Here is a 144179-nt window from a genome sequence, read left to right on the forward strand (position 1 = left end):
GTATTTGGAATTAATTATTTTCTAGATTTAATTCATTTCTAGAATAAATGATCTATAAAAAGTTGCAATTCTATAATTTAACATATATTCTATGGTTTGTAAAACTTGACTCATCTTTGAGTAGGGATGGAGGAATCTGTCAATTTTGGTTACTCTCGGTTTCTCATTTATCCAATCTTAAAATCCAATTTTAAGATTAAGATTCCTCATGAAAATATGTCAGTGTTTAATTAGTATTGCTCCTAATACAAACATTTTGAATGAAAGTTTGCCTTTCATACACACACACACACACACAATTTGTCCTAATATAGTGCATACAGGTACTTGGGGAAGATGGCGGCACCCGACTGCAAGTAACTGTTTTTCCTCCCATGTTTTCCTTTCATTTCTCGTTTATCTGCTCTATTAACAAAAGCAATGCTCCCCAACGTAGACCAGATACTTAATGAATGTTCGTGAAGCTTTTTAACTCCTTGTTAAAAATTGGGAAGGGGTCTAAAAGGATTTAAAAAGCTAAAGTCCTGACAAGTCCAAGATGCCGAGGGGCCCATTTTAGCTTCATCTATACAACAAACAAAGTTTAAAGCACTATCCTTAGTCATTCGAAAGAGAAGAATTAAACTAGCATATTAACTTGAGTAGGAAGAACTGCTGGGAAAGCACTGGGAGGCAAGTGCTGAGAAGCTCTAAAACAAGCTAATGACAAGGCAACCTGAACTTCTTTACCTTCACAGCCTTTATAGCCTTAAATTGCCGGCAATAAAACAGCTCTTCAGTCAAATTGCCTTATAAATCTTCCGAGCTCTACACAAAATCGTACCAACCTGGAGCAGAGAAATTGAAATGGTTTTTACCAGAAAAAGATATAGAGAGCTGGGTTTGGCTCTTAACTCAGAAGCAGCCCCCTTAAGATCCCGGCAAGCCAAAATAACCCAGTTCTTTTCACCAAATAGCGAGCTACTGCCTAAGTTGGACATCTCTCCTGTGCCACCTCTATTGGATCCTGACAAGTTACTCGATTGGTCTCTAGACTATAAAACCTTTAAACATTGTTCTAGAGATTTCAAAGCTGTTCCCGTCACTTTAAATCTAGCAGCGGAAATCGAGGCAGCAAGGCAGAATGAAGATCCCCAGGTGACTCAGTTGCCTGAAGGTCTAACCCCAATTACACTTGAAAATGCACGCAAGGCACTTGACGAGGACCCTCCAGAACCTCTGGAACACCCAGATAATACAAATTCTTCCTTTTTGGTAGGAGGGGTCCTTTTCATCATGCAGGAATTGGACTTGATCAAATAATACATCCTGCAGTGTAATAACCTTTTGTCAACGCTTGTCAGCATTGCGACTATCCTCAAGCAAAGAAATTGTCACTCAACAGACACAAGTGATACAGTAAACCAAAAAAAAAGGGAAAGCCAAAATTAAAGCACAAACCAAAAAAAGGGATCAAGAAACAACCTTCAAAAAAAGGGAAAAACATGAAAAACCAGAAATTCACCAAATACAAGAAAATGGACTACAAACCTCTATTTAAAATTCTGGACCATTTGGATAAGAGCAGAAGAGAAGATTCCATCCAGCCGCCGGCCCCTCCAAAAATCTCTGAGCCGCTCTCTTTGGCTCCACCAACAGGGATTACCCCCGTCCCTCTCAAAATTACTTCAACCAAAACGAATCTGTTAGTCGCCCCCGGGCCACAATGCCCACCGATCGCACAAAATTCTTCTTTACCTACCAGGGGCCAGGGTTCATCCTATATGTTGAATACCCTGTCGGCCAGCCGGCCCCCAAGACCCAACTGGAACCTGATTTTGAACCCAGAAAAGGTGGTTCTAATTAACCTTCCGGGGAGCAAGGCCCCACAAAATCCCCAGGGGAGGAAAAGTCAGATAAAGAAACTGCTGGATAATTGTCCACCATGCCGAGTTCAGGGTGAATCCATAAAAAGTGTTGAAACTCTCCCTTCACTCTATGGCCCTTCTAGGACCATAGTTTCCTTTGAAAACTCTATTACGGTTCGGGCTATCTTGGCAAATCGATCCGCCTTTGAAGAGAGGGGAATTTTGGTAGCAAGACATTTTAGTAACGTAGCCATACCACAACCCTTGATTCCATCTCCTATAGGGCTAGCAAGAAAATGCTTGTCATCAGCAAAGCCCTGCAATATTAATAACCAAAATGAGGTACACTCAATCGGTCTAATGAACCAGTTGCAGCACGAGCCCTTCGGGCCGCTCTCTCCAGACTCGCTCTCGGGAAAAGACCTTTCACCGGAAGAATTGCAACTAATTAAGACCTTTGAAGAGCTACCAATGCCTGAGAGGAGACAAATAATAGCAAGAATGACCAATCTGACAGCTCTTCTAGAAAAACTCCAAGTGGATAAAGTAACCAATTGGCAGAAGAAGGATGTACTCTAGCAAGAGCCAGTTGGCCACTCTTCACAAAATGTCCCAATATTGACATCAGTGTCCCAAAACACATGTTCTTCACCACCTTGGGCAACTTCCCGATATCCGCCCAAGCCCAGCCATCTGGTTGAAATTGACATGCCAATGCATAATTCTAAGCCAATCGCAAGAGAAAATAAGACCCGGGCTGAAACTAACTGGTGGGCCCACGAGAGTTCGAACCAAGCAGGTCCCTCGTAGTTACAAATGCGTTACTTGGCCCCTGACGAACTAGGTTCCCCAGTGAAACCATCGCTCCCATCGGAACTAACGAAAGTTGGTTCAGGCCCCTTTTTCTCAAACGTCTGCACAATCATACCAGATGACCTCGTAAGTTTACCTCTATCTGACTCGATGAACTGACAGAGTTATTTACCACAGTTACGAAAGCCCACTGACACCCAAATCCATGAGGGTAGCCCCTCTTCGACAATCAAGCAGATTGGCCCTCCTCATCCGGACCTAACTTACCTTTCCTGGAACATTGCAGGTTGGAACAACAAGGCTAGAGACAGAGATTTTATAAACTTTTTACAAGCATTTGACATCCTCTGTTTACAGGAGACCTGGATCACTGACCAGGAATTACTTTCATTACAAAGTTATAAATCCTGGATGAACCTGGCTATCAAGACCGCAGCGAGAGGTAGAGCTTGTGGGGGCATTGCAACTCTAATAGCTACATCACTGAACGTCCTGGTAACTGTCCCGACTGAACATCCCCCAGATTTCTGTTTGCCATTAATAATTTCGTTTACCGATAGCCATTCCATATTATGTTTGAATGTTTATTTTCCTCCGTCCCATGCTCAGAATTGTGCCCAGAGTTGGACGCTCTTAGGGAACTATCTAGAAAAACTCACATGCGCTTACCCGTCACACTTGTTAGTAATCTGCGGCGACTGAAACGCTAGACTGGGACAACACTACCCATCCATAGATGAACTAGTAGGAGTAACTCTTGACGAATACCCTATTCTCCCTAGAGAATCAAGGGACATAACCATAAATCAAAACGGAAAATCTCTGTTCCGCTTTCTGATTAGCTTTCAGCTGATCTGCATAAATGGAACATATCTAGATTCGTCTAATGGCCTCTACACCTTTATTTCAAGCAGAGGCGTCAGCGTGGTAGATTATTTCCTAGGTTCCCCTCTTCTAATGCCCATAGTTAAAGATCTTTCGATAATAAGCAAAGCGGACAGTGATCATCTACCCTTATGCTTAATGTTACGTGACCCCAGGCTATACACACGTCCACGCGTTTTTAAACCATTCCTTGATAGTATCTCTGGCTCAAGACGTATCAAATGGTCTGCGGACATTGAAAAGGCAGTCAAGCAAACCTTAGAATCAGCTGCAGCCCTTGACCTACGCAACCGGGCCATTTTAGCGACCAGGGACATTGTAGGACTATATGAAAAAGCGATTTTACTCTTAAAACCTCAGATATCCACCACTCGTCTTAAAACCCCGAGGGGATTTACCAATGAGTGGTTTGATTGCAAGTGTAAATCAATGAAGAGAGAGTTGTCCACCCAAATCAAAGTAATAAGACGAAATCAGTCAAATGAGGCAATCCAACGTTTACTCCAAATAAAGAGGTCCTATAAGAAGCTTATAAAGGACAAGAAACACCAATTTTACGTAAACAATTGGAGGGAATTGGAACTAGCCCACAGCAAAGGTAACGACACACTTTTTTGGAAACTTGTCCAGGGGGGAAATTCTCGCTGGGAAAATGTCCCAATCCCTCCAATTTTACAAGAGTCATGGGTATCTCATTTTAGTTCCATATTTGGAGCCTCCTCGTTAACCCTCTCACTATCTACTCCAAGCCCACCAGATCTTCCTAAATGGCCTCCTGTTACAAGTGCAGAGATCGGCGATTTAATTTTGACCCTTCGCAAAAATAAAGCACCAGGGGAAGACTTGATGCCACCGGATATCTTTTTGATGGATATAGCATGGTGGGGTCCTGTTCTAGCAGCCCTTTTCTCCCATATTAACACCACGGGAGATTTTCCACAAGGATGGCGTACTAGCATAATTGTTCCCATTTTTAAGAAAGGGGACCCAGCAGACCCCCGTAATTACAGGCCTATTAGCCTACTTGACATTTCGGCTAAGCTCTACGGGCACTTCCTGCTTAACAAATTAGTGGAATGGGATGCGAAATACTCGATCATCCACCAAGAACAAGCTGGATTTAGAAAAGGCAAGTCCACCAGCCTTTATTTTACATCATTTAATAAATAAAGTTGCGAAAGGGTCGGGTACATCTCTCTACATAGCCTTTATAGATTTCGCGGCAGCATTTGACTCAGTCGACAGGGAAATTCTCTGGCACAAGCTGGACCAGTCAAATGCCGATAAGAGACTGGTGTGGCTTATTAAAACCCTCCATCAATCCAACGTCTCTAGAGTCCGGCTAGGAAGAAATGGGGCTCTATCCTGTAACATTCCAACCTCGAAAGGTGTGAAACAAGGGTGCATACTTGCTCCCTTTCTTTTTAATTTTTTTATAAACGATATAATTCCCTTATTATCTGCACCTAAGTTTTTCCCCCCCGCAGTAGGCACAAAAAAAATTCTATATTATTATATGCTGATGATCTGGTTTTATTTTCCCTGACCAAAATTGGCTTTAAAAGATTGTTGACCCACTTAGAGGAATATTGTAAAGTACAACATTTACAGATTAACCAGGCAAAATCAAAAATCATGGTCTGTGGCAGGTACAGGAAGGCCAAAAATAATTGGACACTGAGTGGGGCCAGAGTGGAACAAGTCCAGTCCTTTAAGTACCTTGGAATTTCCTTTACCAACACACTTTCCTGGAAAACACAGGCGGAAGCCATTAAACTAGATTCCGCCAGATCCCTAGGTCAAATAAAAAAGTTCTATTATACCAGAGGTGGCCAACTAATCCCCCCTATGTTAAAAATCTATAGAGCCGTAGCAATCTCTAAAATTCTCTACACGCCCTTAAACGCATGGTAGAGCCACTCCAAAATTCCTTTTTAAAACAGATTTTGGGCCTTCCACGAGGCACCCCCTCGGCACACATCAGAGCCGAGCTGGGTATACATTCATTAACCGCAAAAACTGACCTGGCAGTCTTAAGATTTGGGAGAAAAATACTCCTGATGGAGGATTCCTCCTTAGTCAAATGCTGCTGGCATGAACAATCACTTAAAGGGGGTTGGGCTCAAGCTACGAAACTGTTAATTGACTACTACAACCTGTCAACCCAAGACCTCAAATTATTCTCGCCAAGGGAACTTCGTAACTGGGTCTTTAATTTTGACGAGGTCCAAGACAGATCCACGATAATGAGAACTCCATTCTCGACTTGGTTCCCCGGTTTCAAAATAAACCACTCTGTCGCCTCTTACTTAATTACCTTTCGTTGCCCCCAAAAACACAGAGCCTTCACAATTTAAGGTTTCAGTCAATGCCCACTGCTTTTCTTGAGGGCAGATACAAGGACCTCCCAAAAAACAAATGTTTTTGTATCTGTGGGAACAAGGCGATTGAGGACCTTGCCCACTATACACTCTACTGCCCCCTCTATAATGGCCCTCGAAAGAAATTTCTAGACCCTTTTATCAAGCCCAGGTTGGGCCTCGGCCCAGAAACCATAATTATAGACCTACTGGCAGATAATTATAAAGAGGTTGCCTTGGCGATGGCTAACTTCGCCTTGGCAGCGAAGCATATTAGAGCCCAACTTGTCAAAGTTAATAGTTCAAATTTCCCAACTTTTATAGCCAAGCTATGATGATAAAAATGTGTTTTACTGAAATGTTTTATTGTGTTTTTTAAATTCAATATGTAATGGCCAACGGCTAGAAACATTAAAGATTACTACTACTACTACAAGTTTAGTGCATATTAGTGATGCATAATCACTAATAAAAATTATGCAGATTTTTCCTAGTATATGCACTTTCATACATATTATTTGGTTGGAGAACTTAATCACAAAAGTGGGAGAAAGGTGACTTTTGAAGAACATTTGTGTTTCAGTTCACATATTGTTTTGCATAGCGAGAATTGGGTAGATTTGTCTTTAAATGTGAGCTGAATCAGTCCACTCCCTCCTGATATTCAAGGCAAGCTATGAAGAGTCCCTCAGGTTCGGATTCAAATTCAGTTCACCTCCCATTTGAAACCAGCTGGCCTCTTGAATTCCACTGGTCAATGACAACATTCCACTGGTCGATAACAGCCAAACATGCTTAAAATTCTGTGATGGGGACTGGACAAATAAGCCTGTTCACCGTAATTTCTCCATCCACACCACCCTCCATGTTTGAGGGGTTCAGTGCCCGCAGCAGAAATTTAGGGTTCTCAAACATCCATGGAACAGACAGACACAAGTAGATATTCATTAGAGAACACCTTCAGCCCTGAAATGTGGGGAAATTGAGGGTATCAATATAAGATAGTGTCAGAGAAAGTTGGGCTAAGGGATTCATCCTCACTGTCACCTTCAAAACATGATTCTGATCACATGGAAGTGAACAACTGAAGAGTGTGAATCTTATATTGCCAATTACTGTTATATTATTCTGTACAGGTGTTGCCCATTTCTGTGTGCAACGACAACTGCCAACCTGGCTACAGCAGGAAAAAGAAGGAGGGAGAGAAATTTTGCTGCTATGATTGTATTCCATGTCCAGAAGGGATGATCTCTAAGGAGAAAGGTAGGAGACATAATGTACTGTTTTAAGATTGGGGGTTGGTTTGGATTCTGTATTTGGGTCTCCTACAAGCCTGTGAATTTGTATCTATAAGGGTGGAATCTGTAGCAGGAGAAACTGATGAAATTGTCAGACTTGTCTCTTTGCTAAGTGAATGGTTCTGGGCAAGTTTATTAGGCATCTATTTGCATGTCTAAAGAGTTGATCATGTATAGATGTGTTGTCATAGAAACAACTAGCTGGTGATACTTCCAGATGGAGAGGGTAGGCCTTCTCTTGTTCACCTGGCTAGAGCCCACATCATCCTAGAGATGAGGGGCTAGCCTATGTCTAGCCTTGTCTGGAGCTGGATTTGTGCTCTATGCTGAAACCAAAGCCAAGACCACCCTAGAAACCTAATGGGGAAGCAGGATCTCTTGGAGTGTTAATACTGTAAGCCCCTCCATCTTCTGTTCAGGCTGTATATATGTGTAAATAAAACCATATATCATAGACACAACAGTATCCAGTGATCTTCATTCCAAGGAAACTGAACTCTGGGTAACTGATGGAATCACCAGTCTATCACCACTCGGAGATTGGGGTACACACAACATTACTGTGATATCAATTGTTTTTTTCAACCTAGCGTATATATTACATTTATTTGCATAAGTGGCTGCATTAAAATAAATTCATATGAGAAAAGGTGATCCCTTAGCTAATCTGTCCCATTTCACCCAGAAAGTTAATTTGAGTTTGGAAATGGATTTAGATTAGAATGAAACAGTTTCAGCAAGAAAGGCACATGCTCCCAATAATTTCCTCTGGTTAAAGTGCAAACTGCTGAATTTTGAAAGAGCTTAATATAAACATTCTTCAAAGGTAGCTGTTGCTGCTGCTGTTATTAATTTAATTTATATCTGACCCTTCCTCCTGAGGGAGCTGAGAGAGCAAACATAAAATAATTTAACAAGCACTTTGAGTTAGGGTTGCCAGGTCCATGGCCTGAGACTGATCCTGTATCTTTAGGAGAAGAGAAAGTCAGCCAAGTGCAGGTGTTCTTGCAACTCTCTAATGGGAAAAACCACAAGGTGGAATTCTCCCTCCCCCCTCCACAACTTTTAAAGATACAGAAGACCTCTTGGAGGCTGGGCCTGGCAACCAAGAGGTCTTCTGTATCTTTAAAAGTTGGGCAGGGGGAAAGGAGAATTCCACCTTTGGGTTTTTCTCATTACAGGGTTGCAAGAACACCTGCACTTGGCTGACTTTCTCTTCTCCTAAAGATACAGGATCAGTCTCAGGCCAAGAACCTGGCAACCCTACTTTGAGGCCTTCAATGTAACTCCATCTTGATTTAACCAAGGCTTGTCTTACCATGGCCAGAACTACGTTCTTTAGGAACAGACACAGCAGGTGCACCAGTGAAACCTGGGCAAATGTACATCAGGCTACAGCAGCCACTTTTAGGAGTAAAAATAGTAAAATACTTAAAACAAAAACATGACTTTTGTTGGTTTCCCCCCTGCATTGTCAATAAGATTCATAACTCTGGGTATGTCCTGACTCTGAGCTGGGAAGGGAAGATCAAGTTGTGGAAAGGAGCTTCAATTCAGACATAGCAACAATAAGGCTGGTGTTCAAAATTTAAAGCTGTCACTAACAGTTTATTCCATTGATTGTGATCTGTGAGTAGCTTTCTGGATGATTTGCAGTACATCAGTGAGTATTTCTGACTCTCAATTTATATAAGGTAATATCAACAAGAAACCTTTTCTACTAAATTAGATGATTACAATTTGTAATCTCTATTAAAATTCAGGCCAGACTAGTGTTACACCAAAAAGGCTCTTTTCATCTGGGGGAAGCTCCAATTAATCACCAAGTGGGAAACCAGGATATAAAACAACACCTTTATTGATTATCATATCTTTTGCAAAAGAGAGACGAAGCATTTGGCTAATGCCAGAATACTAGTCTGAAGGCATAGCTACACAGATACACTGATATATGGCTCCAAATCCTCCTCACACATAGCCCCTCCCTTATTTCTTGTTAACACTTTCAGTGAGCTTCATTGTCTCTGCATTTCCTAACCTTGAGCGTTCCTTCATGTTCCTAGCACTATCTCCTCGGATGGTGTCCAGTTACATGAGAAAAGCACACTAGCATTTAGTATCAAACAGCAACTGAGCATCTAGCCTTCACAGCACTTTAGAAATTTTTGTTTTTCTGCTTCTATGTGGATCAGATTAACTCATTTTCTGCTGTGCCAAATTAACACTACATATTATAGTTCCCAAACTATATATCTCATTTCATATCAATCCCCCCTCAAAAGCATTTTAGGGGTTGGAACTTGATTGCTTAGGGCTTGTTTCAACTCCCTAAATGCTTTTTCCATTAACTTAGTCCATTTTCCATCCTTTTAGCCCCTCCTTTGTCAGGGACTCATACAAAACAGCCGCTTTTACTCCAAACTCAGGGATCCATTGCCCGCAAAACCCCACTAGTCCCAAAAAGCTCTCAGTTCTTCTGGAGTTCTGGGGCTTGGCATACCATATATTGCTTCCCTTCTTTCAAGGCTCAAGGCCCTTTTGCCTTTTTTCCACAGACCAGAATATCATCCATCCTTCAGGAACTGTTGGATAAGGGGTTGGAGACCTTCTCGAACCTCGCACCTGAGGGGGTATTGTTTTACTGGTTGGGGTTTGCTCCAGGTTTTAAGGTGACTTTCACAGGTTCTGCTTCTAAAGCCCTGGCTGGATTATTCTGGCATACCCATACTATTTCTGGGATGCCTTCTGCCTCTGCTTCCCATTCCAAGACTGAGGCAGGCTTATGTTGCATCACCACTGCTGCTTTTTGACATAGACGGCCTGCGATTTTTACCTTTACCAGTCCTTCTGGTATTTGAGTTACATCATACCAAAAAGGATCTGGGCAGTCCAATATCTTTGGGATTGTACATCCCCAATCCACAAGCTTATGATACACGTGTTTATATATCTGCATGTGTGCTTCTAATTGACACTAAGAAAACTAAGACTCTTTCTAACGAACAATGGGATTCACTGTGGGTGGGGGTGTATACGCCAAGGAATAAGATAACATTTATGCAACAGCATTTAACTTTGCCCTTGTTTTCCTTTGCACAAAACCTCTGGAATGCATCACCAGCCATACCATCAGGTGGGGGTGTGTGAGAGATGGGGTGGGAGTTATAGCTCTTGGCCTTGCACCTCCTAGAGTCCACTTGAACTAACATGGGGTTAGCCAAGCCATATCACTCCCCCCTCTTTGAAATGTAGACGTATACGTCCTTTCACAGTTCTGCCCCCAGGCTCCAATGCTGACTTCCAGTCTGTGTAACTGTGCCATATGAGATGGAAACACATTCAAGGGCCAATTAAACAAAAATCAGAATTTTCTGGAAAACCAAAACCACCACAATGGGGTGCATTATAAGGTTAAACCTCCTTTGGCGTCCTCACCCCAGCCAAACAGGGAAAGAGCTTATCTATAATCTGAGTGACTGCATGATGATCATGTATTATCTGACGTGTATCTTGCACTCCTGAACATTGCACTATTCCTAACCATTGTTATGACAGAATGGGAGAGTAAACAAATGGGCCCAAAACTCTACACTGATGAACCCCACATCTGAAATAGCCATATTCTGTAAATCCCTTGTTACAAAATCACTCAGAGGGATTTGAAAAGCTAAAACATCCTAGGAACAAAACAGCCATAACATAAAATGTTATGTTAAAATATTACAATGTAAATAAAACAAAAGTCATGATGTTGAAACATGCTATGGGATGGCTTGCACAAAGTTCATCCTCTGGAAACCAGCTGGTCATGTTCAATATAAACTGCAACTGAACTGTATATGATTTGCCAATCCGAGGCAAAAAGACTGGAATCATGAAGAATAGTCATTCCCCTCCCCCCAAGTGACCGTAATAGCTTGCACAACGTGGGACATCTTGCCAAAAGAAATAGTGGTGTCCATTTCAGGTTAATAGCCAAAGTAGACTTGCCAGTTTCTATAGTTGGGGAAAAATGAAGCAGGCCCCTATGCTTGCTAGCACATGCTGGAGAATGGCACGCCAATTGCTATGAAGCTCCAGTCAAAAATGCCTGCAATAAATCTCCTGTGACTCACACAAAAAGAAAACATTCCTTTGGGAGAAAATGCTTCAGCACAGGAAAGAAAATATAAAAATAAAACACATCCATGGCCACAGATGAGACTTCTGCTCAAAAGTGGACAAAAACCAAAATATTGTGTTGCAACAGACAGACAAACACACAACAGGACTACACATTCTAAAGGCCTTCAAGTTTCTCTAGCCTCTGTAGTCATATACAGAGGAATACAAGGAGAGAGAAAGAAAAACAATTTGTAGCTGCATTCTTAAATTACCAAAATATACTTATACTTTAAATCAGACAATAAAAAATTTCTTAACACTATACCAGAGTGACAAAAGAGAGATCCAGGCGATTCTCCTCTATACCTATATAAAATCAAAACAAACATTGTAACACATGCTTCCGCTCCATCCTGTAATAAAAAAAAGACAAATGAGATAAAAAGATTAGAATTCTTAATCATGTACAAATGCATAAAGAAAACCCTCTGTCCGTGCAGTTATCAGCAGAAAACCTCGGGTCAGTCAAGAACTAATTCCTATAATTAAATCATGATTTATATGCAGGGAAACAACCACAATTACACAACGAACTGAAAGATATAACAGAATTATATCGGGCTGCAAGGAGCTGCTTTGCTCTCTTGGCTGTTTGCCCACCAAGTGGGGGAAGGAAGGAGGGGTTGTAGACACACACATACCCAGAGAACGAGCTGCAGTGAGAACTGAACCCCATACTGGATCAAAGGAAAAAAAGACTCTAACATTATTCTCTTTTTCTTTTAACTAAAAACAACCCACTAATTTACTCAAGACATTTCTTACCCATCACAAATAGTCACTGACTCTTGAACCTGTTCACTGTTTTTCTATGTATCTCAAAACCTTCTATCTACATCCTGTATGCCTCAATCTTACAACTACCCTTGTTCCTCCATGGAAACTGGGGTTCCTTCCACGTATCACCCTTCATTAAAGGTGATGTCACTATGCTTTTGCCTGCTGTAGGGAAGCTCAAAACTTCCAGAACCACCTCTGTACTCCCTTTTCCTCAGCCTCAATCAAATGGAGGTGCTCTATTTCAAAGGCTTCCTCTGCCTGAGCCAACTTACTCCTTTGACTCCTGACTTTTCTTGCATTCTTCCTCTAACAAATCTGACAAATCTTGACATGCATTATAAAGTCCCCAAGCGGCTGCAGCACTTTTGCCATAGCTTAGAAATCTCCAACACCAAAAGCCAAATGCAAAGAATGAAGCAGTGCACACACAAAACAACCAAACCTAATTTCAAAATAAATTCAGGGATGAGCCACCTTCAAATGCCACATTCCTAAATCAAGTCACTTATGAGTAAAGCTGTTGTCACCAGCTTTTTCTCTCAAAAGGAAAAAAACAGAGGGGGGGTATCTCAAGGGTTAGGAACCTGTTAGAAGTCTCTGCCAGCCAGAGCACTGAACATTCCCAGTGCAAATCCTGTTTCCACCTTTTCCAAGTACCTAGCCCCACCGGCTCAAAATACTTACAAGGCTTCGTTCCCCAGGACTTTTTGAAAGGGGAGGGAGACAGGGGGACAGACACAATTATTATGCCAGGGAATTTCTATACCTTAATCTCTGGATTTACCACAGCATTTAAAGGACATTTCCCCACTCACTTTAAAACAAGAGACACCAAAACATAGTAAGAAACAAAAGGAAATCACACTCATTCCAATTACATTCAGAACTTGGCTACCTGTTTCCCTGGATTGCAGAACTGTTCACATGTTACTTTGTTCCTGCAACCCTTGCTGCTGCTTGATTCTCCACCAGTTTGTTACGACATGTGCTCTTGGGAACCTGAGTGTGTGAATTTACCACGCTCATGTCCCATGAAGCACACCTCCTTGAGAGGAGGGGATCCCCTGCTAGAGACAAAACAAACGCTTTGCCCTGAAATGTGCTCAACTGGTGCATATATTCAACCCAAGAAATGCAGGTCCAAACCAAAACAAAGCAAAGCCTGATTTTATTGAAAGAAAGAGCAAGAAAGCATTACAGAATTACTTGGGTGCGTGGCAGCATCTATCATTAACATCCTAACTCGTTCATAACTTTAAACTAAAGAAATCAAAGGACCCTATTACCATAAGAGGTGAAAGGTACGAAAGATTACCTATCCTATGCCCGGAATGGGCAGTTGAATACAGCCGAAGCTATGTGGAAGAGCTCTGATCCAAAACCAGGAAGGAATCTCTTGGTCTCAAGGTTTTGCACCGAGACCCAGAGTCTCCCCGGCTCTGTCTCTGCAGTCCTTGATGCATTCCTTGAGAGCGTAGTACACATGTGTGGGAGCTCTGATGTTTCTCAGCCCCCCTTCCTCTATCTCTCTTCAAGCCTCGGTTTTTAAAAGACTTTTCTCTCTGGCAAAACTCTCCCGTTCCTTTTCCTCTCTATCTCTCTCAATCCCTTGCTTAAACAGAGCAAATCTCTTAAGCACTCTCACTTAAAAGATTGCTAAACGCTACTTAAGGAACAAATTAAGTTCTTTGAATCCTGTGCCAAACAAAGGCATCAAACAGAAATAGTAGCATGGACAGCCGATCCACACAGCAAGGAAAAACAACAACAACATGTTTTATGAAGTGACAATAAAGGGAGGAAAGTTCCTTTATAACATTCCCACAGAAAACCTTCACACAGACACTCACAGAAGCCTTCAAACCTTCACACATATAACCAATTCACATGTGAGTACTCAGTTCATACACTTCTATTTAAACAAGATCATTCCTAATATCACTTGTATCTCCCAGGAAAATGCTACAAACTACACACATAGGAGCCTGACAACTGACTCCATTCCATCCACATCTTGCGCTCAACCACCCCTCAGGCCATTCATTATTACAAAATTTAACCAAACCCCATTTAGTCATAATACCTACACCATATGCATTTTTAAAATCTTTAAAATTTCTCAAAAAACATGCTAACGGGTTCTGCAATGTTTTCCCCTGCTCCCATCTTAATAGGTTTTTCAACTGCCTGCTATAGGTCAGTTCCCTGGGGCTTTTCAGTAGGCCCTCATCTCACAAGTCCCCCTCATGAAGTCACCCCTACTCCCGATTCCACAAACAAAACTTCATCGGGCTTTTCAGTAGGCCTCTGACTCTCACAAGCCCACACAGTCATCAACAGCTTCCCGTTACTCCCTAAGGTGTTGGCTTCTCTGGTTTCACTATTTAGAGCTCCGGTTTAAACTGCTGTGACTTCCACTCTCCGCCTTTTCTTGGCCCCAAGGCAGGTTCAAACAACCTGGAGCTCCCCTTGGCCCGCCAAGGGTGACCTGGAAGGTCAGCAGGTTAACCAAATCTCCTGGCTGGCTCGCCAGAATTGTTACACCAAAAAGGCTCTTTTCATCTGGGGGAAGCTCCAATTAATCACTAGGTGGGAAACCAGGATATAAAACAACACCTTTATTGATTATCAAATATCTTTTGCAAAAGAGAGACGAAGCATTCGGCTAACACCAGAATACTAGTCTGAAGGCATAGCTACACAGATACACTGATACATGGCTCCAAATCCTCCTCACACATAGCCCCTCCCTTATTTCTTGTTAACACTTTCAGTGAGCTTCATTGTCTCTGCATTTCCTAACCTTGAGTGTTCCTTCATGTTCCTAGCACTATCTCCTTGGATGGTGTCCAGTTACATGAGAAAAGCACACTAGCATTTAGTATCAAACAGCAACTGAACATCTAGCCTTCACAGCACTTTAGAAATTTTTGTTTTTCTGCTTCTATGTGGATCAGATTAACTCATTTTTTGCTGTGCCAAATTAACACTACATACTATAGTTCCCAAACTTTATATCTCATTTCATATCACTAGTATATGGCTCAACAGGTGAGATAGGAAATCTGCTTTGTTCCTGAGCGACCGTTGTCTTCCAACCCCAGAAACTATTCCTTTACAACTACAGTTCCCAGAGATCAGGATGCTAAGGGAGAATATGAGGTAGATCATATGGGTATGTACTTTGTCAGTTCCCAGTAGCATTCAAGTTTCTTCACAAATGGCTAGTTTCACAGTACCAGGGCTTTTTATAGGACAGTACTCACTGGTATATAGTAGGAAAATTCCTACTATAAGATTCCAACTTATGGCAACCCCATGAATAGGGTTTTAATGGTTAGCGATATTCAGAGGTGGTTTACCATTGCCTTCCTCTGAGGCTAAGAGGCAGTGACTGGCCCAAGGTTACCCAGTGAGCTTCATGGCTGTGTGGGGATTCGAATCCTGGTCTCCCAGGTTGTAGTCCAACACTCTAACCACTGTGCCACACTGGTTCTCTGGTATATAATAGAGGCACCTCTTTTATGTGATGCTATGATCATTCTACAATGGAGGTCCTGAGACCTCTATCTTTGGAGGCAAAACTCCAAGGGCTCACTGTAATTAAAAAAGATAATATGGCTTGAATAAAATTCCATTGGGTTGGGATCCAGATTAAGATATTTGCCTGTGCTTCCCATTGAGTTAAATAGGGATTCCAAGTAGTCTACCACAGAAGAATAAACATGTCTGAGATCTCTGTAACTCTGGCAGGATTCCCATGTACTTTCCTTGAGACCATAAGTGTTCCTCAAATTAAAATAACATTTCAAATGTGAAAGAATGATAACTATATCTGTCTCTTATAATTGACATTGGCCAGCTTATAGAAATATTTGAACATCTATTAATTTTTTTTCAGATATGGATGCCTGTGCCAAATGTCCACAAGACCAATACCCAAATGAGGACCAAACTCAATGCATTGCAAAGGTTCTCACCTTTCTCTCTTATGAATCAGATTTAGGCATCATCTTAGCTATCTTGACTATTTCATTCTCTTTCATAACAATGTTAATACTTGGAATTTTTGTGAAGCACAACGAGACTCCCATTGTGAAAGCCAACAACCAGACCCTCACCTACATCCTCCTCATCTCCCTCCTCCTTTGCTTCCTCTGCTCGTTCCTCTTCATTGGACAGCCTGGAAAGGTGATCTGCCTTCTTCGACAAACAGCTTTTGGCATCATCTTCTCTGTGGCCCTTTCCTCAGTGCTGGCAAAGACTATCACTGTGGTTCTGGCATTCATGGCTACCAAACCAGGATCCAGCATGAGGAAATGGGTTGGAAAAGGACTGGCAAATTCTATTGTTCTTTCCTGCTCTCTTATTCAAGCTGGCATTTGTACTCTTTGGTTGAGTACTTTCCCTCCATTCCCAGATATGGACATGCATTCAGTGAATGGGGAAATCATACTGGAATGTAATGAAGGTTCAGCTATCATGTTTTACTGTGTCTTGGGCTATATGGGCTTCCTGGCCATTGTCAGCTTCATTGTGGCTTTCCTAGCCAGGAAGTTACCTGATAGTTTCAATGAAGCCAAATTCATCACTTTCAGCATGTTGATGTTTTGCAGTGTTTGGGTATCCTTTGTTCCAACATACCTGAGCACCAAAGGAAAATACATGGTAGCCGTTGAGATCTTTTCCATTTTGTCCTCTGGTGCTGGCTTGCTGGGTTGCATCTTTTCCCCTAAGTGCTACATTATTGTACTGAAGCCAGAGCTGAACAACAGGGAAAAATTAATATGGGGGAAAAAATGAAATAACACAAGTATATATAATTAAGAGCAATGTGTGTGCATGTGTGTGTGTGTGCGCACACCAATATATATTCCAATTGCAACTGCTTAATATCAATACTCCTTTAGATCCATTGTTGTGAGTATCAAAGAAGGAGGGGGGAGAGCAGCTGAAACAAATTTCCTTTTCACATCATCTGTTAAATACACAGAAGGACTAGAAAGGAATCTTGAACAAAAGCAGGTGCCTGGTATGAATCTTGCCTCCAGCAGCAGCTTGCCATTAGCAGCAGAATTGCTGATGATTATCAGGAGGGAGAGGAGGAGGGGCAAGGTGGTAGCTCCACCAGTGTGTCTGTGCCTTCCCTTCTTACAGTAAGCAACTCAACTGCCAGGAGGCTATTGCTCTGGCTCTTGCATACTGGGCAAACTGCTCCTGTTTGCTTCCCTTCCTCTCTCTTCATGAATGTTTTTCCCGTGACACTTGATGGGTAGAACAGCATGCAAGGGGAGGGGATGTGAGGAGATCAGCTTGAGCAGACTCTGAGTTGAAACTGTCTTGTAGCGTAGGTGTGAAACTGAGGCCCTTAAGTTGTGGCAAGAAGATGGTAACTAAAAAGGCCTCGAGAGGCTAAAATCCATTTGGGAAGATTTGTTTTAAATACACAAATACATAATCAGGAGACAAGTCTGTGCATTTTAATTCATGAAAGATGTAAGCATAATATTATCAAAGAGAATTCAATCAACACCACATTATACATAAATGAATCTTTGGGAAGGGAGAGGTATAAGGAACAGTAGATGCAATAATGATTACAAAATTAACAAAATTGAATATGAACATTGTTATGGGTTTGGGGTTGAGATGCATGATTTCTAAGAGTCCCCTTTCAGCCTCTTATTTGGAACCCTGCACCTGGAGGTGGGCTGTGCAGCTGAGAGGCCTGCTCTGTTGGTCAGATGAGTCTCCTTTGTTAGTCTAATAGAGTGGATGGGTGGGCTAATGGGCACTCTATCAAAGTGCCAATAATATTGGCCAGGGAGATCCTATTGATATTGAAATGAGAGGGGGAACAGGTCTAAGAGAGGCTTGTATTTTTAGTTGAGTTTGAAGAAAAGGCCGGGAACTGGAGACATACAGAGAAGCTGGCTCTTGGCAGCATGGCTTTAGGATGCCTCCTGTAAGTCTGCTGGAAAAGAAAGATCTTTTGGACTGCTGATGATTTGAAGCCCTCCATCTTAAGCTCAGGTTGGAATGTGTGTAAATAAATAAACCATATTTCATAAAGACACCACAGACTCTGCTGACCTTTCCAATGAAATCAAACCTTGGGTAAGTGCACGGACCCCTGGAGATCTCTCACTGCTCAGAGACTGGGGTGGTGTGCAACAATATTAATGTGTGACTTAACTTTTGCACTTAACTACTTAATAATTAAAAATTATGGTATGCAATATTAATAATAAAATTAATTAACTCTACTTTGAATTGCCCCCTACAAAGTCCACTAGTCCAAACTAGTTAAAAGCTTTGCTATGTCATAGCTACTGTATTTAGCAATTTATCTTACATATTAAGAAAAGTGAAAAAATATTATAGTTACCTATTCAAGCAAGAATGCAAAGGAACAGGGGTCTGTGAGCTCAAGGGAAAACTGAGAGATGAATTCAGAATCCAAAGAACAGAATCCAGCAGAATCCAGAGAAAAGTGAAAAACTGCAAAAATAAAATGGTGAACTTTAAACCTCACAAAAGAATAGATGATATATATTTATTATCTATTCTGTGGCATATATTCAGAGGACAATGACCACAAATACCTTCCAAAATAAGGCAACAGACAATCTGGGCTCTGAAAGGCCCTGTAACACACAAATCCTGTTAGAAAAAGCTAAACAGTAAAAAGCAAAGAAAAAGAAGCTCAACTCCTTTTTTATTGCTTTCTTTTTAAAAATTCCTCTACATGTCCAAATTTTCCTGTCTTTTGATTAGATCTTTCCTTTCACCTCCTTTCTTCCAATAAAATTCAGTTCTGTATTGGTATGTGTAAGGAAATCTCCCTGCTTTATCAGGCTTTCTTGTCTACTCCAGGAATGTCAGGTAGCTCCTACAGTTTCTAGGGTCTCTCACTTGCCCACCAATGCCTAGTCAAAAGAATCTTAGGCAACAAAGCTGGGGTACTACCAGTGACTATACTGAATTACAAATTCCCTGAAGATAAATTTACATCATGCACAAAAAATCCGATTGCTCAAACTGCTCCCATGCATAGTTAAATTTTGACTGCTGCTTTATTTGTCCCACACTGTAATGAATCCAAGCCGCAGCAGATGCTGTTGATTTTGTGTTTAAATGCCTACTTAGCAAATATGTCACAATGGATTTCCAATGGTCCCACACCTTCTCTTTTTTCACTCTGATAAACTCTGAGCTACCCCCATCATTCCACTGGACAGCATACAGAGGATGCAATGGAAGCAGAGAAGAAAGATTTCTTTGTCACCTTCACTGTCACCATGTAGGTGTGGACATTTACATGGACTAGTGTTTGTTTTCACTGGAAGTCTTTCTTCACATATGCTCAAGCCATCTCTCAGTCACTTCATCACTCTAAACTCTGGAGTCTACAATAGAACTTTAAGATCTCTGCCAAGTTGGAGAGGGATCTCAGAAGCAATTGTGCCAGCTGGTAATTTCTGCACTCCACACATTCACCAGGGTTTTAACAGGATAATCAGCCATAGAAAACCTTCCAAAGCCATCTGGATACATTGGTCTCTGAAAGTAAACTATTGAAACAGGTTCCACACCTAGGAAAAATGTCTCTGTTACATTAGGGATGGGAAGATCTGTCAATTTTGGTTCTCTCAGTTTCTCATTTTTCAAACCTTAAATTCAGTTCTTCCCATTTCTGCAGCAATTTGCATTTATTTTTTAAAAAATCCTAATGGAAATTTCCAACATTTTAGTGTGAATTTCTCATAATAAACACATTTTTGTAAGCAGTTTTAACAAAGGTACACTTTTTTCTTGCAAGCCATTTCTCATTATTTAATGCATTTTTGCATGTTATTTTCACTTATTCATTTTTATGCATGCTTTCCCATCATATATGCATTTTTGAAAATGTTTAGTTAGCAAACTGCATCCCAAAATTCTAATAAATGCAAATTTTAAAGGATGGCTGTGTTTTGATTCTCATGCTGATTCAGAAAGTGCGAATTTGATAAATTCTGCTTAAAATGCTAACTATATCAAAATTCTTACCCATCCCTAGTTAAATTAAAACTCAGCAGGAGGTGATCTTATCAAGGAAAAGGAACCAAGCCCTCCATCTTCAGATCACCAACTCCAGCCAAGAAAATCACAATGATACTACTGCATTAATAAATGTATTTGATTATAATAAAATTATATTAATAACAATAATTGGGACAAACAATATTGGGAAGTGATATGTTGAAGGAGATGTACTCATCATCATGATAAAACTGCATCACAAATTCTCCAGGCTGTGACTGGGGCATTAACATTGTGCCAAATATGAATTATCTGCAGCCGAATTTAACTCTAAGTTCTGGGTAGAGGCATCATGGACTTTGGGGGCTAAGTGCTGCTGACTTTGTATTATACCCCAGAGCTGTAAGTGATGAAGTGAACTTCAATTGGAATCATGGTAATACAGTTTCAATGGGAAGCTTTATCAACAGGATCTTGCTGGTGGTGGTGTTGCTGCTTGTGCTGCTGTGTCATACTGTATGCAAGATGCATTCCACTAACTGCAGCATTTATGATGACCCTCTCCCTATTCCTCACAAATTTTACCAGCCAGGAGACATTGTCATTGGTCAGATTGTTTCTCAAGTCTTCTTCCTCTATAATATTCTCTCTTTCACAAAACAGCCTACACAGATCATGATTGATGAGCCTATGTAAGTCATTCATATTTCTCTCACACACATTTGTACAGACCAGAATTACTGAGAACACATCTTTGAAGAATGATGTGCTTTGTTTTTTGGCGATAAAAAAATGACATTTGGATTGTTAACCTGTGTGCATTGTCTTTTATAATATCCATTCTGATTTGTTTGTGGGATGGTTATCCAACAAGGAGCACTTGTCTTGCATTCATCCTGATTTGCTTGCAGAGTAATTATGCACCCTTCCTGTTACTCATTCATTCCTCCTACACTTTCTGTCTCTCTCTCATAATCCTTCTCATTATTTGAAATACATACAGCCCATAATTACTGAGAACACGATTAAGGAATTCTGTGCTTTATGTTTGGTCCTAGAAAAGAGTCATTGGGAGTGTCAATTTATATGTGTGTATGGGCATGTATGTCCATCTTCTTGGACACAGACCACTAGTATGTTTTCCTCCAGGAGCCTCAAAAAATGAATGGATCCCCTGCATTTCTGTTTTGCTGTTGGAATAAAACCATACCACTTCTTTTCTTTCAACACTTTCTTGTCTGTCATCCTTGCCCCTCCCTTGAACTTTTCAGACTTCTGGTATATTTAATTTAATATTGTTTTATTTTAGAAATACCACCATGTTTCTTCTTTTGGTTGTTAGGCATCAAATCTGCAAAGCTTACTCACTCACCTAACAAAAGGACAAACATAGGTTTATTGAAGCTGGGAGGAAGGGTGGGATATACATTCAATAAATAAATAAATAGAGCAGACTTACAAAACAAATAAGACCTTCTAATGGGAATATGTGTATGGTACATTTGGAAACATAAACCTGTCCCTAATTATTGTTTATATTTTTTTAATTTAAAAGTGCACAGATAAAATCTGTTAGCATTGTATGGGGGCTGTTTTATTTTTAAAAAGTAATTTGTGAATTTACCCTGACATATCTGGGGGGTAAGGCTCTCATTGTACTTTCTACCTGCAATATCTTCTCTTTTTTCACCACCTCATGTCAGATGTCCTTCATTTGCATTAATATGTCACAGAGTTCAGATAATATACATGACCCATTATTAGTTACAGTATCTTATCTTATTACTGACTTCATCTTATTGTATATTTCATATTTCATTGACCTTCTTGGTACTGAGATTCTCGGTGATAAAATGGGTGAGCAAAATACAAATGTGTGTGGTGATGCCTTTTTTTATTAGCTTACATATGGCCTGTCTATATTCAGTTGTTATTTTTCTTGTACCTGACAAAGATGGACTAAAAAAAATACAGACAGTACTTTGTTAAGCACTAATATGGTCCCAAAACATTCGGAACATTTAAATCCTTAGTTCATTGAAAGAACATTTATTTCAAAAACTTATTTTTGTACTTTTTGTAACTTACTCCTCAGTCTTAGAAGCTTGTAGATATTTGATGATGAAGTGTACAAAAGTGTTTTTATTGTGATTCTTGCTGCTGTTTTATTAACTCACTGTAATTCTTATTACAGTTCAGTGCCAAAGAATTATCAGCACATCCTGGCCTTAGCATTTGCTGTCAAAGAGATAAATGAAAATCCCAAAATCTTATCAAATATCTCTTTGGGGTTCCATATACTCAATAGCTACTATACTACAAGGATGACCTATAAGGCTACCTTGAACTTCCTTTCTACACAACATAGGTTTGTCCCCAACTTCAAGTGTGACAACAAGAACAATCTGGTAGCTCTTATTGGAGGCTGTGTCTCTGAAATCTCTGCCAACTTGGCAATCATTTCAGCAATTCACAAGATGCCACAGGTAAGCTGTGTGCATGAGAGTAAGGAGATTTCTCAACTGTGATGCACCATATTTATTTCAGCAAGCTGTTTGACAAAGATCCCCATGATATTTTGGTTAGTGAATGGGTTGAATGTGGATTAGGTGATTATGCAAACAGATGAATTCAGAACTTTTGGGGAAAATGTATTCAAGGAGTGCTCCCCAATGTCCCCTTAGCAAAGTTGGAGGTTTCAAGTTGGAAGATTCAGGTCTTTGCGTTGGGGCCAATCATTCTCAATATATGTATCAATGGCTGATACAAAAGGATACAGGGAATCCTTATCAATTTGCAGGTGACAAAAACCTAGGAGGGGTAGCTAACACTTCAGAAAACAAGAATAAAATTCACATTGATGCTGATGCCGTGGAAAATTGGATTGAAACTAACAAAATGGGCTTAAATGGAGAGAAAGGCTAAGAAAAAAGAAACCCACTAATATAAAGTTCCATGCAATGCGCACTTAGTGGGAGATTCAACTTAGCATCAAAAAGGTATGCTTTGTTTTATGATCAAGAGGAGTGTATACCTGAGGGTTTTTTTAAGGATAAAAATGTTAGGGGTTTTTTTTATTTAAAAAAGACAGGGATAGTGTCACTATCATAATGCCGTTATACAAATCTATGGTGAGATCACACACAAAATAATGTGTGCAGTTCTGGTCATCTCACCTCAAAAAAGGGGGTTATTGTAGATCTAAAAACCCCCAGAAAGGGGCTCATGATCCAAGGAAATTCCAGGGAGATCCTCATTGGAGATTTTCAAGCAGATACTTGTAGATCATCAGATGTATTTTCACAGGATGTTGGAATAGATGGCTTAAAGGACCCTTGCAATCCTAATTCCAAGATCTAAAATTATTTTGTAATCTATCTGAAAAATACTTTTATGTTGTATTTCAGCTCACTTATGGATCATTTTTGCCAATAAATGATGCCAAAATGTTATTACCATTTTTGTACCAGATGGTCCCAAATGAAGCCAAGCAGCACATAGGAATTGTGAGGTTACTTCAGCATTTCAGATGGACATGAATTGGGCTCTGTGCTGTGGATGATGACAAGGGGACAAGTTTTTACAGACAATGGTGCCGATTCTTTCCCAGAATGGCATTTGTTATGCCTACGTACTAAGAATACCAAAATGGAATTGCGTGGATGACATGATCGAGTTTGCATTACAGAATAAATTACATTGCAGCTGTAGTCATGAGATAAAGAACCATGACAAGGTGAAGTGTGGGTAAAACAAGGGCCACATTTATTTAAAGTATGCAAATTATGCAGATGACTATGCAAAAGATCTGCAGAGTGACTGGGCAGAACCTAGCTGTTAAGCAATCAGTGAGTATGACCCTGCCATGTGAAAGAGGGATGGTTCAAGTTCCACCTTCCTTCCACCAGCCCCAACCCCTAAGGGTGGTTAGGGAGGCCTTTCTGAGCCAACCTCTCTCAGGGCCTCACATCCCCAGGTGGTGTTACAAGTTAGCCCCAAAAGCACAATGTCGTGTGCACAGGCATGCTGACTCTTCGAAGCTGTGCTAGATCCATTCCTGGCATGGCTGCAAAGCCCTGCTGCCAATGGAGCCTGGTGGGCCTTCTCAGCAAGATGGGAATTATACAAAATAAGAATGGTTTGTGGGTGAACTCTAGTCTTGGGCAGAGGCATCCAGGATCTATTGGACTAAGTGCCCCTGAATGCTTATCATTTCTTATAGAAGAAAATAATAGTTGAAAAATAAAGAAAAAGAGCCTCCTAGCGGTTTTGTACTGAATGATGCAACTTCAAAGGCTAAAACACTGGGGAAATAATCATTATCCCTGCCATTGTCAAAATTACTGCTTTCTGTATATCCAGAGTCTGGAAGATCAACAACAGGCATCTGGAAAAAGCTATAAAACTATTGTGTTATTCAGAACTGCATCTAGGGATAGGTAAAGAATTCTCATTCTTTTGTGTGACCATTTCTCGTTTATACTGTATGTTGGGTGATGCTTCCACCGTTATATTTTACAAAAAAAGGTATACAGTGAATATCCCTGTTCTTCTCTCAGCTTATGTTCCACTTCCCAGAGTTTTTCTGTGGAAAATGAAACCTCATTGACTAGCATGAAATAACACACATGCCCTGTAATTTGCATATGATTCTTTTCAGGAAACAATTGCAGATTCACAAGGTTACATGTTGGTTTCTTTGACCACCAAGGCAAAGGTCGATCACCTTAGCTGAAGAGACTTACATGAAGATTTTTTAAAAACAACAACTTATAATCAAGTTCATCCTTAGAGGATAAAGTGAGGAGATAAAGAAAATACACTGTTGGGAAATAAATGGATAAGGAGGCATGATAAGATATAAAGACAAGATACTGGTGCATGGATTCTTTAAATAGCCATGATGCACATTTCTGTAGCAACAGTATCCACCATTCAAGGGAAGCTACAGCAAAACTGATAACAACCATATTAATGCTGCAGTTAGAAACATGGGAATACAGTTTTTAAGGGAAAAAATTGTCAGCAGGATCATGCTGTTGGTGGTGTTGCTGCTCGCGCTGCTGTGTCATACTGTATGCAAGACTCATTCCATTAACTGCAGCATATCCGATGATCCCCTCCCTATTCCTCATAACTTTTACCAGCTAGGAGACATCGTCATTGGTCAGATTGTTTCTCAAGTCTTCTTCTTCTATAATATCCTCTCTTTCAAGGAACAGCCTACACAGATCATGATTGACGAACCTGTGTAAGTAATTAATATTTCTCTCACACACACTTTGAAATATGTACAGTCTCCTTTCGCTATAACATCCTTTCTTTCATAGAGCAGCCTTCTTAGATCGTGGTATGATAGTATTTCTCTCACATACAATTTGTATAGACCAGAATCACTGAGAACATCCCATTAAAGAATTATGTGCTTTATTTACTTTTTGGTGAGAGAAAAGTAGTATTTAAATTATGAATGTGTGTGTGCATTGCCTTCTGCAATATCTTGTTGGGCGCAACCTGTTAGTGAGTTTTCTTCAGAAGCCCTGTAGCAATGAATTGATCCCATGCTCTTCTATTTTGCTCCTGGAGTAGTGGCTGCTTCAGACACCCTGTTTATTGAGCATCCTAATTTACTTGCACAAAGCCCATGTGGAGGTTAGTTTATATCTGGTCTTTATTGAACATTCATTCTGATTTGTTGCAGGGTGTTATCCAATAAGGAACATTCATCCTATATTCATACTGATTGTGGGATGTTTATACACCTTCCTATTAGTCATTCATTCATCTTATACTTTCATTGTATTTTAGTGTCTCTTCTCAAACTAATGAAAGTCTGATTCTTTTTAAAAGTGTGTTTGTTGCACTAGGGCGACAGAGCACTTTAATCCACTTTAATTGCACAAGCCTAACGTTCCAGTATGTGAATGACAATCTGGAGGTACCTTACAATTATACAGCTTCTGTCTTTCCACACTTTGTTTTCTGTCATCCTAAACCTCCATCTCTTCCCTCTCCCTTGCTCTTTCAGATTTCTGGTATTGTTAATATTTTGTTTGATGTTATTATATTTTAGAGCTATAACCATATTTCTTATTATCATTTTCCCCATTTAATTTGCAGAGCTGACTATTTCACCTTACACAGAGACAAACATAGGTTTACTGATGCATCATTTTTTGGGAGGGGGTGTCACAGACCCTTCTGAATTTGAAGAAAGCTATGGACGCCCATTTCATTGCATTGGTGTTGATTTATTTCACCTGGTTCACAGATCCCCTGAAGTCCACCCATGGACCCCCTTGGTGTCCACAGACCCCAGGTTAAGAACCCCTGCTATAGAGGGGCCCACAGACAAATGTGACCAAATCTAATGAGAGTACGATATGCACATATTTATAAACAGAAACATCTCCCTAATTCATAATTTTTACATAACTCCTATTTTTTTTAAAAGAAGTGTGCAGATGTGAAAACTAGAAATATATCTGGAGAAATATAAACAATTATACAATTATATAACAATTATACTGTTCCATTAACTTTAAGAGAGAGAGCACTAAACCTCTGGATGTTTTTGTATTCAACTCCATTATTTATTTTATTTATTTAATTAATTTAATTTATATTCCGCCCTAAGCCAAAGAGGCTCTCTGGGCGGTGTACATAAGAGATAAAACAAGCACAATATATAAATACAATAAGTATAACAAAATCAAAGATCAAAACAAACAATAACAAAGAACCAACAACGTCAAAATACAACAATAATGAAAATACTGATAAAATACACTATAAAATACAATTTAAAATACACTTTAAAATGCCTGGGAGTATAAAAAGGTTTTCACCTGGCGCCGAAAGGATAGCAGCGTCGGTGCCAGGCGTACCTCATCGGGGAGACTATTCCACAGTTCGGGGGCCACTACCGAAAAGGCCCTAGTTCTAGTCACAACCCTCCGGGCTGCTCGATGGGATGGCACCCGGAGGAGGGCCTTAGATGTTGAGCGCAGTGTACGGGTAGGTTCATATTTTTAATGCCAGTAATGATAGCTGTGGGAAATATGGTGCAACTCAAGCTGGTTTTATACACTGTTGGTGGAACTGCCCTGAAGCTAAAAGATACTGACAAGTAATAATATCCAATATAAGATATATTTTGAAACATTTGGTTCAGTAAGACCCCAAATATCTCTATTTACATATTTGGAAAATGCAGTACCCACATAGAGAAATATTGTTGTTTCATATGACAGTCGTGGCATGAATTCTACATGCAAAATACTGGAAGAAAAAAGTAATTTTCCATTTGGGAGAATTGTATGTCAAATTTTGGGAAATTTTGAGTAAGATTACTTGGTTTATTTGGGTTCAACAAGGAAAAAAGAAGGGAAATAGATTTGAACAGAATTGGACACAATTTTATAGAACTTCAAATAGTAATATTTGAAGAGTTCTCTATTGTTTTTCAGATATGGATGCCTGTGTCAATTGTCCAGAAGACCAATATCCAAACAAGGACCAAACTCAATGCATTACAAAGGTTCTAACCTACCTCTCTTACAAAGTAGATATAGGGATCATATTAGCTACCTTGACTATTTCTCTCTCTCTGATCACGGTGTTAGTTACTGGAATTTTTATGAAGCATAAAGACACTCCAATAGTTAAAGCCAATAATCGGACCCTCACCTACATCCTTCTCATCTCCCTCCTCCTTTGCTTCCTTAGCTCCTTGCTCTTTATTGGGCAGCCTGGAAAAGTGATCTGCCTTCTCCGACAAACAGCCTTTGGTATCATCTTCTCTGTGGCCCTTTCCTCTGTGTTGGCAAAGACCATCACTGTGGTAATGGCTTTTATGGCAACTAAACCAGGATCCAGGTTAAGAAAATGGGTCAGGAAAGAATGATGAATTCTATTATCCTTTCCTGCTCCTTTATTCAAGCTGGCATTTGTATTATTTGGTTAAGTGCTTCTCCTCCATTCCCAGATACAGATATGCACTCAGTGAATGCAGAAATCATACTGGAATGTAATGAAGGTTCAGCTACCATGTTTTACTGTGTCTTGGGCTATATGGGTTTCCTGGCCATTTTCAGCTTCATTGTAGCTTTCCTAGCCAGGAAATTACCTGATAGTTTCAATGCCATGTTCATCACTTTCAGCATGTTGGTGTTTTGCAGTGTGTGGTTGTCCTTTGTTCCAACCTACCTGAGCACCAAAGGAAAATACATGGTGGCTGTGGAGATCTTCTCCATATTGGCCTCTAGTGTTGGGTTATTGGGTTGCATATTTTCCCCTAAATGCTACATTATTGTACTGAGGCCTGAGCTGAATAACAGAGAACAACTAATAATGAAAACAAAATAAAAGTATATGCCCATCTCTTCATTCTGCACTCGGGTCCTGCTTGTGGGCTTCCCCCAGGCACCTGGTTGGCCATTGTGAGAACAGGATGCTGGACTAGACGGGCCACTGGCCTCATCCAGCAGGCTCTTCTTATGTTCTTATGTTCTTAGCTATATTTAATTGGAGATGGTAGAGATATCATAAGAATTAGTGCATAGTTTCTTGTTAAAAAGGGAGTGGACCACTGTACCTGTCCTTGCCCTGTAACTGTTAATACAGTAAAGATGTTGTTAATACAGTAAAGATGTTGCCAACACAGTGAAACAATTGTCTTTTCACTCCAAAGATAGTGGGATATATATTTTATCCCCCTGATATCTCAATGAAGAGTCACTGCTAGGTTCCCTATACTAGGAGCAATTTCTCTTTACAAAGAGTTGCAGAGGAAGGAGGAGGAGAGATCCAGCATGTTTATTCCATCTTTAAAAGAGTCATTGCTTCCATATACAGGGGTCTTGTTCTTCAAAACAAAATTTCCCATTTTGAGATGAGGGCAGAGAAAAAGATGGGACTGGACTCTTTTGACACTGGAATAGAACGATTCCTGCTTAGTGTGACCGGTGGGGTGTGTTTGAATCCAGAACAGATAGAGTGAGGACACAATTACACCCACAAAAGTCATAATTCTTAAGATTTATTCTGAGAGTACAAAAACATGAAATTGGCCCAGAATTAGATCATTATTGATTAATTTACTTGTTAACTATATCATGCCTTTCAAGATACAAATAATTGCAAGACAGATGACAAGTAGCATCAACAGTTATTTATAGAATTCCAATATACATATTAAAATATATTAAAAGTCATAGGGTCACTTTTCACAGGGCAGTTGGTGATTTATGGCTTCGCAAGAGAAGGGGTCAGTCCCAATAGGAAAAGATCAAGTGTCTGCTGTCCCCCTGATCTCCTTCTTTCTGCTGGAATCCCTCCCAAAGGGTAGATGGTGGGAGAAGGTCCTGTGAAGGGTGGGGATGGGAGGAGAATGCCTCAAGCAGGCCCTGAGTTGAACCTGTCTTGTGGGTTTTTCTTTTCTCTTTGAACAACAGGTCATCATACTGAATGACAAGGCTAGGATGCAGAGACAACTATGACAAGATGAAGAGTAACTACATTTCAGAATGAGGAAATGGGTTTGGAAAAGGTTGGAAAGGGTCACTATCTTCTCCTAATCTATATCAGGAGAACTTTGGACAAATTGCCTTGATACTTCTTTCCAACATATTTGCATGGGCATTCTAAAATGAGAAAATCATTGTGGTATATAATGCATTGTGTTCAGGCTCATACAATGATAGTCAAGTAGCCAGAAAATTGGGGCTTTGCACATTTGCCCCATGCTTACCTCTCAGTTTGCAGGTGATGAAGACAATATATACATATTCGATATGCTGCCCTATTGCAAACACCTAGCAAATGCATGAATACTACAATCATTTGGATGTTTTGCAGTGTTTGATTCTTCTTTGTTCCAACCTTCCTGAGCACCAAGAAAAAGAAATACATAGTAGCTATAGAGATCTTCTGTATCCTATCCTGCCATTCTGACTTACCAGGATGCAATGTTTCCCCTAAATGTTATATCATCATACTGTGGCCCTATTTGAGTAACAAGAAGCAGCTAATAGAGATGATGAATAGAAGAATATATTGGGATTGTAAAGATCCCCCCCAATGCAGGGCCTCTGGATCATGCAGACCCACCCTGTGCTGCTCCAAATGCCACCCACCCTGCTGTATATCTGGTTCCATATCAATTTGGGTGGGGCTCATGTTTCGTTAAAGTTTTTAAAACCCAAATTAAACATATAGTCAGGGGGAGGAGGAGGAGACACTGTGTCTTCTTTCCCCTTCCTTACCAAGAGCAGGAGGTTTGATCCTGCAGAGTGCTGCTCATTCGAAAGCACCTTCCCTGCAAGGAAGCCCCCCATCAATGAGCAGCACGTGAACCCCACAGGATCAAATCCTCTGTTTATCAGCTTGCAAGAGGAGGATTCCATCCTGTGTGATGATGCTTTAGGGGTCAGGGTGTTAGCTGGGTCTGAAGCAGGCCAGGAGGAAGAAGGCCGGGCAAGAATTCCTACCTTCTCTTGGGAAGACACAGATGGTCAGGTAGATCCCTTCCTCTCAGTGTTTTCTCTTTTCCCCTGCCTAATGCCAGCCTCTCTTTCCTGCTTGACCCTTCACCCCGTAACAGCCCAAGATTGCTTTGGGCAACCCAACCTGAAAAAAACAGCAATTCAGGGATGACTTGAGTGATCCCTGGATCCCACCAAATCAGCCCAATTTGATTCAGGACTTGGCCAAGGCCAGCAGTGCGCTGTATGCAAATTATTATTCTGCAGCTTAATAAATACAATCCAAAACCTGTTCTAATGTTTCATTTTTGGCTCTGTTATTATTAAGCTTCTGATCCTCTGCTCTACCTGATTCTTAGAAGTAACCTGGGCATGGGGTAGAGGGCCTCTTTCCTTGTTCATATGTTGGGGTGGTACAATCCCTGTAGGTTTCCTGTCCAAAGACAAGCATAGGCTTGCAGGACTTTTGCAGTGGATTTATTTAGTTTTTTCTGCCAGTGTGGGTCCTATAAAGGGCAAGGGCAGACCCAAGGTGAGAGAAAGTCCCCCATCTTTCCTCCTCTTATTCAGGAGGTACATTCCAAAACTCTGAATGATCATAGCAGTTTCAGATAGATATTACATAAATTGGGAGACAAAACTGACTTCTGCAGATCCCAATCAGAATCTATGGGACACGCAGTTTCACCTAAGCACCACATTTTGAGGTTAGCTATCCAAGCAGGAGCAGAAACATCTAGAGCCGGTAAACAAGATCAACCATCAGTATCCAAAAATAGCTATACAATTCTTGTATTAAGCAGAACTAGATCTAGCGATAGGCAGGATTCTGTTATTCTTTTGTATGACAATATATATTTATATTTTTCAGTATGCTTCCACCAGATGATTCAACCATGATTTCTAAACAAAGGATTATACCATGAGTGTCCCTGTTTCTCAGACGTTCTCCTCTGTGCCCTCTTCCCGCTCCCAGTTTCTTACTGTGGAAAATTGGACCTGATTGACTAGTATGAAATAACACATGTATCCAGCAATGTATCATCCATTCTTTCTGACAAACAGATTATGAATTAAAGTGACACATTTGCTTTCTTTGAACAGCAAGGCAAAATCTCCTGCTCTGCTACCCCGGCAGAGCCTGGGGCAGCTGGGCATATTTGTGGCCCAGGATTGAAGCCCCGGCCACCACATGAGGGCGGCTAGCGTGCCCGAGCTGGCACTTATGTGCTGTGCGCAGGTGCAAGGGAGGCAGGGCGATGGAGCTAATTTAAGCTTGCGCTGCTCTTAAGCCTTCCTCTTTGGTGAGTGACAGGAGGGAGGATCATCACATCGCTCCGAGGATCGCAGGCCTGCTTGGTTGTGGCCTGCCTGCCTAGAGACACTGCATAACGACAGTGACCATTCTCCTCCCCTCTCAGGCGATCAGCTGGTTGGTGGCCACCAATCAGCTGTTTTTCAGCCTGATCTTGAGGGAGAGGGGCGGTGCGATGACCCGCTTTGTGTCCGTCCCCTACCTTGATTTGTTCCTGGCCCTTTCGCCTTGATTTTCTGACATCCCACCCCCACCTTGAGCTGATCCCATTCCCCATGGAGGGAGGGGGATGGAGGGAGGATGGGCATCCTGCCCTGGATGGGCATCCACCTTCGCTGGGATTAGTTGTGGGCTGGGGTACTGTGCCACAGCTTTGCCTCACACATAGCTGTGGGCCTATGAGGCCTGAATAGGCCTTAGGCGGCAGGTGCTTTTGGTGTGGCCGCCATTTTACTTATCAGTGCCATTTTGTTGATCTTTTGGCATCGTTAGAGGTGGCTGGCTGCAAGTGGGGGAGCAGTCTGAGGATGGTTGAGGCTAGCATGGCCCTATCTGGGGCCAGGACTGGTGAACCAATTAATTAATTGATTAAAAAAATTAAATTAGTATTGAGTGCTTTCTTCTTGTTATTATTATTAGTATTAGTGTTATTGCTGTTATTCTTGTTATTATTATATTAATTGGTTGCTCATATGACTAACGGACATGCCTCCGAAGAAGGGAGTGGGGGGCCTAAAGGTAAAAGTAAGGCCCCCAGGGTGCCCCCAAATGGCCTTTGCCGCCTTTGGAGGGTGGCCAGGAGGTAGAGGATCAGGCACTGGCAGCAATATTGACCCGTCTGGAGGCGCTGGAAAATCGGAATATGGAGGCCTGGGAAGATGCAGGGCCGTTGGTCACCCAGCCAACTAAACAGGCCAAGGCAGGTAAGATGGGTGCAAATGAGGTGGCTAACTGCAGTGCTTTGGACTTAGTTTTAGCATGGCTGGATGTGTTGGAAGCAGGACTTAGCGGTGTTACTCAGGCTCCAGTGAGGGAGGAGGCGAGTGCTCAGTCCGCCTCTGACCAATGTCAGGCAGTGGAGCCAACCCCAACGGTCTCATCAGGTGAGCAGGGCTATGCAGCTCTTCAGAGAGGCTAGTCAGGGTGGGGGCAGCCTTGAGGGTATCCATACTGGCCAGGCTGGAACTTCTTCACTCCCTATAGCAGGAGATGGGAGGTCTGCTGAAGGGGGTATGCAGGGAGCAGAGGGTATGGAGGCTTGTGAGCAGGTGTAGCAATCCCAGGCTGGGGGCCGGTCCACACCAGTGAGTGGTGCTGCTGCCACTGTTCTGAACCAGCCCTCAGCTTCAGCAAGTTCCACAGATGTGGAGGACCTGTTGGGAGCAGTTGCAGAGAGTGCCATTCCCTTTGGGGAGACATTGGCACCTCTGGGCTTTCATCTGCTCCCTATGACAAAAGAAAAAAATTGGCAGGGGGAATACGTAGATCTATTTTCTCTTCTTTATAGGGAGCCTCCCAAAAAGGAGAAGGAGAAGGGAGAGGATACAGAGTATGATCAGCCCACGCTCCCTCCAGGAGCTGGCCAGGCATCTGAACTTTGCTTGCAGGGTCATCGCACCCTGGTGGGCATTCCTGCGCCAGGTATACAACGTCATGGCAGGACTGTCTATGCCTCATCATAGGGTTCGAGTTACGGCTGCCTTGCACTCCGAATCTAGCCATGTGGACATCCTTCTTGCAGGGATTTAACCGAGTGTCCTTCTGGCGAGAACTCCTCCTGGAGGCAGAACTGCAAGTCCATTCAGACACAGCTGGTTCTTTTGGCTTTGGGGTGATTTTTGGCGATTCTTGGTGTAAGGGTGACTGGCCTGAGGATTGGGTTCAGGCGGGATTAACTAGAGACTTAACCTTCCTCGAATTTTTCCCTATTGTAGTGGCAGTGCACTTACGGGCAGTTAGGCTACAGAATTCTACTGTCTGCTTTTGGTGCGATAATATGGCCACTGTTCAAGTGATTAACTCCCTTACATCCAAGAACGCCAATGTCATGTGTTTGGTTAGGGCGTTTGTCCTTCAATGTCTCCACTTTAATATTCTCTTTCGGGCAAGGCATGTCCCGGGCATTGATAATAGCATTGCTGATGCACTGTCACGGAACCGGATGGAGAGATTTCGCCAGCTGGCACCGTTTGCCAGGGCTCAGCAGGATGTCATCCAACCCTCACTTTGGGAGATTGGAGAGCGGATTCGGATAGGGCGATAGGTTTATGGCTTGCCCCCAGCACGCTGGCCAGTTATAACCAAGCAGGTAGGGAGCTTCATGACTTTAGACCCATCAGGGGCTATCTTCAGTCGTGGCCCATCCCAGCTGATCTTTTGCTGGAATTCTTCGTAGAAGGTAGACAATGGGGCCTTTCAGTCAGAATCCTATGGGGTAAGCTAGCGGGTCTTGCATTTCTTACCAAAGCCTGGGGTGTCATGAATTCCACTGAGGATTTCCGAGTGCGGTGTATGTTGCAGGGTTGGGCCAGGGAGCACCCCCCTGCCCTGATGCTAGGTGGCCTTGTTCACCACAACTGCTCCTGGGGTTATTAGAGCAATGGAAAACCTTATGTTCTTCCCCCTTTGAGGTGTGTTTGTTTCACCCCGCTGCCCTCACATTTAGGTGAAGTAGATCAAAGATGGATGTCTCCTTGTGTGCCTTGTTAATTTCTGATGTTAATTTGGTTGACGGGCGGGCCAACGTTAGGCTACGATGGACTAAGACCGACCAGTGGCATAAGGGTCAGACAGTGGTCTTGTCACCTGCATCACAGGAGGACATTTGCCCCATTAGGGCATTGGAGCATTTTATGATGATGTGGGGATCTGGGCCTGATTATATTTTTATACACAAAGGGGGTTCCCCTCTCACAAGGTTTCAATTTTGGTCCATCACAAAATCCGCCCTTTGGGGTCTAGGGATGGACACTGCTGCATTTGGTACCCATTCCTTTCAGATTGGGGTGGCTTCAACTGCTGCCTGCATCGGCCTTCCATGAGACCAGCTCCAGATTATCAGTAGATGGCGTTCTAAGGCTTACAAGTTGTACTTTTGATCATGGAGTAAGCCACGGGATCCGAATGTTTGACTTGTTTTAATTTGTGTTTTTGTGTTGGCAGGTTGCTAGATGGGAGCGGAGCATGTGCGCATCCTACTCTGTGGCCATAGCATGGTTTTCTGGGCCCGCCTTAGAGCGGCGAAGTCTAGTGTTGGTTCACAGCTCAGGCTCAGCTAGTGGGCCACAGTGCAATCGCTTGGCTGCTGAGGGATGCACTGGGATGGGCTCCTACCCCTGTTGTTCCAGCAAAGTTTGGTGCTGGCTGTTCTGCATGCCATGGTCATTCACCTGGGTGGGAGTGACCTAGGTTTGTTGAAGAGCAAGGCCCTGATGTTGTAGGCATGCCATGACTTTCATGTCGTCAAGCAGAGTTGACCTCAAGTTCTGTTGGTGTGGTCTGACATCCTACCACGTAGGGTGTGGCACTATTGTGGGACCCCAAGGGGAATTGATAGGGCGGCAACAAGGTCAACCGACAGATCGGGTTGGCTCTCCTTGGACAAGGGGATTTACTTATACATCATTGAGACATAAGTCTTGACAGGGTTGAATTTTATAGGCCTGATGGCATTCACCTGACTGATGTGGGTAACGGCATTTTTTTGGCAGACCTGCAGAGGTTTCTGTGAGGTTTGGTCCTCAGCAGTGGGGGAAAAGTTGCCTAAACAGAGATTTGGCACTCTTTTGTGGCAGGAAGGTGCGAGGAGGTGAGCTGGTAAGGACAGCTAGGGAGTGATTGGCGGATCCGGAGTCCTGCCCTTCAGAGCTGTACAGCTTGGAGGCAGGATATGGGCTGCCTTTGGGGCCAACTTACCTCATCCACCTGGAGTTGTACAGCCTGGGGGTGTTGATGTGGGAAGGCCCCCTTACTCAACCTAGAGGTGAGGTGGGGATAGGGACAAGCAGAATGGCTTGCCCTTGCCCGGGCAAGGGTGGTTGCCCAATAGCTGTAATTAGATACATTAATTATAACCTAGCGCCCACACCTATGTTTTACCTCTGTAAGTTATTTTAAGGGGTAAGTTTAAAGTTTAATAAAGTGGCCCCTAGTTCAACCCAGCCTTTGTGTCTGTGTGTTTATTTCAACCCTCAGCCCAAGCAGCCTTCATCATTAATGAACGAAACTTCAAATTCCCCAGGCTGTGATTGTAAATGGGGCATTCACATTATGCCAGTTATGAATGATCCATGGGTGAACTTAACTCTAGTTCTGGGCAGAGGCATCCTGTATCTACTGAGCTAGGTTCCACTGACTACTAATTATCTCTCAAAGAAAAAAAATCTGGAAAAGAACCACCTAACAGCTTTCTTGCACATGCTGCAACATCACACACAACAATACACTAGGGAAATGATAATAATCCCTATCATTCTCAAAATTACTGCTTTCCATCCTCTGACACAATCATAACATGTAAGAAAGATAAGCAACCAGCATTTAAAGAGTTATAAAACCTTGGTTGTATAGAACTGGATCTAGGGATAGGTAGGACTTTTCACTTTTCTTAATGACCATTCCCCCTTTATGCTGGGATATGCTTCCATGAGGTGATTCCACCAACCAAAAATTGAGCATCCCTGTTCCTCAAGCTTTCTCATCTTTGCTGACTTCCATTTCCAGATTTTTACTGTGGAAGTACTGACAAGTATTAAATGGCACATGTACCCTGCAATGTATTTTCCATTCCTTTTCATGAAGATTAAGGATTCAATTTTGGTTGCTTTGTACACCAAGGCAAAATTATATATACCTTACCTGAAAAGTTTTATATGAGATTTTAAAAGGGGGGACAAAACCTTATAATTCAATGTCATATATGGAAGATAGTAAGGAGAGAAAAAGAAAATACATTGTTTAAGGACACTGATGCACAAGGAACCATTACTAAACATATACTGTAAACAGGATACTGGTGCACAGATTACCTAACCAGACAACCTGTTAATCTGTGTAGCAACAATATCATCCACCATTCAAGGGAGGCTGTAGCAAAACTGATAACAGCAACATACAATGCTGCAGTTGGAAACAGTTGGAAGCATCCATATTTGGAGGGGAAATTTTGTCAACAAGATCATGCTAGTAGTGATATTGCTGCTGGTACTTCTGTGTAATACTGTATGCAGAACACATTCTATTAATTGCAACATATGTAACGATCCCCTCCCTATTCCTCATGAATTTTTCCAACCAGGAGATATTCTCATTGGTGAGATTGTTTCTCAAGTAGTTTTCCTTTATAATGATCTCAATTTAATGGAACAGCCGTCACAGATCTTGATTGATGAACCTGTGTAAGGCATTATTTCTTCTTCTCTCTCTCTCCTTTTGTAATGTGTACAGACCGTAATTTAGCTTTTGGTATGAGAATAGTGTCATTGTGATTATAAAAATATCTATATTGTCTTCTACATTATCTTGTTGAGTACAAACCACTAGCAACTCCCCCCCCCGAAGCCCTATACTAAAGAATGGGAATCTCATAGAATGGCCCCTGTAGATATTTTGATTCTCCATTAAAATTACATAGTGGATGTTGCCCTTATTTCATTTTTACCACCCCACTTCCATTTCCGCATTCCATTACCTCTTATTCTGGGCATATTCAGTATCTCCTCCTTGCATGCACTTCCAGTCTTCTTGTCTTTTTAATATTTAGTTTTATAATAGTATTTGTCATAATTAAGGGAAACCATATTTCTTTCTTCTTCTCCCATCTAATTTACACAGTTGACTGTCTTGCCATACCCTGGGGCACACATAGGTTTCTTGGTGCAAAATAAAGCATATGTGAGAATAGCCCAGAAATCAAATCTGTGTCTATACTATGAGTAACATACAGTTACAAACAAAATGTCCTTAATTATTTTTTATACTTCCAAATGTAAAATGTACACAGGTAAAATATTACAGTGGCTTGTATATATGTAATTTGTGTACCATTTGTCTGACATATCTGGATAAAGCTCCCCATTGTACTTTCAACTTGCAATATGTTCTCTCATTTCATCACTTTATGGCAGATGTTCTTTATGTGCATTAATTTGTCTCAGACTTCAGATAATATAAAAGATACATTATCAGTTATTTGAACTGATTTTATATTATGGCATATTTCATAGAACTTGTTAGCAAGATTCTCAGTGATAAAAATGAAAAGAATGTCACTGGATAGCTGACAAAATACTCTCACTCTAAATCACTGTTGTTCTTTGAGCTGCACATCATCACTTATATATTGCCAATCTACTTTAATCTGGTTGTTGTTTTTGTATGTCAATAGAATGGCTCTAATAGGTGCAGGTAGCAGTTTCGCACTAGAATGGTCCCAAACCTTTTTGAGCATTTAGATCTTCAGTTCATGAGAGGAATATCAGATATAAAATTGTATTTCTGTTTGTATAGTTTGTAGCTACCCTACAATCTTGGAAGTTTACAGATGAATGCTAATGAAGGCTGCAATTTTTATTGCTTTTATTTTTGCTGATTTATTAATTGTTGTAACTCTTATTACAGTTCAGTGCCTAAGAACTACCAGCACATCATGGCCTTAGTATTTGCAGTCAAAGAGATCAATGAGAATCCCAGCATCTTACCAAATATCTCTCTGGGTTTCTGCATCCTCAATAGCTACTACACTGCTAGGATGACCTACAAGGCCACCCTGAATCTGTTTTCCACGCAGCACAGGTTTGTCCCCAACTTTAAGTGTGACAAGAACAATCTGATAGCTCTCATTGGAGGATGTATCTCTGAGATCTCTGCCAATATGGCCATCATTTCAACAATCCACAAGACCCCACAGGTACGCTGTGTGCATGAGGGTATAGAGATTTCACAACTGTAGCAGAGCATCTTTATTTCAGCAAACTATGTGACAAAGTTCTTCATGATATTTTGCTTAGCAAATGGGTTACATGTGGGTTAGATGAGTATACAGTCAGATGGATCTGCAGCTCATGGTAAAACTGAACTCAAAGAATGCTCAGCAATGGCTCCTCATCACAGTTGGGGAAGGTTTCAAGTGGGATGCTTCAGGGCTCTGTCATGGGGCCAAAACTTCAAAATTTGTATCAATAATGTTGACGAAGGGGTGGACAGGATACTCAACATTTACAGACAAAATCTGGGGGATAGATAACACTTTTTGAAGGCAGGAGTAAACTTTGAAATGATGTTGGTACAGTGGAAAATTGGACTGAAACTAATGAGATTAAATTGAGACAAATGTGAAGTAGCCCATTTAGGCAAAAGCAACAGCATTCAAATACATGGGGTTCAGGATTCATGGCTTGGGAGTGAATACATATGAATATTATCTCAAAGTCACAATTCATCAGAAGCAAAACACAAGTAAACAACATGATAGGATTGCAAAAATATGAGGCTGCATTAATAGAACAATAGCTTTCATGTTCCAAAAAGTAATCATTCAGCTTTATTTTGCAATTGTCAAACCTCATGTGGAGTCTTGTGTCCAGTTGTCAATGCTGAACCTAAAGAAGGATGCAGACATATCTGAATGGGTGGAGGGCAACAAAGATTGTCAGAAAACCAATATGAGAAGGAAAATTTGAAGGAACTGTATATGTTTAGTATGCAGAAGAAGAGGCCTCTTCAAATTTCTCAATGGCTGTTACACAGAAGAAGCTGGGCCTGGCAACCAAGAGGTCTTCTGTATCTTTAAAAGTTGTGCAGGGGGAAGGGACAATTCCACCTTGTGGTTTTTCCCATTACAGGGTTGCAAGAACACCTGCACTTGGCTGACTTTCTCTTCTCCTAAAGATACAGAATCAGTCTCAGACCCTGAGCCTGGCAAATCCTAGCAGCAGCACTGGTGGTGGATGTTTCTTAGATAGCACAGCAGGGGTCCAAGTAGCAGAGTGGCAGGTCCTCAGACCCACAGTGGTGAGGGGGCATGTTTGTCAAACCAACCCTCTCACTCTGCCACCTGACAAAGTGGATCAGTTTGGCTTATGATGGAATAAATTACTAGGGGTGGTATCCTTACTGGAGTCTTCAAGAAGAGGCTGGCAGGGCAACTCTTGTAAATAACCAGACTCTGTATTTCCCCAGGATATGGAACTCTATGATTCTCTTTTAATCCATCTGGAAAAAAAACATTTATTTCAGCTCACTTATGGATCATTTTTGCCACTACAAGGTGCCAAAGTGCTATTCCCATTTTTGTACCAGATGGTTCCAAATGAAGCCAAACAGTACACAGGGATTGTGCGGTTACTTCAGCATTTTAGTTGGACTTGGATTGGACTCTTGGCTGTGGATGATGACAAAGGGGACCAGTTCTTACAGACAATGGTGCCAATGCTTTCCAAGAATGGCATCTGCTATGCCTACATTGTAAAAATACCAAAATGGAATTTTGTTGATGAGATGATAGACTATGCTTTACAGCGTTCAGTAAGTTATGGAATAGTCTTTGAGAGAAACCCCAGTGTATTCTTTGTTTATGGAGAACCTCCATCCTTTCAGGTTTTAAGATTACTGCTGTTTGTAGCACCCTTAATGGAATATCCACCTCTCGGTAAAGTGTGGATTGTTACATCCCACTGGGATTTTGCATCAACTTCTGTACAGAAGATTTGGGATATGCAAACCTTCCATGGTGCCATATCCTTCACGGTTCACTCGAATCTGCCATTAGGATTTCATGAGTTCATTAATAAGTTACACCCCTCCTGGACTAATGGAGATGGTTTTATCCAGGATTTCTGGGAACAGGCATTTAGCTGTTCATTAAAAGTTTCTAAGGGGCAGGAGGAAGAGGAAGAGAAAACATGCACTGCAGAAGAGAAGCTGGAGAACATTCCTGGAATTTTGTTTGAAATGAGCATGACTGGACACAGCTACAATGTCTACAATGCAGTCTATGCTGTGGCTCATGCTTTGCAGGCCATATACAAATCCAGCTCCAGTCATAGAAGATTGGAAAGTGACAGAGTGACACTTCAGAGTGCGCAGCCATGGCAGGTAATTACAACTCAACACTTTTTTTTAATGAAACAGACTAGCTTTTGATCCAAAGATAAAAGGAACTATGTAAAATGGACTGCCTTCAAATCGATCCCGACTTATGGCTACCCTATGAATAGGGTTTCCATGGTAAGTAGTATTCAGAGGGAGTTTACCATTGCCTCCCTCTGAGGCTAGTCCTCCCCAGCTGGCTAGGGCCTGCTTAGCTTGCCATAGCTACACAAGCCAGTCCCTTCCTTGTCTGCAACTGCCAGCTGGGGGGCAACTGGGCTCCTTGGGACTAGGCAGCTTGCCCACGGCTGCACAGGTGGCAGGGCACAGAACTCCTGAGCCACTCACTGTGGGGGTGATCTTTAGCTGGCCCTTGACACCCAGGAGACACGAGTGGGGATTTTGAACTCACAGACGCTGGACTCCCAGCCAGGCTCTCCTCCCCACTGTGCTATACCAGCTATAGATTTGTATAATTATTTCAGTCAAAATTATTTGCTGCTTTACTTTTTATATATATCAGTCACATTATAAAAAAGTGGCATTTAAAAATATATATTCCACATATATGAACAAAAGGGATGGAAATGACAGCTAGATGGATGAAATCAACATATATAATATTCAGATAATGAATAGGACAAGTCTTTGTGAAATTCATTGAAAATATTTCAAGACCTCATTCTCTATTTGTTCATATTATTTTTCACTCTAGGTCCACCACTTTCTAAGGAACATCTTATTCAACAATAGTGCTCGAGACACTGTGCACTTTGATGACAATGGAGAATTAGTTGTAGGTTTCGATGTTACAAACTGGCTGATGTTCCTCAATGGCTCAGTGGTTAGAGTAAAAGTTGGAAGATTGGATCCACGGGCTGCTCCAGGCAAAGAGTTAACTATTAATGATGACCAAATTGTGTGGCATCCAAGTTTTAATCAGGTGAGGCAGAGCAGAATATACTTGAGTGGTAAGGTAAAAGCTCAGTTTTGGCTAGTTCATCATTCTGCCTTCTCTTAAGGTGCCAAAATATGTATAAGGAAATATATAAGGAAATACATATATTTCTTTGATGCCTGCTAGTCCATTTCTATGGATTGTGCTAGCAGGAGGGTCTGCCATACATGTTGTGTTGGTCTCTTTTGTTATGTCATTTTGTCCACCTCTTTGGGTACAGAGAAACATCTTACCAAACAAATAATCAGCTTTTGTTTTCCTTTTTGTAAGGCAAAGGAAAGGAATTGATTCCAGACTATAATTAGGTATTAATATAGGAAAGTTGCAACTCTGTAACCCATGATATACATATTTATGTATGTATTAAATTTCTATTCCATCCCTCTGCCCATAAGAGCCCAGGGTGGCACACAACAAAGTAATAAAAATACAAGAAAAACATATTTAAAACATTTATAAACAATATCATTTAAAATCATTTAAAACAATGGTCCAAAAATGGCATTGCTGCCTTGTGCGGGGTCGTGTTTGCTGCCACCCCACCCCCCACTCTTTGGGAAGACTCGGGAATATTACTGAAGGTTTGAGTGGGGTCAGGTGGGGTCTCACAACCTATAGGGAAGAAGGGACGAGTGGGGTTTTAAAGCCCACTCCTCCATTGGAACTTGCTTCTTTCGCCTTGCGGCATCCACACTCCCTCCCTCCCTTGTCAGTATGGGCTTTGTTAGTTGCCATTTGGGGCTGAGTAGGAATTTTGGGGGGGGGATTCTGATTTCAGAGTCCCTTTCGTTTTGCCTACTCCATACTGCTTGGATTGATTCAATTGGCCTTTCGGGGGGGGGTGAGGTCATCTAGCTTTGGCTGGCATGGAATTCAGGCAGGTGAGGAAGCAGGGGGTAAAAACAGGAGACTGAGGCATTTTGGTAAAGGGCACTCGCTAGGGAACCATCAGTGCTGAAAGTCTGGTGGGGATCTGGCGGGTGTCCTTGTGGGACCAACTTGCGCAGCAGGGTGAACGCTTGTACGGTGGGGCCACGCTGCGGTGGTTGGAAGCACATACCTGGCTCTACTAGCAAGGAGGAATTGGTTCTCCCACATCCTTGACTGGTGGGTTACAGTCCACGGTGACTGACATGTACAGAGGAATGGAGGGAATACTCCATCACAGTTAGGTTTGTCCTCACCTGCCCGAAGCGGTTTGAATCTGGTTGTTTGGATTAAATTGGCTAATATCTCATTATTTGTTATATTTTAATAAATATAACATTATTCCATCTCTGTGTCATGAGTCTTCCTTGATGTGGTGGCAATGTAGGTAGGCTTCGGTTTGCGCCAACAGATTGTGGGTGGAACAGAGTACCCAATCTGCATGCAGAGTACTGGGCCCAGAAAATCCTGTTGGCATCCCTGATTTTCTGAGACTGGGCTGGATTATTCTTGGCTGTAAAAGGCTTTGGCTAAGAACAATATTTCTCCTTTCCATGCAAAGCATTTGCCATCCAAAGAAGCCAATAATCTTCTGTCTACCATTTCATTCTGAACTGGTAGAGAATTCTGGGGTTGGTAAAGCTTTTCTCTCCTTTCAGGCAAGTGATGAGCCCATCATGTTCCCTTCCAAACTCAGCTCAGTTCCCTTTCAAACCCAACTGGGATCTCTAATGTCATTGGTCACTGTCAACAACCCAATATTTGCAGACCAGCCATTCTCAAGACATCCTCACTTGTTTACCCTCCACTCCATGCATTTGGAATCATTTGATGGAAAAAATGAATATGAGCCTGTTGGATATACCTTTTCTTTGTGCCATCATTGCCATCTGAGCTGCATTCCTTGTTTTGGGAGCTCAGTGCCTCCAGTGTGGAGCCTTCTCTACTCACATAGTGCTTTAAACCATGCACATGGTCAACACAAGTAGACATTCAGCTCCTAAAAGATGGAAGATAATGGGAAAGAGTGACAAGAATGGAATGAAAACAGCTGGACCAATTGGTTCATCATCATTCCCCTACTCACATGATTATTATTATATTGGAGGTAAATTACAGAAGACAGCTAATCTTTTGTTGCCATTCTCTCCATTATGGTTTTATACAGGTGCTGCCCCTTTCTGTGTGCAATGACAACTGCTATCCTGGCTACAGCAGAAAAAAGAAGGAGGGAGAGAAATTTTGCTGCTATGATTGTGCTCCGTGTCCAGAAGGGATGATCTCTCCCAGGAAGGGTAGGAGGCATAATGTTTAGTGTTATCAAGAAATTTCTATAACATAGCATATTTATTGTATTTGTTTAGAGATCCCTTGAATGTTTATGAAAGCAGTTCACAAAATGTATTTTCCATATCTTTTGATGAGAAGTAGCATATAAATGTAAGAATCAACTAAAAATAAATAAAAGACTAAGGGGTCATAAAATTACATTAGTAGTTTAATAGGCCAAATGTCTGTCAAAACAAAAAGGAACAAACTGGGCCTCCTTTGCTAGGGAGTTCCACAAACACTGAGAAAAAACTCTCATGGACCAAAACCAATCACATCTCTGAAGTCACAGCACTTCTTCAACGTATGTAATAGGTTGGGTAGATTACGGATGTATGCCTCCATCTGTTTCATTTGCACTTTCATCGGGTATTTTCTATTCTCCTGCAATTGGTTCATTTTGTACAAAACTGTGTTGTGGTTTTTCATCTGCTGATGCAAAATATACATATTTTATGTATTTTTATGTAGCACACAATAGGCATGCATATCTCATGTCTCAGTCATCAACAGATCTTTTAAAAATGTGTTCCTTTTTCAAAATTAAAGAAGTTCCAGAGATAACCCCATTAGTCTTTTGCAGCAAACCCAACAAAGAATCTTGTGGCACCTTAAGACAAAACTAGTGAGTGGCACATCATGACAAAGCCATCTATGGATACAAACTTAGTCCTGTCTACCTAGTGGTAAGTCCTCTTGAATTCAGTGGTGCTTACACCCAGGCAAGTTGCATTAGGGTTGCAGCCTCTCTCAATATCCTGATTTTAGAATAAACTTCAGAATTTCATTCCCCTCACTCATCGGGGAGGGACAGTTTAGCTAACATCAAGAAAACTTCAGAGGGAAAAAAAGTAAATTTAAATTTAAACCTTTAAAACGAAGATTTAGGGCAGTCAGAACCAGAGCAGTCAAAATCAGATAGTTCTCCCCATTTTGTCAAAGAAGCTAAGAAGTCAGACACAGATGCAGAGGTGTGCTTTTCTTTAGTAGATTTAATGGAATGTTTCAGTTCAGAGCACTTCATGAATCAGCTTACAGGTTACACAGGATTCAGCATCATTACTAGGAAGAAAACTAGGCATGACTACACTAAGACATTGTTGTGGTAACTAGACATACCTCCTTATTGATCTTAAGTAAGGTTGGGTGGGCACCCTACTTGTGTGGACTGAGTTTCACTGTGGAGAGCACACATAGGCAGAGAGGCATCTTCCTGACTGGGTCAGGCCTCCTAGCTGGTAACTGGATCTACGAGGCAGAGCTATCAGTGGCAACCACACAGGAGTTCTCAGAGTCCTGTGCACCTGAAGACACATCACTGGTGCCTTCTTCCCATTCAAAGTCTGACTTCTCCTTGTTGTTGCCACCCCATGCCCTTTCCACAGGGCTCATGACAAACAGAGGGGTATGATGTTATCTGTTTAAATGTATATTGTTCATAGTGAGTAATGTTTGAGAGTAAGTGAGTGGAATTAGTGACAAGGAGTGGGTATTTGATTTGGTTGTGGAAGGGATGAGAGAGTGGGGGTAAGGAAAGAAGTGTGATATGTTGAGTGAGAGGTGTGATGGAGAAGCTCTGTTTAAAAAACAGCTTGAGGTATGGTTTAAGTTCAGTTGGTTCCATGGCGAGGATAGAGATGAAAAATTACCTGGTCTAGGCTTTGAGTGAGACCTAGGAAGACTGAGTATGAGTGTAAAAGAATATATATAGAAATTAATATGATTAGTAAAATTTGGTGATTTAAATATACTATATGTTCTAGAGGAGGATAAAGAGGTTTCATAATTAGTCATATCTTTCAAATGTAAATAATATTTTTTTTGTTTTCATTATCCCACACCTATAGCTTGATTACTCCCAAGGTGGAAGGTAATATAAATGAAATAATATGATTAATACTTGTCTTCACATCCTCACATCCTCCTAAAGAGAACAACTTTGCACCTGATGTAAAGGTCCTAGTGGCAGCATTGCTCAGTGTGTGATGGAAGGTTTTGTCTGTTGAAGGAAAGGCCTGGTAAGATAGGGTATTGTCATTAAAGACAAGAAAGTAGGGATGCCAAAAGGAGCACAGATACAATCCACATGTAGCAATAGAGATAACTTTTTCCATGTGAAAAAAGAGCAATAACGAGCTATTCCATTGGTTTTAAAAATTTACTATAGGAATCAGATTAAGGCTGAAATCCTAACCCCATTTACTTGGAAATAAACCTCACTGAATTCAAAGCTTTTTATGCCTGAGTAGACATGGTGTTTTGCCATGATATGAATCTTTTATTCGCAACAGTTCTTTTAAATAATTCCAGAGGAGTAATAAAAAATGGACACCACCTGTACCAAACAAATTGTATTATTAGCTACTAAGTAAAATAATCAAAACAACTACACACTACAGCACTACTGTAAGATTAGTAGATCAGATAATGCGTCACCAGGCAGTTACTGGGAGAGCCCTCCCATAGTATTACAGGGAAGGAGGCCTCTAGTGGGTTGGTTCACAAGCCCTACCTAGACCTCCTCTTGTCTGTTGTTAGTGATGTTCATTGGTTGATTCTGCTGGTGATGTGATGTGCTGTGCTCTGAGCTCTCTTTATAGCAGGCAGAGAAATGATCTTAATAAGCCATCTCAAGGCCTGAAAGTGGCCAATGGGTAGCACTGCTACATGAAGGGAAAAATTTGCTGGATGGTTACTATTCTGTTATCACAGTTCTCATAATGTCACCCTATGTAGAGACAACATACTGATAAGACATCTGTTGTGTACTGTTTCCAGACTTCATGAAAGCTAACCACATGAAAGAGCCTGCATTTCACGGTATTTTCTAACTAGGCTGCCTTATGACTTCAAGTGACATCATCTATTCTTACAGAGAATACAGCTCTAAACTGCTACTTTCGACCATAGCATATAAAAGGATATTATTAAGTAGTTTCAGACCCATATTTGGGGCATTAAATGGGGTACTAAAGAAGCAATTGCAGGAATCTGCATATCTAAAGACTACTTGATTGTAAACATGGTTAGGATTGCAATCTTAGTGTATATAGGCTGCCTTTTGCAACAAACACTTAAGAAACAAGAAAAGCAAAGAGGCAGCTATATCCAGCAATTAATATGTAAATAATGCACATTACAAAGCAATGTATGTATCTATGTATAATGTGTGTGTGTTAAAAAGTGGAAGAGAAGTAAGGCAAATAGGTTTCACAGCAAGAATTTGTGTAACAATAGGAGTTCAATGAGTGGACAGAAGGAAATTTGCCTGATATTTATTTATTTATTTATTACATTTATATACCGCCCCATAGCCGAAGCTCTCTGGGTGGTTTACAGCAATTAAAAACATTAAAAACAAATATACAAGTTTTAAAACACAAAAAACAATTAAAAAAAATAAGTTAAAAAAAATTTAAAAAAATGATAGTCCATTTTCAATGGATTCCTCTGACATCCATAGGGTAAATGTTCCAACAGGACAACCCTGTATTTCATATGATGTTCAGAAGAAAGTCTTCTCTCCATTTATCCAGTACCTGACATACAAGGAAGAATACAACCCAACGATCATCTTTCTTTAATCTCCACAACTCAAACACAAAACAGCATCTGAGCTGCCAGCTGTCACATGCAGTACCACAGCAATTGAATCCAACACCCACGGAAAAGGAAACAAAGTTATTTCTGCTTCCATTTCAGAAACTGTGATGGGAAAAGAAAGAAATGGCTGCCCCCACAACTGCCCACCTCATCTTACGTTGTTGTTGTTGTTTATTACCCACCATTCACCCTAAAGTCCCAGGGCAATAATTTAAAATACAATATTAAAAGCAGTTTAAAACAATCACAAAAGAAGGGGGATCCTAAAAATATACGTCTTAGATGTCAAAAGCCAATAAGCATCCCACTACTAACTGAAGGGAATTGTGCAGGATAGGCACCACACCACATTTATCAATCCTGCAGGGTGCTCCTTCACAAGGAGCCTCGCTGCAAGGAAGCCAATTGTGAAGCAGCATCCTGAAGGATCGATGCTCCTTTCAACAGCTGTTGAGCAGAGGCATCAATCCCGCAGAGATCAAGATGTTCCTTCATGAGAGGCTTCCCAGAACAGAAGCTGTTTGGGAAGGAGTACCCTCAGAACTGCCTCCCACACACACACTTAGTCAGGAGGTGGCGGAAGGAGATACAACATCTACATCTTCCCCTCTCCCAGCTGTATGAATAATATATATAGAGAGAGAGACAGTTTTGAAAGCAACCAACAGAACTTCTCTCAAGCTTGCTCTGGATCCCTATAAGGATTCTGTCAATCACCTAAAAATATATGAACATAATTGTGATTAACAAAACAGAGGTTTTTATTGTATTAACAAAACATTTCAGCTTCCGCTTTCATCAGCGGCTAACATACAAATGATGTTACCAAGGTTGCAGTTATAGAACTTTGAGGATGGAATGCTCAGAGGGGCTTCACTTGCAGAAGCTAAGTAGTGGTGGTACTGTCCTCCAGGTTCAGGCCATGTGGTGCCAATGTGTCTAGAAAGTATATCCAAAAGTTCTCCCTTTTAGTCAATGCTGCTGGATCTGTTGGCATCTCTATCTCTAACACAGACTGTTAGTGAGAGCTGTGCTTAAGTCACCTATCACCAATCCTGGGTCTCATCCTTGTCACTCCAAATTCTGTATCAGCTGAATCCTCATTAAACATTAGCCCCAACCCCAAACTAATTCAGACCTGGATCCAGGAAGGAGCACATGGTCCCCGGGTTGGCCCAGTGTAGGTTAACCTCATGGGCAAAGGCTGAATTGGGGGCCCAGAACAGATCAGGAGGCTGTGCACAGCCCTAGATCAGGATCATCTGGGTGGGAAACCATGAGTAATTTAATAGAAGAACTTATTTGGGGTGCATATCAAATAATTTATTTTGGGAATGAATTGGCTTATATGAGAACTGGAGAACCTCTGTCATACAGGCCAATCTTGACCAACCACAGGATGATACCTGGTGTAACCATTTTCTCCAAACCATGTCCACTGTCCATCAGCCAATGTCCTACAGTGACATCAGCTGGGGGGTAGAGTTCAATCCTGTTGGGTGCTGCATTGCCTGCCCATTCCCCACAAGGAATGGGTTGGTGAACCAGACCCCTGTAGCCAACAGAATTGAACCCTCCACTCATCAGCTGGTGAGCAGAGGGTTCAACATTGCTGTCCAATGATTCACCAGTGCTTTTGCTGTGGTGAACACCCTTGTAAATCAGACCCCTCCCCACACCCCCACAAGTCAATTTTGACAGGTGGGTCTGATTTAGACAATATATTCAAATTATCTAATACAGGCAATCTATTTTCTAAATTAGACAGAATTTTGTATCTGTATTGATTTAGGAGTAGATTTGCATATGTATGTGAAGATCATCCTGCTGCATGGCTCATCAGGTGAAATAAGACAATTTGATTCATCCTTGAGGTATCATGGTATAGTACCCCCAACAACTGTTTTTCCCATGACTGCTGTTGGTGAACTTCAGTATTCCAGAAAAAGAAGAGAAGTGGATTCCACTTGACTGTGTTTTGTCAATTCCCAATGCCATTCATTGTTGTTCAGAAGTAAGTAGATACATACCAGCATGTGCATGAGGCAGTAGTATCACTTTTCAGTGGAACTCCAGAGACACAACCCACTGCCTCTGTCTTTCGAGGTGAAACTCCAAGTGCTCATTCTTGTGTAAAAAGACATAAATGAGATTTCACAACCTGCTTCTTTTCCGAAATCATGCAGAACACACCATATATCAGGTTTCCAACTGCTCTACCATCCAAGGACCAATCAGGCCAGGACTTCTGAAGCTTCAGCAGGATTGCAATGTTCCATGCCTTCAGATCATGCCCTTGGACAAAAGTGATCCTCAAATCAAAACTGCTTTTAATAGAATAAAAACAATAATGATGATACTTTATAGATGAAAGCTATTTTGTGAGTGTTAAAAGTGCTGCACATAATTTATCCCAGAATATCCTATACCAATCCTGTAAGATATGTCTGTATTTGAAATTATTGGACTCATTTCTCCTAGATCTGATCAAACAGAAAAAACTCAAAAAGATGCACACTCACTGGCTCTTACATTTGGTATGCTTAGACAGACATAGCTAAAATCCTAGAAATGTTTAAACAGCTCTTTATCTTTTTCAGACATGGATGTCTGTGTCAAATGTCAAGAAGAACAGTATCCCAACAAGGATCAAACTCAATGCATTCCCAAAGTTCTAAGCTATCTCTCTTTCAAAGAAGATTTAGGGATTATTTTAGCTATCTTGACTATTTCTTTTTCTTTGATCACAGTGTTAGTACTTAGGATTTTTCTGAAACACAAGGACACTCCCATAGTCAAAGCCAACAACTGGACCCTTACCTACATCCTTCTCATCTCCCTCCTCTTTTGCTTCCTCTGCTCTTTTCTCTTCATTGGACAGCCTGGAAAGGTGACCTGCCTTCATCGTCAAACAGCTTTTGGCATCATCTTCTCTGTGGCCCTTTCCTCTGTGTTGGCAAAAACTATCACTGTTGTTCTGGCATTTATAGCAACCAAACCAGGATCCAGAATAAGGAAATGGGTTGGAAAAGGACTGGCAAATTCTATTGTTCTTTCCTGCTCTCTTATTCAAGCTGGCATTTGTACTCTTTGGTTAAGTACTTTCCCTCCATTCCCAGATATGGACATGCATTCAGTGAATGGGGAAATCATACTGGAATGTAATGAAGGTTCATCTGCCATGTTCTACTGTGTCTTGGGCTATATGGGCTTCCTGGCCATTGTGAGTTTCATATTGGCTTTCTTAGCTCGGAGGTTACCTGACAGTTTCAATGAGGCCAAATTTATAACTTTCAGCATGTTGGTGTTTTGCAGTGTCTGGTTAACTTTTATTCCAACCTATCTAAGCACCAAAGGAAAATCCACGGTGGCTGTGGAGATCTTCTCTATCTTGACCTCCAGTGCTGGGTTACTGGGTTGCATCTTTTTCCCTAAATGCTACATTATAGTACTGAAACCCAAGCTAAACAACAGAGAACAACTAATAAAGAAAACAAAATGAATACATCCATTTTTTAATTTTTGTGTTTATTATAACTATTATTGCATGAGTGTTTAGCTATGCAGACATCCCTCATCAGTTTTTTTGCAATTAGAGCTGAGGCAAACACCCCCCATTTACCTTCATTTAGCCCATTATCTCTCTATATCCCTATATATTTCTAGTTTCTATCCACCAACATTAATCACCTCCTAAGCTGCTTAGTCTACATCAAACCCAGTCCTTGAATCCCAAGGCTTGGGATTTCAAGGCTTCCTAGCCTCTTTCCCAGTCCAATACAAATTCTTTATCATTAGCACTGAAGATGTCCCTGACTTCCTCCACCTTATGTCCTCTCTAGCACTGTACATGATGTTTCTTCTCCAGTTCGACCACCCTCAGTCATCATATTGTATTCTGCCATCTCATATTCCTGTCACTATTCTCCCTTGCTCCCACTTAGGTCTACAACACCCTCCTAAAAGACCTACATGATGGCACTGTATCAGTCCCTGCATCAGTGTGCCCAAGAAGGCCCCACACATGTGGTCCCATTTTTACCCTAGTCAGAGGCAGCATGCTTCTGAAAACCAGTTGCTGGAAGCCTCAGGACGGGAGAGTGTTCTTGCACTTGGGTCCTGCTTGCGGGCTTCCCCCAGGCACCTGGTTGGCCACTGTGAGAACAGGATGCTGGACTAGATGGGCCACTGGCCTGATCCAGCAGGCTCTTCTTATGTTCTTATGTTCTTATGTTCTTATGTTCTTATGTACTCAGAAAGCAATTGCAATAACAAAAGAAGAGCCTGGATGGGAGAGAAGTGCTTGCCAGCCATCTGCAGCAGCCCCCCTTCATTTCCTCATTGTTTCTTGGCCACACACTTGATGTGGCATCTCTCTACAATGCCAGGTCAGGTCTCAATGGCAGAGAAAGAATGGGAAGAAGATGGGGCTGCTGAAACCAGCCGCTTCTCTCATCTCTAGGGTTTTCTTGAAAACGTGCTGTGTGCCTGGAAAATCTATGAAGAGGGTTTCTAAGTGTGTTCTTTCTTTTGAAAGTATTTAGACAACTTCTTGAAGTTAAAAGTCTTGTTTTATCAGGGTTCCTGGTCAAAGAGAGGTTTCAACATGTATTCACAAGAACACTTTTGAACATGTTTTTCTGACCTTCATGCTAAGCATGGAAAGGTCTATATATAAGGTCTATATGTTTTTAAATTGTTTTTTAAGATGTGTTTTAAATGTGTATATTTGTTTTTAATGTTTTAATTGTTGTAAACTGCCCAGAGAGCTTCGGCTATGGAGCGGTATATAAATGCAATAAAATAATAACAACAACAATAATAATAGTCCACATGGTTGGAGTGTGGGATGGGGATTTCCTATTCCCACCCTCCCCATTTAAATCCTTCAAATGTTTCATTACGTGGCTTCTATTATTTCGTTATCCTTCTTTCTTACTTACCTCAACTCATTTCAAAGCTTGGAAGTAATTTGTTAGGAAAAATGAATTACTTATAATTTAATACTTTTTTGAGGAACGAGTGAGTAATTTCTTTATATTTGATTATAGTATGAGGAGTAATTTCATTACTTTTGAGCTGTAATTGTAATGTTTCCAGCATTACCTTTGGGCGTTACTTGGGGGGGGAGCAGGGGAAACATTCTGCTCCTCTGATTCATTGATAAAAAAAGCATGTGCTTCTGCCCAGCGTCACTCTTCCCTCATGCTGTATGGGTGTTTAGGAGATGACAAGGGAGGAGGTGGAGAGTGAGATGGGGGAGAAGTGGGGGGAAATGGTTAAAAAATGGACAGTGGTAGAGAAGAATGGAGTGGAGGGAGAAAGGAGCTGGAGTGCAAGGAGGCAGCAGCAGAATAGACATGAAGAACTATGGAGGTGAGAGACCATGCAGGTCTGGGAGGTGGTTGAGTGAGAGAAACTATGCTTGCTGATTGAGGAGGGGGTATGCACATGGTTTGCAAGGAGCAGAGTCAAAAGCCTCCTGTCAGCCAAGGCAGAAGTTGCGGTAGAAGCAGCCAGGGTCCTAAAGAGCTGCTGCTTCCAGTTTTCTTTCCTGCCCTTCCTTTCTTCCTAACAACCAGGATGCATCTTCATCTTCTGAGGAAGGTATTCCCTAGAAGTTCTTTTGTGCAGATTAAAAAATCTCCTTCCCGATGGCAAATGCAAAGAGTTCCAAACAAGCACTTGTCCAAGAACTTGTTAAAAGTCATTGTATAGTTAACTTACAGTACAATATATACAAGTTTACTCAGAAGTAAATCTCTTTATGTTTAATGGAGCTTACTCCCAGGTAAATCAAATTGGGTATAGCGTTGCACTAATTAGGCAAGTTAAGGATTGGTTGAAGCCTTGAAGCTGTACTAATTTGCAGGGGAGGGAAGGAGAGAAAAATATGACACTTTACAGTACAAATATGCATCAATCTGGTTAAGGATTGCTTATAATACAAGGACTAACCTGTAATCCAATACATGTCTACTCAGAAGTAAGTTCCATTGGGTTTAATGGGACTTACTCCCAGGCAAGTGTGTATTGGAGTACACACTTACCTGGGAGTAAGTCCCATTGAACCCAAAAGAGCTTACTTCTGAGTAGATATGTATTATATTGCAGCCTTAGTTTCCTTTTGCAGACATTTTATTTCTGCCTTCTGTATCTTCACAACAGCCAGATGAGGTTAGGCTGAGATTTAGGGACTGACTCAAGGCAGTAAATAAGCAAAAACAATAATGAGTAAAAAATTTAAACGTGAAAAGTTCATGCTCAGGGCATTTTTGTTGCTGTTTGTCAAGGCTTGGTGTGTGTGTTTTTATGTCTACTGTCTCATAACTTCTATTTGCCTAAGAATGTATTTCATACAGTTATGGATTTTCTTTTTTTAAAAGAAATGCCCCAAATTCTGTGGATGTTATTTTTAACTTGAGTTCTCTTTGCATGGTTTAGGGTTGGCATTGCAGGAAATCAGGCTTTTGTGCATTTAACAGCTGTGGAGCAGGTAGAAATTAAATGGAGTAAGCCTTTTCTACTATGTAAATACAATTAAGTGTCACCTGTTATCATTCTATCTGTCAGACATCTTATTACTTGTGTGTGTCCCCCTCCCCAGAGTTACTTTTGATTTGTGAATGCCATGACCATTGCAAAGATAAATGGGGGGAGGGAATGGCAACAACCCTGTGAGATAGCTTAGGCTGAGAATATATATGTACATAAGCAGCAGTTGGTAGTTGTAGTTGATACAGTTGTATGTTGAAATGCTGAAATGTATTCTGGTGGATTCCAGTCTAGGGTTGCCAGGTTCAATCCCAGAGACTGATCCTGTATCTTTAGGAGAAAAGAAAGTCAGCCAAGTGCAGGTGTTCTTGCAATCCTGTAATGGGAAAAACCACAAGGTGGAATTCTCCCTCTCCCCTGCACAACTTTTAAAAATACAAAAGACCTCTTGGAAGTTGGGCCTGGCAACCAAGAGGTTTTTTGTATCTTTAAAAATTGTGCAGGGGAGAGGGAGAATTCCACCTTGTGGTTTTTCTCATTACAGAGTTGCAAGAACACCTGCACTTGGCTGACTTTCTCTTCTCCTAAAGATACAGGATCAGTCTCAGGGATTGAACCTGGCAACTCTAGTCCAGTCCCATCTATGTCTACTCTGAATGAAGCTTCATTTAGTTAAATGGACAAGTATATATGACTGCAGATTAATTTTTACCTCTCAAAGGAACACACTGTCAGACACAGAATTTTAGAGACATACTTTTCTGGATGTGTTTGAAACAGGTGGATATGTGAGAAGGGAGTTTTGTTAATCCAATTGGGTTATCAACATAGTGCCCTCCAGATGTTGTTGGACTACAGCTCCCATCAGTCTCAGACAACATAACCAGTTATCAGGGATGATGGAAATTGTTGTCCTACAACATCTGGAGGGCACCACGTTGGCTATCTATGGTCTGTAAGGCCCCACAAGTAACTTGTCTTGTTTGTTGCAATACATACAAGAATATAAGAATTCCTGCTGGATCCAAACAGTGGCCCATCTAGTCCAGCATCCTGTTCTCACAGTGGCCAATCAGATGCCCTAAAGGGAAGCCCACAAGCAGGACCTGAGTGCACAAGCAGCACTGGCAAAAGGCACTCCATGCCCTAGATTACATTACTATCTTAAGTGACAGTAGTGGAGCAAGAAGAACCCAGTGAACCAGATTTTTCAAGTGAAGTGCAAATGCATCCAAAACAGGTTGAAACCCATTCATGCTATCTGAGGAACCACCCACTATCAGAATCTCAGTCTTGTCTGGATTGAGTTTCAATTTATTGGCCCTCATCCAGCCCATTTCCAGCTCAACAAACCACTTTTTGTTGTAGAGAACTAAAGCAAACATTGTTCATAGCAAGAGTCCATGCTGTGATGAGAGTCAAACTGATGGACAGAAGGCAAGAGTGGCTAGGATCCAATACAAAGGTGCTTGCATGCAAATGGTCAATGTTGCTTTTTTAATTGTTTGAACATGTTTTAATTACTTGCTTGTAACTGTTTTATCAATAATTTTCATGGGGTTTTCATAAATGGCTTTAAGCACTATACACATTTTGTTACATAAATCAATCAATAAATCATGGTAAAACTAAACTCCTAATTCCCCAGGCTGTGACTCTAAACCAGAATATACCTATTATGTCAAATTCAAAAGATATGCGGGATAACTTAACTTTTGTTATTGGCTGAGCCAAGATAAATTGCCCTAAATGTCATTGATGAATAATTATTTCTCAAAGAAGAAAATATTAGTTGCAAAATTCAGGAAAAGAACCTCCAAAAATCTTGTTATACATGATGAAACTTCAAAGGCCCACACAAATAACAAGAAAGGGAAATTGTAATCATTTAATAATACTAATAATATATAATAATATTTAATTTGTTAGTCGCCTATCTGGCAATTAGCCACTCTAGGCGACGTACATTAAAAAAGATAAAATACAATAATATCAGATGCAATCACATTAATAACAATAGATAAAAATATTGGACAGTCATCAATACATATAAAAACAATTATATTAACAGCATACGATAGATGACAGACTCATGGTGATTTACCCATCCCAAGGACCTCAAAGGCTTGTTGGAATAGCCACGTCTTCAGGGCCTTGCGGAATACATCTAAGGAAGGGGCATGTCGAAGATCACATGGGAGGGAGTTCCAAAGAGTGGGGGCCACCACAGAAAAGGCTTTCTCCCTAGTACCCACCAACCTAGCTGTTTTGGTTGGAGGGATTGAGAGAAGGCCTTGTGTGGCTGATCTAGTTGGGCGGCATAATTGGTGGCGGTGGAGGCGCTCTTTCAGGTAAGCTGGGCCGAAACTGTACAGGGTTTTAAAGGTTAAAACCAACACCTTGAATCGGGCCCGGAAAACAACCGGCAGCCAGTGTAGATCAAATAATACTGGCGTGATGTGGTCCCGTCGGCGGCTGTTGGTAAGTAAGCGTGCCGCCACATTCTGTATAAGTTGTAATTTCCGGGTTGTTTTCAAGGGTAACCCCACGTAGAGCGCATTACAGTAGTCTAATCGAGAGGTGACCAGGGCATGCACCACGAGCGGGAGCTGTTGAACAGGGAGGTAGGGTTGCAGCCTACGTATAAGGTGTAATTGATACCAAGCTGCCCAGCTCACAGCCTAAATCTGAGCCTCCATGGACAGCCTGGAATCAAGAACAACTCCGAGGCTGCGGACCTGGTCCTGTAGGGGCAACTTCACCCCACCAAACACCAGGTCAACATCTCCTAACCCTCCCTTGTCTCCCACAAGTAGTACCTTGGTCTTATCAGGGTTCAACTTCAACCTGTTCTACTGCTTTCTGTCTACTGTCTCAGTGGGCATCGAGAGGCAGTAAGCAAGATACAAAAATAATCAGATGAAAAGAGCAATAAACCCTTATTTAAACTGGATCTCGGGATAGGCAAGGCTCTGCCATTCCTTTGTAGGACCATGCCTTCTTTATAGGTGAGGGTATGCTGTCAAGTAATTCCACCTTGATTTATTTTTTTTAATCAGATGTATATCAGGAGTATATTTGCTCCTCATACTTTCGCTTCCTTGATGACTTGCAAATATCAGTTTCTTACTAGTTGCTAGCCCATAGGCTAGTATGAAATAATGCACATGCTATGTAATGTATCTTCCATTCTTTGGGGCAAACACATTGCAGATTCACAAGGTTACACTTTGCACACCAAGACAAAGTGTTTGATACCTTACCAAGAGAGAGATCTATATTATGAAAGAAAGAAAGAAATTGTAATTCATCCTCCCTCTCTCAAAGGATTAAAAAAAAAGAAACTATTGAGAGACATTGTTGAAAAAGGAGCTGCTATTAAATATAAAAAGAGGACACTGGTGGAGGTGCACAGATTCCCTAAGCAGCCATACTGTAAATCCATGTACCAACAATATCACCCACCATTAAAGGAAGACTATAGCAAAACATGGAAATCCATTGGGAGAGGAAGTTTTATGGAGAGGATCATGCTGGTGGTGTTGCTGCTGCTCACACTGCTGTGCCATACCGTATGCAAGACGCATTCCATTAATTGCAGCATATTTGATGACCCCCTCCCTATTCCTCATGGATTTTATCAGCCTGGTGACTTTCTCATTGGTGAGATTGTTTCTCAGATCTTCTTCCACTATAACATCCTCTCTTTCATGGAACAGCCTTCACAGACCATGATTGATGAACCTTTGTAAGTCGTCATTTCTTTTCTTTCTCACACAGTTTGAAATTTGGGCAAAACACTAGTCATATTCTTCCAGACACCCAATAAAAAAGAAATGGCTCCTGTGCTTTTCTATTGGGTTCCTGCAGGAAAAAAAGAAAACATGACCTATTATACTCTTATTCAGTTTTTATCACAAAACTTCTCTTCTTTCCACACTTTTTTCCTCCTCATCCTTAGCCTCCAACTCTGCCCCCTCTATGTCTTCTGGTCTGTTTAATATTCAGTTCCATGGTACCGTATCCAGAGCTTGGAAAAGTTACTTTTTTGAACTATAACTCCCATCAGCCCAATCCAGTGGCCATGCTGGCTGGGGCTGATGGGAGTTGTAGTTCAAAAAAGTAACTTTTCCAAGCTCTGACTGTATCTTAGATATGCCACCATGCTTTTTTATTCCTCTTGTTTTCTTCCATCTAATATGCACAGCTTACTCTCCTACATTGCAAAAGAGAAAGGCCTGGGTTTATTGCTGTAACATGCAAGTACACCGGAGAAAGATCAGTAATAAATCTGGCTTTCTAATGAGAGAATGTGTGATATATACATATATGCCCAAGGAGAATCTTGTCCGTAACTGTTAATACTTTTAAATGTTAAAGTGCACAGGTAAAATATGGTAAAGGCATATGTTTGTTTAAAAGGGATTGATAACACAGCCTATACTCCTGTGCAATTAGAAGATGCACCTCAATACTGGACGCTTCTACATGAACAATGATGAAGTGTGCAGATGTGCTTTCATTGTGACCATTGCTTTATTAAACATGTTTATTATAGTTCAGTGCCAAAGAACTACCAGCACATCCTGGCCTTAGCATTTGCTGTCAAGGAGATCAATGAAAATCTCAGCATCTTACCAAATATCTCTCTGGGATTCCACATCCTTAATAGCTATTATGCTGCACGGATGACCTATAAGGCCACAATGAACCTGCTTTCCACATAAAGTAGGTTTGTCCCCAGCTTCAAGTGTGACAACCAGAACAATCTGATAGCTCTCGTTGGAGGGTGTTTCTCTGAAATCTCTGCCAATGTGGCCATCCTCTCAGCAACCCATAAGACTCCACAGGAAAAGCTGTCTCAATGAGATTTCACAACTGTGGTGTAACATCTGTATTTCCGCAAACTATTTCTTAAAAGTTCCCCATGGTGTTTTGGTTAGCAAAGAGGTTAATCATTATTATACATATTGATGAGCCTACAATTAGGTGGATTCTGACCACTTTGGAAAACTGTACTTGAGGAGAGCTTATTGATGGTTGCTTATCAAATTTAAGGGAGATTTTAAGTGGGCTGTTTCAGGGCTCTGTCTTGGGTCTGATTTTCTTCAAAATCTGTATTAAGGATCTAGAGTTAGGAGATCATCCTTATCAATTTGCTGATAACAAAAACTGGGAGGGATAGATAACACTTCAGAAGCAGAATAAAATTGTTGATGCAGTGGGAAACTGGACTGAAATGAACACAATGAAATTAAATAAAAACATAGGCAACATACTTCATTTAGGCAAAACAAACAAGAGAACCCAATGATAACAGATGATAAAAGTGAAATATGAGTAAACAGTGTGATATGATTGCAAAAAGGCGAGTGCTATTTAGATTGCATTAACAGGACCATAGATTTCAGATTACAAAATGTAATGGTTGCATTTCATTTTGCATTAGTAAACCTACACCTAAAGAAGGATGGAGACATTTAGTGTACAAAAGAGAAGGCTAAGGGAGAACTTCATTGCACCATAACTTACAGAAGTAACTGCTGCCCCATTGTAATGATGGGACATCCAACAGCAGGCAGAATCATGGATCAGCATCATCAGGAGTCACAACGGGTGAAATTAATGGTAGAGAGAGTCAGGGGTCACAACAGATGGATCGAGCTAAATCTGCTTCTCTTCCCATTCTCCTCCATTGCAATGGTGTTTACACTTAAGCTATGCGGTACAACTACTGCCTTATTCCTATGAAACCATTGGTCCCCTAATCCAGTACTTTCTACTCTGACTGGCACTAGCTCTCCAAGTGTTCAGGCTCAGCATCCTTCCCAGCCATGTTACCTGGAGATCAGAGAATTTAGCCTCAAGCCTTGTGTATATAAAGCATGTGCCTTACCACAGAATTACAGTCTTTCCCATATACAGGCATACCCCGCTTTAATAATAATAATATAATAATAAAATTTTATTTCTAGGTCACCTATCTGGCCAAATTAACGGCCACTCTAGGCGACGTACAGAAAATTAAAATAAAACATATAAATACAAATACAACATCAGACTCTACTTAATCAAACCCACCCACATCTTTACAGAATAAAACTAGATTACCCAAAAGTCCCGTAGGCCCGCCTAAACAGCCAGGTTTTCAATTCTCGGCGGAAATCTACCAGGGAGGGGGCATGGCGAAGGTCACATGGCAGAGAATTCCAGAGGGTGGGGGCCACAATCGAAAATGCCCTCTCTCTGGTCCGCACCAGCCTAGCTGTTTTAACTGGCGGGACCGAGAGAAGGTGTTGTGAGGCTGATCTCGTCAGGCGGCATATTTGATGATGCTGGAGGCGCTTCTTTAGATAAACTGGACCGAAACCGTGTAGGGCTTTAAAGGTTAACACCAACACCTTGAATTGGGCCTGGTAAACAACTGGTAACCAGTGCAGATCTTCTAGCACTGGAGTGATATGATCATGGCGGTGGCTGTTCTTAATCAACCGTGCCGCCACATTCTGTACCAGCTGTAGTTTCCGGACCGTCCTCAAGGGTAACCCAACGTAGAGCGCATTACAGTAGTCTAAGCGAGAGGAGACCAGGGCATGTACCACCCGTGGGAGCAGATGGACAGGAAGGTAGGGACGCAGCCTCTGTATTAGATGTAATTGATACCAAGCTGCCTGGCTCACTGCCAAAACCTGAGCCTCCATGGACAGCTGGGAGTCAAGAATGACCCCGAGGCTGCGAACCTGGTCCTTTAGGGGCAATCTTACCCCATTTAACACCAGGTCAATATCACCCAACCTCCTCTTGTCTCCCACAAGCAGTACCTCGGTCTTGTCGGGGTTCAGTTTCAGCCTATTACCTCCCATCCATTCACTTACGGACTCCAGGCACTTGGAAATGGTATCCACAGCCAACTCTGGTGAGGACTTAAATGAGAGATAGAGCTGAGTGTCATCCGCATATTGGTGACACTGCAACCCAAATCTCCTGATGATGGCCCCCAGCGGCTTTACATAGATGTTAAATAGCATGGGAGAGAGGATAGAACCCTGTGGCACACCACAATTGAGAGGCCAAGGGTCTGAAACCTCATCTCCCAATGCCACCCGTTGGTGCCTGTCTGAGAGATAGGAACGGAACCTCCGTAAAACAGTGCCCCCTATTCCCATTCCCTCCAGGCGATCCAAGACGATACCGTGGTCAACGGTATCGAAAGCCACTGAGAGATCCAGGAGGACGAGGAAGGCATGTTCTCCCCTATCCAACGCCCTCCTCAAATCATCCACCAGAGCAACCAAGGCTGTTTCAGTTCCATGTCCAGTCCTGAAGCCCGATTGGAATGGATCTAAATAATCCGCTTCATCCAAGTGTGACTGTAGCTGTATGGCCACCACTCGCTCGATCACCTTGCCCAAAAATGGTAGATTAGAGACTGGGCGAAAGTTGTTCAACTCTTGGGGATCCAAGGAGGACTTTTTCAGAATGGGCTTGATTACTGCCTACTTAAGGGCTAATGGCAGTGCACCCTCTTCCAAGGAAGCATTTACCACTGCCTTGATCCCATACGCAATGGGACTGGAGCGTGTATGTAAAGTGAAAATGTACTTAAAGTGAAGTAATTATCTATGCATGTACTGCACTGCAATCGCCACTAGATGGCAAAGGCATCATGCCATTTAGTGTCCGTTATTGTGAAGCGCGTACGTTAAAGTGGGGTATGGTGGAGTATGGAGCATGTACTTTATAGCGAGGCGACTTTAAGTGAAGCTAATTTAAGCGGGGTATGCCTGTATTATCAAAGACAAACCGGCATACTTAATTTTTTTGGTAAAAAGAATTAAGTGGATATAGAGATATTTCTTTTTGTAACACTAGAATACAGGAAACCACCTACCCACTAGCTAAATTGATAAGCAATAGGACCCTTCACACAGTACATAATTAATATATGAAATTGTGTGCTACAAGATGTGGTGTTGACTATGGGTTTAGACATCTTTAAAAATGTATTAGACAAAGAAGGATTTCAAAGAGGGAAAACAAAGAAGCTGCAATTATGGGAAATCATTCCTGCAGCATTCCATATATTCTAAGAAATCAGCTTGATGTATTCCATGCACTCAGTGCTTAATTATAAAGATATTAAATTTTCACTGTGACTGCACTCACTTTACCATGCAGCCCCTGGGGAGTTAGCCATAGGTCAATGCAACTCCAAAAAGGTTAACCATCGCTGCCTTAACAGATATACAAACCTTTATTTTGAAAGCCAATTGTCTCATTGGACTGTGTCTAAGTCATGCGCAGAGTAGACCCGTCTAAGATTAATGAACATGATCAACTTAGGCCCATTGGATTGAATGGGTTTACTCAGAGTAGAACTTATTTGGATACAACCCAAGTCCACTCATACATGATTACAGTGGCAAAATAAAATAACTCAGCTCTAAACACCACTAAGTGGTGATAAACGAAAAATCATGATGGCTATTGTATGAACACTACTGTTCAGTTGTTCTCTTGATCAGCCTTCCCTAACTTGATGGCCTCCAGATGATGCTGGGACATAGGCCATGCTGGCTGGGGCTGACAGGAGTTGTAGTCCAAACATCTGGAGGGAACCATATAAGAACATAAGAACATAAGAAGAGCCTGCTGGATCAGGCCAGTGGCCCATCTAGTCCAGCATCCTGTTCTCACAGTGGCCTACCAGGTGCCTGGGGGAAGCCCGCAAGCAGGACCTGAGTGCAAGAACACTCTCCCCTCCTGAGGCTTCCGGCAACTGGTTTTCAGAAGCATGCTGCCTCTGACTAGGGTGGCAGAGCACAGCCATCATGGCTAGTAGCCATTGATAGCCCTGTCCTCCATGAATTTGTCTAATCTTCTTTTAAAGCCATCCAAGCTGGTGTTCTTGACTTAAAAAAAAACGACCCTTGATTTTTTTTAAAAAAAGACTAAAAAACCAGACACCATGACTGGGAGAAAAACATCACTACAAGATGAATGTGTTCCTCAGAGCATGTGCAGAGTATCCTTAAGACACATCCAGTTCTCAAACAACTGGGATTACATATGAAAGCTTAAATAGCAAAGGGAATGGAAACCAATTTGTGTTTGGTTTACTCCAGAACCTTACCCATTGCTGCCAGGACCCTGCATAATAATAATAAAGCAAATAACTCTTCCAAGCAATCCTGGGGTGGATTATTCAATTCCTATTGCTCTTAGGAATTGCAAAGTCTTATTAAGAGCTGTATTGAAAATAGCATACTTCCTGTATTAAAAAAGAAAAAAAACTTGCCTGGGCAACTGCTTTCTTGGTGTTAAGATGCCAGCTATTTTGAAGACGTAAAGGAGACATTCAAGAGGCACCTGTTGGGTGGGCTGCACGTATATGTTTGAATCCCCACATACATTGTTTATACTCACCTGAAATTCAAATGCCACTTTGCAAGGGTAGAAAAATATTTGTTTGAAATTAAACCGGCACGTCACTCTTATGCATGTACAACTTTATCTTTGATCCCAATAAAGCACACAAAGAAAGTGAAATAAAGATTGGTTTATCAGAGGAAGAAACAGGAAAAATATTGCATTTCACAATCATACATGATGCAAGCAGCGTTCTAACTTTTACCCATTCATATCTAATACTCTAGATATAATGATAGAGAACCTAACCTATGTGCATTCAGAGTTGCATCAAATCACACATCAAATCAAATCCCCTCCTCCTCCCTCCTATCCCCCTCTTGCCCCTCTCCCTCCCCTTCCTTCACCCATCCCTTCCCCTCCCCATCCCCTTCCAATCCCCTTCCTCCCCCTCCTCCTTCCCCTCCCCTCCACCTCCTGCCCTCACCCTTCTTCTCCTCCATGGTCACTTTTACCTATTCTAGGACTATCACTTGGGAGACCAGGATTTGAGTCCCTACACAGCCATGAAGCACACTGGGTGACCTTGGCCAGTCACTGCCTCTCAGCCTCAGGGGAAGGCAATCATAAACCACCTCTGAATACCGTTTACTATGAAAACCCTATTCATAAGATCACCGTAAGTTGGAATCAACTTGAAGGAAGTCATTTCATTTTCAAGCATGATTGCATGGGAATTAGGGTTGCCAGGTTCAATCCCTGAGACTGATCCTGTATCTTTAGGAGAAGAGAAAGTCAGCCAAGTGCAGGTGTTCTGGTAATGTAGAAGACCTCTTGGTTGCCAGGTCCAGCCTCCAAGAGGTCTTTTGTATCTTTAAAAGTTGTGCAGGGAGGAGGGAGAATTCCACCTTGTGGTTTTTCCCATTACAGAGTTTCAAGAACACCTGCACTTGGCTGACTTTCTTTTCTCCTAAAGATACAGGATCAGTCTCAGGGATTGAGCCTGGCAACCCTAATGGGAATAAATCCAATTGAACTCAGTAAGCATGCAAGTAAACCTGCCCTACCCTCCTCCTCCCTCCCTCCCATCACCTCCCTTTTGTCCCTTCCCTCTCCTTTCCTTCAACCCTCCCCCTCTCCCTCCTTCTGCTCCCCTCTCCCCCTTCCTCTTTTCCTCTACTTTCCCCTCCCCCTCCTCCTCCCCCATGGTCACTTTTACCTATCCTAGCCATGACTGCGTGTGAGTAAATCCAATTGAATTCAATAAGCATGCAAATGATCAGACCTGCCTTTCCCCTCCTTCCCCTCTCCTCTCCCTTCCTCCTCCCTTCTTCCTCTCTTCCCCTCTTCCTTCTTCCTCCTCCCCTGCCCACTCCAGCGCTCCCTCCCAATAGTCAGTTTTACCTATCCTAAGCATGATTGCACAGGAGTAAATCCCATTGAACTCAATAAACATGCAAATGATCAAACCTCCCCTCCTCTTTCCCCTCCTGTCTACTTCCATCCCCCTCCTCCCCTCCCCATCCCTTGTGGTCAGTTTCACCTATCCTAAGCATGATTGCAGGGGAGTAAATCCCACTGAACTCAATAAGCAAGCAAATGATCAATCCATTCCCAGAAAACTTGCACAGGATCCCATTTCTTACCTCCTGTATTAAAAAGCAGAGAAATCTACTGATAGGCAAGAAACCTTGCAGATGAGGTTTGCACACACCTTTTTCTGTCTACTGTTTAATTCTTCACATGTTCAGGAAAACTGATTCTACTCTTTTGTTATCCTTCTCTTCTCCTTTCCAATTTTGCCCCACCCACCCAATGAATTCAAAGAAGAGATTGCAGAGGACTGTCACTGTAGACTCTACAACTTCCAGGGACTCTCCCCTTCCATCAAGGACCAGTCAAAAGGATCTTAGGCAGCAAAGGTGGAAAGGACAACTTGAAAAGCTAATACAGTTAATCTCATTGTCCTGAGTTACAAAGACCAAAAGACAAATATCCACTGAGATCAGACAATCCTATTACTCAAACAGTTCCCTGCCCTCAGATACCTACAGAGTCAAACTTACCACTGTCCCTTTTAGGTAACCCAGGACCACTCCCTATTGAGGAGAAGCATTCATTACATCCCTGGCCCAACTGGCTATCCCCTCCCCACGTTTTATCAGCCACAAGAATCTGCATCAGATAAAACACATCCACTCACACTATAAAAGATGGCATACCTGATGCTCCAGATTCACCTGGTGAGGTCAAGTGATTATATCTTCAAAATGCCTAGTACACATGTCACGGTGCAGTCTGGATAGTTCCACCATCTCCCTTGGAGCGGCATATCATAGGCTCTCAACCACCCAAAAAAACTGCAATAGAATGGAAAAGGAAGATTTCTGTTCTTCCTTCACTGTTACCATTTCCACATACCAATGCTTAATTTTTATTTTCTGTGAGTCTTTCTCAACTTGTGCTCAAGCCATCTCCCACCTTGCTTCATTGTTTGAAGTTCTGGGGTATATCACAAATCTTTTTGAGCTCTGTTAAGAGAGTGAGGGTATGCAGGGCTATCTCTGCATTCCATATGTTGAGTTAAAAATGAAACATTAGTTGAAATAAAATTGATTTCGGTTTATTCTCCCCTCACCAGACCCCACATCCCAGAAAGCTGCGTGAGTAAAGCTTGGTTCAGGTTGAATCCACATCTCCATATGTTTATTGAGCTTTAGCAGACATGTCAGGAGATGAAAAGCCTTTGACCTATAAAGAATGCACTCTGTATGGGTTTGAGAGTCTGCATTTTCCCTGTTTGTTGTGTTAAGCATCCTGGCACCAGCCCCCTTATCTCAAGGCTGTATAGCATGCAAGACTGATCTCCAAAGGGGGCAACCTGCCCCTGGCAAATCTGTCACCCCCCCTTCCTTACTCCTTCCCCTCCTTTGCACTCTGTACTGACATGTAGTTTTTTCTTTATGTTTTATGACGTTTTACTCCCTTTCCTGCAACCTCTCTGAGGGTATATATTCTTTTTTTTTTTAATAATTTTTATTCAAATTTTTCAAAAAAACAAACAAAACAAAATACAACAAACAAATAAAGAAAAAAAATAAAGTAAAATAGTTGACTTCCGATTTGTCGCAGATCAGCTATAAGTATATAATATATATCAAACCTGTCCCTTAATATATACATACAGGATCACTTTTCTCCATAGGCTATCTTAATTAATCGTCAAATCCCAATATCATCATTTTATTTTGATCTTTCAACAAAAAATCTAAAAGAAGCTTCCATTCCTTAAAAAATGTATCTATCAATTTTTCTCTAAGTAAACATGTCAATTTATCCATATTCAAATTTTCAAAACCAAAACAATACAAAAAGAAAAAACACAAATCCATAACTAATACAATAAAAAGAAATATATATATATATATATATATAAAATTGACTACCAATTTATCGTAATTCAACTATAAGTCTATAATATTTAACAAGCCTGTATCTTAATAGCTTATAAAATCACCTTCCTCCAGCAATTATCTTAGTTGGTTACAAATCTCATTAACATCATAGCATTTTATTCTTCCACAAAAAGTCAAAGAGAAGTTTTCAATCCTTGAGATATATGTCCATCAATTTTTTTTCTAGATAAACATGTCAATTAGTCCAACTCATCAAGTCTACTAGATCCAGTAATTTCAAATCGCTCTTCTTCCATTATCCATATTGGTTCCATCTTCCATCTTCCATCTTTACGAGCCCAATAGTCTTGCTGTCATAGTCATATAATAAGAGTCTGATAGGAATTTCCTTTTTCACAGATATTTTCTGGCCATCAGTTCCAAACATATCACTGAAATATCGTTGCAAAGCCGCATCTCTGTTCCTCTTTTTTACATGATACACTAGCACATCTCTTAAAGATTTTTCCATTGACACAAAACAGGGATTAATTCTGTTAGCTTTCTCCATTTCAAGTTCCATCAAGACCTTCCAGTCCAGGAATTTTTTTGAACCGATAATATCTTTATCTCCAATCTCTTCAATTCCTTCAGGGACAGTGCTGAGTTCCAAACCGTAATATTTGTCTCCAGGATCCATCACCGCCAGAAAGTCCTAATCTTTTTCCATGTCCATATTTAATCCAATCTCCATAGTTTGAACCTTGCCTTTAATTTCTCTTTCATCCTTTTTTGGTTTTCCAGATCTATCTTTATTCTCCTTTCTCATAGAATCCTGAATTTCTTTCAGCTCCTGTCTCATTTCGTCAAGTTCAATTCTCAACACTTGACTATTATTTCTCAGTTCTTGTTTTATTGAATTAATCCCATTCATTATTTTCTGAAACATGTCTATAGGTAAAGTCCCTTCTTGTACATCCATGATCTTCTTAATTGTCATTCCCAAAGCCAAAGGAACAAAACTCCTTCAATGTCCCAAGCAAAGAACAGTTTATTTCTTTATCCAGTTACAAAGGAGTTAATCTTTCAAACCAGCTAGCGCCACACTCTAGACAGCCCTTATCTCTTATATGCCCAGAAGTACAAAAACAACCTTAGTTCTCAGCGTCCAAATAGCTAATAACAGAAAGAATGAGCAGATTCGTCAAAAAAAAAATAGATCAGAAAAAATAGTCCCAGACATGTTACCCAAAAGTCTTATAAATCAAAAAGAAAACCCTCATCCGTTGTAATCTTTATTATGCTATTTTCCATGTCAGCTTTCTGCAATAAAAAAGAGATAGGCTATTTTTATTTTCTTCCCCCTTAGTTCTGTGAATAAAAAAAAAAAAGGAAAGTTTTGGCTCACCCAGGTTTTCTAAATTGCTGGATCTTTGACAAATCTCTGTAGCTGTATAGATAAGAAAATAATAAGCGTAAGACAGAAGAATGCTTGCCTGTTAGGTCGTTTTTCTTTAAAGAAAAAAAAACGAATCACTTTTTTCAGCTGAGCTTGGCTAGAAATCCTCGCTCTGTCCGAGCTGCTGGAAGACCTTCTTTTCACAGAATTCCAGTCTCCAACAATCACAACAAAGCTGTGTGGGAAATCTCACGTTTCTTCCTTATCCAGAAGAAATTAACCCCAGTCAAAAAAGACCCTTCTGACTGGATTTAGAACTGAAAAAGTTTCATCCAAGACGGGAGCCCAGTCTCAGAGGCTGCATAGGCGTAAGGATCCTCCTGGGAAGTCTCTGAGGGTATATATTCTGACCCCTTTCAATAAACGGGGTTCCCAATCTCTAGAAGGCATCTTGCTAGAAAGATTTTGGGGCCCCTTTGCAAAGGTACTTTGTGTTGTGTCTTTCTGGCCTCTGGCAGCGGATTCGGGTCATCTCAGTTCCGCACTCTCCCAGGGGTGTTGAGAGGTGAGTAAGGCTGTGGACAGCTCATTGTTTTGGTTTGGACCTAACACATACATCAACAAGGGTTTCAGCAGAAATGCCAGCCACATCAACTGGAACCCCTCACCATATGGTTTCTGGAAAACTATCCAGGTACTTTACCCATCTTAAAACATCACCCTCCCCTGCAGAGGGGAAAGGTCACTGTTAGCCTAAAACTGACCAGGAGGTGATCTGGCCATGATAAAGAAACCAGGGCAAAGCCTTCACTTTCAGATTACCTTGTCCTGCAGATATGAGAAAACCAAATCTTGTGTTTTGATAGTACCACATAAAAGATATCCAAGTTATTACAAATTGATATTCATAACAATAAGGACAAACAGATGACTGTAATGCATTTTGTCATGCAGCCATCATGGTAAAATTAAGCCTCACATTCACCGTTTATGACTCTAACCCCTGCTGTTCAGGTTACACTGAATATGAACATCTATGGTTATGAGCAGAGGCATCCTGGACCTGTTGGGCAATGCATAAGTTGCAAAATTAAGAAAAACTAACAGCTTTGTCATGGATGAGGCAACTTCAAAGGCCAACAATCCACTGGGAAATGATGATAATCCCTATAATCAAATCTGCTATTTTCTATCCCCTGAAACAATGGAAACACAGAGCCAGTAGGGAAGATCAACAATCAGCATCTGAAAAAGGTATAAAAACTTTGTACTGTTCAGAACGGCACATAGGGATAGGCAGGGCCCTGTCATTCTTTTGCATGGCCATTGTCCATTTATATGTTGGGATATGCTTCCATGTACAGTGTCTCCATTCCTCGAACTGTCTTCTCCTTCCCCACTTCCAATTCTCATATTCTTACTGTAGAAAATTGGACCTCATTAAGTAATATGAAATAACACATGTGTCTTTAAATGAATCAGACAATCAGATGGAGGATTCACAAGGTCACACCTTTGCTATAAATCTGTGTAACATTCAAGGGAGGCTGTAGCAAAACTTTTAACAGATGAAAACAATGCTGCATTTGGTAACATGGATATCTATGTCTGGAGGGGAAGTTTTGTGAAGAGGATCGTGCTGGTTGTAATTTTGCTACTCGCACTGCTGTGTCATACTATATGCAAGGCACATACAATTAATTGCAGCATTTATGATGATCCCTTCCCCATTCCTCATGAATTTTACCAGCCAGGAGACATCATCATTGGTCAGATCGTTTCTCAAGTCTTCTTCCTTTATCATATCATCTCTTTCATGGAACAGCAGACACAGACCATGATTGATGAACCTATGTAAGGCAATATTTCATTTCTCTCTCTGCATCCTCTCTCACACAATGTGAAATATGGATAGACCACATTTATTGGGAATGCATTTAAGGATTACGGTGCTTGATTTTTGGTGTAAGAGAAGGTGGATTTGGATTTATCTTGTCGGGAACATAAACCACTAGTAGGTTTTTCTCCAGAGCCACATGAATGGATCCTGTGCATTTCTATTGGGCTTTTGTAGGATAGCCACACTGTGATTGGCTGTTTGTTTGTTTGATTGATTGATTGATTGATTTTTAACTTCTATATCACCTCATATTTCAAGTCACCTCAAAGTGGTTTACATTTCAACAAAAATCAACATGTATTCTGTAAACATATAAATGCCACATTCAATACAGTTGCTAACATTATTGTTGTTATTAACAATAATCCACATTGTACGTAACATAACTGAGCAATAAATCTCTAAACAATGAACGTTAAGTAAAATGAAAACAAAACTGAATCATATACGAAACAAAAATACAGCAATAGAGTATAACATAATTAAAATATATATCTAAAAGTTCACCTGGATATTATAAAAGCATTCTCGCATCTACCAGTGCAAATGAGAAATTGAAGAAACATGCTGTCAGTTGTCTTGCACTGCATTTTTAACATGGCTATAAACCACCTAGGGGAGTCATTTGAATAAAAAAAGCGTACTCTGTCCCATTTTTATTGCAGCCAACCATTGGCTATGCTCTCCTATGCTTGTACCCTTTTTCAGGCATGAGGTTGAAATATAATACTTGAGAAGGTGGGAGGGGGAGCACTCTTCAGTGAGGAGCCCAGCTGAATCTCCATCTACAAACATACCAGCCGCACCATCCCTTTATGTTTTTTGTTAGCTTCTGCTCTTTCTGGTCTTCCCTCATTTTGTCCTCATCTTTGGCACTCTTGCCCTCTCAGTCTTCTGGACTTTTTAATCTTTCATTTTCATATTATTATATTTTACAGACACCACCAGGTTTCTTCCTCCCTCTTTGTTTCTCCCATTAAAGTTGCACAGCTACTCTCACCTTACATGAGGGCAAACTTAGGTTTACTGATGCAAAATAGAACAGACCTGAGAAAGTTCCACAAAACAAATCTGATAGTATACTGAGAGTATGTGTATGCTACACATACATTTGCAAAAAGAAATATGTTCCTAATTGCTGTTCATACTTTTACATTTAAAATGCATGAAATATTATAATGGTCTACAATGTTGTTGTTTTTTGTTTTTTAAAGTTAATTTGTGGATTCATCCTCAGGTACCATGTGCTGATTTGACATATCTGGGTAAGGCTCCCCATTGTAATTTCCACCTGTAACATTGTCTGTCATAAGATCATGAGAAAAGCCTGATGGATCAGGCCAATGGCCCATCTAGTCCAGCATCTTGTTCTCACAGTGGCCAACCAGGGAAGCCTGCAAACAGGACCTGCATGCAAGAGAACTCTTCCCTCCTGCAGTTTCCAGCACCTGGTACTGCTTCCAACCATGAAGGGGGAACATAGCCATCATGGCTAATAGCTATTGATAGCCTTATCTTCCATGAATTTTTCTAAACCTCTTTTAAAGCCATCCAAGTTGGTGGCCATCACTGCCTCCTGTGAGAGTGAATTCCATAGTTTAATGATGTGCTGCATGAAGAAGTACTTTCTTTCATATGTCCTGACTGTTCCACCATTTCACTTCATTGGATATCAGTGAGTTCTAGTGTTACGAGAGATGGAGAAAAAGTTCTCTATCCACTTTCTTCATGTCATTTTCTCTAAACTAAAAAGCCCCCAATGCGCAACCTTTCCTCATAGGGAAGTTGCTCCATCCCCTTGATCATTATGGTTGACCTTTTCCAAACTTTTTCCAACTCTACAATATTATTTTTGAGGTGAGGTGACTAGAATTGTACACAGTATTCCAAAGGCGGCTGGAGCATAGATTTATACAATGTCATTGTGATATCAGCAATTTTATTTTCAGTTCCTTTCCTAATGAACCCTAGCATGGATTTTGCCTTCTTCACAGCTGTACACACTAGGCCAACATCTTCATCAAATTATCCATGCTAACCTCAAGGCCTTATGCCTGGTCAATCACCACCATCTCAGCCCCGTGAGAGTATATGTGAAATTAAGTTTTTTTGCTCCAGTATACATAAGTGTACATAACTTTACACTTGTTTACATTGAATTGCAATTGCCATTTTACCACTCATTCACTCAGTTTGGAGAGATCTTTTTAGAGCTCTTTTGTTCTAACAACCCTGAACAATTAAGTATCATCAGCAAACATGGCCACCTAACTGCTCACCCCTAACTCTAGATTGTTTATGAACAAGTTAAAAAGTAGGTCTCAAAACCAATCCTTGGGGGACTCCACTTTCTACATCCCTCCATTGAGAGAACTGACAATTATCCCTAGGCTCTGCTTTCTGTTTCCTAGCCAGTTTCTGATCTACAAGATGATTTCTCCTCTTATTCCATGACTACTAAGCTTAGGAGTCCTTGGAGAGGTACCTTGTTGAAAGCTTTTTGAAAGTCCACGTATACTATGTCAGCTGGATTGCCTCTTTCTTTATGCTTATTGACACTCTCAAGGAACTCTAATAGGTTAGTGAGATAGGACTTATCCTTGCAGAAGCCATGCTGGTTCTGTTTCAGTAAGGCGTGTTCTCTGATATGCTTGGTTATTTTATCTTTAGCCATGGTTTCCACCCGTTTTTCCAGAAAAAGACATTATAATTTCCAGGATCTCCCCTTTTTAAAGATTGGTGTTACATTGGTCTCTTTCCAGTACTCAGGAATGGAGGCTGATCTTAAGGACAAATTACATATTTTTGTTAGAAGATCAGCAATTTCACTCTTGGGAAAAAAGAGCTCTCGGGTAGATGTCATCTGTACCTGGTGATTTGTTAGATTTTATTTTGTCTATAATGCCTAGAACTTTATCTCTCATCACCACTATCTGACTCAGTTCCTTACACTCCCTTCCTGAAGAAGTCTGTTCGGGCACAGGGATCTGCCATATATCTTCCACTGTGAAGACAGATGCAAAGAATTAATTTAGCTTCCAAGCAATCTCTTTATCCTCTTTTAGCACACCTTTGACTCCCTTATCATCCAAGGGTCTAACCACCTCTTATTTCATCACCTTATGACAGATACACTAATATACCTCAGACTTCAAAAAATCTAAATGATCCATTATCGGTTACTTGAACTCACTTCATCTCATTGCATATTTCATTGGGTTATTTGATAGTGATGTTCTCAGTGATAAAAATGAAGTGAATGACATAGCAAGAATACCACTGGAGAAATGGCAAGAGAACTCACTCTACATCTCTATTCCTTGGATTGGATTTGAAAATGATAAGAAGCACGTCATAGTGCCCCCCATGGTTCTGAGGCATGGCTTGTAAATACCAGAAGTCATGCATTCAGTATTGCTGGCCCAGTCATGTGGAACTCCCTCCCAATTGAGACTAGACTCTCTCTAATCCCCTCCCTGCTTCAGGCACTTCACAAATACTTTCCTACTTTAGCAACCATGTTCAGTATCCTGTTTCTAGGCTGAATTTTAAGTGTTATTATTCTTTAAAAAAATAAACAAAAATTACACTACTTAGAAATTCTGAATATTAAGCAGTATATAAATACCTGAAATGAAATAAAAACAAATAACTTACATGTGATGTACTTTGGGTTGGTTTGGGGGTTTATTTTGCAGTATTGTTTTTGTTGACAAAAGGAGTGACTCCAGTAACTATAGGAAGCAGTCTGTTAAGCACAAGAATGATCTCAAATCAAGTTGAACACTTAGCTCTTCAGTTCATGAAGGAATATCTATTTCAGATGCACTGCTCTTTTTTACTTTTTTCTTCACTATATGGTTGTAAGCTTCACCTCGGTTTTGAAAATGTGCAGATGAGTAACAATGAAAACTACTGTGTGTGTTCATCTTATTTAAGAAGCTGATGAAAGGCTGTCATTATATATCTCTTTGAATTCTCCTTTGGAGAGATAGGTAACACATCATAGCTTACATTTGGACTGTCTACATTCAGCTGGTTGTTTTTGTTGGTAGAAGGATTTAAACTAATAAGTGTAGGCAGCAGTTTATTAAGTACCGACAATATTTTGAGCGTTTAGACCTTCAGTTCAGGAGAGGAATATTTATGCCAGGTGTCTTATTTTGTGTACTTCAGTCTATAATCTTGTGCAGTTATATATCACATCTCAGTTTTGCAAGCTTGCACATAAAAGATGAAGGAATGTACAAATGTATTTTTATAGTGTCTTTTGTTGTTTTATTGAAACATCTGTAACTATTATTACAGTTCTGTGCCTAAAAGCTATCAGTACGTCCTGGCCTTAGCATTTGCTGTAAAGGAGATCAATGAGAACCCAAACATCTTATCAAATATATCTCTAGGATTCCACATCCTTAATAGCTATTATGCTGCAAGGATGACCTATAAGGCCACTCTCAGCCTGCTTTCCACACAACATAGGTTTGTTCCCAACTTCAAGTGTGACACCCAGAACAATCTGATAGCTCTTATTGGAGGATGTATCTCTGAGATCTCTGCCAATATGGCCATCATCTCAGCAATCCACAAGATTCCACAGGTAAGCTGTGTGCATTAGTGTATGGAGATTTCACGGCTGTGGTATACTATCTTGATTTCAACAAACTGTTTGATAAAGTTGCCCGTGATGTTTTGGTTAGCACATGGCTAGAATGTGAGCTAGATGATTGTACAGTCAGATGGATCTAGAGCTCATTGGAGAACTGAACTCAGTGAGTGCTCATCAATGACTTCTCATCAGTGAAATTTCAAGTGGGGCAAAGAATGCTTCTGAATACCGGCTGCTGGAAACTGCAGGCAGGGAGAATGCTGTTGCACTCAGGTCCTGCTTATGGGCTTCCCATAGCCGTCTGGTTGGCCACTGTAAGAACAGGATCCTCAACTAGATGGGCCACTAGAGTGATCCAGCAGGCTCTTCTTGTGTCCTTATGCTTCAGAGCTCTGTCTTAGAGGTTGATCATCTTCAAAATTTGTATCAATGACCTAGATGAAGATATGGAAATAACCCTTATAAATTTGCCACCCTAGAGGTGGTGGAGAGGAAGTAAATCTTCAAAAGACAGGAATAAAATTCAAAATGATGTTGATGCAGTAGAGAACTGGGCTAAAACTAACATAATGGTATTAAAAGGAGGTAAAATCAATACAAGTCAAGCAAAAAAAGCAACAACAGCACCCAAATGCTTGCTATGGGATGCAGGGTACCAGGCTTAGGAGTAGTAGATGTGAAAGTTATCTCAGGATTACAGTTCATCACAAACAAATCACAAGCAAGCTGTGCAATATGGCTGCAAAAAAAAAACAAGCCTAACTGAATCCAAAGTATTCATCAAGTCAGGCAGGTTTGAAGGTGCTACACAGTCCAAACAAAGGTCAAGCACAGAGAGCCTAAGTTCCAAACAGTGGTGACTGGTGGCTCCATGTCAGTGGGGCAATGGCATCCAAGAGGCATCCTGGACAGTTTCTTGAAAGTTCAGACTAAAATCTGCAATGGATTCCATTGCCCCAATGACATGGAGCCACCAGCCACCATAGTCCAAACACAATCCAGAAGCAAGGTCAGGCACCAGTCCAAGGTCAGTATCTGTCATGAATCCCACAGCACATTTGAGCCCAGGCCTGGGATGGAATACTCTGGAGGAAGACAAGGAGGCTGTAAAACTGGGGCAGAATCTGGAGGAGAGAGGCCCTACTCTCCCTCCAAATCCAGCTGGCTTTGATGGTGAGGCAGGTGTCCCAGCTCCTCCTCCCTTCCAGTAGGGGAGGAAGCATTGCCAAACTCTGGGGAGGGAGAGAATCTATAGCCTGGAGTGGCTAAACAGAAGAATTCAGAGGGGGAGGCCGGCTCAGCCTTATCTCTCAGGACAAGTTGACACCTCCAAAAAAGGGAAAAGAGGCACACACCTAGACACAGCACATGCCTGCAGGTGAGACATTCCCACAGGACCAGTGATTCTCACAAGCAAGCATGCCCCAGCTCAGCTTTAAAGCATGGCAAGTGGGCATGGGTATTTGTTAGAACAACTTAGAAGCTCCAGTGCATTCTTAAATGTCTTGTCCTTGATTCCTGAACTTTGGACCTTGCTTGTAGATCAGGCTTCCCCCCATCATCTCATCACCTTGTAAGAGGTCTAGGGCTGGAATAGCTGTTTGCCATTGCTGACTGTACCATTACTCTGCTTTTAAAAATATCTGCTCCATTCTTCCAATTAAGACCCTCTGCCATTACGTAGATAATGTTTTGGAGCCAGGATAACATCACACAAAGTTCACCCACAGTGTAGCATACCACCACACAACTACATTATTTCCAGAAGGCTACCTATAAGATCTTATATAGTCTGGCCTCCTATATTACACCCTAGCTTCAGCTGTTGCTATAAAAAGAGTTTGAGGAATTGCTTACTCATGAGTAGACCCCTTTTGCACAAGCTGCACAATGACTGTATGTCATTATTTTTTGGGCTGGACCTTTTGGTGGCACCATTCTAAAGGACCAAGGGGTGGCTCCACCTCCACCTCTGACGACTCCAAGGGTTCTTTAGCAGGTCTCCCACTGGAGGGCTCCTCAAGGAGATCCTCAGGACTGGGTCCTGGATACTCTGACTGCTCTTGAAAGGTCACTGACCATGGGGTATCTGGTTTATCCCTCAGTAACTCAGTGTTTGGCACCAGATCAGGACTAGGCATAAAGCTGCCTTAGTGTCTCATTGTGTCTAATGATTGAATGAATTAACTGGAGGTCTTCCAGGAGAGGCTTAGCAACCAACTCTTGCAGATAATCAAACTCTATAGAATTCTACAGGATGTTGGAAAAGATGGCTTTATGAAGACTCTCTGCAGCTGTATGATTCCATGTTATAATATTCTCTTGTAATCTATATGAAAAAAGCATGTATACATTTTATTTCAGCTCACTTATGGATCATTTTTGCCACTCAAAGGTGCCAAAATGCTGTTCCCCTTTTTGTACCAGATGGTCCCAAATGAAATCCATCAACACAAAGGGGTTGTGCAGTTACTTCTGTATTTGAGATGGACATGGATTGGGCTCTTGGCTGTCAATGATGACAAAGGGGACAGGTTTTTACAGACAATGGTACCAATGCTTTCCCAGAATGATATCTGTTATGCCTTCATAGCAAGAGTACCAAAATGGGATTATGTTGATGAGATGATAGGCTATGCTTTCCAGCATTCTTATGCAATGGTCTTTGAAAGAAACCCCAGTGTATTATTTGTTTATGGAGAACCTCCATCCTTTCAGGTTGTGAGATTAATGCTGTTTGTAGCACCTGCAATGGACTATCCACCTCTGGGTAAAGTCTGGATGGTTACGTCCCACTGGGATTTTGCATCATTATCTGTTCAGAAGACTTGGGATATGCAAGACTTCCATGGTTCCATATCCTTCACAGTTCACTCAAATCAGCCATTAGGATTTAAAAAATTCATTCACATGTTATGCCCTTCTTGGGCCAAAGGAGATGGTTTTATCCAGGACTTCTGGGAACAGTCATTTGGTTGTTCATTAAAACTGTCCAAGCAACAGGAGGAGGAAGAAGAGAAACCCTGCACTGGGGAGGAAAAGCTGGAGAGTCTTCCTGGAATTTTGTTTGAAATGCCCATGACTGGCCACAGTTACAATGTCTACAATGCTGTCTATGCTGTGGCACATGCTTTGCATGCCATGTTCAAATCCAAACCCAAATACAAAAAGTTGGTAGAAGGAGAAAAACTGACAGTACACAATATGCAACCATGGCAGGTAATTTGAATTCAATGCTTTTTTAAAAAAAGCAAACAAGCTTTTGAGCTAGAGGCAACAACAAGAAGAACAGAACTATAATTAGTACAGCTATCATTACTGCATAATGACAATATTTTTGTTAAGCTTGTTGAAATAATCTAAAAGCCTCTTGTCCAATCCTTTTACAATTTAGGTCCATCATTTTCTAAGGAGTCTTATGTTCAATAACAGTGCTGGAGACACTGTGCACTTTGATGAAAATGGAGAATTAGTTGCAATTTTTGATGTTACAAACTGGGTGATGTTCCCCAATGGCTCCTTAGTTCGAGTGAAAGTTGGGAAACTAGAACCTCAGGCTCCTCCAGGCATGGAATTAAGCATTCATGATAACCAAATAGTTTGGCATCAAAGTTTTAATCAGGTGAGGAATAACAGCGAACACTTGAATATATATCATTGGCCACCTATTCTGTTCTCCATGTTTTGGGAGCTCAGTGCCTGCAATGCACTCTACTCATGCAGGGTTCTATGGCCAACTTGAGTGGACATTCAGCTCCCAACATGTGGAGGGTGGTGGGAACAGGTGATGAGAGTGTGATGGAGGAAACTGTGCCAATTCAATTGATATTTCCTCACTCTTCCTGTCACAATTCTTATTGTGTGGGAGGTGAATGAATGAAGAGGCTAATCTCTTATTGTTATTTTGTCTTTCATGATTCTGAACAGATGCTGCCCGTTTCTGTATGCAATGACTACTGCTATCCTGGCTACAGCAAGCAAATGAAAGGAGAGAAATTTTGCTGCTATGATTGTGCTCCATGTCCAGAAGGATTGATCTCTCACAGGAAGGGTAGGAGGCATAATGTACAGAGATATCTACACATTCCTATAATATTGATTAATTATTGTATGCTTGCTTGAAGAGTTATTTTATTTATTTATTTTAATATGTATCCCTTTAAAAGAGATGGGGACTTCCAGATGTGAGGCCAGTTACAAACTTCCATCCTAACCAACCATACATTGTATTGTGAGGTTCAGATGGAGAGACCATATATGCTGCTTTCAACTGCTTGAAATGTAATATATAACTGTCATATCAATTAAAATGAATAAGTAAAAGACCAAGGAATCATAAAACAACTTCAGAAATTTGATAGTTGAAACCCCTGTCAAAAGAAAAGGGGACAAAGTGGTCCTTCCTTGCCAGGGAGCTCTGCAACCAATGAGAAGTTCCTGTCTTGAGTGCTAGGCAATCATATCTCTGAAATCAGTAGACCAATTAAATCCAGTTCAACATACTTTTTTGAACAGGCAAATTAGGGATAGGTTTCCTGTTTCCAACTGGACCACCTGGTATTTCACTTGTTGTTCAGAATTGAAACCCATAGCCCTAGGGGATCCAGAAGTCTTTCTCAGACAAACTGTAGGATACAGGGAGAAATGTCTGCCCTTACACAAGGAAACCTATTCTTTTTCCATACAATATCTGTGGAAATGAAATAGAAATGAAATTGTTTTCTAGCCCCCCCAAGAGAATTTGAAGTTTGAGTTGACTCCTGTGGCATAGCCAGCTCACAACTAGGAGCTCACTTGCTTTTGTGTAAAGTCAAAGTAAAGAAACAGGGAGGGAGGGAGGGAGGGAGGGCAAAAGGGAAGAGTAAAATAAAAACTACCGCTGGGCATTTTGTCTCATGGTTACATTCTCATCATCAGTATCTGAAGGCAATAGTGCACCACTGCCATCATACCATATTTTGAGTTTATTTGGGGGGGGTGAATGGGAGAGAATGATATGATGGCTGTTTAATGGGTATAACTGAAGAGACATTTATTTGAGAGCAGGATCTAAATCATCTGGGTGAGAAAATATGGATAAATAAATGGAAAATTAATTAATTTTGATACTGTTGACCACAGCATCCTCCTGGACCATTCCCATGAGTTGGGGGCACCATTTTGCACTGGTTTAAGTTCTATTTGCAGGTTTGTTCCAGAGATTAAAATAGAGAGACTGTGCCTCAGCACCCTTGCAGTCAATCTGCAAGATGCCATAGGGCACGATGTTGTGCTACTTGATATTTATATGTACATGCAGGGGTAGTCATTAGGAGGTTTGGGAAAATGTGTCATTAGTATGTCGATGACCGCAAGCCTCTGGATGTCCTAATGCAGTGCCTGGATGTAGTGTGAATGAGGACCAATAAACTGTAATTGAAACTGAATCCTGAGAAGATAGAGATCCTTTAGATGGTTCCCTGATTCATAAAATGGGTATGTTGCTGCCTTGGATGAGGCTGTACTTGCTCTGAAAGAGCAGGTATGTAGTTTGGAGGTGCTTCTAGATCCATTGTGATCATTAGATGTCCAGATGACCTAAGTGGCTAAGAGCATATATTACCAACTTTGGTTGGTGTACCAGCACTGTTCTTGGACTGGGATAGCTTTGTTATGGCAGTCCATGCATAGGTAACCTCACTGTTAGACTATTGTAATGTGCTGTAATGTGCTATATGTGGGGCTATCCTTGCACCTGGTTCAGAAGCTGCAGAGAGCACAAAATGCAGCTGCTAGAGTGCTCAGTGGTATATCCAGCTTTACACCATTGTATAAAAATTTGCTCTGACTTCCTCTTAACTACTGAGCCAAGTTCAAGTTTCTTTTGTTGATATTTAAAGACCTAAGTAACTTGGGACCAGGGTAACTATCAAAACACCTCCTCCAGTATAGACAAAGCGGATCATTAAGATATTCTGAGAAGTTTCTGCTGGTCATTCCACAATATATATAGTTGTGTTCTGTTTTTATCTGTTTTTTAGGAAATTTAGATGGTTAAGTTTGTTTAAAGGGTTACTTATTAAGTAGTTTCACTTAATTACTCACTGTTACTTTATATAGCACTGCATAAGTATTACATAAGCAATAGAATTACTGTCCCTTTAAGAAAGCACACTCCCATTCATTCCAGATAACACACACTTCATTATTCCCAGAAGACTTTACATGCAGTCTTCAACTTGGTTCTCACTTCCTTCATTCTGGATCTTTCAGACTTCTGTCAGACTGCAGCTCTAGTCTTCAGCAAGAACTGTTGCCTCAGATTCACAATAACCAGCTGTGATTTGGCAGTAGCTCTTTCTTGAAGGCTGCCACACATCTCTTCTTAGCAGAACTCTTTCACCTCTTTGCTACAGAGGTATGCACCTCTCTCTGACAAGTACTGAACATGGCCTTTTATCTACATCATCTTGTCTGAAATAATATAACATATTAAAATACACTTTATTACATATACAGTATGATTTTTCTACAAGATATGTAGCTGTTATGGACTGCAGTGAAGAATTTATAACTTTTCTCCACTCCTCAAGACCCCTTTCCTTTTGACTGATTGGTTCCTTTAATTCTCTTTGACTCACAATTAACATTCGATTCTGTGTTGGTAAATGGCTAGAGGAAAAAGAGAAAACACCTTTCTCTTTGTTTTCAGATATGGACTCCTGTGTCAAATGCCCAGAGGATGAGTATCCAAGCAAGGACAAAACTCAATGTATTCCCAAGGTTGTAAGCTACCTGTCTTACAAAGAAAAATTAGGGATCATCTTAGTTATCATGGCTATTTTTTTATCATTCCTCACCACTTTAGTCCTTCGAACTTTTGTGAAGTACAAGGACACTCCCATTGTCAAAGCCAACAACCGGACCCTCACCTACATACTCCTCATTTCCCTCCTCCTTTGCTTCCTCTGCTCCTTACTCTTTATTGGAGAACCTACAACTATAATCTGCCTTCTCCGACAAATGATTTTTGGCATTGTCTTCTCTGTGGCCCTTTCTTCTGTGTTAGCAAAGACCATTACTGTGGTTCTTGCATTCATGGCAACCAAACCAGGATCCAGGATGAGGAAATGGGTTGGAAAAAGACTGGCAAGTTCTATTGTTCTTTCCTGCTCCTTTATTCAAGCTGGCATTTGCACTCTTTGGTTAAGTACCTCCCCTCCATTCCCAGATGCGGACATGCACTCAGTGAATGGGAAAATCATATTGGAATGTAATGAGGGTTCATCTGTCCTGTTTTACTGTGTATTGGGCTATATGGGTTTCCAGGCCATTGTAACTTTCATAGTAGCTTTTCTAGCCAGGAAATTACCTGACAGTTTCAATGAGGCCAAATTTATTACATTCAGCATGTTGGTGTTTTGCAGTGTTTGGTTGTCCTTTGTTCCAACCTACCTGAGCACCAAAGGTAAATATATGGTTGCTGTGGAGATTTTCTCCATCTTGTCCTCCTGTGCTGGGTTATTGGGCTTCATCTTCTTCCCTAAATACTACATCATTATGCTGAGGCCTGATCTGAACCACAGGGAGCAACTAATAAACAGGAAACATAAAAGCAACTAAATGCATTTCTTTATTTAAAATATTTCTATCCTGCCTTTCTACCCTATAATAGGGCACTCAGGGCAGCTTACAAAAATAAAATCAAACACGTACATAATAAAATTGTAAACAATAAAATCACAAAAACATTAAAATAATTTAAAATACATAAAATACAATTAAATGCATAAAATACAATATATATATATATATATATATTGTACACATACAATACACACACACACACACACACATATATATACATATATATAGGGAGTGGTACTAAAGGGAACTACAAGGTAAAATTTAATGTAGAAGGCATAAAATCATAAAATCAGTGTCAGGCTCTTCCTTCAGTCCCTCCCAAAGGCTCTCCGGAACAAGATCATTTTCAAAAGTCTCCAGAAAACCCTAAGGGAGGGAGCAGAGTGGACTTCTTGGGGTAGGGTGTTCCAAACCTTGGAGGCCACAGCTGAAAAAGCTCTCTCCCACGTGCCTGTCAGTCTAATGCCTTTCCCTGCAGGCATGCAGAGGAAACCAGGGGCAGATGATCTTAAATCCCGGGCAGGTACATATGGGCATAAGCGGTCCCTCAGGTATATTGGTCCAAGGCCGTTTAGGGCTTTAAAGTTCAGAACCAGCACTTTGAATTGGGCCCGGAAGCAAATTGGGAGCCAGTGGAGTAGATAAAGCACAGGGGTGATATGCTCCCTGCACCGTGCTCCAGTTAACATTCTGGCTGCTGCATTTTGAACCAACTGTAATTTCTGAACTGTTTTCAAAGGCAGCCCCACATAGAGTGTGTTACAGTAATCAAGCCTCGATGTCACCAATGCATGTGTCACTGTGGCCAAGTCAACTGCCTCCAGGAACGGACGCAGCTGGTAGACCAGTTTGAGTTGACCAAAAGCACTCCTGGCTACCGCAGCCACCTGATATTCAAGCAGCAGGGCAGGATCTAGGACTCCCAAACTGCAGACCTGCTCCTTCAAGGGGAGTGCAACCCCATCCAGAACAGGTTGCAACCCTGTCCCTGGTGCAGTTTTTTCCTGGACAAGCAGTACTTCCATCTTGTCTGGATTAAGTTTCAGTTTGTTTGCCCACATCCAGCCCTTCACAGCCTCCAGGCACCGGTTTAGGATGAGCACTCCCTCCCTGCAATCAGGTGGTAGGGAGAGATAGAGCTGAGTGTCATCAGCATACTGATGCATCTCTTTCTATATATAATGCATAATTATAATATATATATATATATATATATATATATATATATATATATATATATATATATATATATATATATATATATATATATATTATATAGATAATGCATCTCTTTATATATATGTATATGACTGAAAATGCTGATTGTAGAGATGTTATGGTAATTTGAGTATGGTGCTTATTTAAGCAAACAACCCTCCTAAAATTCTTGCGAGTAGAGTTGACCTGGGCACATCTCACCTGACTCTTGCCCTCTAACTTGATTCTGTTCACATTCACCCACCCTACACTGAATGTTCCCTGATGTAGGAAATTATGCTGTTCTGGGGTCCTGGATGGAATAGCATGCATCAGCTCCTGCCAAAATGGGAGAGAACCACTGCACTTGTCCTCCTTTCCCTGCCAGCATCATAGTTTTGTCTGTTTCCACCATCAATCACAGGGTTTGCTGTCCAACTCATGGTGCCCAACAAAAAATATGCTGCCAGATTCACTAAACTGACAGAATCTTCTTCAGCAGTTGCTGCTGTTTGCTACTCCATCTTTGGGGAGGTGAACAGGACAAAAAGTGAGAACTGGATACTTTTAGCATTCAGATAGAACAATTTAAGCTTGACGTAAGGAGTGGAGTGTTTCTCTATCCCCTTCTTTTTCCCTTCTGTTTGAATGGCAGTTTCAAAAAGCTGTGATTCTTAGGATTCTTTCTGGCTGCGTAAAACATGAAACATGGCTTGAATCCAAGTCATTTATTAAAAATATTAATATCCCATCTTTTGTGATCAGTGGCATCTTTACCATGGCATTTCCAGGCAGATGTCTATCCCTGTAGCTCAACTGAGTAAACAGAAGGTCCCCCAAAGATCACACTGACCCCCTCAATGCATGCAGAAGAAGTGTTGTGTTATAAGGAACTTCCTACTCAGAAGCAACAAGCAAACATGCACTCACTGCCTGCAGGAAACACAATGTCCAGATTTTTTTCCACTGATGGGACTTAGGAAATTCTGGTGGGGCCCACTGTAATTTACACACACATCGTATGCTGCTTCAACACACCTTCTAATTTGTGTGCATAGTTACAACACACTCAGGTATTTTCTGTATGTGTTTGTGTGTGCATACTTCGTTGCTCAGACTCAGATTGCCTGACATTTAGAAGCCTACCTAGACTGACAGAACATCCTCAGAACTGGGAAACTGACAGCACTAATGCAGACAAGTGTTATATTCAAGATGCACATAAGAGGCTGCAAGAACTCCAAGACAATTTTATTTGGAATGAGGGTTATTTTTGAAACAAACACCCACATAAGAACAAGAGTACTTGCCACAACCCTCTCAATCAATTTCCCTAAAAAGGGGATTTTTCTACCATGCAGTAGTTGTCACAAACTAATGAGTCTAGGGTGGGATTTTTCAGGAGCAGTCGGACCACTGTCTCTTTCAGGACAGCTGGAACCACTCCCTCCCACAAAGACGCCTTGCCACACCCTGGATCCACTCGGTTAAACCCCCTTGGCAAGCTTTAATAAGCCAAGGGCAAGGGTTGATAGGACATGTTGCTGGCTGCATCAGCACAAGAACCCTGTCCACATCATCAGGCCGCATCAGCTGAAACTGATCCCAAGAAGTTGCAGCAGACATTGCACTGGACACCTTATTGGGGACTACACTAGATGTGGACAGGGCATCAGGTTTGCTATGGAGGTGAGCAACTTTACCCTCAAAGTGCCTTGCAAATAATTCACAGTGTGCCTCTGAAGGGTCTAAAACTCCATTTCCTGAAGCTGATGTCAACAGACCCATGACAATATGGAAAAGCTCCACTGGACAGCTATTTGAGGATGCAATGGTGGTGGAGAAGTGGGCCTTCTTTGCCACCCTCACCACCACACAGTAGGCACGGTTATTATGTTTTACTCATGCCCAATCAGCCTTACAGCATATCTTTCTCCACTACTAAGCTGGTGGTGAAAATGGACAAAGAGAAAAATTACAATTTGTTATTAATATTGTTCTGTGAATAAACTTTTTCTCCAAATGCACATTAAATTTTATATACTATGATGTATTATTGGTAGTAGTGTTTGTTTTTCAATTATGTAGTTTCTTCTGGTCTGAAATAAATTATTGTTATTATTATTTAACATTGTTATCAGTCACTTTTTACATCAGCTAATATAATGCAGATTTTTTTATACAACTTGAATTTTGAGCTGCACAAATATTCTTTCTGGATTTAACCCCCCCCCCCCGAACTGAACATTTTGTGTCTGGTTGCATATTTTAAGTAGCCCTGCTACATTGAACCCAGGCCTCCACAATGAAAATTAGAGATGGAAACATCTGTCAATTTCTGCTCTCACCGTTTCTCATTTTTGCAATCCTAAATTCAGTGGTCCACATTTCTGCAGCAATTTGTGGTTTTTTTAAAAAAAACATTCTTCAACATTTTAGTGTGAATTTCTCCTAATAAACACATTTTAAGGAGTTTTGACTAACATACACATTTTCTTGTCATATAATGCATTTTACATGTGATTTTCACTATTCTATTCATTTTTATGAACAGTTTCCCCTAATATATGCATTGATTGGTTAGTGAACTGCATTGCAAAATTTGAATAAGTGAAAATTTCAAAGGATGACTGTTTTGGTTCTTATATTGTTTTGGAAAGTGGGGATTTGAGTGATTTGGCTTGACATGTGAACTGAATTGAAATTCTCACCCATCCCTAGTGAACACAGACTGGTTTGTTATTGTTGTTTAGATTTATTGTCCACTCTTCACCCAAATGTCCCAGGGTAGTCACAACATTTTAAAACACATAATTAAAAATAGTCAACAACAACCTAAAATTGCATAGTGTGGGTACTAAAAATGTACATCTCAGGTAATAAGGTGTTAGGTTGAGCTTCTCTGATTATCCCCAGCTGGGAAATAAAACTGCCAACTCATGGTGCTAATTCAGTGCTAATTCAGAGGCCAAATGTTAACCCATGAAGATCCCACACTGTCAAATGTAACCCCACAATTCCCTGCTACACAACCATTGTGGATGCAGGTTTTCATGACAAAAACAATTTAAAACAACCTAAAATCACAAAAGTGGTTAAGGTGTTGGACTATGACCTGGGAGACCAGGGTTCGAATCCCCACATAGCCATGAAGCTCACTGGGTGACCTTGGGCCAGTCACTGCCTCTCAGCCTCATGAAAACCCTATTCATAGGGTCGCCAAAAGTCGGAACCGACTTGAAGGTGTAGTACATACAAAATCACAAAATATACATCTCAGGATAAAGTGATGCATCTGTACAATGAAGTTGCCAGATACACCTTGGTGGGGAGCAAGTTCCAGGGGCCACCACACAGAATGCCCTCACCTGGGCCACCCCCTCCTGAGTTTCTGAGGGTGGCAGAACTACCAAAAGGGCCCCCTCTGCTTATCTCAACACCCAAGACGGTCTGTATACTGTATATTAAGCACTATAGAAATGATCTTAAATAAAAAGTAGTATGGGTGGTATTTAATGCTAATCAGAGTAGACCCATTGAAATTCATAGACATGGCTAACTTAGCTTCATTAATTTCAAGAGGTCTACTCTGAGTAGGAAATAGTTGAATTTTTCCCATTTGTCAAAATTTTCCCTTCTGTTACCCTCCTCTCTCATGCATTGTTATCCTTCCCTCCTTTCCTGGACTTACTTTCTCTGAAGACTGTGTAGAAGGGATGACACAAGAAACTCATTGTTGGCCCCACAACTGGTGGGGACTTTCCTCTGCCCACCAAATCCCAGTCAAAATTTCTTAGGCAGCCTGGCTGGAAAAGGGTGCTGCTTAGAAGTCTAGTAGAGCTACTGTCTGTCACACTACATAGGCCATGAAGACTTTTCAGTAGGCCCAGAACCTCCTATTGTTCAGCCTGTTCCCTGACACAAACATAGTCACAATTTAGATTATTATAAGCTCCCTGGACAGGAGATCGTCCTTCTTTCCTTAAGTTATGGAAGAGAAATGCAAAAAATGGTAAGCATCCAAACTGGCTGTTACGGGAAAACTACCCGAACCCGCTGTCCGTCTCTCGGGTGAGACTGTCAAAACTGGAGCCAAACTCAGCAACAAGGTTGAACCTCAACTTCCTTATTAGCTATTGCAATAGCGGCATACACACCAACAACACAAGGGGTTATTTGAGTGAGCAGCCCCAGAACAAAGCCGGGATTTCATATTTATTCACTAATAGGCAAAAAAAAGTTACGGTTTAAGAATGTACCTATAGCCCACAGATATTTCTACCAAACTTTAAAAAGCAGGGAAATTGGGCAGCTATAGTGAATGCACCAGGGGAGCAGGAGACCTGAACTCCTCTCTGAGATATTGTACTGCCCTACAAAGTTGTCAAAATGCAAACACAATTTGGGTTGGTCTTTCACAGTCCAATCCACTTGCTGTGTAGCTTGGAAGAATTTGGTAACATGTGCCTCTAAGCATATGGAACGCAACCATTTCCTGAAGAGGTGCGCCTGGCGCCAACACTGTTATCTCTTTGGTGCCAGGTCAAGACTTTCCTCTTCTCCCAGGCATTTTACATGTGTTCTATATTGTTTTATATTTTTAAATTGTGTTTTAAATTGTTTTTTAAAAGATGTATTTTAAATTGTATTTGTTTTTAGTTTTTGTAAACCGCCCAGAGAGCTTCAGCTATGGGCGGTATACAAGTTTAATAAATAAATAAATAAACATGGCTCACTTTTCTACGGGTTCAGATATACCCGGAGTATAACTATGTTCCCCAAGTAAATGTTTTTAGCAGGTACAAAAAAAAAATACAATGCAAGTGCCTGACTGGCTTTTACCCCTGGTGGCAATGTTGTGGTCTGGAAATAGGGGTGGTTATTCTGGACAAGTTTGGGTAACAGTATCAATTTCTTCCTATGTGGTGGGGCCCCATTAGGATGGTCTCCAGTGGATTCTTGAATGCTTTAGGGAATTTTCTGGTAGATAGAGTTGGCAATCATGCCAATGCCCTCATCTCACTATGGAATGGCAAGAAGCAGAGGGTCATATGTAAGATTACTTCTGAATGCCCTCTCCAACAATATATCAGTGTGTAGAACCTGATACACACACCTCCAAGATCCTCTGTGAGTTGCTTGCTGGGTACTTTGAGGACAAATGTGTTTGTCTCCATAGTGAACTAGATGACATGACCGATGCAGCTCCAAGTGAGGTTTCCAATGCCCCATCAAGCCATGTTTTATGGGATCAGTTTCAGGTTTTGCAGCCTGATGATGTTGACAGGGTGCTTGCAAGTATGCTCCCAACAATGTGCCCACCTGATCCTTGCCCTTAATGGCTGATTAAAGCTAGCCAGGGGGAGGGGCATCTCAGTGGGTTCACAGTGTGGTGAATGCATCTTTGCATGAGTGGGTGGCTCTGGCTGTCTTGAAGGAGGCAATACCTGAGATACCTGGAACTGGAATCAGCTTATATTTTCTAATTGATCTGGTGAAGAATGTTGCTTATTATACAAAGGATAAATTTGGCCTGAGACTGAAGAGACTACAGAGAGGAGATAAAAGCAACAAGCTATAAATGGCAAAGATGACAGCATCAGTAGTAGCTCTGTTAGTGTACAAGAGCGCAGACTGACAAAGGTTACCCAGTAATCTTCCATTAAGCAACCAGGACACCCAAGAAGGACGCTCTGGTTGCTCAGTGGAAACAGACCATGTGCCTGGAACAGTGCACTTTGGACTGCTTTGGGAAGCAGGGAGGAGCACAATTCCAAAGGTCTTATGTAAGAGGAGATATGGCATTGGATCAAGGGTAAGTTAGTTAGGGGCAACTTGACCCAGATGGTTGAAATCTGGGCCATGGCACAGACAGTTACAACCTATGTTGTGTTCTGACCATTTTTCCAGCCAAAGGTTTGGTGGAGGCTGATCCCAGCTTTTCCTCAGGTCTCTGGGTGCTGCTTATAAATGACAGGTTGGTTCATAATAAAATATCCCTCATCCATGATTTAACAAAGGATGAGGATGCCAACCTGGCATGTATAATCGAGACCTAGGTGGGGAAGCAAGGTGATCTGTGCCCACTTGGGCACTAGGTTCAGCTGTGCCCACTTGGGCACTTGGTTCAGCACCAGAGTAGACCTGAGGGCAGGGGAGTGGGGATATTTTTTGTCTGCCATCTCTTGCCTTTTTTTCCTCCCCAGGAATATCAAAATAATATGTTTCCAACAATGTTTTAGGAAAGGAAAGCAACTTTCCCAACCACCCTAATACTCTATCTTCAACTTCTCCTCCTCCACTGTGACTGAGGCTGATCAATTTTCATGATAGCATGAAGAGACATGCTGCTTTCCTTCTGGAAAGGAAAGCAAAGCAGCTTTCAGTGCCCAACCACCCCAAGTTGCTCACCTCCTCCTTCTCCTAGGCAAGGCTAGAGAGTCTTGCCCAAGTTAAGGAGATTTTCTAGTCTTGCCTTTTAATCTCTGTAGTATTACCTCTATAAATGCTATACTTTCAGTGAAATAAATACTAAAGTTCTTCTTTTTTACCATGTTACAATTTTCTACTCCATCAACCTCTTTTCTGATGCTTGGATATCATTCCCTCCTTAACTTTCCTTTAACTCACTTTGTGGACACATACAGTGAAAATTTAGACTGTAACCTCCTTGAACTAGAGATCTTCCTTCCTTCTGTAAATTATGCCATACACACTGACAGTACTGCATTTTGTTTAATAATAACAATATAATAGTAATAAAAACAAGAAATGAGACAAGGAAAAATTGAAAATGATTTGTTAAAGGAGATGTTCCCAAAATCATGATATTGATGAGCCTCATATTTCCCAGCCTTTAAGCCAAGACTTTCAAGTTATGCCAAACATGAGTGATCTGTTTATATGACCATGCAGCCTACAACTTTCTGCCTAAGTACCACTGACAGCTTGTTATCCCTAAAAGAAGAATATTATTGTAGAGTTGTGGGGTAGTAATTTTTAAATTTGTGATACAACTTCAAGGAACATCATCACACTGGGGAAATTATAATCACATCTATTACTGTCAAAATTACTGGCATCCAGCCTTTTGCACAGAATGGACATAAAGATGTCATTAGCAAGATCAACAATTAGAATCTGAGAAAAAATATATAGAAGCTTTGTGTTGTTGAGCACTGGACTCAGGCATAGGCAGGGCTCTGTCAACCTCTTGTATGATTATTTTCCATATATGTTAGGGTATACTTTTAACAGCTGATCCTGGCATGCTTTTTAGACCCTTAAAGTATAGTGTGAGTATCCCTGTCCTCATTCCTTCTCTTTGCCCAGTTACTTTTCCACTTCCCAGATATTTACTGGATAAAAATGGGCCTCCTTGGCTAGGTATAAATTAACACATACATACATACACACCCATGCACACCTGCTACACCATAATGCTGCCTCACTCTAATGATACTCATGTTCTTTTGGACAAAGTCATGGAGCCCTTTTAGAGTTACACTTTTGCTTTCTTTGCACACCAAGGAAAAATAATGGGTACTTGTAGCTGAAGAAGTATATATGAAGATTTTAATTAACTCACCCATAGCGGAAAAAGTGAGGAGATAAATAGAATATGCTGTTCAGCAACACTGTTGAACACAGAGCTATTACTGGATATACGACCAGAAGATAATGCTCAGATTTCCTAATATGCTAAGCTGTAAATCAGTGTAACAGCAGTACAATCTGCCACTGTTCAAAGGACCTTGTAGGAAAACAGATAATTGCCGTATATAGCGCTGTTGATGGAAATATGGGAATCAACATTCGGAGGCAAAGCTTTTTCAACAGAATCATGCTTGTGGTGTTGTTGTTGCTTGTATTGCTATGTCATACTGTGTGCATGACACCTTCCATTAACTGCAGCATACATGATGATCCCCTCCCTATTCCTTATGAATTTTACCAGCCAGGCGACTTCATCATTGGGGAGATTGTTTCTCAGGTCTTCTTAAACTACGATAGCCTCTCTTTCACGGAACAGCCTGCACAGATGTTGATTGATCTGCCTATGTAAGACATTAATTTTGTTATCTCATTCTGTAAAATGCCCATTCAAATTGACAATATGTCATAATGCAACCCTGTACATCAACAAGAATTTCTGCTATCTTTTCGATGCCTTTTGAAAAGACTTTCCTCTTTCAACAAGCCTTTTAAGTTGAGAACTATCCCAGTCTGTGTCTGTGTTAGAATTGCTTTTAATATGTTTTATTTAATAATATGTTTTAACCCCCCCTTTTTTAAAGCTTTTAAAAATGTTTTTAACATTGTTTTGTTTTAATGCATATTGGGGTAATAAATAAATAAATACATGTGAATTTGTGTACTATCTGGTATGGAAAAAAGTGGGATTTAATCAACCTTCCAGTTTGTTAGTTATTTTTGGCCTACCTTCTATATTTTATTGTTGGTCACAAGCCACTAATAAGTTTCCCTCCTCAAGGTCCATTGAATGAATGGATCCTGTGCATTTCTGCTAAATAATCGTTCCCTCTATTTCTGACCTCTCTCACGACTGCTTCAGACTTCTTATCTTTTTAACCATTCTTTCCATGTTGTTATATTTGAGAAATGCCAGCATGCCTCATTCTTCCTGTTGTCTTCACCCCTGCACTTTGCCTAGCCAAATTCTGGTTTATTGGTGAAACTTAAAATACACTAGAGAAGGGTTTTGTCCCAACTGGTCTTCATACTTTTAAACTTAAAAGTGCGCAAATAAAACTTTATAGGGATATGTGGATTTTAGAAAGTAGCTTGTGAATTGGCCTTCAGGCAACATGTATCTGGGTGATTGCTTTTAAATGTATGTGAGTTTCTGAAAGCTTGTAAGGCTCCCCTTGATACTTTCCATCTACAATAAGATCTTTCATTTTCTCTCTTTATTCTAATTGCCTTCAGTTGCATTAATGCATCTCAGATGGCAGATATTGTGAATGATATTTTCAATGCATGAACTGACTTCACGTTGTTCAGTATTTCTTCATTCATCAAAACAATTGGTCCTGGTAAATAAAATAGTTTCTCAGTGTATTGAATTAAATAATATCAATGGTACTTGGAACTATTAAAATGTTTCACATGTATGTTAGAGTAACTAACAGAATAAAGCTATGAAAGTTTCATAACAAAATGTTTCCATTTCTGTCTTTTTTAGCTGCTCTGATGTGAATCAAAGGGTACAGTAGCCAAGGTGAGAGTTAAAATTCACTAATAGGCAAAAATCCTTGCAGTTCAACAACATACCTATAGCCAACCGATATTTCTATCAAACTTCAAAAAGCAGGGAAATTGGGCAGCTGCAGTGAATGCACCAGTGGAGCAGGAAACTGAACCTTCTCTCTCAGATATTGTACTGCCCAACAAATCTGTAAAAATGCAAACACCATTTGGGTTGGTCTTTCACAGTCCAATCCACTTCCTGTGTAGCTTGGAAGCATTGGGTAACATACAATTCTGAGCATATGGTGAGTGGTAGCAACACCTGCCATCTCCAAAGATGGAGAATTACATTTTTGAATGTTTGTTGGTGTCCTTCTTACTTTGCGTCTTTCCTGTGTTACTACTGCTCCTACAGAGAATCTAACCTAGAAAATTATATTTCTCTTGCTATTCATCCTAGAAATCTGTCAAATTTATTTTTATTAATTTTATTAATTTATTGATATTATGTATTAATTTATTAATTTTTATTAATTTCAAAGCCTTTTTATTGATCAATGTCATATGATGGTGGAGATAACCTTTTGTGTTTCAAATGGGAGGTTAAGTTCTGTTTCTATTTTGGGTGCATTAACAGTTGAATCTGAAACTGCAGTTTAATGTAAAATCAGACTGATTACAATATTGTTGTGAGTTTGGGGGGTTGAGATGGATAATTTCTATGAGTCCCTTTCCAGCCTCTGATTTGGAATCCTGCACCTGGGGGTGAGAAATGCTCTGCTGGTCAGATGAGTTTCTTTTGTTAGTCTAATAGAGTGGCCAGGGGTTAATGGATCTCTCAGGTGCACATCAACTGGTAAATGGGCCAGAGAGATCCTTCTGTCATTGAAACTCTTCAAGAGAGCCACTGCCCCCCTCCTGGGGCCGAGGACAGGCTTGTGTTTTTAGTGTGTCAGAGAAAAGCTGGGAACTGGAGGCAGGCAGAGATGCCTCCTGTAACCCTGATGGAAAAGCTGGATTTATTTATATATTTATTTTAAAAAATTCTATCCCGCTCTCTTTCCAAAGGATTCAGAGCAGCATTTACAAAATAGTCATAAAACAATTGATATTAAACAACAAAGTAAAACAGTATCTCACAATTTAAAAGCAGAACAAAATAAAAAGGTTTTCAGCTGCCGACGAAAAATTAAAAGGGAAGAGGAAAGGCGTATTTCTTGAGGTAAATTATTCCATAAAGTAGGGGCAATCACAGAAAATGTCTTATTTCTAACATTGGACAGATGAATTTGGGAAAAAGGAGGAATGGTGAGGGTCGAGTCTAGGGCCGATCTCAAGAGCCGAGGGGGTTCATAAGAAGAGATCCGGTTAGCTAAATAAGAGGGGCCCAAACCATGTAGCGCTTTAAAAGTTAAAGTTAATATTTTAAATTGTATCCAGTAAGAAACAGGCAGCCAATGAAGTTGTTGAAGGAGTGGTGTAGTGTGGGCTTGCCAGTTAGTTCCTGTTATCATTAAAACTGATGCTCTTTGCACCATTCTAAGTTGTTGCAGTATTCTTTCGGGGAGCCCAATATAAAGAGAATTGCAATAATCTAGACGAGAAGTGATCAACACATGGGTCACTTTAGCTAGATCAGCAGTCTCCAGAAATAGGCGAAGTTGACGAACTAATTTTAATTGGGTAAAGGCATTTCTAGAGACTGCCGAGTCCTGTGCCTCCAAAGTCAAGGCTGAGTCCAGGAGGACTGCTGATGCCCCTCCATCCTAAACTCAGGTTGGAATGTGTGTAAATAAACAAACCATATTTCATAAAAACACTACAGTCTCTGCTGACCACTGTTCGCATTTTGTAGGGCAGTACAATATCTCAGAGAGGAGGTCAGGTCTCTTGCTCCCCTGGTGCATTCACTATAGCTGCAAAATTTCCCTACTTTTTAAAATTCGATAGAAATATCTGTTGGCTATAGGTACGTTCTCAAACTGCAAGGGGTTTTTTGTTTTTGTTTTTTTGGGGCCTATTAGTGGATTTCTCTGCTTTTTAATCCGGGAGGTAAGATATAGGATCCTGTGCAAGTTTGCTGAGAATGAATCGATCATGTGCATGCTTATTGAGTTCAATGGGATTTACTACCCTGCAATGCTTAGGATAGGTGAATATGACCATGGGGGATGGGGAGGGGAGGAGGAGGAAGGGGAAGAGGGCAAAGGGGAGGAGAGGGATGGGAGCAGGTAGGATGGGGAGCTGAGGAATTGGACAGGTTTGATCATTTACATGCTGAGTGAGTTCAGTGGGATTTATTGCCATGCAACCATGCATAGGATAGGTAAAACTGGGGGAGAAGGGGAAGAGGAGGGGAGGGAGGGAGGGCTGGAGTGGCCAGGGCAGGAGGAAGAAGGAAGAGGGGAGGGGGGAGGAAGGGAGGAGGAAGGGAGAGGAGAGGGGAATGAGGGGAAAGGCAGGTCTGATCATTTGCATGGTTATTGGGTTCAATAGGTTTTACTCCCATGCAATCATGGTTAGGAGAGGTAAAACTGACCATGGGGGGGAGGAGGAGGGAGAGGGGAAAGGAGAGGGGAAAGGAGAGGGAAGGAGGAAGTGAGTTGAGAGGGGAGGGGGAGGGGAAGGAGGGAATTGGAAGGGGAGGGGAGGGCCAAAGGAAGGTGGGAAAGAAAGTGGGAGGGAAGGACAAGAGGAAGGGGATAGGATGGAAGAGGAGGAGGGGAGGGGAGGGCAGGTTTGATCATTTGCATGCTTTCTGAGTTCAGTGAGATTTACTCCTGTGCAATCATGCTTAGAACAGGTGAAACTGACCAGGTGAAGGGCAAGGAGGAGAGGAGAAGGGCAGGAGGGGGGGAAGGGAGGAGATTGGGTGGGTGGGTACTGAGCAGAGGAAAAGCCCCTTTCCTTTCCCAAAGGAAAACACTGTAAACAGTATCATTCTTTTTCAGCTTTCCCCCCACCTTTTTATTCTACAGCAGGCACATGTAGTCTCCCACCCAAATTTAAACTAAAACTGTCCCTGGACACATCCACACCAGACGTTTATTGCACTTTAGACAGTCATGGCATCCCCCAAAGAATCCTGGGAAGTGTAGTTAGTGAAGGGTGCTAAGAGTTGCTAGAGCTTCAATCAGAGCAGCTGACTGTTAGACCAGTCTGGCCATTGGAGCTGTCATGGGAATAGGAGTCTCCTAAAGGTCTGGTATGGGTGTAGCCCCCTGATTAGCCTAGCCAAGCAGCTGTGAGTCTGGTTTTTACAGCACTGACTGTTGGTTCTTACTGAGCATGCCCTGGCTTATCATTAACTTTAATGTTAAATTTATTACACTAATTAAAATTTGGCTAGGCATTTTTTACCCTTTAAACTGCAGAAGATGAAGGTCAGAGTATGGGGCAAGGTGAGTAATAGAATTACAGGTACTCTGTGAACATGGCTGATTTTGAATTAATTTCGACAAATTATGAGAACTCTGACCGAAAAATGTCCAACAGGGGTCTGGATTTTTCTCTCTCTTTTTACACTTTAAACTATCAATTTTGACGGTTTTTTGTATCACCATTTAGAATTTAGAGGGTTGTTAAGCAAATGTTTCTGTTCTGGACTATAAGTTTTGTAAGGTTTTGTTTTGAAATGAGCTTATGGGAAGCATCAGAATGGCATGGGGTGGTATTTTCAATTTAACATTGTAGAATGTGAAAAATCCATGCTGGCTGTAGTATATAGCAACTCCTGTGGCTGTATAAACAGTCCCTCTTGTGGCTGTATAATACTAAGCATGGAAAACCCAGAAATGCTGTATGTGCTGTAACTCAGAATTTTTAGGTTGAGGCAATATGGTGTGAGGTGCCAAGACTATATATCCAGAACTTTACCCTGGTTTCCACTATCCATGGATCAATTGGTGTTTCTCTTGTAGCATCTGAAAAGTCCTCGAGAGTACAACACCCTTTCATTCTAACCAGAACAGCTAAGAAAGATGGAGGCCAAAATACTTTGCTTTAAAACATTAGTATTTCTATTTTTTCAGTAATACATGAATTTAATGATTAACTGCATCCTTCTGGGATCAATAACAAATGGTGATATATCTATACCTATGTTTCTTTTAATGACAGTTGAATGAAATTTGCAGTGAAAGTAGCTCCTTTTTAGTATATGAAACTGGACAACCTCTAGAGCAGCCTTTCCCAACCAGTGTGCCTCCAGATGTTGTTGGACCACAACTCCCATCAGCCTCAGCCAGCATTGCCAATGGCTGAGGCTGATGGGAGTTGTGGTCCAACAACATCTGGAGGCACACTGGTTGGGGAAAGGCTGCGAGAAATAGGGATTTTTGTGCAGGGAGCCTTTACAATTTGCTCTTTAAAAAACATCATTATTTAGGATGAGCAGAATCAGATGGAATTTGCAGACATGGTAGCCCTTTTGAGAGGATTAAACGTACTAAAATTCAGAAGGATAGCTGCAAGGATGTCCTTTACAATTTGGAGTTATTAAAACAAATTTCTCTTAATCTTCCCTATTGTTTTGTGGTTTGTTTGCATGACAGTGGAAAATATTATAGAGATGCCTCTAGGTAAGAACCTGACAAATTTCTGAAGGATATGTGCAGAGTGTTGGTGTAGTTTTTTGACAGGCACCATTAAAATTAATTTTGAGGATGGTGAAAAGCAGCTTCTGCTGCTATAGTTTTTTTGGTTAGTTTAGCATCTCTCTTAGAAATGCTCGTAAGTCAGGGTGTCTCCAGACAGTCACTAATTTTTCAGGAGGAACTCATGCACATACTGGTACTTTAGGTTTGTACAATAAAAGTGGAATAAAGGGCTCTTAGTTGTCTTGGTATAACAAATCCACTTTAAAAAAGAATTGAATGTTTTGCAGTTTGGAAAGTGATAGGGAAATTCACTGAAAAGTGTGGGATGAATGAGTGACAAATGAAAAGATATATAAAAACCCTGCAAGCAAATTAGAATGAATACCCAATAAAGACCAGATATAATCTAACCTCTGTGTAAGCTTTGTGCAAGCAAATCAGGATGAATGCTCAATGAAGAGGTTCTCTGGATAAGCCCTAAGCATCTTGCAGGATTTCAAAGCAATGGCAGGAGGAATTGGGAAGTTATGATGAATTAAAAGCTATTTTAAATGAGAGAGGATGTGTTTTGTGTATGTGTGTATGTAGAAAGAAACTATAAGTAGTTCATCCTTGATGGAGTAGATGGATGATGCATTGGGAAAATACATGAAAGTGAACACTATAGAGCTTGTTCACATTGCGTAGTGCAAGGAGATCCTTTAATGTCTGAGGTGCTTTTAAAAAGAGATTCCCTTCCCCCCTTTTATAAGATGTTTTCTGTGATCTTTGTTGTGACTGTGTTACAGACACACACAGGGTAAGATTATTGCTTCATCCAGTGATAAAACTCCCAGTTAGTCCTCACACTCAAATATTCTTGGAAGCCCTGTTGTCTGTACTGCCACAGACACACAATCACAAATGCAGTGAAAATACAGAATCGACATCTAGCGTCTTCTGTATCCTTCCTAAAAGCACTGTGAGTAGGAGTGAAAAGGAGAGCCCTGATAAAGTTATTCTCTGGTTGAATGCTAGGCCCATGAGTCACAACATTTCCCCTCCACATCTTTTCCTCCCCCTCTCCTAGCACTTGTGTTTTCATTATATGGGATGCTTGGGGTGAAATGTTCCATTGTTTTCAGGAGGCAATGGCTGTCTTTGCTTCCAAATTGATCACAAGGCTTTCAGAGGACCTAGACTTGATTTAGAGCAAGCCTGATTCATCTTAGACATCTCCTGAATCTCTCCAAACAAGCATAATTTGGCCTGGGATACAGGATTAATCTAAATCTGATCCATATCCAGAATTTACAGACACAAATGGTTGTATCCATGGTTATACTCAGAGTAGACTCACTGAAAAGAATAAGACTAAGTTAATCATGTTCATTAATTGCCATGGGTCTTTTCTGTGAGTATGACTAAGATATAACCCTGACACACATATACAACCATACTTTGGGCGGATTGCTGTTCTTGGTATATAAGGGAATTGACAAATACAGTTTATTAAGCCCTAGAATGATCCCAAGGCATTTAAACCATTTAGTTCTTGATGGGAGGAATATCTGTTTCAGATAATTCTTCAGTATATTATGCAGCCACGAGAGTGGTTGTATACTATAGTCAGCGGGGATTTTTCACATTCTGCAATGTTAAATGGAAAATATCCCCCCATGCCATTCTGAGGCTTCCCATAAGCTCATTTCAAAACAAAACCTTACAAAACTTATAGTTCTGAACTCAGAGACACTTGCTTGTTACCAAATTCTTCCAAGATACACAGCAAGTGGATTGGACTGTGAAAGACCAACCCAAATTGTGTTTGCATTTTGACAACTTTGTAGGGCAGTACAATATCTCAGAGACGAGTTCTGGTCTCCTGCTCCCCTGGTGCATTCACTATAGCTGCCCAATTTCCCTGCTTTTTAAAGTTTGGTAGAAATATCTGTGGGCTATAGGCACATTCTTAAACCGCAAGGTTTTTTGCCTATTAGTGAATTATCTTCTATGGTTCTAAGGTTCACCTTAGGGTTGACAGCATTTGAATTAATGATGATGACATGTACAAATGCATTTCTGTTATTGTTGTGGCTATTTTATTAAACACCTGTAATCCTTATTACAGTTCAGTGCCTAAGAACTACCAGCATATAATGGCCTTAACATTTGCTGTGAAAGAGATCAATGAGAATCCCACAATCTTGTCAAATATATCTCTGGGATTCCACATCCTCAATAGCTACTTGACTGCAAGAATGGCCTGTAAAGCCACTCTGAGCATCCTTTCATCAAAACAGAGGTTTGTCCCCAACTTCAGGTGTCACAAGCAGAACAATCTGATAGCAATCATTGGAGGATGTTTCTCTGAGATCTCTGTCAATGTGGCTGTCATTTCAGCGATCTACAAGACTCCACAGGTAAGCTTTGTGCATGAGCGTATGGAGCTTTCACAGTTGTGCCATACCACTTGATTTTAGGAAACCATTTGACAAAGTTCCTCATGATGCTTTGATAATCAAATTGATTAAATGCAGGCTTCATGATGATAGCAGATTGTGGACTCACAGCACATTGGAAAATTTTATGCAAGGATTGCCCATCAGTTACTAGGAATATGCCCCCCAATCTGATTTGGGCCCCAGTTTGGTGATCCAAATTGGCCCCAACCCTCCCTGGGATAGTATAGCCTCATCCTTCATCCTGCTCCTACCAAATACTTCACATCACATGGATGGAGGTTTTGAGTGGGTTGGTAGAGGTGCCTATCTAGGGACTGTCAACATTTTTTCTCAGTGACTTACATGAAGGGGTAGAGAATATCTTTATCAAATTTTCAGATATGGTAAAATTAGAAGGGATTGCTAACATCCCAGGAGACAGGAATACTATTTAACCTTGATTTAACCTTGATTTAAATTTACATAAATAATTTCAACAAAGGCAAATGTTTATTCAAAAATTGCATTCAGTAATACATGTGCAAATGATCTCAGAATCACAATTGATCAAAAGCTAATCATAAGTCAGTAGTGAAATGACGCATAGTGAGACGCTATAACAGAAAGAAGCTGGAGAAGGCCACAAAGAAACCAAGAAGCTGAACTGGAGAGTTTGGATTCCTAAGTATTAGCTTAGTAAAGTGGAACAGTCCAGAATAAGTCTGCCTATTGGTCTTTTAACTCTCTAAATCAAACTTTTTTAAAAAAATTGTGGAGTGGGGGTCCCTAAGATTTTTTCCCCTGAATCTGTTAAATGTTTACCTCTGAGCAAAAGCACACATTATTTTGGAAATAATTGGTCTAAGGCCTTGTTAGTCACTCCATACCAGAAAGCCATAACATTCTAACCCCAAATTGGGCCAATTCAAGCCCAAATAGCATAAAAGCTGTTAGTGGAAACAGACCAGGATGGGGATGGGCAGAAGCTCTTGGTGATAGTTATGAAGTTAAGCAGGGACTGCTTTGGACAGTTTGCTTGCTTCCTTTCCCAGGGCAAGAAAGATTGTCAGGATTATAGAACAGAGGTTCTATGGAGAAAAGTTGAAGGAACAGGGGATCTTAATCCTGGAAAAGAGCAAATTAAGAAATCTACCAAGCATATAGATAGAGGTGATCCAGTGGACATAGTGTACTTAGACTTTCAAAAAGCGTTTGACAAGGTACCTCACCAAAGGCTTCTGAGGAAGCTTAGCAGTCATGGAATAAGAGGAGAGGTCCTCTTGTGGATAAGGAATTGGTTAAGAAGCCGAAAGCAGAGAGTAGGAATAAATGGACAGTTCTCCCAATGGAGGGCTGTAGAAAGTGGAGTCACTCAAGGATCGGTATTGGGACCTGTACTTTTCAACTTGTTCATTAATGACCTAGAATTAGGAGTGAGCAGTGAAGTGGCCAAGTTTGCTGACGACACTAAATTGTTCAGGGTTGTTAAAACAAAAAGGGATTGCGAAGAGCTCATCTCTCCAAACTGAGTGAATGGGCGGAAAAATGGCAAATGCAATTCAATATAAACAAGTGTAAAATTATGCATATTGGAGCAAAAAATCTTAATTTCACATATACGCTCATGGGGTCTGAACTGGCGGTGACCGACCAGGAGAGAGACCTCGGGGTTGTGGTGGACAGCATGATGAAAATGTCGACCCAGTGTGCGGCAGCTGTGAAAAAGGCAAATTCCATGCTAGCAATAATTAGGAAAGGTATTGAAAATAAAACAGCCGATATCATAATGCCGTTGTATAAATCTATGGTGCGGCCGCATTTGGAATACTGTGTACAGTTCTGGTCGCCTCATCTCAGAAAGGATATTATAGAGTTGGAAAAGGTTCAGAAGAGGGCAACCAGAATGATCAAGGGGATGGAGCGACTCCCTTACGAGGAAAGGTTGCAGCATTTGGGGCTTTTTAGTTTAGAGAAAAGGCGGGTCAGAGGAGACATGATAGAAGTGTATAAAACTATGCATGGCATTGAGAAAGTGGATAGATAAAAGTTCTTCTCCCTCTCTCATAATACTAGAACTCGTGGACATTCAAAGAAGCTGAATGTTGGAAGATTCAGGACAGACAAAAGGAAGTACTTCTTTACTCAGCGCATAGTTAAACTATGGAATTTGCTCCCACAAGATGCAGTAATGGCCACCAGCTTGGATGGCTTTAAAAGAAGATTAGACAAATTCATGGAGGACAGGGCTATCAATGGCTACTAGCCATGATGGCTGTGCTCTGCCACCCTAGTCAGAGGCAGCATGCTTCTGAAAACCAGTTGCCAGAAGCCTCAGGAGGGGAGAGTGTTCTTGCACTCGGGTCCTGCTTGCGGGCTTCTCCCAGGCACCTGGTTGGCCACTGTGAGAACAGGATTCTGGACTAGATGGGCCACTGGCCTGATCCAGCAGGCTGTTCTTATGTTCTTATGTTCTTATGACATTATAGCATTTCTCAAATTCCAAAATGCCTGTAACACAGAAGAAGATGAAAGCTTTTTCTATGGAACCCCAAAGGACAGGACTAGATTTTGTGATGTGTAGGCTCCCTACCTCTAGAGGTCTTAAACAGAGGTTAGGGAAAAATCTGTTGGGAATGGTCCAATTCTGGATTTCCAGCATCACGCAGAGTGTGGGTCTAGATGAGCTACAGAACCCACTGCACCTCTCTACTTCTAAGATATAACATTCTCTCCATCCAAAAATATCTAAATACATTTTATTTCAGCTTACCTATGGATCATTTTTGCCACTACAAGGTTCCAAAATGCTATTCCCATTTTTGTACCAAATGGTACCCACTGAAGCCCACCAGCAAGTGGGAGTTGTACGATTACTTCAGCATTTTGGATGGACATGGGTTGGGGTTGGGGCTGTGGATGATGACAAAGGGGACCGGTTCTTACAGACAATGGTCCCTATGCTTTCCCAGAATGGAATCTGTTATGCCTTCATAAAGAGACTGCCAAAGTGGAATTATGTAGATAATATGATAGATGTGCTTTTACAGCACTGGAAAACCTATGAAGTTATCATTCAGATGAAAGCCAGTGTATTCTTTATCTACGGAGAACCTCCATCCTTTCAGATTGTGAGGATATTTCTGTTTTTAGCATCCCATTTGGATTTGCCTCCTCTCAGTAAAGTGTGGATTGTTACATCCCACTGGGATTTCACATCAGTGTCCTTTCAAAAGACTTGGGATATGCAAATATTCCATGGTTCCATATCCTTCACTGCTCACTCAAATCAACCATTAGGATTCCAAAAGTTTATTAAGAGGATAAGACCTTCCTGGTCCAAAAGAGATGGTTTTATCCAGGACTTCTGGAAGCAGGCATTCAGCTGTTCAATAAAAATCTCAAAGGAGCCAGAGGAAGATGAAGAGAAAACTTGCACTGGGGAGGAGAAACTGGAGAGCATTCCTGGTGTTTTGTTTGAAATGAAGATGACTGGCCACAGCTACAGTATCTACAATGCTGTCTATGCTGTGGCACATGCTTTGCAGGCCATATACGAAAATATCTTTAAACACAGAAGGCTGTTTAAAGATTGGAGATTAGTATTTCAGAATTTGCAACCATGGCAGGTAATTGCAATTCAATACATGATCCAGAAGTAAATGGAAACTTTGACCTCTCTAAAAAAGTTCCATCAAAATCGTTTTGTTTTTATTTTTGTTTTGTTGCTGGCATTTATAAATCCAATTGGATAATCAATGGACAATATAAAATAGTGCATTTGAAATTCAGACAAATGAAGGAAATTGCCAGCTAGAAATATAGAGTCAGCACATGTTCTGTACAAAAATAAATTAAAAGAGTATGGCAAGCCATTGTGAAGCTCATTGAAATAGTTTGAAGACGTAGGTATCCCTTTCTTGATATTCTCTTTGAATTTAGGTCCATCCCTTTCTAAGGCACATCATATTCAACAACAGTGCTGGAGACACAGTGAGCTTTGATGACAATGGAGAATTCGTTGCAGGTTTTGATGTTACAAATTGGCTGATGTTTCCCAATGGCTCTGTGGTCAGAGTAAAAGTTGGAAGACTGGAACCTCAGGCTCCTCCAGGCAAAGAGCTAACCATCCATGATGATCATATTGTGTGGCATCAAAGCTTTAATCAGGTGAGGTACTGAACATGATCATACACAGAAACAGTGAACATGAGGACAGCTGTACACGTAATCTATACTGACATTTTTGAAGAGTTAATCCATCTATTTACTTTTACATTCACCACATGTACAATCATTCACACAAACGTCTGTGCATGTGTATAGGCTCCTTGTGCCTGTATACAGAATAACATGTGAACAGCCCTATAGCAACAAAATATTGAGCATAGAAGGGAGAAAATGTCAATTAGGCTAGTTCATCATTCTGTCTGTTCTTCAGATACTGAATTATGCTGGCTAGCATTCTTGAAAAATACCCCCAAAGTCTATAGATTCTGCCTTTCTTTCTAAAGATAGAAAGACTGATGATACCCAATTTGAGGCTTCACGTGCATTATCTCATATTCCTGAGATGGTCTAGGTTTATTTCTGGCTTCATTATTTCATCTTTATTTTTTAAAAAGGTCACAGAAGGAAACCATGCCCCCAACAATTGCTCTTTTGTAACCATTTTATGTCAAAAGAGACAGTTTTGGTGGTTTCTTATAACATGGTATTTCAATCCCTCTTTAATCCTGCTAAAAAGTCAGACTCTCTTCATGCTTCCTAAACTAGGTGTCTTCTGCAAAGGTCCTTTATCATCTTGCTACTTATTTCTGTGTTCCAGGCATAAGAGCAATGGTCATCCCCACTGTTCGTCATCGAACCAATTCAACGGATTAATGAAGCTGAATTCTTATTAGGTGTGGACTGAGCAGCTCTGCAGAGGTTTTGACTTTATACATTTCTTTTCTTTTGTAAATCATCTCTGTAGAGAAGAACATTTGCTCAGACAGTATCCCACACCATCACCAATTATGGTTTTCCTTTTGAAGCGAACTTCAGCGGAGAGACAGTACTATCACACTGTGTAATCTGAAACTCACCCCAGTATTTGCTGACCTGCACTTTGGGGGGGGGAGAAACCTCTCTTGTTGGTAATCATCTTTCATGTTTCTGTGCAGGTGCTGCCAGTTTCTACGTGCAATGACAACTGCTATCCTGGCTCCAGCAGGAAAAAGAAGGAAGGAGAGAAATTTTGCTGCTATGACTGTGCTCCATGTCCGGAAGGGAGGATCTCACATCAAAAGGGTGGGAGGCATAATGCAAAGACATATAAAGCAATTTCTGTAACAAAATATGTTATTTATTTATGCGTTTACCTGTTCAGAGTATGTTTGGGAATTAGGTGTGTGACCTGTTCTGGGAGGGATTGCACTCCCCCTGAAGGAACAGGTTCATTGTCTGGGCATATTCCTGGATTCCAACTTGTCACCGGAGTCTCAAGTGGCTTCTGTGGCTACAGTGCTTATGCACAGCTTAGGCTGATGCATCAGATATGGTTGTGACTGGCCTAGAATAGCCTAGTCTCAGTTGTCCATGTTCTGGTTACAAGTGCCTGTACGCTAATGCTAGGAGCCTCTGAACCAAGATGGGAGAACTGGAGTGCTTGGTCTTAGAGGAGAGCATTGATATAGTGAGCATAACGGAGACCTGGTGGAATGGAGAAAAACAGTGGGATACGGTTATCCCTGGATATAAACTATATTGGAAGGACAGGGAAGGACGTATTGGTGGCAGAGTCGCTCTATACGTGAAAGAAGGCATTGAATCCAGCAAGCTGGAAACCCCAAAAGAGGCGGACTCCTCCACAGAATTGTTGTGGGTGGTGATACCATGCCCCAGGAGGGACTTAATACTGGGAACGATCTATCGTCCCCCTGATCAAAATGCTCAGGGAGACCTTGAGATGAGATATGAAATTGAGGAAGCATCCAAACTAGGAAATGTGGTAGTAATGGGTGACTTCAACTACCTGGACATAGACTGGCCGCATATGTGTTCCAGTCATAACAAAGAAGCAAAGTTTCTAGATATTCTAAATGACTATTCCCTAGACCAGTTGGTCATGGAACCGACCAGAGGGATGGCAACCCTGGACTTAATCTTCAGTGGGGACCAGGACCTGGTGCGACAATATAAAAACTGACAAATCACCGGGCCTGGATGGCATCCACCCGAGAGTTCTCAAAGAACTCAAATGTGAAATTGCTGATCTGCTAACTAAAATATGTAACTTGTCCCTCGGGTCCTCCTCCGTGCCTGAGGACTGGAAAGTGGCAAATGTAACGCCAATCTTCAAAAAGGGATCCAGAGGGGATCCCGGAAATTACAGGCCAGTTAGCTTAACTTCTGTCCCTGGAAAACTGGTAGAAAGTATTATTAAAGCTAGATTAACTAAGCACATAGAAGAACAAGCCTTGCTGAAGCAGAGCCAGCATGGCTTCTGTAAGGGAAAGTCCTGTCTCAGTAACCTATTAGAATTCTTTGAGAGTGTCAACAAGCATATCGATACAGGTGATCCAGTGGACATAGTGTACTTAGACTTTCAAAAAGCGTTTGACAAGGTACCTCACCAAAGACTTCTGAGGAAGCTTAGCAGTCATGGAATAAGAGGAGAGGTCCTCTTGTGGATAAGGAATTGGTTAAGAAGCAGAAAGCAGAGAGTAGGAATAAACGGACAGTTCTCCCAATGGAGGGCTGTAGAAAGTGGAGTCCCTCAAGGATCGGTATTGGGACCTGTACTTTTCAACTTGTTCATTAATGACCTGGAATTAGGAGTGAGCAGTGAAGTGGCCAAGTTTGCTGACGACACTAAATTGTTCAGGGTTGTTAAAACAAAAAGGGATTGCGAAGAGCTCCAAAAAGACCTTTCCAAACTGAGTGAATGGGCGGAAAAATGGCAAATGCAATTCAATATAAACAAGTGTAAAGTTATGCATATTGGAGCAAAAAATCTGAATTTCACATATACGCTCATGGGGTCTGAACTGGCGGTGACCGACCAGGAGAGAGACCTCAGGGTTGTAGTGGACAGCACGATGAAAATGTCGACCCAGTGTGCAGAAGCTGTGAAAAAGGCAAATTCCATGCTAGCGATAATTAGGAAAGGTATTGAAAATAAAACAGCTGATGTCATCATGCCGTTGTATAAATCTATGGTGCGGCCGCATTTGGAATACTGTGTACAGTTCTGGTCGCCTCATCTCAAAAAGGATATTATAGAGTTGGAAAAGGTTCAGAGGAGGGCAACCAGAATGATCAGGGGGGTGGAGTGACTCCTTTACGAGGAAAGGTTGCAGCATTTGGGGCTTTTTAGTTTAGAGAAAAGGCGGGTCAGAGGAGACATGATAGAAGTGTATAAAATTATGCATGGCATTGAGAACGTGGATAGAGAAAAGTTTTTCTCCCTCTCTCATAATACTAGAACTCGTGGACATTCAAAGAAGCTGAATGTTGGAAGATTCAGGACAGACCAAAGGAAGTACTTCTTTACTTAGCGCATAGTTAAACTATGGAATTTGCTCCCACAAGATGCAGTAATGGCCACCAGCTTGGATGGCTTTAAAAGAAGATTAGGAGGACAGGGCTATCAATGGCTACTAGCCATGATGGCTGTGCTGTGCCACGCTAGTCAGAGGCAGCATGCTTCTGAAAACCAGTTGCCGGAAGCCTCAGGAGGGGAGAGTGTTCTTGCACTCGGGTCCTGCTTGCGGGCTTCCCCCAGGCACCTGGTTGGCCACTGTGAGAACAGGATGCTGGACTAGATGGGCCACTGGCCTGATCCAGCAGGCTCTTCTTATGTTCTTATGTTCTTATGGTGACCTCCCATCTGGGCTACTACAATGTTCTGTGGGGGGGGGCTGCCATTGAAGATGATCTAGAAGCTGCAAGATATAGTCTGAAGATGGTCTGAAGGCTGCAGAATTCTGCTAGTGGAGAATGTGGCTGCTAGGCTGATAAGTGGGGCTTCCCATGGGATCATGTGAACCGTATCCATCGCAGCCTCTTCCCCATTATCAACCATCTTCAACCCTAGAATTGGCAGGTGAGGCCTTGGTGGTGGTGACATCATTGGGGGTTAACCAGTTGGCACTGACCTGTGGCAGGACCTTTTCAGTGGTGATATGTCTGCCTTGGTGAAGTGTGTGTATCTTCCTCATTAATGATTTCCAGAATGATACTGTTCCTGGCAACCATGACTGAATGTTCCTAATTGTTTTATATCATTGATATGTTTGCCACCGTGGACTTCTTCAGAAGAACAGGCAGGATATAAATTGAATAAATAGCAATAACTATCTGTTGCACAAATACAATGGTAGTTTATTTTTTTAAGAATATACATAAATAAAGATTTTTAATCAATGTTTAAAGAAAAACTCTGGCTAATGTTTGGCTGCCAGGTAAAAGAACTGCAAGAGCACAAAAGGATGCATTCTCACTAGTTTTTATAACAGACTTCCTTAGAGAGATGTTGTTCAACATTTAGAAATACTTAAAACGCTGATCTTCTTCTGTGTTCTTCTTTTAAAGACATGGATGCCTGCATCAATTGTCCAGAAGAAGAGTATCCAAATGAGGATCAAACTCAGTGCATTCCAAGAGTTCTAATTTACCTTTCATACAAAGAAGATTTAGGGATCATCTTAGTTATCATAGCTATTTTTTTATCGTTCCTCACCACTTTAGTCCTTCGAACTTTTGTGAAGCACAAGGACACTCCCATTGTCAAAGCCAACAACCGGACCCTCACCTACATCCTCCTCATTTCCCTCCTCCTTTGCTTCCTCTGCTCATTGTTGTTCATTGGACAGCCTGGAAATATGACCTGTCTTCTGCGACAAACAGCCTTTGGCATTATCTTCTCTTTGGCCCTTTCCTCTGTGTTGGCAAAGACCATCACTGTGGTTCTGGCATTCATGGCAACCAAACCACGATCCAGGATGAGGAAATGGGTGGGGAAAGGATTGGCAAATTATATTGTCCTTTCCTGCACCTTTATTCAAGCAGGGATTTGTGTTATTTGGTTAAGTACTTCACCTCCATTCCCAGATAAGGACATGCACTCATTGCATGGTAAAATCATTCTGGAATGTAATGAGAGTTCAGCTACCATGTTTTATTGTGTCTTGGGTTACATGGGCTCCCTGGCCATAATCAGCTTCCTTGTGGCTTTCCTCGCAAGGAAGTTACCTGACAGTTTCAATGAGGCCAAATTCATCACTTTCAGCATGCTGGTGTTTTGCAGTGTCTGGTTGTCTTTTGTTCCAACCTACCTGAGCACCAAAGGAAAATACATGGTGGCTGTGGAGATCTTCTCTATCTTGGCCTCCAGTGCTGGATTACTGGGCTGCATCTTTTGCCCTAAATGTTACATCATTGTACTGAGGCCAGAGCTGAACAACAGGGAGCAGCTGAGGAGGAGAGAAAAGGAATGAAAGAATATAAGTCTGTCTCTTAATTTTATTCTTATATACATATATATTACATTGGAAATGCTAATTATAGGGATGTCATCAGAATTGCAGCATGGGTGCTTGCTTCAGCAAACATATTGGCTCAAATTCTTGTGAGCAGACTTGAACCAGGCACAACCCACCTCAAGTTGTCTGCCTCCAATTCCAAATGTGAAGAGAAAAAAAACTTAACTTTTGGGTCTGTGATAGGATTGCATCTATCAGCTCCTTCTAAATGCTAGAAGTCAACTGTGTTTGCTAATAAATAGGAAGTCACACAGTGGTGCTGTGTGTGTTTTTCCCACCAGAGATCTTGGGGGGGGGTTCATTATCCTTACAGAAAAGACTCTGCCAACATCATTGTACTTTACATCTCCTTCAGTTTAAAAAACAGTTGCAAGGGAAAGAGAGGCCATGCAAGCCTATTCTATCTTTAAAGGAGCAACTGGTGTAATCTGATACTCCAGTGTGAGGTTTTTCCTTTGGTGTTTAGGATTCCATAGAGATTTGGACCTCTTTGGTATTCAAATGGAGTCCAGATCTTGCTTAAGAGTTAAGACACTGGTGTTTATGTGATGATGAGTGAACATGGCATGGTGGAAGAATTACAAAATTAAGACTTCTTGTGGACACAGAAAACAATTACCTTTCTTTCAACTAGTTTATGCCTGTTTTGCTTCTGTATGAACTGTATATTTTTAGGTTAACAGTTCAAGGACAGTTGTTACACCTGAGGCCAGCTTCAGAACAGGTCAACTCCGGAAACTTTTTTCAGTGCTCAGAGTGAACTATGGCAAGGTGAAGAGATAGCCAAGTTCCAGAATGAGGAAATGGATGAGGAAAAGTTTGGAAACTTTACTAACCTTTCCTGCTCTTTTATTGAAACAGGAATTTGCAAGGTTTGGCTCAATAGTTCACCTCCATTCCAAAATATAGACAGGTACTCTTTCAATGAAAACACCATATATTTGTGTGATAGTTGATATTAAAATATAATTCTAAAGCTTAATAAATAAAACTTTTCAAGAAATTTTAATCGAATTTTTTTAAATTTTCATTAATAACCATTCAGTGCCATCCTTGGGTTGAATCAGGTCAAGACAACTCCAGATTGTCCTCAGTTGTGTCAGGCCACCTGGAGGAATCTGGAGATGTCTGTCAGGATTGGGCAGGAATGCTGCAGATCCCAGCAAAATGCTACTTTGCAAGTGCTTTCTCCCTCGGTGGTGAGTGGAGGATTCAAACCTGCAGGGGGCATGGCACTCCTTCACAAGCCCCTTCTATGCAGGGAACATACTTGTGAGCCATCACTCCACCAGAATGAATGCTCTGCACCCCAACTAATTAAAATCAATCAATAAATATTATCCCCAGTCTCTGAACTGATTCAAGTCTCCTTGGGTGTTCTCTGGGTTAACCCAGGCAGCAGCCGAAGCCTTCTTTTTCTATGAGAGCTCAGGCTCACAGGGGAGGCCCAGAAGTGTTCTGTCAAGAGGCCAAGTCCCTGTTGTAGTAGCTTTGTGAGCTGTTAACTCTGCAGGTACCTAGTTCCAACTGGAGGGTTGTAGATATCATTCTAAAATAAAGAGCAAACATAATACTTTCTCATCAGAATGCATGGAGGGGCTCATGGGTCCCAGCAGTATGTCCCTGCCAGTCATTGTTGCCATACAGTCTACCATGCTGCCACTGCCATGATTCCCTATTGTCTGCATTGCCAATGAACATTAGAAGAAGACATTAGGTTTATACAGCTGGAGGTCCTCCATTCAAGGAATCATCCTTGCATAGAGGTTATATAAGGGGTATTCACACGTTACTCTGTACCCAGGTACAAGCCCCCTGTACCTGGGTACAGCTGCTCTTGAGAAAGAGTCTACACGTGGTGATTTCAAAAATCACCACGTGTACAGGCATCCTGAAAAAAGCCCTCTTCTGCTCACGTGGTGATTCTCCCTGCATGCTGTCCCCGGGGAGCTGATCGTGAGCAATTAGTTTTTCTCCCGGGGGACAGCCTGAGCCTTCCTTTTAGCAGCAGCAGCAGCAGCCAATCAGAAGTGGGCTGAAGGAAATGTCAGTTGCCGGAGCCATGGAGAGGGAAAGAAGAATAAAGCTAAAATGGAGGCAAGGGAAGGGAAGGGAGACCAGCCTGAAGCAAGGAATGAGCTTGAGGGAAGGAAAGAGTTAAAAAATGGGGGGGGAGCTTTGAAGGACTCACTGCAATTTTTAAAAGGTCTACTCAGAAGTAAGTCCCACTGAGTGCAGTGCTTCTGTGTGCTGGCAATGAGTGAGTTTGAGGGAAGGACAGAGGGAGAAAATGGAGAGGAGAGAGCTTTGCAGGATTCACATTTGAATTTTAAAATGTCTACTCAGAAGTAAATCCTACTGAGTTCAATGGGGCTTACTCCCAGGTAAGTGGAGTGGAGCTTCTGTGTGAGCAATGAGCTTCAAGGGAAGAAAGGAGGAAAAATGTCTACTCAGAAGTAAATCCCACTGAGTTCAATGGGGCTTACTCACAGGTAAGTGGAGTTAGGATTGCCTAAAAAAAGCAAGTGTTCTGCCAGAGAAGCTAGAGCTGTTGGCAGCGGTGTATTGATTGCGTGTGCCCAGCAGGATAGAGCAAGTTGAAAGGATACCCACACACAGGCCGTTAATTGTTAAGAGTCTTTTACTGACAGGATTTCGTAAAGGAACGGTTACAATACAGATACAAATACTTTCCTTTACTCTCCAAACACCCCCACACCTTGTAGTTTCTTTTTCAAGGCTTTATAGTCTGGGTTTGCTCTGTGCCAGCTGCAGCCTCTGCTGTGAGCTGTCCTTGAGCTGCTGCACACCTTAACCCTTTACTTGTCTTTCATTTCTGGCTTTCTGGAAAACTAGACAGATAGACTCCTCAGCAGCCTACAGCTCCCACCTTTTCCATAAAGACACAGTTTTATTCTTTTTGTTTCACAATTACAGTCAGTACATACCAAGCTTAATAACCATTCGGTTGTATTTCTCCTCACATATTGGTTTGGTCATGACATCTGCCAACATATCATTCGTGTTACAGTAACTCAATGTGATAAATCCTTGCTGTATGCATACTTTTATGTGGTGGTATCTTACACTGATGTTTTTTGTGCGCTTGGTGTTCGCTTCTGACGTTGCCAATCTAATGCATGTCTGATTGTCTTCATAAACCAGTATCGGCTTCTTGACTTCTATACACAGTTCCTGTGTTAGGTGTTTGAACCATTGCAGTTCGTTGCACGCGGTAGACAAACTAACGTATTCAGCTTCTGAGCTGGATATCGCAACTACCGCTTGCCTCCTGCTACACCAGTCGATTACAGACCTGTGTAGTAGTATCACAATGCCAGTGGTGGACTTACAGCTCGTTAGTTCACCCGCATGGTCTGCGTCCACATAACATTCCATGCCACCCTTTCCTTGTCCAGACATAACCAGCCCCTTCTTGCTCGTGCCCTTAAGGTATCTGAGCACTCTCTTAACGCCTTGCCAATCATGTTCTGTTGGTGTTTCTACCTTCCTGCTTAAGATGCTAACTGCATTGCAAATGTCAGGGCGTGTTACCTTCACCAAATATTGTAACTTGCCCATAATGTGTCTGTATAGATCCGGGTTCGTACATGGTATCTCGTTTGTTTCCTGTTGGAATGAGACAGTCATGGGTGTACTCACTGGTTTACATTCAGACATGCCACATATATCTAGCATCTGCTTTATTTTCTCTTCCTGTCGCAGCATAAAGCTACCGTCTTCGCTACGTATCATGTCAGTTCCTAGGTAATGAGTTACTGGCCCCAAACACTTTGTATCCATGTGTTGTTTGAGGCTGTTATGGAAGATTATCTCATCATTCTCATCGTGGAAAATATACAAGATATCATCCACATACACAGAACAATACGTGGTTTTGGTTCCACTGTTCTTTACATACACACATACATCTGCAATGCATCTTCTAAACCCCATAGACTTCAAAACTTTGTCTAACTTCGTGTTCCAACATCTTGCACTCTGACGAAGGCCGTATAAAGATTTGTGCAACTTGCAGACTAGCCCCGGTTTTGTTACAAACCCTGGAGGCTGTTCCATATATATCTCCTCCTGTAGGTCTCCATGCAAGAAGGCAGTACCTATATCATAATGGTACACTTTCATGTTCTTCATCGCAGCTATCTTAAGCAGTAGTCTTATAGATTTATGCTTAACGACTGGGGCAAAGACATCGTCATAGTCAGTACCATACTGCTGTGTAAACCCTTTGGCTACTAAGCGCACTCTATATCTTTGCACTTCCCCTGTGCTAGTCTTTTTTCTCTTAAATACCCACTTGCAGCCAATTGCCTTCTTTCCTGTGGGAAGATTGCCCAAGGTCCATGTACCGTTTTTGTCCATGGCATTTAGCTCCTCATGCATGGCTGCCTGCCATTTGGCCTGCTCAGCCTCAGACAACCGCCTGATGTCATTGATGCTGGAGGGGTCCTCCCGTATCACATCAATTGATGTTAAAGCGGTAATGAATGCCAGAGATGATTCTATCACTGGGCACGTCATTGGTACGCATTCTGGGCTTTTGCTAACATCCCTTTGTGTTGTCACCTTGTCTTCCACCCCTTTAACAAACCTCAAAAAACCCAGTTTGATATAGTGCGTTCTTGAGATACCCTCTCAAACAGAGTTTGTCCCCTTTCCTTATCTCACATGTCCCTTGTCTAAACGTGACGATATATCCCATTGCGTTCAGTTTCGTAACAGACATGATATTACTTTCTAAGCCTGGTACATATAATACATCAGTCATTACAGTGTTAAGTACGCTTAACTTTACAGTTCCCCTTCCCTTGCGTGCCATCCGCAAGCACAACATCCTCTTTCATGGGAAGTGTAGTTTTGAATAATGTTTTGTCCTTTATCATACTGTGGATAGCGCCTGAGTCTACAACCCATTCAGTGCAATCTCTGTCCTCTTTTCTTGAACCTGATACTCTGACTGTGTGTACTTTCGAAGGCTTCCTTCCTTGTCATTTCCGCTTCGCGTCAGTCTCTTTGTAGATGAGTTTTAGAACCACAGGCATAGCAGGCCTTTAGTCCGAAAGATCGTGCTTCTGTGTCCTGAAAGTTTAGCTTTCTGCTTTCCTTTTTCTCATTTCGCTCCCTTCCTTTGGCTTCCTTTCGTCTCTCCCACTCCTGTAGCAGTTTGCCCGATACGTACTCGACTGTCAGACCCTCATCTGGCATAGCTTCCAACGAGCTTACAATCGGATCCCAGGACAAAATCAGTGAAGAGAGAATTATGTACACTTGTTGCAACTGTGTGTGCACCACATTCCTTTCTTGCAGCTCCGCAAACAGTTTCTTTATCTCCAATAAATGGGCAGACATTGTCCCGTCATCAGGCATTTTCATCTGATAGAGTCTGCGTGCTAAACGGATTTTACTGCTGGCTTTTTTCTTATGTGAACCTCGTTTGATGCAGTCCATATAAGCCTCGCTGTCGGCTTATCTTGTATATGCAGCAACTGGGAATCATCTACTGCCAAGATGATAAACGCCCTTGCTCTTTCATCCATTCGAATCCATGGAGCCGGTTGCTGTTCCGCCGGTGGGTCTGTCACAATCACCTGCCATAAATCTTCCTTAGTAAGGAACGCTTGCATCCTTAATCGCCAACAGGAATAGTTTCATTGCGTGAGCCTTTCCAAAGGCATCCTGGCTGAAAGAGAAACTGCCATGCCTGCAGCCACATCTCCTGAACTCTTCTGGACACTATTCCATCTTTCTTCCTTGGCATTGTGGACAAGCTGCGCTTTCTAAGCCTCTGGGCTTGCTGGGTTGTGCTGGGCCCATAACCCTTGTTGGCAGCGGTGTATTGATTGCGTGTGCCCAGCAGTATAGAGCAAGTTGAAAGGATACCCACACACAGGCCATTAATTGTTAAGAGTCTTTTACTGACAGGATTTCGTACAGGAACGGTTACAATACAGATACGAATACTTTCCTTTACTCTCCTAACACCCCCACACCTTGTAGTTTCTCTTTCAAGGCTTTATAGTCTGGGTTTGCTCTGTGCCAGCTGCAGCCTCTGCTGTGAGCTGTCCTTGAGCTGCTGCACACCTTAACCCTTTACTTGTCTTTCATTTCTGGCTTTCTGGAAAACTAGACAGATAGACTCCTCAGCAGCCTACAAGAGCTAGGCAAGCACTGTTTACATTGTTAAAGTACAATCCTAACCCCATGCCTACTCTAAAGTAAATTCCATTCAGTTTGGTGGGACTTACTCTCAGGTAAGAAGCATTAGGATTCCAGCCTCTTAAAATAAACAGTTGGGGGGGGCAGAGAAAGGGAGGGGAGTTTGCCTCTGTGTCTGCTCACAGTCCAGTCCAGTCCTAGCCATGTTTACTCAGAAGTAAGTTCCACTGAGTTTAATGGGGCTTACTCCTGAAGTGAATGTGAATATACAATTACAGCCTTTAACTTCTAAATTCAATCCTTTCCTTTAAATACTAGGTGATTTATCAACAAATATTATAAAATTTATAATGTCTGTTAAATGTTCAATGTGTCATCACATGATTCTTATTGTTGCTTGTTATGAGTAGTACACCTACTATTCATCATAGTGCCACAAATAGATTCCAAAACTTGCTCCAACCCCCCTGTGCAGGTAATGAATAATAGCTGCTATCACAACTACAATAATAAAATAACTTAATGGCTATGTTCACCGCCCAGAGAGCTATTGCTAGTCGGGCGGTATATAAGTCTAATAAATAAATAAACACATTGTTCAGAAATGATAGCTATCAATAGATAATATAAATTTTGGGTAATAGCTATCCCTTGTATCTTAACAACATAATCCCAAGCAGGTTTATTGAAAGTAACTTTCACAGTTAAATGGAGCTTACTCTCAAGTAATTGGGCAAAGGATTGTAGCCTTAATCTTATTTAATATCTTATTTCCTTTACGTCTCAACTTTCTTGCAAAGAGCTCAGTGTGGAATACATAGTCCTGCACCTCTCAAATATATCCTCAGAATAGCCCTATGAGGTAGTTTAGGCTGAGAAGGTGACTAGCCCAGAAGTCACCCAGTGAGTTTCATGGCTGAATTAGGGTTTGAATCCAGGTCTCCCAGGCCCTAGCCCAGTACTCTTATCACTACACCACACTGGCTTTTGTAGAACTTGTACACTATAATACCTCTATAATTCCGATATACATTACCCACTATACTTCTCTTCCTTGGTCTTTTAAAACCTATTGAAATCAATGGTAAGGTAAATTCTGTTGTGTGTTTTCTATTTCCTCCTAAAGATCAAGAAAGAGAAATGTAGCCAAGACTCTTCAATAATTTGATGACATAGGTCAGCAGTGATACATGGGGGGGGAGAATGGCAGTGGCACAGAGATGGCAAGGTTGGGAGTACTTTGGTGGAATGCAGCACAAGCTTGCAGGTGTGTGCCCACGTGCTGCAGGATGGTGGTGCCACTAGCCCTGAACTTGCAGGCACCTTGTCTCATTCAGTGAGTGGCAATGTTGCCATTACTGAGACAGCACTGCTATTGCAGAGTCAGGGATCCACCCTGCGTTTTACTAGAACCTCAAGAACCACCCACTGCAGCCAGCTGCAAAAGACGTACATCTAGTATGAAAGAACATGGTGTCTGAGAAGCTGCTGAGCACAGGGTTATCAGAACTGAGATGAGCTCACAGTCTTTCCACACATAGATCTATTCCTACTTTCCACAAGTATTAATTTCAGTTGTCAAATTCAATCCTTTCCATTAGAAACTGCTGTCAGAAGTAGCTGCATCACATGGTTTTATGGTAACACAAACCTGCCTTGTAGGCTTGTAATGTTTTGATTATTTATTTATTTATTATTTGATTTATATCCTGCCCTTCCAGCAGGAGCCCAGGGTGGTAGCTACTCTATGGTTCGGATGGTTAGACTTCATGGTTAGACTAGATCAGGATCTAATACTCTAGATCAGGATGGTTAGACTTCAGGTTTTTGGTATTGATTTTTTTATTATTACAAAAACCATCCACCAACCAGAGCAAGCCACAAAATGTATGCACTTAAGAGTTAAATAATTCTTAGCCCCGGAATTTGTTTGGAGTTCCAAAAGTGAACTGAGCTCACAGTCTTTCCACACAAAAATCCACTCAGATTACCCCCCACTTTCTTCATTTCAGCAGTATAATGGTGGGGTGGTCATTTTCTTGTTTTCATTGTGAAACAGGAGTCTGAAATCCTCACTGATCTTCTGTGAGTCATCCTGAGATACACCAATACATTTTGATCTACGTTCTGCCCACCCTGCATTTAAAGTGCTGTCCAAAAGCTAAATATTATGACATAGATCAGTGGTTCCCAACCTGGGGTGTGTGAAGTAATCTGGAAGGGGCTGCGAACAGTAAAGAAATTAATTATTATTATTTTTAAAAAGTCTTCACTCCCTGGACACTGTCTGCTCCCCATTGCCGCTGCAGATGATACTGCTGTAGCCTGGAAAGCCCAACTGTTAAATAATGTTCCTCACATTTATATTTTGAGTGTAGTTTTGTGTATTAAAACGCATGATATCCTCAAGAAAGAATCAGGTGGACCATGTTGGAAGAATAGTTTCAGTTCATAATCTTTTAAGCAGCTTGTTTTTGTTGCAGCCCCCTCAAAATATTTTCATATATAAATATTCAATATATTTAGGTCTGCACTTTCATACACTTATCTATGAGTAAGTCCTATTGATCTCTATAGGACTGTATAGACATGTATAGGATTGTTCCATGAAAGCCTACATCAAAACCCATACATACTCTATTAACAGGCAATGAAAAATGCAATATTTTAATAACTATAATTATGATAGTTACAGGTTAGTATTTTCTTTTTAAAAGTTGGTGTTTTGATTTTAAAAACTTGAGAATCTGCAGGAAAAATGAAAAGAGTCAAACTACATTCCTACATGGACTACATGTAGTCAAACTACATGGACAGATCACTGCTTGCTGAAGTTTAGACTTTCAGTGACCTTTTCCCTCCACAAGGATGGGGGACCTATTAAATTGGTCCGCCCCCGGAGACTAATGAATCCTGAATGTTTTCAAAGGGCTCTGGGGGTTTTTCCGGCTGATAGGACCGGCGCTCCTGTCGAAGCCCTGGCTAATCTGTGGAATGCGGAGATGGCCCGGGCTGTCGACACAATCGCTCCTGCGCGCCCTCTCCTTTGCAGAGCTCATTCAGCTCCTTGGTATACTCCAGAGTTGAGAGCGATGAAGCAAGATAGGAGGCGGCTTGAGCGGAGATGGAGACGAACTCCCGACGAATACAATTATACGCTGGTCTGTGATTCCATCAAGCGGTATGTAGGAGCGGTGAGGGCGGCGAAAAAACAACACTTCACCGCCACTATTAAGGCATCTCTCTCCCGCCCAGCGGAGCTTTTTAGAGTCGTCCGAGGGCTACTCCATCTAGGCCTGCAGGACACTGTAGATACATCGGTGGCCCGCTGCAATGAGTTTGCTGAGCACTTCCAGCATAAGATCTTACGCATCCGTCGGGACCTAGACTCTCATTTTATAGCAGTTAACCCTTGTGAAGTGTCTGGAGCACAGTCTTATCATGTTTTGTTGGATGAGTTTCAGTCGGTTCAGTTCGAGGACGTGGACAAGTTGCTTGGACAGGTACGTGCAACCACTTCGGTACTAGATCCTTGCCCCTCTTGGCTAATAAAAACTAGCAAGGAGGGAACAGTTGGCTGGGCCAAGGAAGTGATAAATGCCTCCTTGCGAGAGGGAGTGGTCCCCGGTTGTCTGAAAGAGGCAGCAGTGAGACCACTCCTGAAAAAGCCTTCCCTGGACCCAGAGGATTTCAGCAGCTACAGACTAGTGGCAAACGTTCCATTCCTGGGCAAGATCTTGGAACGAGTGGTTGCTGACCAGCTCCAGGCACTATTGGATGAAACCGATTATCTAGATCCATTTCAATTGGGGTTCAGGCCTGGTTTTGGCACTGAGACGGCCTTGGTCGCCCTGTTTGATGACCTATGCCGGGAGAGAGACAGAGGGAGTGTAACTCTGTCGATCCTCCTTGATCTCTCAGCGGCTTTTGATACCATCGACCATGGTATCCTTCTGGAGAGGCTTGCGGAGTTGGGAGTTGGAGGCACTGCATGGCAGTGGTTCCGCTCCTACTTGGCGGGCCATCTCCAGAAGATAGTGCTTGGGGAACATTGCTCGACACCATGGGCACTCCAATGTGGGGTCCTGCAGGGTTCGGTTTTGTCTCCCATGCTTTTTAACATCTATATGAAGCCGTTGGGTGCGGTCATCAGGAGTTTTGGAGTGCGTTGTCACCAGTATGCTGATGACACGCAGCTCTACTTCTCCTTTTCATCCTCTTCAGGTGAGACGGTCAATGTGCTGAACCGTTGCCTGGACGCGACAATGGACTGGATGAGAACTAACAAACTGAGACTCAATCCTGATAAGACTGAGATGCTGTTGGTGGATGGTTTCTCCAATCAGATGGTGGATACATATCCTGTCCTGGACGGGGTTACACTCCCCCTAAAGGAACAGGTTCGTAGTCTGGGAGTCGTTCTAGACTCTTCCCTGTCACTTGAGGCTCATGTAGCCTTGGTGGCACCGAATGTGTTCTACCAACTTCGGTTGGTAGCCCAGCTACGTCCCTACCTGACTAAGGAGGATCTTACATCAGTAGTACATGCTCTGGTAACCTCACGTTTGGATTACTGTAATGCGCTCTACGTAGGGCTACCTCTGAAGACGGTTCGGAAGCTACAGCTGGTGCAAAATGCGGTGGCCAGACTGCTAACAAGAACGAAGCGATCGGACCATATAACACCTGTTCTGGCCCGCTTGCACTGGCTTCCAATACGCTTCCGGGCCAGATTCAAAGTGTTGGTATTAACCTACAAATCCTTATATGGCGCGGGACCACGATATCTGTCGGAACGCCTCTCCCGTTATGAACCGGCTCGTACACTATGGTCTGCTACGAAGGCCCTCCTCCGGGTCCCGACCCATAGGGAGGCCTGGAGGGTGGTGACAAGATCTAGGGCCTTCTCAGTGGTGGCCCCCGAACTATGGAATAGTCTCCCCGAGGAGGTGCGCTTGGCGCCGACCCTATCATCATTTCGGCGCCAAGTTAAAACCTTTCTCTTCTCCGAGGCATTTTAATTTTCTGTTATGATGGTAATGATTGTAATTTGATCTTAGTTATGCAGTTTTTAGATTGTGAAATTTGATTTTAGATTGTGATGCTTTTGTATTTTCCTGTATTTTATTGTATTTATGTTCACCGCCCAGAGAGCTATTGCTAGTCGGGCGGTATATAAGTTTTAAAATTAAATAATAAATAAATAAATACATTCCTGTTTCTGCCAACACACTTTCTATTGAATGCACCCCTTGACAAGAAACAGTTTCAGGAAGTATAACAAAGCCAGCATGCCTTGCCTTGTTGCCGGTAAAAGGGAATTGCTTCAATGGCGCATTTAATAAATGTCATTGAAGCCATTTTCTTTCCCTGGCAGCAACCCCGCTCCGCACCCGGGACTTATCGGGTCACGGGGCGTAGTTTGTGGCCCGGAGTGAATCCCGAGCCTCCATCTTGGAAGAGGGCAAGCGCGCCGGACTGACATGATGTCATCACGGCGCGCTGCCAGATTGGGCGGGGCAACCGAGCTTATTTAAGCTCGCGCCAGCTGCCCCCTCTCCCTCTTCATAATTTGTGGCAGTTCGGGCCTGCGCTCCCGGCGTTGTACTCGACGCCATTTTGGAGAGCGCGAGGCAGCAACAACGGCGCCATTTTAAGGTGCATGAGGCCTCGGCGTCTGCCTTGTTCAGGCCACACTGCTCTGGCCTCAGGGCCTTATTCAGCCATGCTTGCGCCGCCAATCGGCTCCATGACGCGGCGGGCCTTCCCTGCTGGGCTCTCTCGGCGACAGCAACAGCGGTCGGCGGCGCGGCGGGCCTTTCTCTTCGGCGGGCCTTCATGTAGGACTCTCTGGCTCCGTGGTTGCAGTAGCAACAGCGGGCAGTGGCGCGGCGGCCCCCCACCTCAGGCGCGGCAGTGCCAGTTTACAAGCACTCTTCCCCCCCAGTGTCGTTCTTAATGACTCCTGGAGCCATGGCAGCTGGCCACAGACCTGGGTTCAGGAAGGCTGGACTAGAGATTTGACTCTCCTGGAATTTTTTCCAATAGTGGTGGCAGTGCATCTTTGGCCGGACAGGCTGCACGATTCCACAGTCCACTTTTGGTGTGACAACCTGTCCATGGTGCACGTTATTAACTCCTTGTCATCAAAGAACCCCAGAGTCATGCACCTAGTACAGGCTTTTGTTTTACAATGTCTCCAGTTTAACATTCTGTTTCTGGCACGCCACGTCCCGGGTATTGATAACGGTATTGCTGATGCTCTGTCACGGAATCAGATGGAGAGATTTTGCCACCTGGCACCGTGGGCCAAGGCTCAGCCGGACGTGGTCCCGCCAGACCTATGGGAGATTGGCAGCTTGAGTCGGAGAGGGCGATAAGCCTGTCCATTGCGCCCAGTACTATGGCCAGCTACCAGAGAGCAGGGAGGGAGCTATTAGCTTTCAGGGCCGAAAGGGGATACATTCAGCGGTGGCCCATTCCAGTGGCGCACCTCATAGAGTTTTGTGTGGAAGGCAGAAGGAAGGGCCTTGCTGTCAAGACTATTAGAGGTAAGCTCTCTGGCCTTTCCTTTTTGGCCAAGTCACACGGTTTGCAGGACTTTTCAGCTGACTTCTGACTTCGTAAGATGTTGGAATGCTGGGCACGGGAACACCCCACCAATCCAGATTCTCGCTCCCCTATGCACCCGGAACTTTTATTAGGGCTCCTGATGCAATTGGAGTATTTATGTTCCTCAGCTTTTGAGGTATTGCTTTTTCAGGCAGCCGCACTTACATTATTCTTTGGAGCTTTTAGGATTAGTGAGGTGCTGGCGGGGTCTAAGACTGACATCTCTTCCCGGGCCTTTTTACTGTCTGGTTTTAGTTGGAAGGGGGGACAAGCTGCCCTACAGTTGCGATGGTCAAAGACTGACCAGCGCAGGAGGGGACATATGTTCCTGCTTTCCCCCTCACAGCTGCACGAGATTTGCCCTGTAACCGCATTAAAAAAAATTCTGGCAGTCCAGGGACAACAGCCCGGCTACTTGTTTACACATAAGGATGGTCAACCCCTTTCCAGATTTCAGTTTTGGGTGGTTACCAGGACAGCCCTTGGTAATATGGGACTTGACCCCAAAATTTTTGGGACACACTCTTTCCGCATTGGAGCGGCGTCTACGGCCGCCTGTTTGGGTTTTTCTCAAGAGAGGTAACAGTCCCTGGGCAGATGGCATTCTATGGCCTATAGGTCTTATATTCGACCTTTTCGAAGGGTTCAAAAAACCAGTTTGTGACTTGTTCTTGTCACTGTTATGAGTTTCCATTGTTTGTTTTGACAGGCCACTGGAAGGGAGACGAAAGAGTGCGCATCCTCCTCTGCGGCCATAGTATGGTCTTTTGGGCAGGCCGCAGGGCAGCGAAGTCACGTTTTGGCACGCAGCTTGGGCTTAGCCGGTGGGCTACTGTACAATGGCTGGGCCGCCGTGGGATGCACTGGGACGGGCTCCTTCCTACGCTTTTCCAGACGGCAGTGATTCGGGATGCACCACAGTTTTTGGTCATTCACCTGGGTGGAAATGACCTTGGCATGCTGAAGGGCAGAGCCCTTATTGAGCAGGCGTCTGCTGACTTCCGGGCCATTATGCAGCGTTGGCCAGGGGTGCACTTGATTTGGTCCAATATTTTACCCCATAGACACTGGAATTGTATGGGTGACCCTAGGGGGATAAATAGGACCCACAAAAAAGTGAATAGGCAGCTCTGTCTTGCTCTATTGGACTCTGGTGGTTTTGTCATTCACCACCCCGAGATAAGGCGCAGTAGGGTAGAACTATATCGGTCAGATGGAGTTCATATGACCGATGTAGGTAACGATATCCTTTTAGAAGACCTGCAGAGGGGCTTGAAGGACATCTTGTTTGAGGGTGGGGTAAAGGGTGACTAAACAGAGGTTTGTCCCCTTTCGGTGGCGAGGAAGTGCGGGAAAGGTTAAAGGTGAAGGGCAGCTGGGTGACACCTTTAGGCACCTTTGGAGGTGATAGGCAGTTCCGGAGGCCTGCAGCTCCAGGTTATACGGCCCGAGGGCAGGATACGGGTCACCTCTGGGGCCAACAAGTCTCATCCACTCAGAGTTTCAGGGCACCGAGGGGCGGTGACGCAGGTTGGCCTCCCTACGCACAATTAGAGTGTGGTTGGGGCAAGGGGTTGACAGATTGGCACCCCCTTGCCCAGCAGGGGTTTGGGTCACCCAATAGCTGCAAGCAGGCTTTGCCTGACTCATCAGTTGAATCCCGCACTTATGTTTCCCTTTGCAGGTTCATTATCATAATATGAATTTGGTTTAATAAAGTGGCCCGTTATTTAACCCATCATATTGTGTCTGCGTCTTATTTCACCCCTGGGTCGCAAATGTGCATATAATAGACTGTACACTCGTTGAATGTTACATGTGAATAACTGTATGAGTGTACAGTCCAACTACTTCTGTACCCAGGTACACAGACTGTACACTTGTTGACTGTAACTTGTGAACAGGGCCCATGGAAGGATGGTGTGGGCATATTTAAGAGTACATGTGGGCATATTTAAGAGTACATGTTCAATGTAAGAGATGCTGAGCCAATGTAAACAGAGTGAGCAGGAACAGCAATCAGTTTCTCATGCATTGTTGGTTTTTAGGAGATATTTATTCAGAACTTTTATTGGCTCAATAGAAGATACTGATGAGCAGCACTGCCTGCAGGTGCCAGTTTGGTGACCCCTGCCTTTAAGTACAGGCCTTGGATTTATGCCTTGGATTTATGCCAAGTCTGAGTGAGCTGTGTGTGTGAATTTAACTCTATTCCAAGACAAAAGCAGCTTCCTGGCTAAGTTATCCCTTTAAAAAAAGTAATAAGTGTGGGATTCAGGGGGGAAATCCTAGTAGTTTTTGTCATTTATAATGTGACTTAAAAAGGCATCAGCACTCTGGGGAAATAATAATCACACCTATCATTGCTAAAATTACTGTTCTCTATTTTTTTACACAGTGGACATAGAGATGCAACTATCATCTGAAAAAAGATATGAAACCCTTGAGAACTGGATTGAGGAAGTGCTCTGTCATTCTCTATATGATCCTTTCCCTTTATATGATAGCATATCTTTCACATCAGTTGTTCTGCCATGGTTTTCACCCTCAAACACTATACTGTGAGTATCCATGTTCATGATTCTTTGTCTTTGCCCAGTTAATCTTCTACCTCCCAGATATTTATTGGAGAAAAGCAGACCTCTAGCACACGGTGGCATCATAACACTGCCTCAGTGTAATGAACTTCACATGCTTTTGGACAAGCTCATTGAGAACTTTCAGCAGTATACTTTTATTTTCTTTGCATGCCAAGGAAAAAATTTATTGATATCTACAGTATAAACAAAGATTTTAATTTGCTCACCCTTAGAGGGAAAATTGAGACGATAAAAGGAATATGCTATTCAGTGGCACTAATGAAGAAACAGCCATTTTAAAATATAAGACCAGCATATAGTGCACAGATTTCCTATGATGCCAAGCTGTAAATCATTGTAGCACTATATTCTGCCATGATTCAGTTGAGGTTGTAACAAAACATATAATAGTCACATATAATGTGGTGATGAAACATGGGAATCAACATTCTGAGGCAACATTTTTTCAACAGAATCATGCTGGTGGTGGTGTTGTTGCTTGTACTGCTATGTCATGCTGTGTGCAGGACACACTCTATTAACTGCAGCATATATGATGATCCTGTCCCTGTTCCTCATGAGTTCTACCAGCCGGCTGACCTCATGATTGGGGAGATTGTTTCTCAGGTCTTCATAAACTATGATAACATCTCTTTCACCGAACAGCCTACCCAGATGTTGATCGATGAACCTATGTAAGGCATCATTTACTCTCTCTCTCATTGTGTAATATTTTCAGACCATAATAACTGAAAACACATCATAGTGCTATACTCTCTGTGTGTGTGTGTGTGTGTGTGTGTGTGTGTTATAGTATAATCTCCCCAGTTTAGTGGCCAGTTTGTATAAAAAATAGCAAATATCATAGAGATGCCCCTGTGTAAGAAACCTGCCAAATTTCAGATGAGAGAGTGTGGAGGGAGTGTTTTTGGTTTTGTGCTAGGCACTATTAATGCTGAATTTGAGGTAATTAAAACGTTTTTTTAAAAATATTTGCGATCAATTTGTAAGCATACATCTTAGACACACTCCTAAGAAACCTACAGGATTTCAGAAGGATGGCTGCAGGGATTAAGCAGCTCTCATGAATTAAAACAGTTTTATTTGGAGGGGAGAGGTAGGGTTCTTTCACTTTCTTATTTTTCCAGTCTTAAATTAATTTCTGCAGCAATTTGCAAGTCCTTTAAAAAAATTATCATGAAACCTCTACAGTATTTTAGGGTGTATTTCTCCTACTAAACACATTTTTATATGCATTTTTGACTAAGGTTCACAGTTTTGCAAGCAATTTTGTGTATGTTATTTTCACAAGTGTATACAGTATACTTTTATGCAAACTTTCCTCTAATATATGCATTTCTTTAACAATTGGTTAGAAAATTGCATCACAAAATTTGGATAAGTGCAAATATTGAAGCAAGGCTGTGTTCTGGTTTTGATTGCTTCGGAAAGTGTAAATATAATATATTTAGCTTTACAAGTGAACTGAATTGAATTTTTCCACCATCCCTGTTCTGAGACAATGGTTATAAATCTCTATGCCTCAAAACTGATCAGAAACATTTGGGGGACATAGATATGGGCTGATGTCACCTTAATCTCTCTGTATTATTTGCCCTTGGCTTCATCCTAATCTGAATCTGAGGCATTGCACCTCCACATTTCTTCTTCCCACCTCTCCTCACTGTAGTGCTCTCCTTCTATGGAATGCCTGGGAAGAAATGTTCCTTTCCCCCCCATAAAGAGTGGTTGTCATATCCCGTGCCTCTAAATGGGTCACAAGGCTTTTGGAAGACCCAAATTTAGTTCAGAGAAATTTGGGGGAGCCTGATTTGTCTTGAATATCTCCTGAATCTCTCTGAATGAGCATGATTTGACCTGGGATACAAGATTCATCCAAATCTGATGTACATCCCTAATACACAGACACAGTGGGCTGTGTCCACTGTTATACTCAGAGTAGACTCATCAAAATTAATAAACCTAAGTTAATCATGTCCATTGACTTAAGTGGGTCTACTCTGAATATGACTAATTTTGGATACAATCCATACAGACATACTTTGGGCTGATTATTGTTTTAGGTGGTGGTATATGAGGGAATTGACAAAAATAAGTCCAGGGAATAGTTTATTAAGCTTTTCAGTAAGCCCAAAACATTTACACCATTTAGTTATTCATGAGAGCCAGTGTGGTGTAGTGGTTAAGGTGTTGGACTACGACCTGGGAGACTAGGGTTTGAATCCCCACACAGCCACGAAGCTCACTGGGTGACCTTGGGCCAGTCACTGCCTCTCAGCCTCAAAGGGAGGCAATGGTAAAGTGCTTACCGTGAAAAGCCTTCAGGGATCGACTTGAAGGCAGACCATTTCATTTTCAGTTATTCATAGGAGTATTATATCTATTTCAGATGTCAATTCTTCAATCTATTATCTTTTATGGTTCTAAGATTCACCTCAGTCTTGAAAGCATTCTGATGAATGATTATGGAGAGTACAAACGTGTTTTTGTTACTGCTGTGGTCATTTTATTAAACGGTTGTAACCTTTATTACAGTTCAGTGCCTAAGAACTACCAGCACATCCTGGCCTTAGCATTTGCTGTGAAAGAGATCAACGAAAGTCCCACAATCTTGCCAAATATCTCTTTGGGATTCCACATCCTAAATAGCTACTTCAGTACAAGGATGACCTATAAAGCCACCCTGAGCATCCTTTCCACACAACAAATGTTTATCCCCAACTTCCAGTGTCACAAACAAAACAATCTGATGGCTCTCATTGGAGGATGTTTCTCTAAGATCTCTGCCAATATGGCCACCATTGCAACAAGCAAAAAGATTGCTCAGGTAAGCTGTGTGTGTGAGGGTGTGGAGATTTCACAACTGTGGCATACCACCCTGATTTTAGGAAAGCATTTGACAAAGTTCCTCCTGATATTTTGGTAAGCAAATTGGTTAAATGCAGGCTTCATAAAGATACCAGCAGGTGGACTCACTGCTCAGTAGAACACTGCTCTCAAAAAGAAGTCATAAGTTACTCCTCTTAAAATATATGGGAGGTGTTGAGTGGGGTTGTGTCTGGGACTGAGAACACTTCAGCATTTTTCTTAGTGACTTACATGAAGAGGTGGAAGGAATCCCGATGTCATAAAACTGGAAGGAATTGTGAACACCTCAGAAGGCAGGAATAAAATTGAAATGTACAGGTAAGAGTGTGGCTGTGCTGAACCACCTGCTCACAATAATGGTCTGGATAAGGGCCAATAAACTGAAAAGTGGAATGCTTTCAAGTGATTGGCCCTCCAGTCTGGCTAGGTGCTATGCAGCCAGCTCTAGATGGGGGTCACATTTCCTCTTTAAGAGTGGGTCCATAACATGGTGGTCCTTCTGGATTCAGTATTGTTACTTGAGGCTCAGAAAACCTTGGGGGCACAGAGTGCCTTCCATCAGCTTTGACTGGTGACTCAACTACAACCCTTTCTGGAAGATTTTATTTTATTTTATTTTATTAGATTTTTAAACCGCCCTATAGCTTTCTAGCTCTCAGGGCGGTGTACAAAAAAGGTAAAAACAGATTAAAATACAATAAACATGATAACAATACACTGTAAAATATAGAAACAAAATCAAAACAAAAACAAATTAAAACAAATTAAAATTAAATTAAATTAAAATGCCTGGGCAAAGAGGTAGGTCTTTACCTGGCACCGAAAAGATAATAGAGAAGGCACCAGGGGTATCTCATCAGGGAGGGCGTTCCATAACTCGGGGGCCACCACTGAGAAGGCCCTAGCTCTAGTTATTACTCTCTGGGCCTCCATATGCGTTGGAACCCAGAGAATAACCCAACTGCAGTAATATAGGGTAGAAACACACTCACTGTTCTGCCGGTTCCAGTGTGTCTCCTCTCTCTTCTGAAAATGGGGGCACACAATGGTAGTCAAACTCTGCCCCTTTTTACTGTAAAATCTGGTGGGAGCAGCTTGACCACATGTTTTTAAAATTCAGGTTTAAAGAGATCTTGCAACTGATCGGCAGATCAACCCGTTCCCCCTCCAGGTGTGACTAATGGAAACGCTTTGATCTGACAACTTGTATCTTTACAGCCATATGCTCTACTAACCTTAAGATTGGATAACTGCAAAGCACTAAAGTGGTGCTGCCTTTGATGACTGTTTGAAACTTGCACTTTGTGGAGAAAGTTGTCAGGTCTTGAGGCTTCATTTTATTGTAATACATTTTCTTTTTTTTCTGATATATGCTATGCTTTACATTTTCAAATTTTGTAAGATGCTTGGAGACTGCATGCATGTCAGGTCACTCATAAATTGAATGGAAAGAAATTGCAGGAATCAGATTTAAAATGAACTTGGCAGAATGGCAGATAGCTACTAACAGAAATAAGTTCAACACAGACAAATGCAAAGTTCTGCATATAAACCACACCATGGCACTATACACATTCAAAAACAGAATTTGGTAGTACATGTGAAAAAAGGTTGAAAGAATTGGGTATTTAAGTCTGAAATAGAGGAAATTAAGGAAGCAATATTATAGTTCTTGCCAAAACCAGAATGGCTGTCATACTGTACAAGAAGGCAAAGTCTCGTTCTCTGCTATCCAAGAGGATAGGACTTATTTTGGTTGATCATTAGGAGCATCTTCTGAATGGTAAATACACTTCAACAGTGGAACTAGTTACCAAGGGTTTGTAGGCATTCCATCATTACAGGTATTCAAGAAGAAGCTAGGCAAACATCTGTTAGGGATGCACTAATTCTGGATTTTCTGTATCACACAAGCTGTTAGACTTGTTTCGCTACAGATCCACTATATTAATTTTTCATTTTTCTTTGTTATCCAAAAGCCAGGAATACCTATTAAAAACAGAGAAAACAAACAACTCCATCTACAAAAAGAAAGCCCACGTAATAATAATAAAAAAGGAAATAACAATCCATACAGAGATACAAACAGTAGTGATACATAAATCCAATAGCTTCTTAAAATGAGAATGGAGATAAAACCAAATGCAAGAATAATAATAAAAAAAGGTCATAGGACTACTGGAATTATTATACATTCCCAATCCCTGCATAATGTGATGGAAGGTTTCTAGTATTTTATTTTGTGTTGATAAAACTAATACAACCATACCACACATTAAAAAAGGTGCCAGATTTTGAATGGCCTTTTAATACCCTACGCTTCTGTGTTAATGGCTCCATTAACTCTAGGTACCATATTTTGTTGGACAAATATTCCAGCAACATCCCCTTCAGGTCTTTCCAATGCTTTACTGATGTCATTCAGGGTGCTATCAGCCAATGGCCTGGGGCTTTGGTCTTTATTTCCAGATTTTGGTTTGAAAAGATGCCTATTAATTTCACATACTCTTTATATGAGAAATCCTTTTAATTTTCATTTCAGCTCACTTATGGGACATTTTTGCCATCACAGGATGATAGAATAAATTTCCCTTTTTTGTATCATATGGTCCCAAATGAAGCCCACCAGCATGTGGGAGCTGTGCGGTTATTTCAGCATTTTGGATGGACATGGGTTGGGCTCTTGGCTGTGGATAATGAGAAAGGGAACAGATTTTTACAGGCAATTGTGCCAATGCTTTCCCAGAGAGGCATCTGTAATGCCTTCATCATAAGACTACCACAATGGAGTTATGTAGAAGAACTAATACAATTACTCCTGGACCAAGTAGAAAGCTATGCAATGATCACTCAGACAAAAGCCAGCGTGTTATTTGTATATGGAGAAAACCCATCCTTTCAAGTTTTGAGATTATTATTATTTCTAATACGCTTCACAGCATTGCCTCCTCTGGGTAAAGTATGGATCATTACATCCCACTGGGATTTTTCATCATTCTCTATACAAAAGATTTGGGAAATGCAAACCTTCCATGGTTCCATATCCTTCACAGTTCACTCAAATCAGCCCTTAGGATTCCAAAAGTTCATTCAGATGTTAAATCCTTCCTGGGCCAAAGGAGATGGTTTTGTCCAGGACTTCTGGCAACAGGCATTCAGCTGTTATTTAAAAATGTTTCAGGAGGAGGAGGAAAAAATCTGCAGTGGAGAGGAGAAGCTGGAGAACATTCCTGGCATTTTATTTGAAATGCACATGACTGGTCACAGCTACAGTATCTACAATGCTGTCTATGCTGTGGCGCATGCTTTGCAAGTCATATATGAACTGAACACCAAACATAGAAGGTGTGTACAAGGAGACAGATTGTCATTTCACAATGTGCAACCATGGCAGGTAATTCAATTTTAAAAAATAGAGCGGGCTACCTTTCAATCCAAAGGAAATAGCAACTCTTTAATAAAACAATTCTACCAAAAATGTTTTGTTGCTGTTATTTTGGTTTTTGTTATTGTTTGTAAATCACTTTAGACAAGTAGTGGCAGCATCATTATAAAATAGAGAATTTTTAGTTATGGAAATCATGGAAATAGATGAAAGGAAATGACAGCTAGACAGATTAAGTCCCCACATATGCTGTCTAAAAATGAATAAGAATACTTGTGAAACTCATTGAAATAATTTCAAGACCTAGTTGTCCCTTGCTTCCTATTCTCTTTCAATCTAGATCCATCACTTTCTAAGGCACATCATATTCAATAACAATGTTGGAGACACTGTACAGTTTAATGAAAATGGAGAATTAGTTGCATATTTTGATGTTACAAATTGGATGATGTTCCCCAACGGTTCAGTGGTTAGAGTCAAAGTTGGAACATTGGACCCTCAAGCTCCTCCAGGCAAAGAGTTAACTATTAATGATGACCAAATTATGTGGCATCAAACCTTCAATCAGGTAAGACATAGCAGCAAATATTTGAATATATTTTGTTGTTGTTGTTATGTGCCTTCAAGTTGACTACAACTTATGGTGACCCTATGAATCAGTGACCTCCAAGAGCATCTGTTGTGAACCGCCCAGATCTTGTAAGTTCAGGTCTGTGGCTTCCTTTATAGAATCAATCCATCTCTTGTTTGGCCTTCCTCATTTTCTACTCCCTTCTGTTTTCCCCAGCATTATTGTCTTTTCTAGTGAATCATGTCTTCTCATGATGTGTCCAAAGTATGACAACCTCAGTTTCATCATTTTAGCTCCTAGTGACAGTTCTGGTTTAATTTGTTCTAACACCCATTTATTTGTCTTTTTCGCAGTCCATGATATGTGCAAAGCTCTCCTCCAACACCACATTTCAAAGGAGTTGATTTTTCTCTTACCCGCTTTTTTCACTGTCCAACTTTCACATCCATACATAGAGATCGGGAATACCATGGTCTGAATGATCCTGACTTTGGTGTTTAGTGATACATCTTTGCATTTGAGGACCTTTTCTAGTTTTTCATGATCTACACAGCTTTGATGTAATCTATAAAGCACAGGGTGATTCCTTGGTCCGTTCCATTATCCACCGTATGTTTGCAATATGATCTCTGGTGCCTCTTCCCTTTCTAAATCCAGCTTGGATGTCTGGCATTTCTCACTCCATATATATATTGAATATATAAGAGAGAAAAATGTCAGTTGAGCCAATTCATCATTCTTCCAGTTCTTCAGTTACTGAATTATGCTGGGTAGCATTATTTTTAAAGAAAATCATGATATTTTCCTGACCTCATGATTGCATCTATTTTAATAAGAAAACAAAACAGGAAACCATGCCTTCAATAATTGCCATTGTGTAACTATGTCATAATTTCAATGCTATTTAAAACACCATATTGCAATCCATCTTTAATCCTGCTAAAAAGTCACACAATCTTTTCATATTTCATGAACTAGCGCTTATCTGCAAGGGAACTTTTTCACTTTACTAGTTATTTCTATGTTCTGGGCATGAGGGCAACAATGCATTTCAGGTCTGGAGCATTACTTTTAGTAATAAAACCAATTATTCAAATGTAATTCTGTGTAGGTGTGGGCAGAGAAGCTGTGCCCAGGCTTTTACTTTATCATTTCATTTTTTTCTCTATCTTTTTAAAATTGTCTCTGTAGAGGAGAAACCTACCTCACATGGAGAAACACATGCCACCACCACTTATAGTTTTTGAAGATAAAGCTTGTGCAATTCAGCCAATGGGTGTGGTGTATATAAACAGTTCAGGCAGATGCCATTATCTAAACCTCCTCTCACTTGGATTTAAGAACTTTCTTTTTAAAATTTACACAGGAGAAATTTGCTGACATGTCTAATGAATTTGTTCACTGTCAGCGTCCCATCTGCAGATCCACCATTCAAAAAAGAAAGAGAAAAACATTCACATATTGTTAATCATTCTTTGTACTTCTGTATAGGTGCTGCCCCTTTCTGTGTGCAATGACTACTGCTATCCTGGCTCCAGTAGGAAAAAGAAGGAGGGAGAGAAATTTTGCTGCTATGATTGTGCTCCTTGTCCAGAAGGGATGATCTCTAATTGGAAAGGTATGAGGCATAATGTACATAGATATTAATAAATTTCCATAACACAAGATATTTATCATGTATTTATTCAGAGTGAAAATTGTGTTCTTAATTTGCCCCAAAGGGCTAGAGTAAAGTGACCAAACAAAACCTGGGAGGGTAAAAGTTCTTGGGAAAAGACATCAGTAGAAGCAGGGCCAGCACCAGGCATGGCTCCTGCCTGTTCCACCTAATTCTCTCCTGTGTTCTGCTGCTTCGCGTACTGTGAGTGCAGGGCTACCATCAACCAAGATGGCAGTGGAGGCTTCTCTAAGGGGCTGATGCCCCCACTGCCATCTTGGCTGATGGCACGCATGTGTGGTATGCTATGTACACACACATGCCTGCCATCAACCAAGATGGTGGTAGGGGAGTTAGCCCCTTGAAGAAGCCTCCACCACCATCTTGGTTGATGGCAGCCCTGTGCACACAGTGCGCACAACAGCAGAACACAGGAAAGAGGTAAGTGGAGCGAGCGAATGGGCAGGTGATCTAGAAGTTCCATCCCTGCAATCTGTGGCAGGAACCCGGCCGCAGATCGCAGAAGGGGAGTGCTACTCTCCCACTCTAATGAGGGGCCCTTGAGGGCCCCTCTGGGCCAAGGGGCCCTCAGGCAGGTCCTGACCTGGCCACCCTTTGGCACCGGCCCTGAGTAGAAGACCAGTGAATGCATTTCAGCTTATGAAAGATATGAATGTAATGTCAAGGAATGATATATACAGTATACAGCTGCAGTCTTTGGCTCCCCAGCCAATGTTTGGGAAAAAATTATTCTTTCCATGCGAAGTGAGTCTTGGGTGGGCCTATCACACATCACTGTTCAACATTCACCAAGGTGTGTGTGTCAGGCCCAAAGACACCCCCTGAAGGCAACAGCAGCTTAAAGGGTACTCTTAACTAAATAATGCTCCACTATATCTAACATTTACTGTACGTTCTTCACTTTCTCACCTGCCTAGACTGAATACTGAGCATCACACCACTGCCAATATGCCAATAGGAATGCCCTGGTAGGAGAAAAAGAGGGATCCCAAAGCCCAATCAAGGAATTCCCCCCAAAAAAATTCCTACTCAACCCCTGAAACAGGTGACTAGCTGAAGTCCACATTGCATAGGGAGGGAGGGAGCACCGAGACAAGGAAGAAGGGCCAGTTGGGCGTAGAGCAACCAGATAAAGCCAGCCTCTAGCCCTTTCCTGGTTAAGCCTTTGGGGCCCTGAGGCATCCAACTCAAAGCCTCTCCCTTCCTGATTCACCTCCCAAGACTTCCTTGAATAAGGAGGTGGAGGCAAACAGTTAGCCTTTAAAACTAAGACATCTTGAAATACTTAAAATTGCTCTTGCCTTTTCTTTTTTGTAAATACATGAATGGTCGATATCTTGAAATATTTAAACACCCCCTCCATTTTCCAGATATGGATGCCTGTGTCAACTGTCCAGAAGACCAGCATCCCAACAAGGACCACACTCAGTGCATTCCCAAGGTTGTAACCTACCTCTCTTATGAAGAAGATTTAGGGATCATCTTAGCTGTCTTGGCTATTTCTTTCTCTTTCATCACAACTTTAGTCCTTATAATTTTTATGAAGCACAAGGATACCCCCATAGTCAAAGCTAACAACCAAACCCTCACCTACATCCTCCTCATCTCCCTCTTCCTTTGCTTCCTTTGTTCCTTGCTATTCATTGGACAGCCTGGAAAAGTGATGTGCATTCTCCGACAGACAGCCTTTGGCATTGTCTTTTCTTTGGCCCTTTCCTCTGTGTTAGCAAAGACCATCACTGTGGTTCTGGCATTCATGGCAACCAAACCAGGAGCCAAGATGAGGAAATGGGTGGGGAAAGGACTGGCAAATTCTATTGTCCTTTCCTGTTCCTGTTTTCAAGTTGGAGTTTGTACCCTTTGGTTAAGTACATCCCCTCCATTCCCAGATACAGACACGCACTCATTGGATGGGAAAATCATACTGGAATGTAATGAGGGTTCAGCTATTATGTTTTACTGTGTCTTGGGCTATATGGGTTTCCTGGCCATAATCAGCTTCATCATGGCTTTCCTCGCAAGGAAGTTACCTGACAGTTTCAATGAGGCCAAATTCATCACTTTCAGCATGTTAGTCTTTTGCAGCGTTTGGCTATGCTTTGTTCCAACCTACCTGAGCACCAAAGGAAAATACATGGTGGCTGTGGAGATCTTTTCCATCTTGTCCTCCAGTGCTGGATTACTGGGTTGCATCTTTTCCCCTAAATGCTACATCATTTTGCTTAGGCCTGAGCTGAACAATAGGGAGCAACTAATAAAGAAAACAAAATGAAATAATATAAGTCCATCTCTTTATTTTATACAGTGAAATCTCATTATAACATGTGCCTGGGAGAGAGGACTCAGAGCCAAATGGGGAGATTTGAGGGGGGCGCAATTAGTGTAGTGACAGGTAGAGAGAGATATGGCGTTGTGAGGAGGATTTGCCAGGTAAGGGGAATGCAGCCCAGGCAGTTAACAACTGTGCCTTGTTCCGGTCCTCCCCACACCCGCAGGTTTGTTGGTTGCCCTATCAGCCAGCTCTCAGGCCTCCGGATGCTGCTCCTAAACGCCAGGTCGGTGCATAATAAGATCTCCCTCATTCGTTATTTAATTGTGGATGAGGCAGCCGATCTGGTATGTATAACCGAGACCTGGGTGGGTGAGCAGGGAGGAGTCAGTTTCTCCCAGCTATGCCCGCCAGGGTACCTGGTCCAGCATCAGGGTAGACCTGAGGGTTGGGGAGGGGGGGTTGCTGTGGTCTATAGGAGTTCCATCTCCCTCTGCAAGTAGCCTGTCCATGTGACAACTGGTCTGGATAGTTTGCACCTTATGTTGGGGCAGCAGGACAGACTGGGGATTCTGTTGGTGTACCGCCCACCCCGCTGCCCAACAGACTCCCTAGCTGAGCTAACGGAGGTTGTCTCGGGTGTACTGTTGAGATCCCCCAGACTGTTGGTTCTGGGGGATGTCAACATCCATGCCGAGGCCACCTTATCCAGGGCGGCCTTAACCATGGGACTGTCCCAATATGCCATTGGCCCAACACATGTAGCAGGGCATACTCTAGATTTGATTTTTGCATCTGGACATGGAGTTGGTGATCTGAATGTGGGGAGCCTTACATCAGTCCCTCTGTCATGGACAGATCACTGCTTGCTGTAGTTTAGACTCCAGAATTGTCCGGGGGCTATTACACTCTGGCCCCAGGGACATGGTAGAACCATCTGAGGCCCACTGTAATGAATTTGCTAGGCACTTTCAGGATAAAATCTTTAGCATCCGCCAGGACTTACACTCCAGTGTTATAGCAGGTGAAACAAGTGAGGTATCCAGAGCACAACCTTGTCCCGATTTCTTGGATGAGTTTCAGTTGGTGCAGCTTGAGGACGTTGACAAGGTGCTTGGACAGGTTTGTGCAACCACTTCTGTGCTGGATCCTTGCCCTTCTTGGCTAATAAAAGCTAGCAGGGTAGGAACAGCTGGCTGGGCCAGGAAAGTGATTAATGCCTCTCTGCGAGAGGGGGTGGTCCCTGGCTGCCTGAAAGAGGCAGTAGTAAGACCACTCCTGAAGAAACCCTCCTTGGACCCAGAAAATCTTAATAATTATAGGCCGGTAGCAAATGTTCCATTCCTGGGCAAGGTCCTTGAACGAGTGGTTGCGGGCCACCTCCAGACACTCTTGGATGAGACCGATTATCTGGATCCATTTCAGTGAGGTTTCAGGCCTGGTTTAGGCACAGAAACAGCCTTGGTCGCCCTGTATGATGACCTTTGCCATGAGAGAGACAGGGGGAGTGTGACACTGTTGATTCTCCTTGATCTCTCAGCGGCTTTCGATACCATCGACCATGGTATCCTTCTGGGGAGACTGGCTGAGTTGGGAGTGGGAGGTATTGCATTGCAGTGGTTCCGCTCCTACTTGGCAGGTCGCCTCCAGAAAGTGGTGCTTGGGGAACATTGCTCGGCACCCTGGACTCTCCAGTATGGGGTTCCGCAGGGGTCAGTTCTGTCCCCCCTGCTGTTCAACATCTACATGAAACTGTTGGGTGTGGTCATCCGGAGCTTTGGAGCGCGTTGCCATCAGTATGCTGATGACACACAGCTCTATTTCTCCTTTGCATCTTCTTCAGGTGAGGCTGTCAATGTGCTGAACCAGTGCCTGGCTGCGACAATGGACTGGATGAGACCTAATAAACTGAGGCTCAATCCAGACAAGACTGAGATGCTGCTAGTGGGTGGTTCTTCTGACCGGATGGTGGATGTCCAACCTGTCCTGGATGGGGTTGCACTCCCCCTGAAGGAGCAGGTTCGTAGCTTCGGGGTTCTCCTAGAATCATCTCTGTCACTTGAGGCTCAGGTAGTGTCATGTCCAGGGCTGGACTCAGGAACCAGACCAGTTGGTGAAAGCAAATCAGTCTTTATTAAGGTAATATCCAAACAGAGACTACATCTCCTCATGAAGCAACACAATACATGTGTCCTGCGACATGCAAGAGAGTTGACAGAACAAGGAATCCACATTCAAACGGTCCCTTAAGGAGGGGGCTTTCTGGTGCGAATTCTCTCACTCTGCCTCAACACATCCTCATCCACGCCCCTTCTCTCCCTCCCCCTTGCTCGTTTCTGCTGTCTCCTAGTCCGTGGGGAAGGGGGAAGCGCTGCCCCCTCCTCTTCTGAGAGTTCAGACTCAAGGATGGGTGAGAGCGGGGGGGCTTGGCTTAAACTTTTGAGCGGGCTTTTCTCTGGCTGCATTCCCCCTCCTTTCACCTCTAACTGTTCTGGTCTGGCAAGGGGGGTGAGCGTGGGAAGTTCTTGGGAATTATCTGTGCCTGGAGCTTCAAGGTCTTCACTGCTAAACAGTCCTGTCTCTGGGACTTCTCCCCCCTCCTCTGGCTCTAATTCACACAGCTCTGGGAAAGTGATCTGCTCCCCCTCCTCATCCTCTGAAGTGCTAGGGCCCCAATCCTGCATCCTGACACCATCCCCTCTCTCATGCTGTGCTCCCCCCCCCACTGGTCGGCTTAGGGTGATGGGGAAACTGTCTATGGAATTCCTTCACTAAATCTGTGGCATGCACATCTCTCTCATTTTCCCATGATCTGTCGGCTGACCCATAACCCTTCCAGTGAATTAAATATTGTAATTGATTACGCCTCCTCCTGGAATCAAGAATTTGTGCCGCTTTGAATTCAGGTTGTCCATCCACTAGAATAGGTGCCCCTGGAGGCTCCACCGGTCGTAAATTGCTGGGAGGGGCTGCTTTCATTAACAAGGAGCGATGAAACACAGGATGTATTTTAAAAGTAGCTGGCAACTTCAGTCGATAAGCCACTGGATTAATTTGCACCTCTACTTTGAAAGGCCCCACTCTCCTATCTTGCAACTTCCTACATTTGCCCGGCATTTGAAGGAAGCGCGTAGACAACCATACCTGGTCGCCTGGTTGAAGGGGGGCCCCCTCTCTTCGGTGCTGGTCAGCCACTTGTTTGTACTCACTTTTGGCTTTGTTTAGCTGTTGTTTCAATATCTGTTGTATTGCTTGGAGCTCCTGCAGAAATTCCCCTGCAGCAGGCACAGGCACACTCTCTGTGCTACTGGGGAAGGCTTTGGGATGGAATCCATAGTTAGCAAAGAAGGGTGTTTGCCCAGTGCTGGTGTGCAAGGAGTTATTATAGGCAAACTCTGCAAAATGTAAGTAGGAAACCCAGTCAGTCTGTTGATAAGACACATAACAGCGTAAATATATCTCCAAAACTGCATTCAGTCTCTCAGTCTGCCCGTCCGTCTGAGGGTGATGAGCCGAAGAAAGTTTTAACTCCGTCTGCAACTGTCTCCAAACTGCCCTCCAAAACTTGGCTGTGAATTGAGTTCCTCGGTCGAAGACTAAACTATTTGGCAAGCCATGTATCCGGTATATTTCCTTTATGAACAGCTTAGCTGTTTCTCTAGCTTCTAAGGCCCCTGAGCAGGGGAGGAAATGGGCCATCTTGGTAAGGGAGTCCATGACCACCAATATGGCCATCATTCCTTGTGACTTGGGTAAATCAGTTATAAAATCCATGGAAAGATCTTTCCAGGGTTCGCTCGGACTAGGCAGAGGCTCCAAAAGTCCTGTTGGCTTCCCTGTCTCTGCTTTCGCCCGCATACAGACAGAGCAGGATTTTACATAGTTCTCAATATCTCTGCGCATTTGGGGCCACCAAAAGTCCTTGGCTACATTCTGAATGGTTTTAAAGATGCCAAACTGCCCAGCTGTGACAGAGTCGTGACATTGACTCAAGATTCTGAGTCTTAGGTCCCCCTTTGGCACATATCTGGCAGCTCTGAACCACAACAGTCCATCTCTCCAATGGAAGTTTATTCCTGGATCCTGATTCTGTTCCATCTCCTGAGTATACTGTTGCAAGCATGGATCCTCCTCTTGAGCCTTTCTGAGTTCTTCTTCCCAGGAAGGCTGGCATGACCCCAACATCAGCTTCCCACACAGTATAATTTTTTTCAGCATCTTTTAATTTTCTGGAAAAGTACGCGCAGGGGTGTAGCTTCGTTCCTTCCACATTCAGCTGTAAAAGAACCCCCCCCCCGATGGCAAAATCCGAAGCATCCGCTTCCACGACGAAAGGGCGGGTAGGGTCAGCAAAACGCAAGATAGGCTCAGAGGCGAATTTTCTCTTCAGTTCATCGAAGGTGCTTGCAGCGTCCTCAGTCCATTGAAACTTTCTTTTTCCCCTTAAACAGTCAGTAAGAGGGGCTGTTAACTTGGAAAAGCCTGGAATGAACTTTCTGTAGTAGTTGGCAAACCCCAAGAAACGTTGTACATCCTTTTTAGTGGCCGGTTGCCCCCAATCCAATATACAACTCACTTTCTCTGGATCCATTTCCACTCCTCCTGCTGAGATTCGATATCCAAGAAAGTCTGGAGCCGGTAGGTCAAACCCACATTTCTCTAACTTAGCATACAAGTGGTTCTTTCTCAGCCTTTCCAATACAGTTTTCACGTGCTGATCATGATCTTCTTGGTTCTTTGAAAACACCAGAATGTCATCTAAATAACAAATTACATACTTGTCCAGGAGATCTCTAAACACTTTGTTCATGAACTTTTGAAACACGCCAGGACTTCCACATAGGCCAAACGGCATCACTAAATATTCAAATTGACCATAGGAAGTAAGAAATCCTGTCTTCCATTCGTCTTCCTCCCTCATTCGGACCAGGTTGTATGCTCCTCTTAGGTCCAGTTTCGTGAAGATTTTTGCTGAGCGCAGTCAGTCTAACAACTCCGAAATCAGGGGCAATGGATAACTGTTAGGAATAGTGATTTGATTTAAGGCATGGTAATTATTACAGGGTCTGAGCTCACCTCCTTTCTTCTTCACGAACAGCAGGGGACTGCGACGGGTGTATAAATCCTTGCTTCAGGTTTTTCTCCAGAAACTCTCTCAGCGCCTCTCTCTCTTTCTTTGTGAGAGAGTAAATTCTTCCCAATGGAATACTCGGTCCTGGCACTAAATCAATTGCACAGTCATAAGGGCGGTGAGAGGGTAAAATCTCTGCCTCTTTCTCATCAAACACATCTTTAAATTCCACATACTTCGAGGGAAGGGTCACTTGTTCGACCTCCTGCACTGCCTCTGCCAGGGTGTTTTTGGTTCCTTCTGGTTGGCAGTTTTCATGGCAATACTGAGAAGTGAACCATACAACCGCATCCTTCCAAGCGATCTTTGGGTCATGCTTGGCTAACCAGGGCATCCCCAGAATCACCTCAAAGTTTGAGAGATCTGACACATACAACTAAATGAACTCTTCGTGCCCCGGGATTTGTAGTTTCAATTCCTCCGTGGCTCGCGTTACCCCCCCTCCCTTCAAGGGTCTCCCATCTATGGTCTCCACAGACAAGGGAGTGTCCAGTTTCCACTGGGAAATTCCGTAACGCTTTGCTAGCTCTGCATCAATAAAATTGGTGGTTGCTCCACTGTCAATTAGCGCTGTGGAGTTAAACATTACTCCTTTGGAAGTTGTAATCCGAATAGGTAGCACGAGTACTCCTTTGGATGGAAGTTGTACCACCGGAGGCCCTTTGTACAATGCAGCCCCCAGTCCACCGGCCTGTACATGGACTGGGTTCGTTAGTTTCCCGCCAGCTCTGTTTTCCCCCCTTTCAGTCCGCAATCTCTAGCCACGTGGCCCGGCTTTGAACAGTAAAAGCAGAGACGTTCTCGGCATCGCCTATCCTTTTCTTCTTCCGACAGCTTCGGCCTAGCCCCCCCGTCCTTCGGTCGTGTTACCTGATGTTCCTGGGGTTGAAAGGGTCTTGCTGCGAGATGCTGAAGCTGAGTATCTCTGGATCTCCTGTTTCTTTTCCAGGCGTCTTCCTTCCAACCGGTGATCGATCTGCAGGCTCAATCTAATCAGTCCAGGTAGATTATTTGGGGGGGTAGTTCTAGCCAAATCATCCAAGATTTCAGGATTCGGTCCACTCCTATACATAAACATCAAGGCTGCATCATTATAACCAGTTTCCTGGGACAGAATTTTGAAAGCGTTAGTGTACTCTGACACTGTTCCTTTTCCTTGCTTCAAGGTGCCCAGCTGACGAGCCAGTCTCAGCCCTTTGAGGGTCCTGGAACATCTCAGTCATGGCGCGCATAAAATCTCTATATCTCCCCAGAAGGCCATCCTTTCTGACCAGGTACGGAGTTACCCATTTGGCAGCTTCTCCTTCCAAGAGACTGATCACGAAGGCCACTTTGGCCACATCACTGGGAAACTCTGCATTCCTGATGTCCAAATACAATTCACATTGAGCCACGAAGGTAGAGAGCTGCTCACTCTGTCCCACATATTTTGGTGGTAATCCTATAGGAACCTTCACCACAGCGGCTGGAGGGGCTGTTCGCATCTGGTCTATCGTGGTTTTCAAGGTCTGGTTGTCAGTCTTCAATGTCCTGACCGCCGCTAACAAGGTTTGAACATCTGCCTGTAGATCCGCCACATTAGATCTCAGTTGTCTCACTTCCTCCGTCTCAGAAGTGGGATTTGTTCCCCCCGCTCCCTTCTCCATCTTGTCACGTTCAAGCGGTGGGAGCGTTGAGGGTGAAGTAGGTGGTTCTGTCAATCTGTCGTGTCCAGGGCTGGACTCAGGAACCAGACCAGTTGGTGAAAGCAAATCAGTCTTTATTAAGGTAATATCCAAACAGAGACTACGTCTCCTCATGAAGCAACACTATACACGTGTCCTGCGACATGCAAGAGAGTTGACAGAACAAGGAATCCACATTCAACTGGTCCCTTAAGGAGGGGGCTTTCTGGCACGAATTCTCTCACTCCGCCTCAACACACCCTCATCCACGCCCCTTCTCTCCCTCCCCCTTGCTCGTTTCTGCTGTCTCCTAGTCCGTGGGGAAGGGGGAAGCGCTGCCCCCTCCTCTTCTGAGAGTTCAGACTCAAGGATGGGTGAGAGCGGGGGGGCTTGGCTTAAACTTTTGAGCGGGCTTTTCTCTGGCTGCATTCCCCCTCCTTTTGCCTCTAACTGTTCTGGTCTGGCAAGGGGGGTGAGCATGGGAAGTTCTTGGGAATTATCTGTGCCTGGAGCTTCAAGGTCTTCACTGCTAAACAGTCCTGTCTCTGGGACTTCTCCCCCCTCCTCTGGCTCTAATTCACACAGCTCTGGGAAAGTGATCTGCTCCCCCTCCTCATCCTCTGAAGTGCTAGGGCCCCAATCCTGCATCCTGACAGGTAGCCTCAGTGGCACGGAGTGCCTTCTACCAACTTTGGTTGGTGGCCCAACTACATCCCTATCTGGACAGGGATAACCTGGCTTCAGTTGTCCATGCTCTGGTAACCTCTAAATTAGATTACTGCAATGCATTCTATGTGAGGCTGCCTTTGAAGACAGTTCGGAAACTGCAGCTTGTGCAAAATGCAGCGGCCAGATTGGTAACAGGGACCAGACGGTCCGAACATATAAAATTGATTCTGGCCCACTTGCACTGGCTGCTGGTATGTTTCCGAGCTCAATTCAAGGTGCTGGTATTGACCTATAAAGCCTTACATGGCTTGGGACCACAATACCTGATAGAACGCCTCTCCCGATATGAACCCACCCGTACACTACATTCAAGATCAAAGGCCTCCCTCCAGGAGCCTACTCAGAGGGAAGCTCGGACAATGGCAACAAGGGAGAGGGCATTTTCAGTGGTGGCCCCAAATTATGGAATGATCTGTTTGACAAGGTGCACCTGGCACCAACACTGTTATCTCTTTGGTGCCAGGTCAAGACTTTCCTCTTCTCCCAGGCATTTTAGCATGTGTTCTATATTGTTTTATATTTTTAATTGTGTTTTAAATTGTTTTTTAAAAGATGTATTTTAAATTGTATTTGTTTTTAGTTTTTGTAAACCGCCCAGAGAGCTTCAGCTATGGGGTGGTGTACAAGTTTAATAAATAAATAAATAAACATGGCTCACTTTTCTACGGGTTCAGATATACCCGGAGTATAACTATGTTCCCCAAGTAAATGTTTTTAGCAGGTACAAAAAAAATTACAATCCAAGTGCCAGACTGGCTTTTACCCCTGGTGGCAATGTTGTGGTCTGGAAATAGGGGTGGGGGTGGTTATTCTGGACAAGTTTGGGTAACAGTATCAATTTCTTCCTATGTGGTGGGGCCCCATTAGGATGGTCT

The 144179-nt window shown here is 42.0% G+C and overlaps 5 protein-coding genes across 5 annotated transcripts; all 5 read left to right on the forward strand.

The window, feature by feature from the left end:
- The first annotated feature begins 4897 nt into the window (after window positions 1-4897).
- Window positions 4898-17475, forward strand: LOC133367646 (vomeronasal type-2 receptor 26-like). Its single transcript, XM_061591743.1, has 4 exons — window positions 4898-4933; window positions 7042-7168; window positions 16049-16925; window positions 17409-17475. Exons 1-4 carry the CDS (start codon window positions 4898-4900, stop codon window positions 17473-17475), a joined length of 1107 nt encoding a protein of 368 aa, XP_061447727.1.
- A 3222-nt stretch (window positions 17476-20697) lies between these two features.
- LOC133367647 (vomeronasal type-2 receptor 26-like) lies at window positions 20698-56208 on the forward strand. The gene is made up of 9 exons (XM_061591744.1): window positions 20698-20864; window positions 22367-22658; window positions 25092-25423; window positions 38590-38878; window positions 40270-41064; window positions 41774-42001; window positions 44112-44238; window positions 50476-51356; window positions 56143-56208. Exons 1-9 carry the CDS (start codon window positions 20698-20700, stop codon window positions 56206-56208), a joined length of 3177 nt encoding a protein of 1058 aa, XP_061447728.1.
- Window positions 56209-57531: 1323 nt separating this feature from the next.
- Window positions 57532-82644, forward strand: LOC133367648 (vomeronasal type-2 receptor 26-like). Its single transcript, XM_061591745.1, has 7 exons — window positions 57532-58118; window positions 73664-73819; window positions 74742-75033; window positions 77407-78261; window positions 78437-78664; window positions 78970-79093; window positions 81734-82644. Exons 1-7 carry the CDS (start codon window positions 57532-57534, stop codon window positions 82642-82644), a joined length of 3153 nt encoding a protein of 1050 aa, XP_061447729.1.
- A 17167-nt stretch (window positions 82645-99811) lies between these two features.
- LOC133367649 (vomeronasal type-2 receptor 26-like) lies at window positions 99812-109575 on the forward strand. The gene is made up of 4 exons (XM_061591746.1): window positions 99812-100075; window positions 104036-104263; window positions 105259-105385; window positions 108671-109575. The coding sequence occupies exons 1-4, from the start codon at window positions 99812-99814 to the stop codon at window positions 109573-109575; spliced, it is 1524 nt and encodes a 507-aa protein (XP_061447730.1).
- A 13324-nt stretch (window positions 109576-122899) lies between these two features.
- LOC133367651 (vomeronasal type-2 receptor 26-like) lies at window positions 122900-135783 on the forward strand. Its single transcript, XM_061591747.1, has 6 exons — window positions 122900-122988; window positions 125516-125683; window positions 127545-127836; window positions 131603-131830; window positions 133325-133451; window positions 134882-135783. The coding sequence occupies exons 1-6, from the start codon at window positions 122900-122902 to the stop codon at window positions 135781-135783; spliced, it is 1806 nt and encodes a 601-aa protein (XP_061447731.1).
- The last annotated feature ends 8396 nt before the right edge of the window (window positions 135784-144179 follow it).

The sequence above is a fragment of the Rhineura floridana genome, chromosome 11 (genome assembly GCF_030035675.1).
Source record: "Rhineura floridana isolate rRhiFlo1 chromosome 11, rRhiFlo1.hap2, whole genome shotgun sequence".
Lineage (NCBI taxonomy): Eukaryota > Metazoa > Chordata > Lepidosauria > Squamata > Rhineuridae > Rhineura > Rhineura floridana.

What these genes read in the sequence shown, in the direction of transcription:
- LOC133367646 (XM_061591743.1), top strand. Translation starts at nt 4,898, where the DNA reads ATGGGGCTCTATCCTGTAACATTCCAACCTCGAAAG. An exon ending in TAACATTCCAACCTCGAAAG is followed by an intron (nt 4,934 to 7,041) that starts GTGTGAAACAAG and finishes TATTCTGTACAG; the next exon opens with GTGTTGCCCATTTCTGTGTG. An exon ending in GATGATCTCTAAGGAGAAAG is followed by an intron (nt 7,169 to 16,048) that starts GTAGGAGACATA and finishes ATTTTTTTTCAG; the next exon opens with ATATGGATGCCTGTGCCAAA.
- LOC133367647 (XM_061591744.1), top strand. Translation starts at nt 20,698, where the DNA reads ATGCATTCCACTAACTGCAGCATTTATGATGACCCTCTCCCTATTCCT. An exon ending in AGAGTGCGCAGCCATGGCAG is followed by an intron (nt 41,065 to 41,773) that starts GTAATTACAACT and finishes TTTTCACTCTAG; the next exon opens with GTCCACCACTTTCTAAGGAA. An exon ending in GATGATCTCTCCCAGGAAGG is followed by an intron (nt 44,239 to 50,475) that starts GTAGGAGGCATA and finishes TATCTTTTTCAG; the next exon opens with ACATGGATGTCTGTGTCAAA.
- LOC133367648 (XM_061591745.1), top strand. Translation starts at nt 57,532, where the DNA reads ATGCACATGCTATGTAATGTATCTTCCATTCTTTGGGGCAAACACATT. An exon ending in ACCATGATTGATGAACCTTT is followed by an intron (nt 58,119 to 73,663) that starts GTAAGTCGTCAT and finishes GTTATTTGATAG; the next exon opens with TGATGTTCTCAGTGATAAAA. An exon ending in CAATCCACAAGATTCCACAG is followed by an intron (nt 75,034 to 77,406) that starts GTAAGCTGTGTG and finishes ATTTTATTTCAG; the next exon opens with CTCACTTATGGATCATTTTT.
- LOC133367649 (XM_061591746.1), top strand. Translation starts at nt 99,812, where the DNA reads ATGGCCTTAACATTTGCTGTGAAAGAGATCAATGAGAATCCCACAATC. An exon ending in CGATCTACAAGACTCCACAG is followed by an intron (nt 100,076 to 104,035) that starts GTAAGCTTTGTG and finishes CTTTGAATTTAG; the next exon opens with GTCCATCCCTTTCTAAGGCA. An exon ending in GAGGATCTCACATCAAAAGG is followed by an intron (nt 105,386 to 108,670) that starts GTGGGAGGCATA and finishes CTTCTTTTAAAG; the next exon opens with ACATGGATGCCTGCATCAAT.
- LOC133367651 (XM_061591747.1), top strand. Translation starts at nt 122,900, where the DNA reads ATGGGACTTGACCCCAAAATTTTTGGGACACACTCTTTCCGCATTGGA. An exon ending in CAAGCAAAAAGATTGCTCAG is followed by an intron (nt 127,837 to 131,602) that starts GTAAGCTGTGTG and finishes CTTTCAATCTAG; the next exon opens with ATCCATCACTTTCTAAGGCA. An exon ending in GATGATCTCTAATTGGAAAG is followed by an intron (nt 133,452 to 134,881) that starts GTATGAGGCATA and finishes TCCATTTTCCAG; the next exon opens with ATATGGATGCCTGTGTCAAC.